The sequence below is a fragment of the Cornus florida genome, unplaced genomic scaffold (genome assembly GCF_030987335.1).
Source record: "Cornus florida cultivar Cherokee Brave unplaced genomic scaffold, ASM3098733v1 CherokeeBrave_3.0.0_Hap2_Chr11, whole genome shotgun sequence".
NCBI lineage: Eukaryota > Viridiplantae > Streptophyta > Magnoliopsida > Cornales > Cornaceae > Cornus > Cornus florida.
Genome location: NW_026775581.1, coordinates 116,237,091 through 116,342,619, shown reverse-complemented (window position 1 = coordinate 116,342,619; position 105,529 = coordinate 116,237,091). Strand labels below are relative to the sequence as shown.

Below are 105,529 nucleotides of genomic sequence, written 5' to 3'. Positions count from 1 at the left end.
ATACCCTTAATTTTTAGAAGGATAGTTTTGGAATTTATTTAATTGCATTTTTATGTTTAATTGATTTACTTTATTTAATTAGGGATTTACTTTAAGTTAATTGTTCTATTTTCTCTAATGGTTTTAATTTACTTCTTTGCTTATGATAATTTGACTTAATTTACTTCTTTGTTTATGTTACTTTGAATTTATGAAATTTAATATAAATGAGGAATTAATGTGGTGTAATTAAATTGTTTTAAGTTAAATTAAATTTAAATTGGTTTTCACGTGAATATAGTTTCACGGGGTTTATAGTTTGCATTGACAGCCGATAGTGTATAACCTAGGTTTGGTTATGGGCTGTATTATACATGGATTAGGGTTTAAAGTTTAAGTTTATAAATAGGCTCATTACGGTGGTTTAGGGTTTAGAGAAACAATTAAACAAAAACGTAAGGAGGCATAGAGGGACAGAGAAAGAAAGAGCAAACAGAGAGGTTACCGGAGAACTTGTGAAGAACCGTCGGTGTAAGGCAAGTTCTATAACTAACTCTATCTCTTTGACCTGTGTTCTTTGTATCCCTAATACAGTCTCAGGATGAAATAAAGATTCAATTAAATTGCTTTACACGTAAATTGCTTCATAACAGTATGTTTTCCTTGTATGTGTGTTTTGTTCGTTTTTAAACTGTTTGTGTTTAATTCTTATTTCAAATTGAATTTAATTAATGAATAATGAATTGAAATTACTCGGGAGCATCTTGGGTTTTAGTTTTAAACTGGAAAGAAAGTGGGTTTGAAAGATTAAACAAATTTGAACAGTATGTGTTCTTGTAGGGGTTTTAATCCACTTAGAAACGGTTTTGCGAAATTCTTGTTTCATATGGTTTTGAATAATAAGTAATGAACTTAAACAACTTTAGAGCCCTTTGGGACTTAGTTTTAATCCATAGGAAACGTGGGTTGGAGGAACCAAGTTGCCGGAGTTGGAGAAGAAGTTGAACAGTATGTTTTCTTTTAGGTACATGTTAAGCGTTTTTAAATTATTCTGTTTAATTCTTGTTTCCACTGAATGTGATTATTAATCAAGGAAGTTAATTAACTTTTGAACACCCAAGGACTTAATTTTAATTAGCAAGAAATTTGGTTTGGAGGATCAACACAGCCGGACACCGCCGGGATTGGAAAAACGACGCACAGGGGAAGGAGCCTGCTCTATTTCAAGTAGAGCAGGCTCAATTAAAAAGTGGAGCAGGCTCTACTTTGTAGTGGAGCCGGCTCTACTTGGTAGTGGAGCCGGCTCCACTTTGTGTGGAGCCGGCTCCTTCAACGGTTTTCAGTTTTTGGCCTTTTCAGTGGTGGTTTTGGCTACGGGTTTCAGAATTTGGTGTTTTCAGATGCTATTAGGAACTATGCAGGGATGTTCCAGTAGCATCTAAGTCCTATTAAAATTTTGAGGGTGTGTTAATACAAAATAAATTACAAAAAGGTCGGTAGTTTTAAACCGTTGTATTTTCAAGTGAACTTGTGGACTGTTTTGGAGGCAGAGGATTTTAAGTGCATAACCATATGAGTTGCAATTTTGTCTGGGAATGGGAATATTGTTTAATCATGTTTCTGTGATTTAAATTAAGCATATTAGATTACAGAATGATTATAATCGGAATAAGTGTCAGTAAGTCACTTTTAAGGAAGTTTACATGGTTAAGATTTTGCAGACGATTCAAGTTGTTAAATTCTAAGTTAGCAATTGAATTAGGGGTTTATGGTTAAATCATGTAACAATGGTATGAGTTTAAACAGGTCAGTTTTTATAAATTCTGTTATCATATAATCAGAAGTTAGTTGATGTTTACAAAGAGTTCTTTATATAAACTTATTGGATGTTGTGGAGTTGGTATCAATAAGCATGTTAATTCTGTTATTATTATTATGCTTGTTGTGAGTTACAGGGTGATTATATTTATTCTCTGCATTTAAAACTTGTTAGAGAATCAGGTACTGGATGTATTAAACAAGCATGCTAGTTAAACATTCTTGTTAAGCTTGTGATTGGATATGTTGATATTGATATGCTATGCCGTTATATATATATTATCAATACTGGATGGATGGTTTGTATGCACCGGTATGGGACGGTGTCATACTAGGGGGATTAGCTCAAAAAAATGCTAAGTCCTACCTACTCTGGATTAAGGGATGGATTAACTACAAAAGTTAAGTCCTACCTGTCTTCTGTGTCAAATCAATAAATAATTGAGTGACACTTTGGTTTGGAATGGAATTTAAATATATTTTTATGATGCCACGATATGAGCCTGAGACTCAGAGTCGTTGGTTAGGGAGCGTATATGCATTGGGATGCATAACTGGCTATGATGGTTGGATGTGTACCCTGCTAGGGCTAGGTAGTCATGCCCACCTTTGGGTGCGTTTTCGCATGGTGCCTACTAGTCAGGTTGAGGCAGGCCTGTAGTCCAGTGAGAGTCTTGTAGTGTGATTATATATATATATATATATATTTATCTACGGACTATTAGCTATTGTTGGATTGGTTAGGATGTACATGCGTATCGGGTCTCTGCTTGGGTAGTAGTAGTATAGAACTTGCTAGTGGGCCTGACCCACTTATTTTTTTTCAGGTGTTGGATGGTTGAGGTCTTAGAGCTTGTTCGAGCTGAGCAGAGACGATCTTTCATTCTACCGACGATGTAGGACTTCTTTCCTGATATTCGATTTGGGCTTTTATCTTCAGTTATTTATTTTCGCTCGGTTTGGATTTTTATTAGGGGTCCACTGGAGATGGATTCCCGAGTTGTAAACTTATGAAGTTTGGATTGTCAGAGTTTAAATATTTATATTTGAGGATTTTTAATTTAGTATTCCTTCAGCTTATTATTATTTCTTAAATTCATTTTGTATTCTGTGTTCGATTAAATATTAATTGTTTGATATCCTTCGGATCTGTGCTCGGACTTGATCACCCGTGGCTCTAGAATCGAGGGGTATCACAGACGCTGTCTCTATCCACTCCCTTGCCGCCTACTCCCCCACAACGTAAACATTTTATTCTTCACAAAAGCCCTCATCGACGGCCACAGCTTTAACTTTTCCGTATCGATGCTGGCGGCTACGGGTGTCATTGAGGAATTCGATGCCCTGACTTGCCATGTTTGTCCCCACTGACGACGCGTTCACAGATCTTCCAACGACTGCCAACTTTAACGTTGCCGCAACTATTGGGTTGGTGGCGATCGACACCGGGATCATTGGCGATTGAATCATGGAGACGGTGTTTAATCAGAACCCAGTTGCAATTTTCAGGGTTTCAAGGGTTTTGTTGCCGAGAGATCTTTTAGAAGATCCCAGTGGTGTCCACGAAGAGTAAGGTGGGTCAAATCGAAGAAGTGTAGAAAAGAGTTTGGGACGAGGAGGGTGAGGGGAGGAGAGGTGGGTCAGATCGGCGGCAACATTGTTGTTGTTCATCTCCATGAGCTTTTGATTCCAAAAAGCTATGTTAACTATATTTTTTGTCTCCCTGTGAATCAATAGCAATGAAGACAAATACACCATTCCACTGATCAAACCAGTGGATTCACTTCTAAGATCACTAATTGCATCCTTTACAAATTTATATTTATATTTGTAACACTAAAAACAAATCCTAAAAATACACAAGGGGAGTTTATATTTATATTTTCAACACTAAAAACAAATCCTAAAAATATACAAGGGGAGAGAGTCAAGAGAAAGAGGCGTTTGTGGAAGAATATAAGAGTTCCTCTCTCGGATTCCAGCCACCGGAGAACTCGTCACCACACTCTAGCAAACCACCAGCCATGCAACTAGAAACTTCGGCTCCATCAACATCACCCACATCCCGGGGATCGACGCTGTCTCTATCCGCTCCCCTGCCGCCTACTCCCCCACAACGTAAACATTTTTTTCTTCACGAAAGCCCTCATCGACGGCCACAGCTTCAACTTTTCCGTATCAATGCTGGCGGCTACGGGTGTCATTGAGGAATTCGATGCCCTGATTTGCCATGTTTGTCCCCACTGACGACGCGTTCACAGATCTTCCGACGACTGCCAACTTCAACGTTGCCGCAACTATTGGGTTGGTGGCGATCGACACCGGATCATTGGCGATTGAATCATGGAGACGGTGTTTAATCAAAATTCGGTTGCAATTTTTGGGGTTTCAAGGATTTTGTTGCCAAGAGATCTTTTGGAAGATCCCAGTGGTGTCCATGAAGAGTAAGGTGGGTCAGATCGGTGGCAACATTGTTGTTGTTCATCTCCATGAGCTTTCAATTCCAAAAAGCTATGTTAGTTATATTTTTTCTCTCCCTGTGAACCTATAGCAATGAAGACAAATACACTATTCCACTTATCAAACCAACGGATTCCCTATTGAGATCGCTAATTACATCATCTGCAAATTTATATTTATATTTGCAACACTAAAAACAAATCCTAAAAATATATAGAATGTTGACTTAGGGTTGAAAATGGTTAAGTGTGTTTTATATAGTAGGGGAATGTTTGATTTTGGTTTTGGTTTTAATTATATTTAGGTCTAGGTAATCCCGATTTTATACAATTTGAAGTTTATTTTATCCTTATTCCAAACAAATACAATTTTACACAAATTTGGACAAAAGAGTCATTTTACATACTCTGTATTTATAGTTATTAATTTATTTAACTGAAGTAAGGATATTATTATCATTTTATACCACACAGGGATTTATTTACATCAAATTAATAGTATAAGAATTTTTTTATCACACCGGACCGTTTGTACTCGATAAAGTGAATTTTTTACACTAAAACCGAAATAATATCTAGCAGTTGATTTGGCACAGTGACCGTGCAAGTAAGTAATAGTGAAAATACAAAGCAAATATATATATATTTATTAAACACTGTAATATATATATAGAGAGAGAAGGTGCTACCTTGAATTGATTTACAGAGGCGTCTAGAACCCTATAATTACATTATACGCTCACTACACGGTTTTGTGTATATTATGAGGTTGTTATATGCACAATATCTTTAAAATTTAGGACATTTTAGTAATTTTCCGAAGAAAATAAATCTTTATACTGTAAAACAACAAAAAGGTAAGGGGTCAAACTAAAATTTAGCTTAAAGATTAAAATGAATTCAGCTTGTCTAAAACCCTCCCGCCGGTTTGCCCTCAGTCGAGAGAGAAAAGAGAGAGAGAACGGAAATCGCAAGTGCATAAACCCGTTGAATAAGGTTAGTATCTTCTTCCTTTTACCTCGATTCTGATTGCAGCTCTTATCATTCTTGTAAATGTCTGTCAATTTATCACATGATATGTTGAATTTCGAATTATCAGCGTCGATTTGCTTTGGATAACTAGGGTTTCTATTTTGTGCCCGTTTAAGCTTTACCAGTTTGATTCATATTTTGAATATGTTTCCAATAGTTCGATATCTGACATGTTCAAACCCTTAGCTTGAATTGCATTGGTCGGGTCTACTTCAACAATGTGTTAGATGAGTCGTCTTTACTAAACACTGACACAAACACGTATATGCACTGAAGTATGGATCTATACTTGACATGAATCGGTCCAATTTCATCTCCTACAAGCTAAAACTATGGTGTGCTGCATCTTTTTTGGCCAGGTAGTAGAGGTTTCTTGGTGCCTCAAAACAGAACCCTTGTTTCTGAAATAATTTCTCTGTAATCTTGAAAGATTTGCCAGTGTTAGTTTGCTAATTTACTGGGACAAATTTAATCATATTGATAATAGCCTCGGAGTCCGACCCCAGAACAAATTCAAATGGTGTTTTGCCAAAAATCAACAATATCACCCGAACTGAAACTCCATTTGATCTATATGTGTAATTTTGTACAAGACATTCCTCTTGCACACACCCCTCCATAAAAGGAGACTTCATTTTTATCATTGGGACTAACTGGCTAAGGATAGAGTCCCCTTTGTGGTAGTTTTTCCTCAGCAGTCAGGACCTAATCCTGTTGTATTTTTTCTACTTCTTGAGACAAGGATATTATTTATGTATTTAATTATTTTCCTGTATGTAGCCTTAATGACTTTTGTGTAGGTGAATGGGGATGTGTCTGATGACCATATACTTTTAGAAATTGTCCTTTGGAAAACAAGTTTCTCACATCTTTATTTATTTATTTTTGGGTAAGATATCTCCAAAAAAAGATTTATCTCTATTTATTTCTTTTTGAGGTATTTCAGATTCTAATTTGGGATGTTCTCAACACATACAAATGCTCTGTCTTTGCTTGGCATAGTTATGTCTTATGTATTTATATATATTTTTTATATCATTTTATTGGGAAAAAAAAAATGATATAACATATAAGTTGCCAAGCTCTTGTCTTTTTCGTCCGCCTTCCTCTTGTAATCGACACCATCTTTTCTTTTCTGCCACGTCTATTCATGTCAAGTTGGTCATTCCTTCTTTTGATTTGAAAAAGATCGATTGAAGCAGTGGGGGAACAGGTTGCTCAACTTGAAAATCTGGTTTGCATGCCAAGTGGGAAGAGGCCCAGTCTGGATTTTGTTGAGGCAATGCAAAACTACTTTGAGGAACTTTCTGCAGAGACTAACAAGAAGTACACTGATGTCATGGCATACATGTGCATGTTAACAGATGCCTTTCCTCCCCCAATCCTTCCTTTTCACTCGCTTCCTCCCATCTTTTCGGTTCTCTTTTCATTTATGGGGCTTGTAGGTCATGAAAGATCTGATTTAATTGCAATGATCTGAATTAGTTGTGGGGCGTAATTGTGTTTCAATTTTTTTCTTCCTTCCATTTAGTTTCTTTTCCTCCCTGGGAGCACGAGTCAATGAAAGATTCTATGTGTTCAATTTTGGCTTGCTTGAAAGTTTCTTTATGTTTGTATTTCCACTGAAATTTCATGTTATTTTTTCTGTTTTCAGGGACTTTAAACGAGCTTCACAGCAGTTCAATAAGCAATATCTTGTTTAGTACTGCTTAAAATGGACCTTGATGTCCGGACTCCTGGCTCCCAACTATTTTCTCAATCTCAATACAAAAAAAGAAAAATTTGTCTGAATAGCACAGATTCTTCATCATCATATCAGGTTTTGTCTGAGAGTAAAGCTTCCTTACCTACTTTGCGATCTTCTGATTATTTTACGGAACCTTGTTTGAGCGAGTTGGCCACTCGGGAACTCAGGGATCCTGGATATTGCAGCCGAGTTAAAGGTTTTACAGTGGGTAGGTTTGGTTATGGATGTGTCAAATTTATTGGGGAGACTGATGTCAAATGGTTGGATTTAGATCAGATTATCAAGTTCAGTAGGCATGATGTAGTAGTATATGAAGATGAAAGTGCCAAGCCTGTGGTTGGTCAGGGCCTTAACAAGGCAGCTGAAGTAACTTTAATGTTGCAAATACGATTCTCTTCAGAATATAAAGAGGAGCAACTAAGAAAAGTTGTCAGGAAATTGAGGCTCATCACAGAGAGACAGGGAGCATGCTTTATTTCATTTAACCCATTAAATGGTGAATGGAAATTCTTAGTGAACCATTTTAGCAGATTTGGATTGAGCGAAGACGATGAAGGCGATATTGTAATGGATGATGAGGCCGAAGAAGTTCAAGATCCTGTGGAGATGGATGGTGGTAATGTTTCTGATATTGATGAAGAAACTGCAGTAGTAGATCCAATTCTGCTTTCACATTCTCTTCCTGCTCATCTTGGGCTTGATCCTGTCAAGATGAGAGAAATGCGAATGTTGATGTTTCCTGCGGAGGAAGAGGAGACTGAGGATTTTAATGGGATAGTTTCACATCAGAAACTACCCTCCGGTAAAGAATATACAAGGTCTCCTTTACAGCATTCTACTTGGAGGACAATCTGCAGATCAAGTCCTCCCGTAGTGCGGAAATCGCCATTAGCTTTGCTTGAGTACAACCCTGGTAGTTTTGACTCTAGTTCTCCTGGAAACATTTTGATGGCCCAACAAAATAAGAGCCTACCTTTGAAGACAACAAAAGTTGAAGGTTTTAAGCTGGACCTCAAGCACGAAACACCGGTAACTGGAAGGTATTCTCACAACGTAGTTGATGCAGCATTGTTTATGGGTAGGTCATTTCGTGTTGGATGGGGTCCTAATGGTGTCCTTGTTCACACCGGTGCACCTGTTGGGAGTGATAATTCTCAGAGGGTGTTATCTTCTGTAATCAATTTAGAAAAGGTTGCAATTGATAAGGTGGTTAGAGATGAAAATAACAAAGTCAGAGAAGAACTTGTTGAATTTTGTTTTGATTCTCCACTAAATCTTCACAAGGCAATAAATCATGAAACAAAAGAAATTGAAGTTGGCCCCTGCAAACTAAAGCTTCAAAAACTTGTTTGTGATCCATTGATGCTTTCAGAGATTTGTCGGAGCTATATTGGAATTGTTGAGAAGCAGCTGGATGTTCCTGGATTACCTTCTTCTGGTCGTCTGGTTTTGATGCACCAAGTTATGATCTGGGAATTAATAAAGGTTCTTTTCTCTGCAAGGGAAATGAGTGGACAATCAAAGCCTGTGGGCGCTGACAATGAGGAAGACATGATGCATGATAGGAAGGAAGGTTTTCCAGAAGTTGACCTGGAAGCTCTTTGTTTAATTCGGAGGGCGGAGTTCAGTTATTGGTTGCAAGAGAGTGTTTGTCACCGGGTGCAAGACAAAGTAAGTTCCTTGAATGAGAGGAGTGATTTAGAGCACATATTCTTACTCCTAACAGGGCGACAGCTGGATGCGGCTGTAGAATTGGCTGCTTCTAGAGGAGATGTGAGACTGGCTTGTTTGTTGAGTCAGGTTGGTGGGTCCACTGTCAATCGATCTGATATTGCTCGGCAGCTCCACCTTTGGAGAATTAATGGTCTGGACTTCAATTTTATAGAAAAGGACAGGATCAGGCTCTATGAATTGCTATCTGGAAACGTTCATGGTGCTTTACTTGACATTAGAGTTGACTGGAAAAGGTTTCTAGGATTGTTGATGTGGTACCAACTTCCACCTGACACTTCATTGCCCGATATTTTTCACACTTACCAGCAGCTTCTTGATGTTGGAAGAGCTCCATACCCGGTTCCTGTTTACATTGACGAAGGACCGGTAGAAGAGGCTGTAAATTGGAGTCCAGAGGAACGTCTGGACCTCGCGTATTATCTTATGCTTCTTCATGCAGGTGAAGGGAGTGAATTTGGTCTCCTGAAAACCATGTTCAGTGCATTTGCCTCAACTAATGATCCACTTGACTACCATATGATCTGGCATCAGCGTGCATTATTGGAAGCAGTTGGCACTTTTAGTTCTAATGATCTTCATGTTCTTGACATGGGATTCATTTCCCAGCTGCTGTGTCTAGGACAATGTCATTGGGCCATCTACGTGGTACTTCATATGTCCCATCGTGATGATTTTCCATATCTCCACACTAGTCTTATTAGGGAAATCCTGTTCCAATACTGTGACTCTTGGAGTACACAAGAAGAACAGCGCCAATTTATTGAGGACTTGGGCATTCCTTTGGCATGGTTGCATGAGGCTATGGTATGTTGCTATTTCTTGCATCCATCATGGTGTTACATAAATTAATTCTTTCATTAGCCTCTGTTTTAGTATGGTTTGTTCATGGTCTGGGATACTGTGAAACTGGTGGCGTCTATCAATGTTGGCTGCCATTTGTTAGTTCTTATCTAGGTCCCTTTTGGACTGTATCCAGGTGAATGGGATGCTTTTACGTTTGAACTTGCTGCAAAATTTCTTTTCTTTTCTGGGAACCACTGGGTCATTAGCCCAGCTAGTATAATTTCTCCTCCCTCAAAGGGGAGGTGAGTGGTTCGAGCCCCATAGTGGGCATTTGTGGGTGTGTGTGAGTATTACCTAACCAAAAATAAAATAAAATTCTTTTCGGGGAAACTTATTCTGAACTTTTGAAGGGATCAGTTGTGGACCTTGTGGTTGACTTCCACTCAATGACATAAAGGTTGACTTCCACTCATAAAATGTCATTGATAATGAAATAGAGCTGTGACTCTTTTCTTGACGATGTTTGCTGGATGAAATACGTTGTTATTTGTAAATGCAGGCGGTATATTTCAATTACTACGGCAATCTTCCAGTGGCCCTTGAACACTTTCTTCAATGTGCAAGTTGGCAAAAAGCACATTCAATTTTCGTAAATTCAGTTGCTCATTCTTTATTCTTGTCAGGTGAAAATCTAACCTTTACTTGTGTGCAGCATATTGCTTTCTATTTCTCCGTAATTATACCTGTTGTTTGGACAACTCCAATGCAGATTATTTTGTGGGTTTCAGTATCATGCATAAAATAGCTTCCACTAAACAAGTAGATGTTTGAACTCTCATAATGAAAGACAAATGAGACTTAGATCTACAATCGAGCGTCGTATGGATATATGTTTGGTTAAATTACCCAAACTTCCATAGAAATATTATCAAATTACTCACTTCGAATCTAGAAATTACACTGCTTTTTTTTTTGCTTGTAGGAATAAATACTAAATTTATTAATGAGTGCAGAAAATGTGTAGTTCCGATATATTTGATACTAATTTGTGAAGGTTTTGATGATTTAGCACACCAAAACTAGATATCCCGACAAGTAGGTTCAATGAGGTTTTCTATGTCTTATGTCTACCATTGGACTTTGGATTATTATTATTATTATTATTTTTTTATCACGGTATAGATAAAATAATGATATAGTGTGATCTATTATTGCTGTGGGATTTGTATCATTTCAAATATTTCCACAATTATTAAAGGTTGATATTCTTAAAGTTTTTTGTAAATTTATGGAGAATTCTTAATTTCCTTGTATATGCTAAACTATGTTGTTGCATATCCCGACTTTCTTTACTAGTTCTATACATTTGATTAATGCTCCTGGTTTAGCAGCTTAAGCTTTTCTTTTTCATCATAAATTCATACTTCACCATTTTGAGCAGACATGAAACCTAATTTCACCTCACTTTTTGTTAACTGTACAATCCAGATTCATTCTTTGAATGCATTTTTAAAATAATTAAATTGGGTAAATGTTTAAGAACGTGTTGGTTTTTGTTCTTTCTTTCTTTTAGGAAAACAAGTTCTGAGAGTTTGCATCAAAGGCTTCTGAGAGATATTTTGGTAAAACAAATTTTGAAACAGAATTTTTTTAAAGTTTTTTGTTTGTTTTTAAAACAGAAAATAGTTCTCAAAAGAAAAAAAAATAAAAAAAATAAGAAAAAATCCAAACAGACCCATTAGTTTGAAGACTCTTGAAACCAGAGGATGAATGTGAGCACAGTAGGTTCTTAACAAATTTATTTATTTTTGATAAGTACAGTAGGTTCTTAACAACTGAATCTGTATAGAGCCATGGTATCATTGGTATGACACATTATTACACGCTACAATCATAAATGGGAGACTAATGGATTTCCTACTTCAGAAAAATGCGTCTTCACAAATTGCACTTTAGTGTTTAACAAAAATTACCCTTTTTGTGTTGATAATACTGTACCATTTATTTGGGAAAAAAATAATCCAGCTTTGAGTTATATTGGATTCTTCTGGACTTGGTTATGTTGCAAGTGGGAAGAGAGTGCATTCCTTCAGAAAGTGTACTTCTTGATTGACTGTTTTGGTTGTTGATGCATTGACTTCTTGTTACGCTTGTCAAGATTAGTGGAAGAAAATTTCATACCTGGATTATAATTTACTTCAACTATGTGACTGTCAAAATGCTGTTAAGGAAGTGTTGAACATGATTATGCAGCCAAGGACTCGGAGATATGGAGGCTTGCAACTGCCATGGAAGGCCACAAGTCAGAGATTGAAGATTGGGACTTAGGAGCTGGAATTTATGTATCATTTTATCTATTAAGAAGTTCCTTGCAGGGAGATAATAATACCCCGACTGAAATGGTAAGAAAATTTTTCAAAATATATTTCTGTTGGTCCTTATATAGGGTATATCTTGCATTTAGTAGTAGCGGCACAATGAAATTTGTTTCAGATATTGAGGCTTAGCTGCTTCAATTATAAGTTTCATGTTGGTTGTAAATGGTTGCAAATTGAGCAGGTACCCATCAAAGTTGGAGACTGAAAAACGTTCATGCATGCATGTCATATATTATACTCCCTCTATCCCAAAATTCTTGGGGTGTTTGGGAAATCCTACTTTTTATGATTGTGGGTTTTAATTTTTTTATTTATTGTATTGATAAGAGTGAATTTCCAAATTTATCCTTGTTAAAAGACAAAGGAGTACTCCGTAATTAGTGCACTTGTTTAATCAAATCCATGTCAAAAAAATAGTTTGGGAATGTTATAAAATACGTCCATTTTTGGAAAGGGACATGCATTTTACTATTTTGGGACATCCCAAAATAGAAAGATGGACAAGAATTTTGGGCCATAGGGAGTAGTAGGCAATGTCACCTAATCATTATACCATTTTGTGACCCTTGACATGCATATTAGGCCAGCTGCTGCTGCTTCTTGCAGCCCTCTCCCTGTTTAACTGGCAGTATAAAAATCTTCATGGAAGGAGCAAGACTGCTTTGACTAGTCAAAGCAAGAAAAAGAGATAAAAAAAGAAACGTAAAATGAAAGAATAAAGGATAAAGAGCAAGTTTATCTCCAGATTGATGCTGCTAGAATACAATGATCAAGGCTCTGGGTTGTCAATGGGAAGACCATTAATAGGAAGGAGCAAAATTGACTCCAATTTTGTGAATTACAATGTATATAGTTGGATTAGAACATTTTTGATAGGCTTGAACAACGATGATTATAATTTCTGGCATTGGAGATTGGGTGTTTTTTTAAATCAAAGGAAAGTGGAAGCTCAGATTGAGGACTTGAATACTTAAAATTTATTGTGATAATTCTGATGAACATGTATTATTGCTTGCAGGATACTCTTGAGAACAAGACTGATGCTTGTAGAGACTTCTTTGGTCGCTTAAATGAGTCTCTGAGCATTTTGGGTAGCAGATTACCAGTTGATGCAAGGTATCGATGTTAATCTTTCTACTCATAATTTGAATACTCACAAATATGAATGTTCTCAACTTAATAATACATCTTCAGCATTGGCTTTATGACTTGTTTGTTGTTATATCATCTTAATGTAACTTGCACCAAGCTTCACTTAGACCAGCCATATTTTTCGGGACAGAATGTTGATGGGCAAAAAAACAACATACTCATAAAATGAGCGCTGACAGAAATGCGAATGTTGAGATGGATGTGTGGCAAGACAAGAAAAGATAAAAGTAAAAATGAACAGAACCATGTGATGATCGAAGTAGCTCCAATTCGAGACAAAATGAGAGAGAACTGATTAAGATGGTTTGGCATGTGCAGTGATGATAAATAGCTGCACCATTTAGGAAAGTGACGAGTACTTGTCGAGGGTAATGCTAGGGAAGGGGAAGATAAAAACTGCAATGGTTGAGGTAGCCAGGAAAGATATGATGGCATGTGGTTTAACTTAGACTAGGACCTTAAATGGCGAAATAGAATTCACATAGCCGACCCCAAATAATTGGAATAAGGTTTTGTTGAGTTGGGTAGTCTGTGTGAATGAAAAGAACCTTAGCTAGAGGTGGGGGTGTTTGTTGGGGAGTGGGAAGTATGTAAACATCCTTAGTTCCTCAATTCATTCTGTGTTGCGAAATCCATCATTGGCTAAACAAACAATCATTTGGTTAAATTTTGGGCTCTACTCTAATTGAGAAGGGAGAAAGCCCTGAGAAATGAATTGTATCTCTTCCGATTACTACATATTGTAGAAATCCATTCTCTTCAAGATCCATGCATGTCCTACCGAAGTGCTAAGAGAACCAGGCTTGCTAAGCTTAGAAAGCTCTTGATCGTCGAAGGCTCTATTCTGTTCTTATGGACAACTAATCCAAAAATGTACCACCTCTTGAGCGAAATGTGGCTAAAGGGGGGAACATCCTTGGATGACTGATGTTGTAAGGAGCACTAGTTTGTTGTCGCTGTCTATTTCTTTAACTGCTGTACTGGAGAACATGTTTTGCACAACTGACACGGGAAAACAGTTGCTTTTGTAGCCATTCCCTATGAAGCATTACAGCTGGATGCACTTCAAGTGATTAGCTCTTATAGTGGACTCTGCATAATTGCAATTACTTAATTTTAGTGTTAAAGTTGTGACATCTTTCTTTTTTTCAGTTATTTTTATTTATTATTTTGTTTTTGAGCATAAGAAGAGGATACCGATGGTATCTTTAAATTTCTCCCAACTGGCAATCTCTCATATGATTCTCAAAAAGTTTCAATATCTAGGTTAGCTTCAAGCACTTGGGTGCTGTTAAATCAGCCTTCTAGAGACAATGTGGGGAACACAAACTTTCATAGTGTTCAGTGATGCTGGTCTCTCCATATTATTTGGGTTTTGCAATTGGTTATCTACTTCTCTAACATTCAAAATAACCAACACTGAAATTCCATGTTTCAGAGTGGCATATTCGAAGATGGCTGAGGAGATCTGCAATTTGCTTCTATCTGATATTGGCGCTGGTGCGACACGTGACTTTCAGTTGAGCTGCTTTGACAGTATATTCAGTGCACCCATCCCTGAAGACCTCCGATCATGTCATTTGCAGGATGCTGTATCACTGTTTACGTCATATCTTTCCGAGGCAGCCTCATAGTGTAATTTTTTTCCCCATTTATTTTAAGACTAAATTTGTAATTCATGCTTGTGTTAGTCAAAACATGGAGTGTCGTCTGTGGCGTTGTCTCTTGTATCATAACCCTATTATTTTCAGATAAAATTTTGTAGCTTATATTTGTAATATTAAATTGGGACTGGTTCTTATCAATTTTACCTCGAATATATTTCAATCGTCTTCTATGGTGTTCTTCTATTCAAGTTTCTGGTTTATATGGATACTTTTTTTTATTTAGGAAAATCAGTGGCAAATCATTAGAGATCGATGGTCTAGAGGGAAGAAACAATGACACTAAATTGATGGTCTAACGAACATTTGATTTATCAGAAAATGGATATTTTTCAAAACAAATGTCAAGGTAAATGTGTGGTTCTGAGTCCCTTGCCCTGCCGCATTTGACTATATATAATTATATAATTATATATATATATATATATTCTCTTGAAAAAATATGCATGCCTATTTGAATTAGACATTTTTATGTTGCCGGGTAACTTTGATTCCTTTTGAAGTCAAATTGAGAACCAATGCTTTGCTGGGCTTCTTTTAATGGACTTCCTCGGTACTCTGTGGCTTCCATTGGGAGCGCATATCAATGAATAGAGACGTTCACAAGAGCTTCGACTGTCAACTAAAAAATACTGTTACATTTTTTTACCAAACCAAATTAACTACAAATTATGAACAATACTCTCTACTTTCCAAAGAGAACGTGTTTTGGGAATGACAATGTTGCTCCATTCTAACTAATCAAATCTTTAATTTCTTTTCAATTTTGAATTTTCTCTTTTTAAGATTCTAATGAGTTTTGGAGACCAATCCACTCCATGAAAATCACCAAAATTGAGCAAAAAATTGTGGGTCACCAAATCGACCCAGATAGTGATCGCGGGCCTGCAGATGCGGACCCGCTTCCATTTTTTTTTATAAAAAAAATAATAAATACAGGCCCATAGCATTGTTGCAACGGCTCCCATAGCCCGTTTGGCTTAGAAAATTGGCAAAATCAATTTTTTGGCCCTTATTTTTTTATTTTTATTTTTTATTTTTTACCTAAACAATACTGAAATTAAGAGTCACCAAGGCACTGTTTGGTTGACAGAAACCGTGCCTAAAGGCTAAAACAGTTTTTTAGTCCCAAAAAAGGTTCAATCTCACTTCTTTTTGTTTTTTCCTACACAACACTGAAAATAGAGCCATTAAGGCATTATTTAGCTGACACAAACAGTGCCTTAATAGCTCTAATGTCCAAAAAAGTTAATTTCAATTTTTTTTTTTTCATTTCTTCTTAAAAAACAAATATTAAATTTTTTTTTTAAATTGCATTTATTTTCACCTTTATAATAAATACATTAATCCATAATGAATATTGTATTGTTTAATTTATTTTAAAATTAATTTACTAATTAAGTACATAATAAATATTAAAATATTATTATATTTAAAGAGTTAAAATGCATTGAATCACATACTATAACTAAAATTTGAACAGTTCAAAATGCAAATATGATTCTTAAAAAATACTTATGTGATAAATTTAGATTGTCAATTTTTAGAGATTCATGTTGCTTTAATGCTTCCAGATTTAGACTTTTGTATCTTACAAATGGCTATTGTGAGAATGTGGAAAAATAAATAAATAAATAAATTATTTTTTATTTTAAAAAATGACTACTTTGAGAATGAACCAATAATACCGAAAAATGGTCGCTTGTACCAAATGAACGAGTTATGTTGGGCACTCAGGTTGAGGACCGTTTTGCCATCGGATGGTGAACTGTCCAAACTGACTGTAAGTCACTCACTCTCTCTCTCATGTTGAGAAGGATAGTATGAGAGGAATGTTTGGCGCGAGATGGTTTTCAAGGCGATTCATATATGTTCAGAACAGACCCTTTTGCACCACCAACAAACCCACCATAAACAACAATGGCAGTGCCAACGGTTCTTTGAGTAAATACGACGACGCGCACCGTCAGCTAGACAATCTCGATTTCATGACCGCCGCTAAAATTCTCTTCACCACTCCCCCCAACAAGAAGAAATTTGGGTATTCAAATTTATGCTTCTTGTCTCAAATTGTTTATTAATAGAGCTTCTCCTAGGCATTTCGTCAAACATGTTCACTTCAATGTCCAATAAAGCTGTGATTGATTAGTATCTATGCATTTATGAGTGCAACTGTGCATACATTTTTTGTGGGTGTTTCTTTAATTTCACTACTACACTTAGAACTCATGTTACAAGAACTCTAATTTCACTAATACCTGTCTAAGCTTTAGTAATGGCTGGCTACATTTGCTTGCAACACTGGGTAAAGAGTTTCCAATTCCGTGAAGTTTTTCGGTGAAACTGAGTAACGAACTAGATGTGACAAGTTGGGGAATCCTGTTATAAAAGGTTTAAGGCTCCATATATATTAATTGCAAAAATGAAGAAATTCGTACTGATTGAGAAGAGGGTAGTTAGATGATGGATGAAATCATATGGTAATTGTGCTAGCCAGGAACACCTAGTAAGACAGAGAACTGATCCTTAATGTGGGTTTCTGGAAATTGATTGTGTCATCTTTTATTTATACCACACTTCAAAAACTTTTTAGAGCTTAAATAATTTTAGTGACACCGAAGAAATTTACCATATTTACATTTGTGATTAAAGACTCATGAGGGTCAAGAATTCAGGAAGATGCTTATGGCATCGAAACATATTAAAATACAGAAATATGAACGTTGAAACAAAAAATTATGTGCTGCTACTTATGGTCATTAATATTAACCATTAACCAAGTATTTTTCTTGGCAATAAAGCAAAACAACACAACACGTTTTGCTTCAAAACACTTTCACAGAAACAACAACAATGCCCAAGTATTTTATTTCCTTTTAGTAAGGAAAACACATGTTCTCGTGTTGGGAGTTGAACCATGCACCTCGTTTTTTTTCCTAGTTGAACCATGCACCTCTTATATAGAGATTGAAGCAGATACAACTTAATCTTACATATGCAAGCAACTGAATGTTCTTTTTACTTCTTATTTTGGGAATTGGATGAATAGATGTCAGTTGTGCACAATGCTACTTTATCTCTAGTTCATATTGCATTACCCATTTTATCATCCTATTACCAACATCACATTTCACAGATTAATATTACTTAAAATAATCCTTCATAGCTTCTATGTGCTATATTACATGCACTTATTCTTGTCTCAAGTGCTGTAAAAGTAAGTGTCACGTGACACATTTTCTATGAGGCTATGACATGGTTAATTTTGTCAATTTGAAATATCCTTTTATTTGAGAAAGATGCATACAAAGAATTCTAAAGAACGTGAGGTGAAATGTATCTGAAACACATGGTGCATAAATGTACATCAGGCATGCTGGCATGTTTTACAATTATACTGAAACGCATGGCGCATAAATGTACAACAGGCATGTTGGTGTGTTTTACAATTATATATCATATTATGTGGTGCTCAACTTGGAGAGTTGCACGCAACACTTCTCCATGTGCTTTGTTTGCAGATGGAATTATAGATCACTTCCCTCAAAATGTCACTAATCGCATGAAAATTCTCTCTTCGCACTCCTGTTATCTGCATGGCATCTTCATTTCAGTTCTTGGTACATTTTCTTATCTCTCTCTCTCTATGGCCAGGATTGATTTCCATCTGGTACAACTCTTCTTTGCCTGCATGCCTTCATTGGGTATTTCTACTCACATGTTTAAAATATGCCATATTTCATGTTTAAGATGCTTTTTGAGTTTGGTTCTGCTATTTAAAAGATAATAATTTCTTGCAACAGCTGTATATTTGGTGGCTCAATATGCTCGCTACGAAATGAGAAGAATGGAGGCGGTAATGAAAATTCTTCATTTTGTCACTTCTCATAACTAGGTTTTTTTTTAAAATTAAAAAATTTATTCTCTCTCTCTCTCTCTCTTCTTTTTAACTATTTTTGGAAGACTAGGCTTCATCTGTACATCTGAATCCATTTGACAAAGTAACAAAGACATGCTTCTAGAGAAGTCCTTTTGATGCACCCATCTTTTTAAAATAACAATCTTCACCGCAACAGAATATTCTTTTTTAGGCATTTTTCCCATTTGATCTAATGGCTATAAAAATAGCCTGCATCAAGATAAAGTCACAACAGAATTTCCCCATTTAATTGTTGCATTTACTATATTTATTCAATTAACAGTATCATTTATTTCCGTTCTGAATAACCCCTGTTCCCTCCCCCGACCATGACATTGATAATAAGTGTAAAGCTCACATGCTTATCAGAAAGCAAAAAATCCATATACAAATTTTTACGGGTGATTTTCTTTTGTGCTAGTTTCAATTTTTATTTTTCCTGGTTTTGCTGTTTTGCTTTCCCGTAGGTCGAGAAGCAAGAGAGATAATTTCTTTTATAGTTTCAATTACTGTATAAGCAGGCTTCTGCAGTCATCGGCAGTCGCCTTCTGTCGCTAACTCACCCACTATATTGTGATTTCGTTCTGCTTGAACTTGAGGAAACAACATAACTGGAAAAATTGTTGAGTAAATGGATCTTCAATTTTTGCTTTCATGAGATTTTCGTTGTATTTGAATTTTGAAATGATTTTCCCCCTGGAAGGTTTAGACTCTATCACCTTTACGTCCATCCCTTTGACGAAGTGAAGTTCGACAAACATCCTTTTCTCCAGACTGTCCGTGGAGGCTTTATGCCTTTAGAGCTTGGTGTGCATTACTTTGTGGTGAAAAATAAGAGTTAAAAAAACCAAATCAATTAATTATTAGTATATTTTAATGGCAATGTCTTGATAAATCTGGGTGGGATACATACCAGCCAACTCAACTCCCTTAGTTAGAGAGGGAATTGCATGCAAGCAAGCGTCTATCTGGAAGTTGTTAGGTATATTAGAAGGCTATCCCACAGAGTCAGAGGAGAGACCCTTGAAAGCTCTACCAAGCTTAATTGGAGTAATCCGCAGCTGAGAAGGTGACTCTACCCAGGAATAGAAGTACTGAGATGTCAAAGGCCCCAATGCAAAATCCTCTTCATCAATGGCAGTAGCAGATCTTGTGGCCCTTTCGTTAACAGCTCAAATTATCATTTGTTCAACTTGAGTTGTTGAAACAGAAACTGTAGATTTTTGTTTCCATGGGATGCCAATCCCACCTATTATACAATGCATGTGACTAAGATCCTTAACTTCCTTTGCATCATGTTTGGTGGTTCAAAAGTTTTGCTTTAACAATATTAGTTCTTTACTTTTGTTCCTTTTATGGGATTCCGAATTTGATTGTTTTGTCATGATTCACAATCTCAGGAACTGGAGCAGAAAAAGCGGGCTGAAGAAGAAGCAAAAGCAAAAGAGGAGGAGTTAAATGTTACTGAAGAAAAAGAAGCAGGATCAGATCCGGAGATTTTGGAGGTAAAAGTGAGGCTTGATAAACTGGAGGAGGCTATAAAGGAAATAGTTGTTGAATCAAAGAAACCATCAGGCAGCACCGTAACCAAAAACCAGGAAGTTTCTAACAAGAAACATTCTACAACACCTGAACCAAGTGACACCCAAAGTAGATTGGAAGCAAGCTCTGCAGTCAAGGACCATGACAGTAAACAGTCATCTGAGAATGTAATGCCAGGCTCAGGCCATGGGAAGGCAAGTGGATTAGCACCAGTTACAGATGCTTCCCAGCAAAATCAAAAGGGGACACAAGATGGAGGTCTTTCTCCAGAGTCAAAGAAATGAAGAGAAGCCACTTTGTAGTGCATGAACACTTTTTTAGTGGGAGCCTGAGAGGATCTATTATTAGCGGAGCCATGCACTGGATGCAATGTGTCCAAGCTAGAATCCAACAGGTAACCCATCATATTTGTGCAAAGAAAGGTGTCACACATCAGCATGATGATGCAATGGTTTGTAGTTGCTGATGCACAGAATTTTGCATGCTTTGTTGAATGTTTACATTTTGGGGCTTCTCTTCATGAATCACATTTGAGTGATAGATATTATCTTTTCTTTTCTTTGCATTCACAGCCAATAAATAGATGGCTATGGGTGCTTTGGTAAGATGTTGTGGGCTTGGCAATAATTCTGTTTAATATGTGTCACCAGTCATTTCAAGGAATGGGATGATGAACTAGAGGATTGGCTTTTATGACTTTTTGGAAACAAGGGGTATAAATGATGAACTTGCTGTTTTCTTTAATGAATATATGAAGAACTAAGATTTACTGAGTTTATTTGGTGGATCCTTCATCGTAGTCCCCCCCCAAAAAATTGTTACATGATATTGGACAGTAGATCTTAATTTATACAAGTTAATAACTTGGGTTTACTGTCTTAGATTAGTGGTTATATCATATTTGCTTTGACTGATAGGTAGTCAAGTTGGTCATCTTACTTCTTTTTTTTTTTTTTTTTAATTAATTATTTATTTATTCTGACTTCGTGGTGGAATATATAAATGTTGGAATCAAGTTAATTAGAATGTGTTAAATTTTTCAATGGATTGGAAGTGGTCAATTTTTCTTAAAGAAATAGTAGGGGTTATTACTTAATTCCGTCGCTTAAGATCCAATTGTTTGATCTTTATGTTAAGGATTGATGGAAATATGAACCCTGGTTGAGAAATTGACTAGTTTTACTTCTTATCCCTCCAGGAAGGGCATTAGATACATTCTAGTATTGGAATGATGAACTGCAGGACTGGCTTTATGAAGTATTGGAAACAAGGGTTATAAATGATGAACTTGCTGTTTTATTAAATGAATATATGAAGAACAAAGATATACTGACTTTATTTGGTTGATCCTTCATTGTAGTCACAAAAGATAAAAAAATTGTTACGTGACGTTGGACAATAGATCTTAATATATACAAGTTAATAAATTGAGTTGTGGATGGCAACAGTTGTCTTTTAGAAAGAAATAGAGGGATTGTTTTACTGTCTCGGATTAGTTTTATATCTTATTTGCACTGATTTATGGACAGTCAACTTGGTTATCTTACTTGCAATTTTTTTTTTTTTTTTTTCCTTTTCTTTTCTGACTTTGTGCTGGAAGATATAAATGTTTGAATCACGTTAATCAGAACATGTTAAAGTTTCCTTTGGATTGGAAGTGTTAAATTTTCCTTAAAGAAATTGTAGAATTTATTTTATAATTGCATCCCTTAAGATTTGATTGTTTGGTCTTTATGTTAATGATTGATGGAAATATGAAACCTGGTTCTTTCCCATCTGGAAGGGCATTAGATACGTTCTAGTATAGGCTGTGTCTTATTGCACAGAAGAAAAATTGATTTCTAATTTCAGTTAGGGGGAATCAGAATTTTGTAGATCACAATATGAGTTGTTCATGAACAACTTGGGCTTGACTTGGTAAAAGTTCAGTTTGTGCTTGTTTAGCGAACAAGTTGAATTCAAACGACATTCAAACTTGTTAAGTAAACGAGTCAAGTCCGTTCAAAATGTACAGTGAAAAGAGAGGCATACCTCTCTGAGTACAGGAGTTGTATATATATAGAATTTTGACCTCTTAAACATAATCTATCTCTTACGTATTACATATAGTGTATGATTATATTAAGCTCTCAACATTGTTTTTCCCGGGACAAATGAGCTTTGTATTAAAAGAAACAAAATGTACAGAGAAAAGAGAGGCATGCCTCTCTGAGTACAAGCAAGCAAAACAGCAGTACTGCATAAGGAAGCTAACAGCTAACATATTCCAGTAATTAGGGTATCTAACAGAGGAACTAGAGAAATTACCAATAGGGTAAGATAGCATATTTAGCTGCAGAGAATACAAGAACCTTTTTAAGCTAACCCCTGAAGTTTGAGAACATCCATAGTCTGTAATATGTTCTTAGCAGCAAGCCACAAAATGAAGCAATGTTTAGGGATACCACCCTTGTACAGTATGGCGCTAGACCACATCCAAACCCCACAATGATCTCTAAGTTCTCAACATTGATTCAACATATATAGAAATAATAAGCAAGCATTAACGCTTCAGGATAGAAAGACACACCTATCTCCTACTTTCAGAGTGTTATCTTTAACAAATGCTGGCCAACCCTTGGAAAACCTGGCTATGCGATTCGGATGGGTTGTCACTTTCACAGGCCATGACTTATCTAACACCTGAAGAATAGCACTATTTTTACCCTCTTCCATGTAGTTCTCGAGGAAGCTAAGTGGTATATTCTGCACAAAGTACATAATATCATTATGAGTAGTGATGTACAAAGTGAAGAAATGAAAACAAGTGGGATAACAAATTTTGGGCTTCACATCAAAAGTCCTGTTGTACATATAGTTATCAGTTTCAAGGCATGATTTTTATTCTTATTTTTTGGTAAATCAGATTAGTATAAAACAAAAAATCAGGGACAAATTACAAGGGGCATTCCCCAGGCATGATTTGTTTGCCACACCTTGTCCTAATAATTAATTCTAGCTCTGGTACAGTTATGTAAAAAAATTTAACAAAATGCTACCGACAATCGTGACTGATGCAACTGTGGACTCTCATGTCTTGGATGAAATGAATTCAACTTTGGGACTCTTAAAGGCTGAGATCCCAGTCGCGACTATGGTCAGCTGTCCTTTGTCACCAACATTGCATATAAGTATTCCGGTTCTAGATAATAAGTTTACTGATTCTAGGCACTAAGAAAGTGAAAATATGAGTAACTAAATGTGGCCTAATGTAAGAGGAAGTCCCTCATCCTACTACATGTAAAAGCTATATATATGTATTGTGTGTATGTGTATTTTGATTGAATTTTGGGTAGTAAATGTTGGGTCATATAACCTTACCACAAAAGAATTTTCAACGTAAGCTGGCGCCATAACTACTTGGAAGAATGGATTTGCAGAGATGTCTGTTGCTGCTATAGGAAGCTTCATCACTCTCTTTAGCAGCCATTAGACCCCTCGAACGTGGCCGCAAAGTCCTCTTAGTTGTCTGCTTGCCACTGCCTTCGAGGGCAGACTCTTCATACTTTCCTGCATTGCATGTATATTTTGAGGCAAGTTGGAAACTTGTATACTCACTAGAAATTAACAATTACTTACTGGGTTCAAATGTCTTATTTTGTTGGTGAACTATAAGTGGTGTTTGAGTACTCCTCCTAGTAGGGATTGGAACCTCCTTTAGACAGCCACTTTTTCCAAATATTTTGACATAAAACATTGAACTGCCACCATAGCAGAATACCAGAAAATCTCCCAATTCTAATGAATTGTCTTGCACAAATTCATGCCAACCACTCTGAAAATACAGTTTGTCTTCAACCTTGTTCACTTCCACCTGCCATGATCTCCTTCCGTGACTCATAATTGTAGACTTGGAAGGTATAACTCCATTGAATTCCTTAATGAATGCTGTTGGGATTCGCTATAACAGAGAACAATAATTAAATTTTAAAAATACTGTCATTTTCTTTAGCATTTGGTCATGGTAGAAGATCGATAGTAGTTGTTAGTTATTGGAAAAAGAAAGATTACCAGTTGCTGAGAGCTTTGATCTGGGAGATAAACTTTGAAGAAATGAGGACAAGTATCAGAGAAAGAGAACTTCCGGCTAGGTGACACCATTGTTGCTGGCTGAGAGCTTTGATCTAGTGAACAGAAGAGGGAAGTCTAGAGAGAGAAAGTGTGTGAGAGAGAGGTAGTTGGTGTATGAGTTTGTGAGGAGAAGAAGAGGCTGTGCTTTCTCTTTAATGGAGATTGAAGGTGAAAAAGGAAAGCAAAAGGCCTTGAGTGGCCTGGAGTACTGTTGTGTGTGTGTGTGTGAGAGAGAGAGAGAGAGAGATGAGTTAGGACAGCTCTGCATCACTACAATTTAATGGAAGGCTTGACAGTTTACATAGAATGGGAAAGATGTTACCTGAGTCATTGATGTCACTCTCTATTTAAAAAAATAAAAATTAAAAATAACCAGGGTCTGTGCTTTCTCTTCTCTTTTATAGAGAGAATCCAAAATAGTATAGATAAGTTTCCAGGAATAGGTAGTCTACATATTCTGAAATACCCTGTTCTCGAGGCATTAGCATACAAGAATAGGGAATGCATTTACTGAAAGTTAGAACTTAAAGTATTTCATTTACAATTCTTTATCGAAATTATAAAGTATTTCATTTACAATTCTTTATCGAAATTATAAAATATGTAATATAAATAAATAAAAGTTAGAAGGGAAAAAATAATGAATAAGGTAAAGAATACGAAGAGAGAGTTAGAAGGGACTATGTGAGATACGAGGAGAGAGTTAGAAGGGACTATGTGAGATATGAGGAGAGAGTTAGAAGGGACTATGTGAGATATGAGGAGAGGAATATTTAGAAGAAAAATAATAATAAATAAGGTAAAGAATAAACGAGTATTTAAGAACTTTAAGGGAGCAATTTTAGAATTACTAAAAATTATTTGTATAAAATTAAAATAAAAAATGAACAATACTTGCCTCTTTACATGAAATTACCATATAATTTCATACATCATTTAAAGTAAACAGCCATATGAGAATCTAATGCCAGGATCAGGCCATGGGAAGGCCAGTGGACACAAAAGGGAGGGCTTTCTCAAGAGTCGAAGAATAGTGCATGATTGCAAACGACATTCATACTATTAAACATAATATATATATGTGTGTGTGTGTAAAAAGAGTTCATGAGTAGACTTGTAATGAGTAGACATGATATGGGTATGATATCTTGGCATGGGAATGTAGGTTTTGTGTAGGTGCCATTGATATTGTGAGGATGGGCAATGTAAGGTGGAACTGGAAGCATGAGATGATGAAACTATAAAAACCTGAAAAGAGGGAGACAGAGAGGTAAAAGACTATGAAGTGTTTATGGAATATCTATGAAATGTATCTGACATACTGTGTAATCAAAAGACAGCATATATATATACATACATACATCTATATATATGTATATATATATGTATGTATATCTGCTTTAACAAGCTAGACATGTAGTCATTTGAAGGCAGAGAATTGGACCTCCAGTTTTAGCTCATAAACTCTGTAGCTTTTAGCCAATCTCAATTTGCTTTTCCTGCATTACTTTCAATGCTTGAGCTTTAAATGACGAGCACAGTTAAAACTTAGGCTTTCTCCATAAAATCAACCACATTATAGGGAATAGAAAACTTAAAGAAACAAAAGTTGTATATATAGAGAACCTTAACCCCTTGAACATAATCTATATCCAACATATTACATATAGTGTATGATCATAATAAGTTCTCAACATTGATTCAACATTTATAGAGATAATAAGCAATCTTTCAACCCCTCAGGATAGAAACTTTCAGCACAAAATCATCTCTCTTAATTAGCTCAAAGACACAAACATCTCCTGCTTCGAGAGTGTTATCTTTAGTAAACCCTTTCCAACCTGAAGAAAACCTGGCTATGCGATTCAGATAGGTTTTCACTTTCACAGGCCATTTATTAGCTGACACCTGAAGAATAGCATTCTCTTTACCCTTTCCCATGTATTTGTTGATGAAGCTTACTGGTATATGCTGCACAAAATGCAAGTTTATATAATATCGAGCATTGATATACAATGTGAAGAATTAATCAAAACAAGTGGTATGACATATTTTGAGCTTGACATCAGAAGTCCTTTGGTCCCTATAGTTATCAGTTTCAAGGTTTTTTTTTTTGGTTTGCTACACGTTCCCTAATAATTAGTTAATGCTAGTTCTGATACAGCTACAGAATTTTCATGACAACTTTACGCACGTGTGCGCGCGTGTGTGTTTTGGTTGAATTTTGGTAAGAAATGTCGAGTCGTAACCTTACCAGATAACAACCATTAATGTCAGTATAAGATGGCTTTATAACTACTTGGAAAGAAGGGTGTGTAGAGACGAATTCTGTTGCTGCTTTGGGAGCTCCATCATTCTCTTCCATAGCTATCCGCTTGCGGCTGTCTTCAAGGATAGACTGTTCATACTTTTCCGCATTATATGTATATATATGTATAGGTGAGCTATGTATATATGTATATATGATTAGTACTCTTATATTTTGAGGCAAGTTGGAAACTTGTATGCTCCACTAGAAATTAACAAGTACTTACTGCTTTAAATGTCAGTTTTTTTGGGAGAACTGTTGATTCTTTTTTAGTACTCTTTCTACTAGGGATTGGAACCTCCTTTAGACAGGCAGTTTTTCCAAATATTTTGACATGGAACATTGAACTACCATCAAAGCAGAATACTAGAAAATCTCCGATTTCTAATGAATTGTCTTGCACAAATTTGTGCCAACCATTCTGAAAATATAGTTCGTTATCAACCAAGTTCAGTTCAACACTCCATGATCCCATTCCCTGATTTATAACTGTAGATTTGGAAGGTATAACTCCATTGAATTTCTCGACGAATGCCGGTGGAATTTTCTGTAACAGAACAAAAATTGAATTTTAAAATACAAAGTTATGCTATTTATATAAATTTTCTTAGCTAAAAGTATAGTCTATATAGTAGATGTAGCAAAGTGAAGTTTTATATATATATATATATATATATATATATATATATTTTGATTGGGTGTTGTGAAAACATTTTGGTGATAAAACTGTCATTTTCCTCAAATATTGTTCATGGTGGAAGTTTGATAGTAGAAGGGAAATAAAAAATTACCAGTTGGTTAGTGCTTTGAGCTGGGAGATAAACTTTGAAGAACTGAGGACAAGTATCAGAGAAAGAGAACTTCCTGCCAGGTTTCACCATTGTTGTTGTTCACGCCAAAACCCCTACAAAAGCGTAAAAACCCTATTTAACCCTAATGGGATAGAGTCCAAGCAACGTGTGGACTTCATCATTATAGTTCCAAAATCTAATGAAATAGTAGTGCAGGTAAGTTTCTATGAATAGGAGTCTACATTTTCAGAAATACACTATTATTCTTAAGGCATTAGTATACTTGGAATTGGAAAGGCATTTACTTAAGAAAGTTCAATAAACAAAAAGACATTTACATGAAACGGATTGTATTTATAATTCTTAGCCAATGGAATGGTATATATTTCAATTTATTTGATTCCATCTCTTGCCAATTTAAATTAAATTTATAAATGAGTAGCAACAAACCCTTGCGTGGATTTCTTCTCTAAATTTGGTTTAAAGTCTTTTTATCTACCAACTTGACGCTGGTGGTGTAACGGGTGAGCGTTTGTCTGTTGATCCAAAAATTATGTTATTGAGTAGTACTACATACCCACCTATTTTAGCTTTTCATTTGGATCTGATGTGAGAAACCTCTAACATTCTTCTCCACTTGAACTCGCAACGCCTTCATTACGGTCGGGCCACCCTACCTCCGAGTTAGACATTTGGTGTGACATCGAATTAAGAACTGGGTTTGACTCTGATGTCAATTGTAAAGGGTGGACGTTTTCCCGTTAAGCTTTTGGGTCAACGAGTAAGCGTCCACCCGTTACAATAAGAGGAAGAAGAAAAATATAGAAGAAATCACAATCAAGAGAAGGAGTTAAATAAACAAAGGGTTACGACATCTAAACGTAATTCAAGTCCAAAAGTGTCTCAAAATTATTCTCATCTTCCATCACCCACAGGGACGGACCTAGAAATTCATAGGAGGGCGGGGGCAAATTTATATAGAGGAGTTTTTTCATAATTTCAGTTGAGGCAATTTTAAAATTTTATGGGTATAAATATAAAAAAGTATAAATTTAAGGATGTAAAATATAATAATAAAAATTCAGTGGGGTCGGATGTCCCCACGAAGCTCACATTACATCTGTGCCTAATCACCCACATATATATATGTATGTATATGTCTTCATTTTCTACTCTGCATTAAAGAAGCTGCAACGCCTAACTCTCAACACAAGTTACAAAGTTGACAACAATCTCGGTCTATTTGAATGTAAAATATTTTTAAAAGTTTTTATTTTTATTTTTTAGTGTTTGCACACTTCACTCAATAGACTTGATTGTAACTTCACAAAAACTTTTGCTAAACATCAAAAAAATAAAAAATAAAAAATAAAAAATTTACATGAAAAAAATATATATTTTCTGAGAAATATATTTTACTTAGAAATGAACAAAGCCTAAATTAAATACAACTTCCAATACCCAAGATACTAAGAAATATAAAGTATACGTAGTTGGGAAAATCAAGTCATTTGTCAATACCTCTCTTGATCTTCAATTAACACAACTTACAATACTCAAAATACTAGGAAATATAAATATAAATAACTAGAAAAATTAAATTATTTCTCAAGATTATCTCTTGATCTTCCAATTAACCACCTAAGCATCTACATGGTATTGACAAAGCTCCCAAGTAAGCACTGCATCACTGATTCAGATCTCTAATGATTTGTTGACATTCTCAAAAAAAATTTATTCCATTTCTAATGATTTGATTCCATTTTGATTTGTTGACATTGTATATAAATCTTTTATCATCCACGTGAGAAGTGAGAACTTTCTTCATATATAGTGATTCATAAAGTCATTCTCTCCACAATTTTTTTTCCCTCGTTAGAACTTTATACCCAATGAATGTTTACCTTCTCTTTTTTTATCTTTTTTTTTTTAATTCTTTTTCCTGACATTTTTTTAGTATTCTATTGAAACAGTTTATTTGATTTCCATGCCATATATATATATATATATATATATATATATATATATATATATATTTTTTTTTTCCTTAGTCAGTACCCCCTAAATCCTCAATTTCTCACATGGGTACTATTTAATTTGTAGATTCTTGGAAAATAATAAGTATTAATATTTATTATTAGTCCACATCAGTCGTGAGTTTGTTGTAAATCCTCACTAGTAAGGATCTAAGTATTGTCCAATATAAAATAACACATGATGCAATATCTAGCATCCTAAAATAATCAAATATTAAAATATATTAATAGGATTTTTCTTTGATGTAAGTGCATCTCCTCTAAACAAAATTATGTCTATCTTGTGAAAGCAAAATTATGTTAAAACAAGATTAACCAAGTAAGCTATATCTAGCATCCTAAAATAATCAAATATTAAAATATATTAATAGGATTTTTCTTTGATGTAAGTGCACCTCCTCTAAACAAAATTATGTCTATCTTGTGAAAGCAAAATTATGTTAAAACAAGATTCACCAAGTAAGCTGGCACGGATCATTTTTCTTTGATGCAAGTGCACCTTCTCTAAGCAAAATTATGTCTATCTTGTGAAAGCAAAATTATGTTAAAACAAGATTCACCAAGTAAGCTGGCGGATCTACAGTTAAATTTTTTTTATTACATTTTACATCTCTAAATTTATATTTTTTTGTATTTATTAAAATTTTAAAATTGTCCTCACTGAAATTAAAATAAAATAAAATAAAACCCTCTATATGAATATCTAGATCCATCCCTGCAAATATACTATCTAAAATTTAAAACTTCTAACTATGCTACCATGCACTATTTTATTATTTTTTTTCTAAAAAAATGAAATTGCTTTTGCAGAAAATAATAAATTACTTTAAAAAATTAGAATTAGGATTATGGCGTACCGGATTGAGCTCGAGAAATTGATTGAAAGAGGATATCTATGTATTTCTACCTCATATTTCTTTCTTGAAAAAAGATGGAGAGTATATGAGAGAGGAACTTCTTTGAAATGAGTGAGGAGAGAGTTAGAAGCCATTGTTTAGAAAGGAGATGAATATTGAGTGAGAACTTTACGAGGGCTGTTTTAGAATTGGCTTTATTACTGATTTACTACTGGTAACTCCTGGTACTATTCATTTTTGGAAGTTAATAAAAACTGACAATTTTTTTGAAATAATAACATCTTTTAATTCTAGGATAAAATGCTAGTAAAAGAATTATACTACATGTCTGCAAATATTGAGATATTTTTTATTTTTCTTTTGATTTTGTTCCCTTATTTTAAAAATAATGACATTTAAACTTGCTGGAATTAAAGTTAATTTTTTGCTTGTTAACTAAATAAGTTGAATTCAAACTACATTTAAACCTGTTAAGTAAACCACGAATTGAGTCCGTTCAATTATTACTGTTACATTTGTGAACGTATTTCAAGAGTTCATGAGTAGACTTGTAAAGAGTTGACATAATATCATTACCTCATTTTGAAAAAACAATAAATCTTGGAAAATATCAAATAACATTAATGCAATTGATATATCTAAAATATCAAAATTTTAATTACTAGCCTCAATTTTAATATGAATAAAAGCCAGTATTTAGAACTCAAGCTCTCTCCTACATTAGCAGACTACAAAAATACAATAACTAATTGAATGCAAATGCAGTTTCCAGATGGGAATGTTTGGTGCAGATACATTACCAAATAAACAACCCTCTTCTTCAAACTGTACAAGCCAGCCCGTTGCTCTTCATGATCAGATTGCAACAACTGATAGTGCAAATCAGAAATCCCTAACTGTGAAAAAGAAAGCGATAACTACCTGAAAGCGATTGAAGAAGCCAGCGAGGAATGGTAGTACCCAAGTGGAAGATACGGAAAGGATGCAGAAGCGGGGATTGGATGATTCGGAACAAAATGAAGTCGCAATACGAGCCAAGAGGGTGTGCCCTACTGTTGATCGGGAGTATTCGACGGAACAGTTTAACACAGAAACTGGTATGTTATCGGATTTTGAGGTGGTGGCAGCCAGCCTTAAATGGCCCCCGACGTCATCATGAAAATTCTCAGTTGGAATTGCCAGGGTGTGGGGAATCCCCTGACAATTCGACAGTTGATTAAGTTGGGTTGCCAACATTCCCCAAATGTGATAGTTTTAATTGAAACAAAAAATATGAAGGAAAAATTAGAGGCCGTTCGTCGGAAATTGAAGTATGATAATTTATTTTGTGTAGATCCTAATGGTCTAGCTGGAGGTTTAGCTATTTTTTGGAAAAACGAGAAGCCACTCACGGTGATGAAGGCATCCAGTTTTCAGGTTACATGTTTGCAGGGAGGTAAGCCAGAACGGAATTGGTGTTTCACTGCTATTTATGCTAGTACAAAGGACGCAGTTCGGAAAGAACAATGGAATTTTCTGAGAAAATTACAAACTTCAGTTGGATCAAAATGGGTTTTGCTGGGTGATCTTAATGATTTATTGTATCCAGAGGAGAAGAAAGGAGGTAGAGTAAGGCATGGTCGGACGTTGAAGAGCTTTAGAGACTTTGTGGCTGACTGCCAGTTGCATGATTTGGGTTTTCTGGGTTATCCTTTTACATGGTGTAACAATAGGGATGGGGATGCGAATGTAAATGAAAGGTTGGATCGTGTTCTAGCTACTGTGGATTGGCGAATTCAATTTTTAGCGGCTGCTGTTCAACACCTCCATATTGTTGGGTCTGACCATGCAGTTATCTTGTTAGATTTGTTCTTAAAAAAAGGCTCGAAGAGGAAAAGTTTCATGTTTGACTCGAGGTGGGTTCAAGATGAGGAATGTGCTTCCGTTGTTGAAAGGGCTTGGCAATTTCAAGGGTATGGTACCTCGCAATTTTGTTTGAAGGAAAAATTAAAAAAGTGTAAAAGAAACCTTGTGCGATGGAGTAAACAGAAGAAATGGAACTCACACCTGCAAATTCAACAGTTGGAAGCTCAATTGAAAGGGGTAAGAGAGAATGAGGGCGATTACTCTGCAAATGCATGCGATCAGGTCCAGAAGAAGATAAATGCATAATGGAAAAATGATGAGTTGTATTGGCGCCAAAAATCTCAGAAGGAGTGGTTGTTACATGGTGATAGAAACTCAAAAAAAATTCATATTGTTACCATGAGAAGGAGAAATCGAAATATGATAAAAGGACTAGAGGACTCCCAAGGAAATTGGTTGGATGATGATCAAGTAATTAAAGGGGAAGCAGAGAATTATTTCCACAATTTGTTTACTTCTACAGGATCTATTGATGATGAGGCTTTCTGGAATTTGTGGGACCAATGGTTACTGCTGGGATGAACCAGAAGTTAATGCAGAAGGCTATTGAGGGGTAAGTGCATCAAGCGCTAATGAAATGGCTCCACTCAAAGCATCAGGACCTGATGGAGTTACACCAATTTTCCACCAGCAATACTGGGATGTGATAAAGGGAGATCTTATAAGTTCTTTTAATGATTTTTTAGAACATGGTCAGCTTTTGAAAAGCCCAAATGCCACCAATGTTGTGTTGATTCCGAAGGTGAGAGTACCTACTAACATATCTCAATTTTGACCCATCTCACTGTGCAATGTGGTAATGAGGCTCTTTACTAAAATATTAGCGAATCGCTTAAAACCTTTGTTAGCTAGTATTGTTAGTGAAGAGCAAAGTGCATTTGTGTCAGGGAGTTTAATAACGGACAATATACTTATTGCACATGAGGTAGTTCATTTTTTGAAAATCAGGACCGGAAGGAAAAATAAATTCATGGCAGTGAAGTTGGACATGGCGAAGGCTTATGATAGGGTGAAGTAGACTTATTTACACAAAGTGTTGAATAAATTGGGTTTTGATGAAAAGTGGATTATAGTGGTTATGGAAACTGTTAGTACTGTCTCCTACTCTATTTTGTTGAATGGTAGTGCAGGGGATCTCTTTGTACCATCTAGAGGGATTAGACAAGGTGATCATTTATCACCTTACTTATTCCTATCATGTGCAGAGGGACTTACCAAGTTAATTAATGTGGCAACGGCTAATGGACACTTATCTGGGATTCAGATGAATAGAGGGCCAACTGTATCTCATTTGCTATTTGCAGATGATTCTTTGGTGTTTTGTAGAGCAAATGACAGGGAACTAAATGTATTGAAACAGTTGCTGATCAGGTATGAGAGATTAACAGGACAACAAATCAATTACTCAAAATCGTCCATTATTTTTCATGCTAATGTCCTTGCTGATGAGAGGGAAGATTTGAGCAAAAGGTTGGGAGTTGTCATAGGGGGAAGGTTTGACAAGTATTTGGGGATGCCAGCTGAGATTGGTTGATCCAAAAAACAGATTTTCAAATATCTTGAAGACAGAATGGTTGACAAGATAAAGGGGTGGAAAGATTGTTTCTTTTCTACTGCTGGGAAGGCGACTCTTATTAAGTCTGTTCTTCAAGCCCTTCCTACGCATACCATGAGTTGTTTCAGGCTTCCTATGGGAGTTTGCAAAAGTTTGAGTAGTAAAGTTATGCACTTTTGGTGGTCTAGGTCTAAGGAAGGACGGAACTTGTGCTGGTTAAAATGGAAACAGTTGTGCAGGAATAAGCAAGAGGGTGGCTTGGGTTTTAGAGATCTCAAAGCTTTTAATATTGCACTTTTAGCTAAACAAGGATGGCGGCTAGCGGTGGAGGATGGTAGTCTACTCTCAAGAATTTACAAAGGAAAGTATTACCCTCACAATTCTTTTTTAGAGGCCAGAATAAGAGGTAATTCAAGTTGGGCTTGGAAGAGCATATGTTCATCTAGAGAGGTTGTGCAGAGAGGCCTGAGGTGGCGAGTAAGTACAGGGACTACAGTGCAGGTATGGACTGATCCATGGATTCCAAATTCTTCAGGTTTTAAATTTCTTCACTTTGTTTTACGGGGTGCAATGTGTGCACAGTTCAGGACTTGGTGGATCCTTATTCAAAATCTTGGAATATTGTGCTTATTTCTCAGTTTTTTTCTCAAGAAGAGTCTGAGAAATTTTTTTCAATTCCATTAAGTGAAACTACTGTTAGGGATAAAAAGTATGGAAATTCTCAAATGATAGAAGTTTTACGGTGAAGTCTGCATACAGGGTTGCCCTTGAGTGGTTGCAAAGAGCTACTAGATCGTTGGGATATGAGGAAGAATTGATGGATGTGCAGCTGTTAATGGATTTTGGGACAACTTATGGAAGCTTAAGGTGAAGGAGAAATTAATCACTTTATTTGGAGTTGTGTCTATAGGATTGTCCCAGTTTGGAAGATTTAAAGAAACGTCAAGTTGTGGAATCTGATATTTGTTTGAGGTGTGGTTTGGATAGTGAATCTATTGAACATGTGATGTTGAGATGCCCTTATGCCGTTAAAGTGTGAAAATTTTGCCATATCAGATTGGATCCTAATTGTTTCCATAATAATACATGGGTGCAATGGTTTTGTGGTCTAATGAAATTGTGGGAAAAGGCAGAGGATAGAGATTTATATTTGAGCTTAATTGTCTATGTTTGCTGGTATTTATGGAAGAGTAGAAATCAATTTTATTATGAACAGAAAGAGATTGGGGAGGGCTCTAATGCAGTTAGCGTTTCACCATTGGAATAAGTATCAAGAGGTTATTAAAGGTGGCCATGAAGCTAGGATGAGCAGTTCCTCTCAATTTGATGTTGTGCGATGGAAAGCTCCTGCAGAAAATGGATTGAAGTTGAATTTTGATGCTGCCTATAAAGATCACACCAAAGATGTTGCTACTAGGGGTAAGGTTTTAAAGACGGTCATCCATTTCTTCCCAAACGTGGCTTCTGCATTAATAGCTGAAGCCATGTCTGCAAGATTAGCCTTAAAGTGGGCTTAAGCATGGGAATTAATAGAAGTGGAGATTGTAGGAGATTGTAGTTTAGTGACTAATCCATCAAAAGTTTCAGTTGACATTGAAGCTATTTGGGGACATTGAAGCTATTTGGGGAGATATTCAGGCTTATATAAAACGACATGATCGATGGAAGATTGGTTGGGTGAAGAGGCATGCAAATGTTTTGGTTATAGTCTTGCCCAGTATGCTATGCAGAGAAGAGAAATTGTATGTTTTTTTGATATTTTCCCAACTTTCATAGAAGAGAAAGCTTATATAGATTGTATTCATATTTAATTTCATCTAATGAAAGATTTTCTTGCCTTGAAAATATATATATATATGGGAATGGGAGGTCCATGTAATTATGTTATTCGTGAAGGAAGTCAATGCAATTAGGAGCGGAGCCTAGTTATTTTACAAATAAATTTTAAATTGAAGTCCTAAAATTTATTGACAATTTCACTTGGTCCCTCAACTTTTTCAAAACACTTGTATATTAGCCTCAAAGTAGGAGTGTTCAAAAAAACCGGTAAACCGAAAAATCGGACTGGACAGTACTGAATTGGGCGGTTTGGGCTAATTGTATAGCAGTTTGGTCCGGTCCTGGGCTCAAAATTATGGAACTGTAATTTTTTAGTCCGGTCCTGGTTTAGGCTCATACTGGACCGGACCAGCCCAAACCGAACCGTTACTATGTTATATAATATATATTTATATATATGTATATCATATCCTAAACCCTAAATCAATTACAGTTCTCACGTGCTCCTTTTCTTTCTTTTGTTCTTTAAATTCCTTATAAATTTCTTTTAAAAAAAGTCAAATTTCCCTTTTCAATTATATTTCAATTTTCTTTCCTTTTCTTTCAAATATATCTAAATTTTCTTTCCTTTTTTTTTTTTTTGTGTGTGTGTGTGTGTGTGGGTGTGGGTGTGTGTAATATATCAATGTTAGTTAATATTTTTTATTTTTTTATTTTTTAACTTTGCCCTTTCAAAATTAAAATAAAATAAAAAGAAAATCAACTGAGACTGGCAAACCGAACCGAACCAAACCGGTTTTTCATGGTTTGGTTTGGTTTGGTTCCATGAATATTATGGTTCGGACTGATTTCAAAAATAGTGAAACCGTTATAAATGGTTTGGTCCCAAAATACTCATAATCCGGTCCAAACCGGACCGTATGCACCCCTACCTCAAAGTATAAAGTTCGAAAATTAATTTAAATTGCATCCTTTTGACTTTGACCATTTTAGTCATACTCTTGAAAACTCAAATCTTGTGAAACATACCATACAAAAAGAAAATTATTGTAAAACATAAATTTTTGTTATTATAATTGTAGTATACTCATCATTACTTCATTTATATATACACATGTATATTAATTTAAAAGAGAAAAATACATTGATGTCCCCTCATTTTTAATAAAAATGCATTCACTTGTTTTTTCTTTTTGTCACACATTTTAGTCTTACGGTTTTTACAATTAAAATATCTAAAATTATATACTAATCACTATTTGTAAGTTTTGGATTCATTAGAAAGGAGGAGAAATTAAAATGTTTTGAGACCTAAATGACAAAATGCCAATAGCGACAATGATATCATATATATTAATACTTCTAATTGTCACTTGCTAAATGACAAATTGTATGGCAATTAATTTTTTGAATAAGTTACTATAAGTTATAGAACTTGTGTAATTTTATTTAGTTAAAATTAATAATTTTCTAAATCTTTCATGAAGATAATAATGATATATTTTTTCAAAAGTAAAATCCAAAATGACTTTATGAATAATTAAACAATTGTCGAAGAAAATTTGATTCTTTAACAATGTTCTCTCTTTATCTCTTCATTTTTTAATTGAAAAGTATCATTTGCTCCTCTATATATTTCTTTCTCATATCAATTTTTTTTCTTCTATTTATTAAGGTTGCATTTTTATTCTTGAGGTATATATATTATGAATATATACTATATGCAAAATTATATTATAATTTATTTTTAAAATAAAATTTAATTACATAATACAAATTCGGCTCCCCCAAACTAAAATTCCTTGCTCCGCCTTGAATGCAATTGATTTTTTATTTTGTTTTTTTCACATTTTATGTATGCTATTTGCATTGTTCAAACAAATTGTCTCTTCTTGTGAAAGACTATTCTAACATAAAGATTTGGAAGCTCCAAGATGGTAAAAGTGCTGAAATCTAATGATTTGAGTGGCTGGTGGTTCGAATCCGCCCCAATCTATTTGATAATAGAAATAATAATTATAAAAATAATATAGGATCATTAAATAATGTTAAATTACAAAATTATATATATTTTTTAATAGTTATATTCGTGCACACATGCTCCACTCGGACTTGAAACCTTGAAGATAAGGGGCTTAAACCGGTTGGCATTTGTAATTACAAAATGGTTTATAATTACAAAATTATTAATTAATGCAAGTATACTGTTGGATATTCCTTAATGGCACTTTCGTCTTTTAAAAATTTTGATATTTGCTATTAAAATATTTTAAATAAGTGAGAGCAATAATGACAGTTGATATATTTTTTAAGATATAAAATCAAAATGTTTATTTATGCGTGTGAATGTAATTTATAAAAAAAACACATATTGTCAGCATTTAAACTTATATAGTAATACAGTGCTGCTTGGTGCTTGCTCATCACTCAGTTTAATATTCAAATTTATCGAACTATAAACTTTTAGACCGTGTTTGTTAAGAGAACATATATATGGTCACCTTGTTCCCGACAATGGCACCGTACCAAAACCAGAAACCAAAAATGCCACTCTCTCCCTCTAGGGTTTTGTTGGTTTGAAGACAGACGGGTTTAGCTATCGTCATCTTCCAATTGCTTCGTGGCACTCGTCGGCGTTCGTCATATTCGCCGAAAGAATCATCGGATTCTGATAGTTTGGTTTCACTGCCATAGACGAGGTAAAATAACTTCTCTCGTGGTTGATTTTTGCCATTTGCTCTTCAATATGGTGATTTTTGGGTGAATGTTTGTTGATTATATGCCGGATCGACCACCGGGTTGACTCGGCATAGTACTCCTAATCTCACATACGATTATGTGTGTACACTGTATATTATGGTTCGTTCTTGTTATTGGGCTTGTTTTTGCTGTATAACCGACATTGCATGTGTGTGAGCTTCGTTTGTTGTTTCATTGGTGGTATGATTGCGACTGGGTTGACTCGGCTTCACAAAAATGTGAGACAACGGAGGGCATTTTGGGTTGACTCAGCAATGACAATGAGTTTTCATGGATTTTGGTTGCATCGTGTCAGCTTCAGAGTACAGTACTACTCGTCTTAGTTTGTTTAGAGTTCAGTTTTGATTAATTTGGGTTTGCTATATATAAGATGTTTTGGATTCTGTAATGTTAATGAGATTGCTTCTAATACTTGCATGGAGGCCCTCCAGTTTGTAGGGCTCAATAATTCTGATTTAGAACATATATATATATATATATTGGGTTTAATTTATTAGTCTCACTTCTGGGGACCGTAGCCTGGTTCTGTTCTATTTTTCAGTTGTATTTTTTTTTCTTAGGGTTGATTGCTCTCACTTCCTTCTTGTATTCTTTGTATATTCTTAAGAATAAATAACCACATTCACTGAAAATGTCGACCAACAGAAGGATTTTTATTTCCCTAAGCTCCATAAAATTGTTTGCCAGACCACATTTCTGGAGGAAGTGGTATTAGTGGGTCTTTCAACCTCCAAAACATGCACGCGCAGCCTCTTCAAAAAAGAAAAAAAAAAAATGATTTTCTTGCATAAAAATTAAAAAAAAAAATCTAGAAAATGTTTTCTGTAGAAACAGTTTGATTGAAACTGCTTTTATCTGTCTATTATATATAAATTTAAACCTAATTTATTAAGGAAGAACATGTTTCATCCATAAAAAAAAAATAAAATAAAATAAAACTAGAAAATGTTTTCTGTAGAAACAGTTTCATTGAAATTGCTTTTAATCTGTCTATTGGATATAAATTTAAACCTAATTTAGGAAGGCCATAAAAAAGGCCTTTACCGAGCCACGGTCCCCCAATGTGGTCTGCTGGGAGGGGTAGGACATAGATCTAACCTTTCGGTATTGTTTGAAAGAAACTTAGACCGGAACATGTGTTCTCACGTCTGCCAGTCTTTGCCTACTCCATTAATTCAGTCATTTATGCATCAGATTCTATAGATTGCATCAATATATTACCTTATAACCTTATGTACTATATGCACACATGTCCAAATAATCAAATATAATAGATTTATTTCTTAATTATCACGCTGGCATTATTCATGATTGTGATCTTGTCAAGGTATACTGTACAAATCCCACACTACTTAATTTAGTGCAATATCACTAATTTCAACTTTTTCTATTCATAATCCAAATCATGATTTTTATTCATGTTTTGAACTATCATGTTGTCTCAATAGCAGGTTGTTGCTACCTTACTGCATTTTATTTTATTTCACAATTCTTTTTTTTCTTTCTTTTCAGAAATGTGGCTTAATTTCTTTCAATAGAATGTCTATCTTGGATAGTTACTGTTTTGATGATTTCCAGTATTATATAAGTATGAGTTCTTCAATTTCCATGTTTCTAACAATTCATTTTTTGGCTTTAATTTTCAAGTTAGATGGACTACAGTTCTGATGAAGATTCGGACATAAGTGAATCGGAGATAGATGATTACAAAGAGAAACCTTATGACCAACTGAGAGCTGGCAACTACAAAGTAAAGAGTGCAAATGGCACCCTTAGGTGCCCCTTCTGTGCTGGAAAGAAGAAACAAGATTACAAGTACAAGGAGCTTTTTCAACATGCTTCAGGAGTGGGCAAAGGTTCCTCGAACAGAACCGCAAAACAAAAGGCGAACCACCTTGCACTCGCCAAATTCTTGGAGATGGACCTTGCAAATGAGGCTGAGGAACCCCAGCATGCGACTAGACCACCACCTTCAGCTCAAAGCTCTGATCAGAATGACCTATACTGCTGGCCTTGGACTGGAATTGTGATGAATATAGTGAATGAGCCAAAGAATGAAAAACATTTGGGTGACAGTGAAGATTGGTTGAAAAAGTTCTCTAAATATAAACCTCTAGAAGTAGAGCTTTTCTGGGATGACCAGCACCAAACTGCCCAAGCTGTTGTGAAATTTGATAGCGATTGGACTGGTTTCAAGAATGCCATGGAATTTGAGAAATTTTTTGAGTCTGACCACCACAGCAAAAAGGAATGGAATGCTCAGAAAAATCTTCCTGGTTCACATATTTATGGATGGTTTGCTCGTGAGGATGACTATAGTTCGGAAGGGCCAGTGGGAAATTATCTTCGTAAGAAAGGAGAGGTTAAAACAATCTCTAACCTTGTTCGAGAAGCGACTCGGGATAGAAACAAAACGGTGGCAAACCTAGCCATTGAGATAGATATGAAAAATGAAAATCTGAATGAATTACAGTACCAGTACAATGAGAAGACCATGTCGCTAAGTAGGATGCTTGTGGAGAAAGACATGCTACATGTTGCTTTCTACGAAGGTTCCCCACTCTCTCTCTTTTTGTGTGTAAGTCTGTGTGTTCGTCTATGTGCATGCTTGTGCACACTCGTACATGGCTATACATGCATGATGTGATGTTGATAATCATCTATGTAGATTATTACATTTACATATCTACTTCACTTGCGAATGTTGGATTTCAACCACTGGTGGATCCACTCCCGGCCGTTGTTCATTTACCTCCAATCATTATATTTTTAGGGTTCTAAAGTATATGTTGAACTTGTTGGTGCGTGTGAGCTGTGTAAAGGCCAGACACTAGCTAATATTGGTCCTGGTTGATTGAGGGCACTGGAAGGGACATATTAGTTACAGATTTAACATTTGGCACTATTTGCACCAAGTGGTTGCCCTTTGACTCAAAGTGGCAAACGAGCTGAATATGTAAAAAAATAAGCAATGAAAAATTGGTTAAGTTGATTAACAAACTTTTAGGGGCTCATAGAGCCTCAAAGTGGGCCACAATCATCATACGTGGCCATTCATTTAGCGTCATGAATATTGGTTCTCTATTGATACATGAAACTAACTAATTTAATAATACGTGACTGCTGTATTACTGTGTCAGAATCAAGGAAGATGCAGCGTCTAGCACGAGAGCATGTTAAAAGGGTTTTGGATGAGCAGGAGATGCTGAACTATCAGTTGGATAAGAAGAAAAAAGACCTTGATTCTTGGAGCAAAGAGCTGAACAAACGTGAGGTACTAACTGAACGTGAGAGACAGAAACTTGATGACGAGAAGAAAAAGGTAATATATATTCATTTTATACATTCATTTAAGTGCATGGACACGTGCATATATGTGCATTTTATATATATTGTTCTTTTCCATTGTTTTCTCTCTCTGTGTCTGTTGACATCAAAGATTTTCTTTCATTTTGCCAAAAAAAGTTTGCTGAATTGATCATTTCACTTGTAACGGCAGTGATTTGCCCCAACCAGAAGGCAGGATGTATAGAAAAATGTCTTTTTTTAATTCTGCATGATTTTTCCTTGTAATATACACAATACAGGCAAATGTACAAGTTCTCTTCTTCCAGCATAATTATAGTGATTATATCTGTCTAATTGTCCCTGGTATTCCCTGTTTCAAGAATTAAAAATCAAAACTGTATCATTGGATTCCACCAAACAATATATATATATATATATATATATATATTTAAAAAAGGACAGAAAAAGTACTTACTCTAAAGACATTGATTGTTTCAAAAGCTTCACAGAGGAGCAGTTTCTTATTTCAGTATGGATGCCTTAGCTGAGTAGTCAGTACTAATTTATTTGTTTTTCCTTCTTTCTTTCTTTTTTTTTCTTTTTTTTTTTTTTTTCCCCTTTTCCCCCCCTTTTAGAACACTGTGAGAAACAATTCACTTCAAATGGCTTCCATGGAGCAGAAAATAGCTGATGAGAATGTCTTAAGGCTGGTTGAAGAGCAAAAGGTGTGCAATTTAGCATTAGGCTATGACTAGTGCTGCTAGTTTGCATTTTAAGGTTTTCTTTTTTCATTATATAACAATTTGTGTAGCTTTTATTGACTGGGGTTCAAATGGACAGAGGGAGAAAGAAGAGGCTTTAAAGAAGATACTTAACTTAGAGAAACAACTAGATGCTAAACAGAAATTGGAGATGGAAATTGAAGAGCTGAAAGGGAAACTACAGGTGATGAAGCATCTAGGAGATGAAGATGATGCTGCTGTTCAAAAAAAGATGAAAGAGATGACTGAAGAACTGGAACAAAAAATTGATGAAATGGGCGATTTGGAGTCTTTAAATCAAACTCTCATTGTCAAAGAGCGCAAAAGTAACGATGAGCTGCAAGAAGCTCGTAAAGAATTGATTTCAGTATGTTTTCTTTTCCCTGCCCGTTTGTTCTCTGGGACTGTTTGATTTGAGTTTTATGCCCAACTCTGCTGAGGTAACCTTATGAGAATTGGACTTTTATGAATTGTAAGTTTAACAAGTATCCTTAAGTCAAATATGTGGCTTCATAGCACACAAGGATCGAGTTGGCCACCAATAAAAGTTCCCACCCCAGATATCTTCAGGTTACAGAAGTTATTATCAGATGAAGTCTGACTATCCTACTGGAATCACATTTTCTCGTAGTTGAGAAAAACAAAACAAAATGAGATCATAGAGAATTAAATTGTTAGTTAGCTATCTACTAAAAGGTATCGATCAATTGATATATTATTTTATTACAAGCATAATAGCACTGTTCAAATCCCAAGAGCAGCCACTCTTTGCAAATAGTGTTATGCCAAAGGTTAGGTCTGCATCCCAGCTAGCCTTCCCAATGCCCTTGATTTATGGGGACCACACTGGTAATGGCCCTTGTTCTTTGAGTGCAAGCATAAGCAAGTTGTACTTATAAACCCCCTAGTAACATAAAGCACACTTTTTCGACCACATAACCTCTGGCAGCTAGCTTGTGATTATTGGGTTTATTCTTTCTACTCGTTCACAATGAATTTCCTCATGTTGAAATGACTTAGGACATTGGTTTGGTTTCTCTTTATTTCAGGGCTTGAGCGATATGTTGAGCACTGGTCGCAACACTCTTATTGGGATAAAGAGAATGGGAGAAATTGATGTAAAGCCCTTTCAGAATACATGCAGACTAAGATTCCCGCTTGAAGAAGCACAAGTCAAGGCCTCGGAACAATGCTCCCTGTGGCAGGAGAGACTGAAAAAACCAGAATGGCATCCATTTAAAATAGTTGTCGTCGAAGGAAAACCTGAGGTACACTTTCTGAGTATCCGTCTACTGTTCTGCTCATGTGGTGATTCTGTGAACTAGTGCTTGTTCACGTGGTTGTCACTATATATTGTGTTTTCATATGTTAATTCTATCAAACAAGTAGATAGCTCCCAGACACTCTTTCATCAGGGTCCTGAGTGTCTCACACAGACACAGATTGTAGAGAGAAAACTAGAACCTATTTTTCTCTCAGCTTGTTTGTGGCTAAAAACTTGCCCAATTTTCAGTAACTTTGTAATGGTGCTTCAGTTCAAGAATTTAATGGAAGTGCTCCTGTCTTCCTACAAATCTAAATAACAAGTTATTGGGAGATTAAGAAAATGTAAAAGATGTTTTGTAATACAGGAAGTGATAAATGAGGATGATGAGATGCTGCAAAATCTGGAGGAATGGGGAGATGAAATATATGAGGCCATCACTACAGCCTTAAAAGAAATCAATGAGTATAATCCAAGTGGGAGGTATGTGGTGCCTGAGCTGTGGAACTTCAAAGAAAAAAGGAAAGCAACATTGAAGGAAGTCATTAGTTATATCTTGAAGAATTTGAAGATACTTAAGCGCAAGAGATTATGAGATTAAGGTCAGTACTTGTATATTTTATTGTCATTAATTTTCGATTTTTACTGGATAGATCAATCAAGGTATGGCTTAATGAGTTTTGAATCAAGACACGTGCATGCTTGTGAATAATGATCATCTAAATAGACGTGTTTTAAAGCTTACAGTGTCAATTTGAACAGATTTGGAGTCTTATAATTGGTATTAATACAAATTTTGTTGGCATCTATAAATCACAAATGAAAATTAAATACAAAAGATTTGATCAGTTTTGGCAGTAAATTCTCTTGTTTGTTCCAGAAACTTGGGTGCAACTCTAAAGATATGTCTAGAGCTAGGACACCTATTTTAGTATAGGGTGGTCCAACAGTCAATACTATACTTATACCTGTGAAAATAATATTTAAAATATATATATATATATATATATTGCCCTGCACTAGACATTGCAACTCTACAAAATAGTTAATTAGTTCAGTGGTAGCATAAATTGTTGGCCCTTCAGGTTGGGTAACCATTACCGTTGTGGGGCTTTATTCTTTTTCTTGTTTTACTCAACAGTGTAAGAGATGATCTCTTATTGTAAACATTTATGGGCCAGTGAGCTAAAAAATGCATAATAACTGGAAATTTTTACTGTCGCGTATTTCATGGAATGGTAAAGCATATTGATCAAGAGAAAATCATTTTCATGTCAACCTAGAAGGACAATCAAAACTGTCTCTTCTAAGCTGGTTAAATATGGGTTTAGTTAGTTTGAATTTAAATATTCCTCATTGTCATCATTGTGGAACATTTACTCGTTCATCCTTCCCATACAAATTTCCAAAAAAAATAAAAAAATCATTTGCGCTTCAATTGCACTTTCTTGTTGGTCGTTCAAGTCTATCTGAAGTTTTTGTACCATTAGAATGACAGAAAATTGTTTGTCGAAGTCAAGGACTGTTGCTTTTACAGTGTCTGAGATTTTGGAGAAAACAGTTGCTTGCTTGAATAACGCCCATTAATTCCACTTGGAAACCATGACAATCGAAAACTAAAATCAAAAGCAACATTTTATTATTTTAAAATGAGTTTATATTTTTGACGTATTTATTGTCGAGTAGACACGCTAACGCCGGCATTTCTTTGCGGTTTTGTGCATATATGGTCTCTTGCTAGGTGGTGCAGGAAAAGGCTGGAGACGGAAGTTCTATAAAGCGGGAGGAGCTTGTAGAAATTTGAAGTGATGAAATGAGAATTTGGGTGAAATTTCTTCCTAGGTGTATATTTCATGCCACCTTTCTTTTTTGGTGAGTGTATGCCATCAGAACTTGTTAAAACTCCATTATAAGATTAACATTTCAATTTTCCAGTGCAGTCACTTGGAATGCCCTGAAAATCGGATTGGTTTCTATTAATGAAGTTCTCATCTTGACAATTTCTTTTCCTCTATAATTTCTGCTTAAATTTTAAAAGAAACAAATCAAATTAAAACGATATTGGTCTTCATAATTCTAAAGCGAGTCTCTCTTAAGAATCATCAATCGCTTATAGACCTTACCAGAAGTTATTGCTGCTGCTCTGCTTCAATAATAATATATATCATATGTATCTAATGGTGTATAAGCACAAGTAATAGTGGGGATACTGTGAGATTTTCCAATCCTATCCAGTCGTGAACCAAGAAGATCACTAAAATATTAAATCAGAATTACTATCCTATAGATTTAGGAAATGTTATCAATGTTATGTTGATCATTTCAGAGTTTTTACAAGCAGCAACTGAATGGTGACATAGCCACACAACAACTGAAGTAACAAATTATTGATTTGAACAAGTTCTGACCTTCAATTACTATGTTTGTGAATTTAAGACTGCCCATTGGCTTGTGCTGATAAACATTAATCGCCAAAATAGTGCAGGAGTAGTAGAACCTGTGCTTAAATAAACAAATCAAGAAAAATAAATGAGAAAACTTTTTGGTCAGATGCCTAGCTATAACATATACAGCACCAGATTCACCTTCAACACGTGATTTTTTTTTTTCCCCTCTAGAAATTATCAACACAATTAAGAAGAAAAGATGGAGAACAAAAATACTAAGTAAGAATGTATTAAAGGAAAAAGAAAGTTATACAAGCTGCAATGGGCATAACCCAGGGATTACAACAAAAATACTGTCAAAAAAGGAACTGGAACTCCGAAAAATAATGGAAGGTGGAGAAGAAGACTGCAAGGTAACATGACCAAGAACATGTTCTCTCTTCACTTCCATATAAAATGAAGAGGCAATATCAGGTATCATCGTAACTCGAAAAAATATCAGGTACCATATACAACAATGAGGAGGAAGTACCATCAACGATATTATTTGGTAATACAAATGTAACAACAATACCACTTACCCACAGCAATCCACATGACATTTGACCATTTGAGAGTATTGGGAACAAGAATCCAACACAGATTGCAGCAGGTAACTAAAACTATTGTACAAAGCAAAGTGGTGACAAACACCATAGAGAGAGAAACAGAAGCAATCAAAAGCAGAAAAAATGTATGTACTCCACAATTACTGGAACAACGTCGCCAACTTACCAAAGTTATTAAACCTTGCAATACCACTGACTAGAATTCAAGCACATTTCATCCTCTTTATAGCCTCCTCTTTCCATGATGACAACCATAAAAGCTTCTTCTCAAGTTGCTCCTTTTTCTCTATACTTTAATTACTACTAATGAGATCATATTTAGAATTTGGACGAAAATAACTTATTTAACTCTGAATTTTATTACTGCCTCAGAATCCCGACATAAGCTTACTTCAGTATTGAGGATTCTTCAAAAGCCAGTTACTTCTACACCCTGGCCTATCAAAACAATACTCCTGCAATGAAATCAAAATATTTTCCCCAACACTACTTTACTTTCAAGCAACAGATTTGATGTTTCATTTGCTCATTGAAAACTTTAACTACCTGAAAATATGTTGTCTTAGTTTTCATAATTTAAGCCTCGAGAAGGTAAAATGTCTAAATAAACAAGAAGCAACCTATAAAGGATAAAATGCAACTGTATACAAACAGAGCAACATAAAGTAAGTTTGTCAATCATGAGACTCGATGGCAATTACACGATAAAGCAGCACATGTTGAACACCTATTACAGTTTTTTAATTAGATATCATTGACTGATTCACCAAAGGCATAACTCATGCAGAGTAGCTAAAACAGTAAAACATGGCATAATTACACAAAATGCTACCAAAAATGCAAATGCAGAATATGCCAGATAAATACATGTAATGTTGTTACAGGGAGTGAAAATACTAAAAGTTACCTGAAAAATAGATACCAGGCATTAATGAAACAACCAAATAGGCTCAAGATGACATAATCAAACATCCATTGTGGACTCATTTGTGGCAGAAATGAGGAATAGATGATAATGGTGTTCAAACAAACAATCCGAACCAGCTAACATGCATGAACAACCGCAGTGAACAGTGAACACTACAAATAAATCCACAGAAGGGGAAGAAAAGGTTTATATCTTCATGATAATTAAAGTCCCTCCGAGCTGGAGATGCAAGGAGTAAGAATAACTTCAATATTGAGGATTTACAAAAAATAATAATGAGACAAGGTCACAAGGAGTCGACAGATGGTGAAAGCAACACGAAAAGAAAATTTCATGGAGCTGTGCTCTGACTATCAAAATCATAAAACCATGCAAACTTCAATGCTTCCTTGAATTCAAAAAAGTAACTGAATAAAAGTAATTCAAAACAAACAGAGCTATATGGGCAAAACTGCAAGTGCTTTAAAAAATCCTTCCAAGTTCCAACTCATGTTCAGTAGGCACTTCTTTTTAGTGCTTGCATCTCAGACATTTGTTGACACGACAACCTCTATTGACACCATGTCTTGCACCTTTTATGAACACTTGCTCATGTCCACCTTTATTTGTGTTAATGTGCAGAAAAACAAGTGCATAACCGATTTTTGGTATCAAAACTATCATGTCTATACAGATACAGAGATTATACTCTCTCCACTGGGAAAAGGAAATGAGATCCCTGTTTCTTTAATGACCTTGTGCCACATCCTCTTTATGCATAATAAAACATCAGATTTGACATTGTCATGACTGCAAGGAAAATAACTGTGAAATGTTATTAAGTCTTCCCGATGCTAGATGTAAGGTTAACTGAAGGTACCAAAATTTTCCCTTCAGATATGTGTCTCTAATACAGAAATCCAGAAAACAAAAGCAAAATAAAAAAAAAAAAAAAAAGAAAGAACTGAAGATACCTATGTCATGAAGCAAGAGTTCAATATAGCTAAAAGAATGTAAAATTGTCGTGATTAAGAGGGAGAGGAGATGGTAAACAGCATAAACCAAAACTCAGAAAAGAAGAGAACTCAGAGCAATGAATTGCATTAAGCAGATATATATTAGCTTGATAAGTTAGTTGGTGAGGAACTTGTAAAAACAGAATGAGACTTTTGCAAGAGAACAAAGAAACAGATTTAAATTAGCTTGATAAGTTAGTTGACACGAGGAATTAAAAAAAAATAAAAATAAAAAATAAGACTTTTGCAAGAGAATGTAATTTTCATGTAAGGAGATGACCAGATGATGCCAGCCAATATGTCAGTGGTGGTGGATGTAATATTAGTACAATAGTACACAAGATCGAAGTAAAAAACAAGACCAGCCAGAGCAGCAATGTCAGCTATGGGTAGTAATGGTGCTAGGTTATGGAGGCAGGATTAGTTGGGACAGTGGGAGATGATTGGTCCAGTGATGGAGCTGGTTGAAGGATGCAATTATATTAGTCTGAGCATCTGTGAAAGGCAGCAGAAATAGCAACCGCCATTTGGAGGTCCAGCAAACATAGAGGGAATGATTGTAGTTGATCCCATGGAAAAAGGAAGAGGAGAGAGAGCGTTCAAATCTTTATGCAAAAACAAATTTGATGCTGTGAGGCACACTATGGAAGTCAACATAAATCATAACAATACCGGGTACCTTAATGCTACAATTACATGAATAAATCATACACTTTCATCACACATATATAAAACAAGGTAGAAAGCTATCTAATGGAATACACATTCTCATTCCCATTATATAAAAGTAAAGGCCCCAACCTTGATGAGTTAATGCTGACATGTATTATGGCCCCTTTCAGAACACAACACTGTTTTGTGTGCTAAGAAACCCCAACTAACTAAAAAGTGGATAGAAACTAATATAGAGAAAACAAGAGAGATCATGTGTGCGTTCTATACCTGTAAAACAAACAGCTGGTGAACTCCTGGATCAAAAGCAGCTGGTTGAACAGATAGAGGACATCTCAGTTCCTACTTACCAATTAAGATAGAACATGAGTGGATATAATTTAAGTTGACTGGCTGCACTCATTTAGGCCCAGCAATCAAAGGATAAAAAGGCTGCATTAATATAAAGAATCCAAGCAATGAAACTTGTAAAGCAACATACTACACAAATATTTACTACAAGTAGGATAATGGAAGGATTAAGCAATCACATGGGAGGATGCAAAAACTAAGATACAACTTTTGCCACTGGTGTAAATAGAAATGTGGGTGCCATCAAGCAAAGACATATAATTCAATAAACCATCTATAATATCATTTATATTTTTTATTATTTTTTTTCAATGAGTATTCTGTTCATTCTCAAAACCTAGACCAAACAAGAAACCAGCATATTTCTCAAGTGAGCCACTAAACAAACTTTCTTTCAACTTCCTGAATGAACTAGATGTGAGCAAACTATCCGAGCCAGCCTGGTGACAAACGCCAACTCTCTCGACCTCCAACAGTTCCGCAATCCTGCTCAATCCACCATGAAGGTTATTGCAGAACCTCATGATATATTTTATGTCATAAATGGTGGGAAAGTACAGGTATAGCAAATCAAAAAACCCTTCTTGTGTATCGGGCAAATTCCGGCACGTCAGAAGCTTAAGCAAGTACCCAAAATCATACGCACTATGGAATGTAACCCAATAAACAGTATCATTCAGTACAATCCCCGACGACATCAGGAGCTCTCCAAAGTGTAGTGAATCAATACCTTCCTCATTATTTTTCTGAAAATTGATCCCACTCTGTCGCAAAAGCTCAATCGAGTCATTTGCAAACACATCCTCGTTAACATTGAATTCACGGAAGTTGAACTGCCAAATGCAACACTTGCCGCCGGTGCCACATGTGGGTAAATTCCCTTGCTCGTCCGAAAATGTAAGGCCTACTTGAATCAATTTCAACATGTCTACATTGTCCTTCAAAGCCTGGTAATTACGATCACAATCGTTCTTGAAATTGCCCACAGATTTAAGAACAATTCCAGGAAACTCCGTATCCATGGCAATACAAGGAAAATCATCAAGAACTCCGCGAATCATAGCAAACTCTTCTTCAAGATTTTCATTCCAAACCTCTCGAATTTCAATCGTCTCACTTTTCTGCATAAGTGACATTGCTTACGGTACAAAAATCGATCGAAAAACAAAAGATTAGACAAAATTTGATTTGATTTGTGAACAAACCAAACACCGTCAGAACATGGAAATCTAGCAAAACTACGCTGAACCAACCCTCTTGATGCGAAAAAGATCTGCAAAACCCCCAACATAATTAGCTACAAATGAATCAAACTGCAAATCAACCCTCTAATAATCTATAAGTTTAATTAAATTAACAGAAATAAATAGGGTTAGCAGATATTGAATTTCACCAGCAATTACCAGAGTTTCAGGCCTTGAATCATAGATCTATGAATCTAACATGTATTGGGAAACATTGACCTCTAGAAACGAAAGGGATCGAAAATTAGGGTTTCGCAATGGGTGTCGCGAAGCGGCGAAGAAAGAAAGATATTTAGGTCAAGATTGAGGTTATATATCAGAGAGATAAGACTGTTTTAATTTTAGATAGAGAAAACCTTAGAGAGAGAAAGAGAGAGGGCTTCAATGGGAACACGATTGGGGGCCCTTCTCTGCTCACCTCCTGTCAGCTTTGTAGAGGGAAAAAAAATGAAAGAAAAGGGTCAGAAAATTTAAACGATATATAATATTAATTTTTTTATAAAAAAAAATTGTGAAAAAATTGCAAAAAATAATACTAATAACCATAATACTGCAAATATGACAGTAACGAGTAAGTGGCAAAACAATTTTGTTATTTAACCGTCTAGCTCTCATTTGTGTTTCACCACGTCTCCCATCTTAAATCGGATTTGAACTTAGAACATCTACTACCCTCTCATTTGAGTTTTACCATTCATTTAGTGAAGGTGAAATTTAATTGGCTTGATATAGTTACATTATTCAATTTAAATTAATTGTTTTAATTTAATTAAAATAATTATAGGCATATAAATAATATACAAATGAATAATTCTACATGGTATTATTATTACCATTTTTATTATATTTGTTGATACTGCTAGGCAACTAGTCGGTTCATATTATGTTTGAAAGTTGATTACTGATAATTTGTTTATTATACCTCTAGACCAGGAGCCAGAAAATTGTTTCTAGAGGGGGTAAATTGTACACTAAATACTTATTTATTGTAATAATGTGTATACAAATAAATTATTGTTTATGGAGTATATATATTGGAAGAGACATGTGGATATATAGAGAGATTGATATTTGTGGAATGAGATAAATTAATAAATTACATATATACAAAATTAACTTTTTTTCAATTTTGTCAAAAGAGTTAACTTTATTTTTTTATAGGTTATGTCAAAAGAAATAATTTATTCAATAAAAATAACCTTTTTTTTTTCTTCTTTTTTTTTCCTATCAAAAGAGATAATATGTTTTTAATCATTTTCCTTTTGTACTTATTATTATTATTATTATTTTGGAATCCTAACAACAAATATAATTTATTCAATAATTATATTTTTTTGGGTGGTTGTTTTCTTCATCTCAAAAGAGATAATTTTTTCAATGGTTACTTTTATTTTTTTATCTGGCCAAAAGAGGCAATTTGTTCAATATAACAAAATTTTATTTTATTTTTGGTCCCTTAAAAAAAAAATTATTCAATTTTTATTTTATTTGTATTGTCAAAAGATACTTAAAATATTAAAAATTAGAGATAAGGAAATAAAATATGAAAAGGCAGTTGTGTTATTTAAAAAGTAATAATTATTTACTTATAAATGTAAGGTTACATTTTATTTAAGATTGTAGTGTAAATGTTAAAAAATAGAGTGCGAAAAGCACCTCTAGCTCTCTCTCTCTCTCTCCCTCAAGCCATATAATTTTTCTCAACAAATGTTAACTTGCTCCCACTTTATGTTAGTTGGCTCGTGCCTCCTATCTTATACTTCGTCCGTGCTATAGAGGCTTTTTTTTCTATTATTGCATAATGCGTAGCAGTGGGGATGGGTCATTTCCTATCAAACATTACTTACATATGAGAGGGAATAGTTGCTGCATTTTATAAAAGTGGATGTGCTTTTGATGCAATTTACAGTGATTCCATTAGAGTTCATCTTTTTCGAGGTTTTTGTCATAGAACATGGTGATCGATCACTGATTGAGGATCAAACACTCAAAATTGCTAGGACAAACTCTAATTCTCCGCTCCAAATCAACTAATTTTAAGAGTTTCACATATTTCACTATGCTTATCTATATATTGAGAACAACCCCTGAAGGTTCATTTTAATTGACTTAATGCTGCATTGGAATTAGGAAGGAAAGAAGAGGGGTGGAAGAAAAATAGAAAGGAAGGAACAAATGAAAGAAATGATATAAAAATAAAAAATAAAAAATAAAAAAGGGTAATAAGAATGATGACTTTTTTTCTTTTTTATTTTTTAATTTTTTTTTTTATTAACCTAGGGTGTCCGGAATGGTACGAATCCTTAACAACCCGACTAATTTCTGAACAACCCGACTAATTTATGAGGACCCGGGAGGGCACCTCCCACCTGGGGCGATAAATCACTGTAGATACAGCGGAGGCTAATCCCACGGGCTTACTAAGCTCCAAATCCAGCGAGTAAACAGCTAGACCATATCTGAAGTGGATGAAGGATGACTCTTTCACAAATTTTCATCCGCTCAAATATGGATAGAAGATAAGAGAGAAGACAAGTGAACCTATTATAGAAATTTTAAATTACTGCATCACCCTCAATAAATATTTAATAAATTCAGTAAATAAAGTAGGGATGGGTTTAATGGTAAAAATAACTTAAAATTTTATTTTTCCTTTTATCCTATAAATTAAATTAAATCTAACCGAATAAAAAGAGGGAAACACTTTATCTAATTTCTAGGGATGTCTGTCATCCCTTATTCTCTCTCTTTCATTTAATTTTTTTCCTTCATAGCGAACGGAGCATTAGGGTCAGGGACCGAGCCAAAAACTTCTTTGAGGGGCCACATTGTATAAATTAGTGTTTATGAAGTATAATGAGTGAGACATAAATGGACATATATAAAGATAATGATATTTTTAGAATGAAGTAAATTAATAAATTACATATATATATAGAATATAATGAAACAATTTAAGAAATTTTTTTTTTTTTTTTTTTTTTTTTGAGAAAACATAGTATACAAGAGAAGATAAATTTGAGGGGGGCATTTTTACACATTTCTAAAAAATATATACATATTATAGAAATATATATATATATATATGTGTGTGTGTGTGTGTGTGTGTGTGTGTGTATATATATATAAAAAATAAGGAAAAGGAAAAGGAAAAACTTCCAATACTGCCTGCGTCCTTTGCTTAGGGTTTGTTTGATTTTTTATTTATTTATTTATTTATTTTTATTTTTTCACGGCAAAAATGTTAGACTATAAGTTTACATGTGCAAAATTGAACTTCTTTCAAGAACAATGGAGAACAATCCAACTTTTAGACTGAGTAGAAAAAAATTTATTTGACATTAATTTGAGTTGATTTGAGAAAACAATTCAAAGTTCAAGTAAATTTACTTGAGGTTATTTTGATCGATAAATAATTCATCAGATTCATCTTGCAGGAGATTTGTGCTTGGATGACTAAGAGGTTTTACGTGGAGCATTCTTAGAGGTTTGTACTTTTATATATGCAAATTACAAAATGTTTACATTTTTTTTGTGTGGACTTGTTAATACGACAAGTCACAAGGTACGAAAAATTATTACATGATATTTGGTACCAATATGAAAACAAATACTCCGTATGTTAACTTTATGCTAACTTTATTTAATTTTTTACTTTCTTATTTGGGTAAACTACATAAAACCCTTTTTTTCTATCGGTGTTTTTCACTAAACCCCCCTTTTATATTTTTTTTTTGTCAAAAACCCTCCTCAATTATTAAAGGGGAGGTGATTTAACTAACTTCCGTTAACTAACCATTAAAGGGGGGTGATTTAATTCTCAAATATATATATATATATATATATATATAGCAAATAAATTTCAAGAAAAAAAACCTAAATTTGTATTGGAAAAAAAAAAATTAGGCATTATTTCTGGTAGTGCCCCTTTGATAAATCTATATAAAATGAAAATAAATAAAAACCAAATAAATGAATGCACAATATAATTTTCAAATATATATATATATATAGCAAATAAATTTCAAGAGAAAAAACCTAGATTTATATTGGGAAAAAAACCATTGCAACAACATGTACTCTTCTTCTTGTTCAACTTTTTTTTATTAACCCATCATTATAATATTATATATAAATTGTATCATAATATAATGATACATATAATATGTATCATTAAATATTATTTAAATATATTTTCAGACCAATATAAATCTAGGTTTCTTTTTTTTTTTTTTTTCAGGAAAAAAATCTAGGTTTTTTTTTTTTTTTTCTTGAAATTTATTTGCTATATATATATATATATATATATATATATATATATATATTTGAGAATAATATTGTGCATTCATTTATTTGGTTTTTATTGATTTTCATTTTATATATATTTATTAAAGGGATACTACGAGAAATAATGCTTAATTTTTTTTTCCAATATAAATTTAGGTTTTTTTTTCTTGAAATTTATTTGCTATATATATATATATATATATATGAGAATTAAATCACCCCCTCTAATAATTAGTTAACGAAAGTTAATTAAATCACCCCCCCCCCCTAATAGTTGAGAGGGGTTTTTTGACAAAAAAAAAAAAAAAGAAAGAAAATAAGGGTTTAGTGAAAAACAAAGATAGAAAAGGGGGGTTTAATGTAGTTCACCTTCTTATTTTATTCTTCCAACTTTGAGGTTTGAGACTACTAATCAAATTATGCATAGCTTTACTTAAAAAAAAAAAAATAGTAATATGATATATTATTTAGGAAAAAGCTTGCCATAGGCCAGCATAAGTAGAACACTTATTCTTATATTGATATGGACCAATAACATGTCATGTGTTAAAAAAATTTAAAAATTATATATGAATTATTCGGATCTTTTCACGGGTTATCCAAAGAGGAAGACGATTTTATCTCACACCTATGTGAGACGTGGTAGAGAGCTCTCCCTCTCTTTTAACTGCTTGCCGGTCTCCACTGCTTGCACCCTCCTCCATTTTCAAACCCTAATCTTTTACATCCAATCTTTAAAAAAGATTCAAGCCGCCACATTCGTTGCCTGCCATCTCTGTTGTAACATAAATACGCATAACTTGTGGCATCCAAAAATTTGAGATTTATTACTACCTGTAAGCCAAATTGATTTCATTAAACTCCATTACAATTGGAGTCTTACAATTATAGTTAATTTATCATGTTTGGACTACTTGTTTAGTTCTTCTGTTGCAGATTACACTATGAAGGGTTTAGAATAGAAAATCTCAAAACGCAAGAAGGAAAAAAAACTTTCCTTGTGGATGATCCGCAAAAAGATCCAAACAATTTTTATTAATTATTTTAAAAGTTTTTTTTGACACATGTCATATTTTTATTAATTCATATCAGCATCATAAGGACATTTCTATTTATGGGGTATGAGGCAAGTATTGTTCTATTATTTATTATATTACACAATAATGTATATAATTTATAATTGCTATTGGGCATAAGAAACTAAAGTTATTGGGTTTAAACGAACTAAAGCCCCAATGAGACTAATTGGAGGCCATGTTTGGGTTAATTCACTTTAAACTTTTGGAGGGGCCCATGGGCCCATGGCCCATATGCATTTAAGACTTTTTCCCATTGGGCATATACCCCTGTGAACAAAACTGGGCCAGCCCAATGGGTCAGAAGTCGACGACTACATAGGAGGACAATTCCGTAAATTTGAACCGAAGTAGGGTTTTAGGTTTCACAACAATATACATATTTGGTTTCTCTTATAAAGTCGCAAACTCTGTCTTTCGTCTTAATTCCTTCGCACGCGGCAACTACTGTGAGTTCCGGCAATCTCATCATCGAAGGTACTTCTCTCTCTACAATCCACTTTCTCTCTCTAGAATCATCTGTCTTCATAGTTGGATTTGCAAGGAACTGTGTTATTTGATTAAGCTGTGGTAAAGATCTGGATCGGTCGTCTTTTTACAAACGCATATTCACACATATATATATATGTATATATATCTATTTCCATAGATATTCGTTATTTTATTTCTAATTTTGTTCTTTTGCCTTTCAACACCAGGTTCAAGAGAGAGTATTTGAGTAACAAGAAGGAAAATGTCTGGGTATGTGTTATAACTTTAGCAGTATTCACTGAGTTTAATGTATCTACTTTTCAGGTTTCGATTTATTGCTTTTCTGTAACCAAAAATAAAAAATGGCGGGAATTATTTACTTTATTTTGAGTAATTGTGGATTTTAATTTTACAGAACAAGTAATTAGTAGATTTTCGAAGGCCATTTTTGTGTGATCCTAATAACAAGCTACATTTTTTTGGAAATTTGTTTTGGATGAGTATGCCAACAGGCTTAGTTAGGGATAGTATTTTGTACTTTTTATTCAGAAGCCATATGGGGTTTATATATATGATTACTTTGTTGGTTTAAATGATTCTGCAATTTAATTAAATAAATTGGTTAGTTTTCATAATTAGCATTTGATGAAGCGGATTCTACTTGGTTGGAAATATTATGTGGTAGATAACTGGAACATGTTTCCTACTATAGTAGGATGTGCAAGAACTTGTTGCACCATATTGCCCCTGGTTGTGAATCTTAGAGAGTTACATTAACCATTTTGGACCTGATATTAATATTTTTCTTTCTGTTCATATTTTTTTGCTTCCTAACCGTATTTACTCACTCTTTAGGGAATTGTAAGAGCAGGAAATTTGGTGATTTCATAAGCCAATGATTTTTGCTTGGGTGGGATTAGGCGTTGCTAACTAAATAATTTTCTTTTTTTAATAATTGGTAACTATGTGTTCATGGTATGAAGTACATTTCAAGTACTTGTTCATGGTATGAAGTACATTTCAAGCACTTGTTTAGGCCGTTAATTGTTGCCCTGATATTGTAGTTCCTTCCTACCATATTTTTTTCATCTACTCCCTTCTGGTGTTCCTGCCTCTCATAGTCTTGTTGTCTATGTGGAGAGAGGTACTCTCATTTATCTCTTTCATAAATATATTAATTGGTTCCAATGTATTGCTTTTGCAGGGAAGAGGTTGCAGCTGAGGCACCTGCTGCTCCAGCTCCAGCTCTAGGAGAGCCTATGGACATCATGACAGCTTTGCAGCTGGTGCTGAGGAAATCACTGGCTCACAGTGGACTTGCTCGTGGACTTCATGAAGGTGCTAAGGTGATTGAGAAGCACGCTGCTCAGCTTTGTGTTTTGGCAGAGGACTGTAACCAGCCAGATTATGTTAAGTTGGTCAAAGCACTTTGTGCTGACCACAATGTAAACTTGATAACAGTTCCAAATGCAAAGACCCTTGGCGAGTGGGCTGGTGTAAGTAAAATATATCCAAAATTAACTAATTGTTTAGTATTTGCTCTTTTCTTAATTGTTTGCCTAAGGTTGTACAATTATTGACAGTCTACTGATTCTTTACACACACACACTTAAAGAAAGAAGTCTATCTTTTTAGTTTTTTGTTGAGATTAAGTCTCCCTTTCTCTCCCCCCCACCCCCCCCTCTCTCTCTCATAAGTTTGATGGCTGATGCTTTCCTAAATATGCTTTTCTATGTACAGTGTACTAAACAGCAGTAAGAATCAAACCTTTAATGTCAACAACTGTAGTGCAGCGGCTTTGGTGGTTTTCTTTGATTTTCATAATATTAAGAACTATAATCTGTTTATATTTATGTGCATTTGCCGTGCTACTAAATCACTTGTTGCTAGTTTATAGAAGCATATATAATCAAATAAATATCAATAAGGTGAAGGAATTGTTGCAAACTTGATGATAATGTTGAATTATTTTCTATTGTTGTTAGATTATATATATTTCCTAATATAGTATCCGGGTACATTTTTTCCTGCTTCAAGTCTTAATTTTTTTTTTGGGAAAATAAAGACCTAGTGAAACAAACTCTTTGTTGTCACTTCCATTTTTTCTTATTTATTGAGTAGCCTTTTAGTCATAGTTTCAAAACACTCTTGCTTACTTTAAATCTTTAAGTTGAATGTTGACTAGGTTACTTGTACAGTCACACATTAATAACGTGACCTAGTAGTTTTCAAGGACATATTATATTTTTAACCTCTTCATGCTGTTGTTTTATCTTGAATTCCACATAAAGTAAAGGTCATCATGGTGGTCTTCTCTAATAAGATTTGAGCTTTATAATCACATTTGTCCACGAGAATTATAATCCTCTTCCCAATCATCTTCCGGTTATGTTAATTTGGTGAACTAAAAATCCATATCAAGTTGTCAACTCTATTTTAAGTGCTATTTGTGGGCTTCCTATGCAGTTGTGCAAGATTGATTCTGAGGGGAAGGCAAGGAAGGTTGTGGGTTGCTCATGTGTTGTTGTAAAGGTATCAACCTAGAAGAACAATTCTCCTTTATGTTTCTGATATACCTTTTAATGGGGAAGATAACATATATGGGCTCACATTGCAGGATTATGGAGAAGAAACTGAAGGTCTCCATATCGTTCAGGAATATGTCAAGTCTCACTGATTGAGTTGGCAATGGATCAATCAATATAATTGTGCCTGGTTTGGAGTTTATCTGCAAAATCCACTCTTAGTTTGTTTGAGCCACCCTTCTGGAAATTTTTGATTGTTCGGGAACCAATATTCTAGAAATAGCATCTTAATTATTGCAGATTTTCAGTTATTTGTTATTTCTGGTTATGGTTACCTAATGTTGCTCACAATGCATTAAAATATTTAATGTTTGTTGGAACCTGATTTTTGATTTATTGTTTTTCAGTAGTGGTTTCATGATAGAAGAAAATTTCATGTCTTCGATAATTGAATTAAACTTGTGCTTAAAGATTGAATCTGAGTTAATGCTCCTTTGACATGAAGAATGGGAGAAAGGGAATGAGAGGTTTATCTAGAGGAGGGGGAATCTCTTACTAGGTTGGTTGAGTAGTGATTTGATTTTGGAACTAAAGGAGAACATACATGTAATATTTATTTATATACACAGATATGTATCTACATATATGTATATATATATACACATACATAACAATTTATGTGTTGCAATGAAAATTTGTTTTATATATTAAGGGCAAAAAGCTTTAAAGGAGATAGAGAGTTTGAACTTCCTTTTCTTTGTCCATTCTTGTACTAGAGACAACCCTGCTCTGCCTTTTCCTCTCTTTCCTGCCTCTCCCTTCCCTAATTCCTTTCATAGCCCTTCATTTCTCCACAAATTTGACAGTATTACTTTAATCATAGAAGCTGAAAATTGTCTATGAAAATTTTCTTGTGTGTTTGTTCTAGGATAAAATGCCTCTAGTACAGGTGGTGATATGCTCTCTCTAGCTTAGTGTAGAGTAGCACATCCATCATGTTTCTACTTCCAACAATATTGAAGCATTGCGGATGTTGTTACTGTTAATGAATATTAGAAGGGCACTTATTGTTTCTCCTCCCTAATTGATATAGTATATGTAAGATCAATTTTGATTTAATTAGTAGGAACTGCCAAAGTAGTTCATTGTCTAAATTGTATTCCTTTTAGCTTGATGGTGTGCTGTGGTCTCCTTTGTTACTGTTTTCCCACGTTTTCCCATGTTCAATTCATTTTTGCGGATGCTTGATTTATCTCACTCATTAGCTTCATGGTATTTTGTAATTTCCCTTTGATTTATCTCACTCATTAGCTTAATGGTACATAGTAATTTCCCTTTGATATCGATCTTGTTTAAGATGCATCTCAAAGGGGTCACAATCAAGTCTCAAACCAAACTTTTTCCACACTAGCTAAAACAAAGCCTCAAACCATACCACCATACATGCAGCATATACAATGGTCTAGGTGCCCAAGTTTATAGAGAGAGTCTGATTTGGTTTAGAACTAGTAGAAAGTCTAAACAGATTCCGCTCTCCCTATGAAACAATGTCCCATTAAGGCCTATTTTTTGGTTGGGTTGAAAGCCAATACCGGCCATGACTGCCTTTTCTAAGTCTTCACAGGACTGCTTGGTTTAGTATCATTTTCATCACTGTACACCAAGTTTGTGGCGTGTCCTATGTGCCACCCACCCTTGAGGTTTGTGAAGGGGGTGGGATGAGTGTTGAAAATCACCAAAATTATGAAAATGATACTGAACCAAGCCACCACCAGCTACCATGAACTGGTCGGAACCCATGCATAGTGCACCCAAGAGTTATCCTCATGTTGGATGTGGAAGGGATGGGGGAACCCATGCATAGTGCACCCAAGAGTTATCCTCATGTTGGATGTGGAAGGGATTGGGGTAGAGTCATCAACAATGCTGAGTAATGAGCTTGTAGGCATGAACATATAGCATCAATCATGAGCTTGTAGGCATGAACATATAGCATCAATCATAAGCTTGTAGGCACAAAGAATTGGACCCATAACCTTACTCTTTCGAAGTTTGAAGTTTCTGATACATATAGCATCAATCATAAGCTTGTAGGCACAAAGAATTGGATACATAACCTCACTCTTTCAAAGTTTGAAGTTTTCCATATTACTCCTCCCGTGACTCGTTACCAGGAAGTGTTATTAGGTGAGATCTAGCAAATTGTACAATTTATTTATTTTATTGGGGATCAAAGTAAATCAACCAAGACAGGAATGAGATCATTTCTGTTTAAAACAATTGAAAATATAAGTGGTGTGGTAAGAAAAATCTCCAAACAAGTTGTGAAGTTAATAGAATAATTTCTTTGAGAAACAAAATTGACAAAATATTTTAGTATTGAAGTATAAATCAAAGTAGATTTTCACTCAGCAGATGGCGCATGTCCAGAAACACTCACTGATATGCTGTAATACTTATAACTCAGAACCCAAAATGACCCTGAAATGTCAACTTTTTTGTTATACTTCTAACGATCAATTAGCGATTATGTTTTACCGCAATAAGAAGTTTTTAACCCCAATTATGATGAAACCCACAGAATGAATGGCAAGAAGAGGCATCTCACAGGCAACTTGCACCTGTTTTAAATGGAAACATGTTTGTTTCAATGAAATCCTTATCACGAAAGTACACAATAATTGTGTAGAGAGCCAAACCAAATATAGGAATGATCAGCAAATAAATTTGTGAAATAGCCATTTCAAACCAAATATAGGAATAATCAGCTAATAAAATTGTGAAATAGCCATTTTCTCCCCCTTGTATTGTATAACAACTACCGGCTCCTTGGCAGCATGAGTATTTTAAGCAGGACATTGTTGAGATCTAGCAAACCCTCAGTCATAAGGGGAAGAAATCTCAGCATTCAATAAAATCTAAACATGCATAAGAGTATTTTTGAAATCTTTGTTCGTAAATGTAGGGGCTATAGGATCTTTCATCTGTAAAGCTTCAATTCATAAGCTGTTTAGAGCATGAGCCAGGGCTCTAATCTGAATATAGTTGCAGCATATTGAAATCTAGATAGGTAACTTTATAGTATAAAATCATTATAGACTACTAAATGAGTCAGAGCTTGAACATTTGTAACAAATAAGTCAAGAAAAGATGATTAGCCTGTCACTATGTCGAAAATTCAATATTCATTTTGCTGAAGAATGCTTAGATTCTTAGCATATTAGAACTAGTACAATGAAGTTCACCAGCACCAACCATCAACGTAGTGGAAAAACATATGCACTAGTTTTCATGGATCACAAGATCTTGTCAACTCTTACTTGCTTCCAGCAATTGGGAGGTACACACCCTCTGCCGCCAACCAAACATTATCAGCACGCTTGTCACGGACACCACAAACCTGCAGAATGTACAGGAAATTTGTGACATTGACAAACCAAACATACGAACATGGGAAAATTGATTCAAAATATCTTCCTTCTGAAAACACCAAGGACAACATAATTTCATTGAAAAGAATAATGGTTACTATTAGTCGTCCAAAAATCAATTATTGAAAAAATAATCATGAATTTGTATTGGGTATTATGACATTCGCATTTCATTTTTGTCAGTTTGTGAAACTTTCGGGGTGTCAACTCCATAGTTGCACGCATGATTGTCTACCCGTCCACCTAATGCTTGACTCAGGCTTTATGAGATTCAGAAAGCACAAATTGATTCTCCAATCTCATAAATTTGATCATCACATCTGGACTTCATCCAAATACGAAGTCATTATTGCATCAATTATTGTCCACTATAACAAGAATAAAATATGAAGAATGTGACCAGAAGGCATATTCTACTATTATTAGTTCATAATCCTAAAAATGCATCTTTTAAGCACCAAATGATTGAAATAATAAGTAAATTAGACTAAAGATTTAGACTTTTACCTCTTGCTGACCTCCGGCAATACGAGTATATTTCTTGTCATGACTGTGTAGGTAACCACCAGTGTCGACATGACGAAGCCTGATTCTTTGATCTTGCCTCCAATTTTTTCCACTACCCTCAATTTCAAGCCTAAGAAAGGGGGCACAGGAAAAAATATCAGCCATCTGAATCACCAAGATTTATGAATTCAGAAAGAATTGAAAGTACATCTCACCTCCAATAATCTCCAGTATCTGATTCACCTTCCCCTCCAAAGCAACTCACCTATAAATATCTTATACAGGTTAGTTTCAGTCTCCAAAGCTGAATTTTTTTGAAGAAGGCATGCAGTGGAAAAAGAAAAAGAAATATGTAAAAAAAACATTTTCTAGCATGTGTTTACAAACACATGGCCGATTCAGTGTACTCTCCAGTTTAAATAGGGCGAAACAAAGTAGTAATTTTAGGGGAAAAATGGTTAGAAATTTAAATTTCCTATACAGGTATGAGTGTCATGTCTTGTATCCGACTGGTAAAGGATCTGCAAGTGTGTCCAAATGTGTAAGCATGTACTACTGTAGTTGCACTTGGCAACACAAGATGGTTACTGCTTCTTGTAACAATAACAAGTTCTTTTCTTCAAAAAGAGAATAAGTGGCTTTCCTATATCTTTGTTAAACCACTGTTTTCGTAACATTGGTAGGAGAAACACACATCTCAAAATTATGCAGTACCATGAAGGGTGCACATGTTACTTGCCTCCTTGCATTTTTTTTTTTTTTTTTTCTAGATATTTTTAATTATTTTTCAAAATTCCACTGACATCTATTCAGTTCTCTCTCTCCATCATAATCTTTCAGACTGCCAGTAATAACATTTTGTATGCACTCTGATCAGATCAAAACTACCATAGTGGAACTGTAAATAAGACAATGCATGTATCATTCATATCAATCCTTCCTTGTTTTTTTTCCCTGCAGAATCATTCGTATCAATCTTTTCCTAAAGACTGAAAAACATAATGTTCCATATGGTTGTTCAATAGATGGAGCAAAGGGAGTTGTTGCGCAGTCTCATAGTAACGATCAGCTTCATCATGGTTAGCAACAAGGATCCAAAATTTCTTGTCCCCATTGCATCTTCACATCTTCTAAGAATCCAACTAAAAAGGCTAGACGACAAGGGTTCTTTTTTCTTTTCATTTTTTTTTTTTTGCTGAGAGTTAGGGTAACAAAGATAAAGAAGAAAACAACCATACAACCCACTATATCTGTTCACTCAAATTGTGTAACATAGAACACAGTAAGACCAGCTGTGTACAATTGTAGAAAAGAGTGAAGATAATATATTGCCACAAAAAAAAATAAAAAATAAAAAAAAATAAAATTCAAAACTTGATATATTGAAGTGGACATCTGTAACAAGGGTCATTCAAAATGACCCTTGTTACAACATCCATCATAGTGTTGCAAGATAGATGTATTTCAATAGAAGAAAGAAAGTTTTACACTATACACCAACCTAACTTTCTCAATCATGATGTTTACGCAACCAAGAGACCACAAGTTAATTATGTATAGCTAACAAGGATTAGCTTGACCCAAGACACCCAAGTGCAATCAGAAAGACAATTAAATTGAGCAGGTTAATAAATCTAAAATTCACAAAGTAAAATCCGAGATATGCTTTTACAGCACCATTTCTGCGGAAAAAAAGCTACTACCAGAAGTTGAAAGCTTGACCGGTTGGATTCTTAGCCAAGTGTAAGGACTAGGAACTGACAAACAGGAACCATTAGATTCTAAATAATCCCACACTAACAAAATAGGTAGTTGCAAATGTAGTAAAAAGGTCACCAAAGAAAAATAGAAATCAAATATATACCCTAATGGCTAGGGATCCATGCACCAAAATAAAAAAGCTGGAATTGCATAAATGATGGTTACGTTCACACACACGGGTTGAACTAATAGAAATTGCGGAGCATAACAACCAGTCTGTAGACTGTAATAGTATTGTCCAAAGTATCGTTGAAGGCTGATACAATGTCTGGTCAAAGGCTACAAGCCTACAGCCACAATGGCTGTAACAGCTGTGATAATAAAATCCCATTCCCCATTTTCTTTCATTTTATTTTCACAAAGCCAGCTTTCATTCTCTTAAGAAACTATATAATCCATAGTATACTCTCCGAAACTTACAATACAGACATTATAAGTCTATATGTCAAGTCAAGAGCTAGAGCCTAGAGACATTTCATTCAACTATCGATTTCATAGGCATAAATTTCATTAGAAGTTTAGAACAATGAAGCAAAAGAATAATAATAATAATAATAATAATAATAATAATAACAACAAAATGGAATAAAAATAATCAAGACTAATTTATCAGCTAATTAACGTTTTGTAAATCCAAACTTGCTAACCTCCAAGTTGCCTGAAATCGGGGATGCATGCAAGTGGCTATGCAGCCATTTACGAGTCCTCATATGTTGCAACCTAAGTACCGTTCCACTTTTAATAGTGTCCCCTTGTGTTGCAGAGGAATCTAGCACAGGCCTAACGATCTGTCAAAAGAAAAATTCAGTCTAAATTGTAGATTCAATCCAATTTTTATAGTTGTGATCAAATATTTTAGTTGATTCAACAATAATTTTTTATTTTTTATTTTTTGAAAAGAAGATCAAAGATAAACATCGGATATACCCAGTAGCTATTGGCATCATCAACATTAGGGAAACCAGTAACCGACTGCTGACCACTGCCGGACCCATATGGCACATCGTGAGAATGCAACCTAAATCTGGTCCTTTCATGCATCAGCTTAATGACTGACCCATAAGTAATCTGCAATATATGAAAAGTCCAAAGATAATAAGAACGAGATTTCAAAAAATTCAACCACTAAAACTTTTAACAAGTAAGCTATATTTGAAGTCCTGCACTTAAAAATTTGAGAGGGATTAGAGTGAACCGCAGGATGTTTTCCTCTATTTGGAGTAAGTTACCCTTTATAATAATAACATTTTTTTTTTTTTTTTTTTGGAATAAGTACATGTTAAGAGAATGTTACCCAAGTACTGATATGTGCACAAATTAAGAACCCAAAAATAAATAAATAAAATCTCAGAAATATTAAAAATAAGTCAACAGACTGAATAGGCAAACAATCAGATCTCAAAAATAATCAAATGAGATACGGCTCAAACAGGTAATCGTAGTAGGAGCGAAACAAGGCAAACGCCCACAAATCTCCAAAAGTAGAGCGATTAAAATTCAAAATAAAATGGTAAATTTATGAACAATCATCAAATAATCTGGCTAGACATATAATTTACACATACAAATCTATAACAAACACACAGTAGTTAAGTTAATTACCTCTACACCTTCAGAAGGAGCAGCGTAGACAGGAGAGGAGGTGTAATCGGAGTCGAGAGTGAGGAAGAGAAAGATAGCGAGGGCGAAGAAAGAGAAAGCCATGAAGAGGAGGAGCACTATGAACCAGGTCCGTTGCCAGAAGGGAAGGTTCAGATCCGATTCGGACGACGAGCTCAAAGCTTCTCTATAGACAATTCGAGTCGGACCCGAAATTAGGGTTTGATGTGACGACGACGAAGAAGAAGATGAAGAATGGGGTTTCCTTCGAGAGAGGCTCTGTTGGTGTTGCCCTGACGGAGCCACGATTGGTGGTGCCGGATATCCGGCGAAATCGTTCGAGTCTGGGAGATTGTGCGACGTCCGATCTGATCTCCGATATTAGGGTTTTATTTCACTGATTTGTTGATCTAGTAGTTTGATCATTAATGAGCCTTATTACCAGTATCATACGATTTGGTGGAAAATTGGAGAAGGGTCAATGCCACGTAGATGTAGAAGTCTGAACAAATGAAATTGTCCCACGTGGAATTTTGGTGACGTGGATAGTTCCAATTGGTTGTACCCAGATCTTTCTGGGTGTTGCAACGTGTCCCGTTTCCGTATGAGCAAGTCAGCTTTTTTTCTCGCTTAAACGTGAGCTCAGGGCAGCTCTAGAAATTAGATTGGGTCTAAACTTTCCAAAAATTTGATAGAGAAAAATATCTTTGGACTACCTCAAACTTAAAATAAATTTTTATTTCTAAATATTATCTGTGAAAATAAATTTCTAAATATAAAAATTTAGACTTTCTAAATATTATCTAAGAAAATAAAAATAAAATTTTTAAATTTCTAAATATTTTCAATATTAAAAAGACTAAGAATAGATCATGTAAAAATAAAAAAGATTTTATAAATTGTAACTTATATAAATTGGAAAGTTATTGATTATATATCACTTAATTTTATCAAAATGGTGACGTGGATATATATATTTTTTATTGGATGATAGAAATATTGATAGAGATAAATATTTGGAAATGATTAATTTGTTATTTTAACTTATATTAGAATGTATTCTTGGACTATTTTGAGAATTGTAACTCACATTACAGTTTTTAAAATAGGAAGTAGGAAAATCATTTTGAGACGAGGTAGTAGTACATATACAAAATAAATAATGATAATATTTCAGTCACCCATCTGTTTGACACTTAAAATTTAGGAAGAATTGATGAAATGTTTTTTTCTAATTGTATAGGACATAAAGGTTATGGGTTTGAGTACCGTGTATCAATCTTACATTATATGCATTATTTAAATTATGGGTGCGACTCAAAAGTAAAATTTCAATAACTTATGATTTGTCAACACCGCTGTGTCCTAAACAGTATATTCTTGATGGATAAGTAGCAGTTGATTTGCGTCTGACTTAGGTTCTCATGGTCAGCTTGCACATTCGTCTACTATGTCTATTAGATTCACTATACTGCTTTAGAATCCCTGCAGACATTTGCTTCGATATAATCGTATTCTGTCTGATAAAGTTTGTCTGGGGTTACGAAACAAATTTACATTGACTATGTGTCTTCTTCTTGTCTGTTCAATTGTCTAAGCTATGCAAGTTAAATAATAATAATAATAATAATAATAGTTGCAAGGGAGAAAGAAAATAACACGGTTTATATAAGAAAAGAAACTTATCACTTCAAACTTATCGGAAAAAAATTAGGATAAATTATACTCAGACATCTAAGATTAAGTCATTTTTGAAAATTTTGGTTTTAAATTTCACTTATATTTGAATTAGTGGTTTAACATTTCACTGTCAATTTTTAATGGGGCCGTAATACTTAGGAGATATTAAATGACTATGTTACCCTTTGACCTCCCATTGACTATTTTTCTTACCAAACTACTCCTATCATACAACTTCATCTTCTTCCTCCTCCGCGTACCATCATCATACCCAATTCACGTCCGAGGATCTCCTTCCTGTCATTGTTTTCTTGCATTGTGGCAGATTCACCTACCTTAGTGCCAAAACCAAGGTCCACGACGTCATTTGCCGTTGCAAGGTCCCACCCGTTGTTGTCTCTGTCAACTACCGCCTCGCCGTGAAGACAAATTTGATGACGATACACATCCACCCAGAAAGGAGACAAGCCGGCAAAATCTTAGGCGATTGTTCAATTAATTAATCTGCCAAAGATATAAAAATATGTTATTATCAATTTCCACAATAATCCATCAAAACCCAAAAAGAATGGACACGGGTGTATATTATATATATATATATATATATATATATATATACACTGAGGGCCTTTTTGTCATTTATGATTATATATATTTTGTATTAAAAAATTGAGGTTAAAATAGTCAATTTTCATGTGTCAGAGGCTAAAAAGTAAATTGGGATGTAAGTGAAAGTTAAAACCAAAATCTTCATCTACCTGAAATATGACCTAACCTCAGGGGATGTCGGTGTAATTTACCCAAAAAATTATCACTTCAACAAAGAAAGAAAATAATATTTCTTTTATATTTATCACTTTACCATTTTATATTTAGAACACAAATATATAAGTAAGAAGATAAATATATAGGTAAGAACAAAATGAAAATTTAAAAATAAAGAAAGGGTTAAGATTAATCACAACAAGCTTATGACTTGTAGATATTTTAATTTTGTATTTGATAAAATAAGGCAAAAATCTGTATTAATTTTTTAAAATTAATCTTTATAACTCTTTCTTTTCATTTTTATTTTTTAATAATAAAATCCTATATTATATCCATCCATATTCTCCCATTTCCTTTCTGTTTGTTTAATGAATTTTATTTATTATTATTTTTTTCTTTTCCTGTTTAATGATTCATACATTCCTTTCTTTTCTTTCTATTTCTATATAATTAAATTGGGTCAGTTCCGTTTGGATACACATAAGAAAAAATAAAGGAGATGGTAGTATTAGTTATGAGATAAAATAAAATAAAGGAAATGATATCAATAATCTCTATTTATGTTTGGATGTATATGAGAAAAAATAAGCAAAATGATAGTATGATATGATAGGAGAAAAATGAAAATAACGGATAATGACCAAATTACTATCATGCTTTTTAAAATAGATAAGACATGAGTGTAATAATAATTCGATCCTTTTAATTATTGAGTGCAGTTTCGAAATTATGAAACTACTACTTAAACACTATTATTTGTTTTCCTATCTTCTCATTTTTTTGAGAGATATGATATGAAGGATAAAAAAGAATGTCTATCTCTCCCTATCCTATATTTTCCTTCATTTTAAATAACCCAAAAACAATCTACACTATCTTTTCTTTTCTCTCGGATTTGGAAAGATAGGGAGAAAAAAGAAAAGAAAGATAATGAAAGTGTGTTTGGTTAGTTAAAAATGAAAGAAAAGAAAGTATATGTCTCAATAGGGAAGGATATATCTCAAAAAATGATAAGATAAGGAGAAAAATAATAGTGTTTAAATATTATTTTCATAATTTCAAATTTGCTCTCAACAATTAAAAGGAATTACCTTCACCTTTCGGGGAAAAAAAAAAAAAAAAAAAATTCAATAGAAGAAATTATTATTCCACTTATATTCCATCTATTTAAAAGGATATGATAGTAATGCTACGTTTGGTGTGCAGGAATGGAATGGAATGGAATGCCCATTCCAACCTTTCATTTGTTTGGTATGCAACTTAAAGTGGGAATGGCCATTCCATTGGAATGAAAATCCATTCCACAACTAAACCTATGGAATGGCCATTCCATTTCTAAGTAATTTATTTTAAAAAATCGACTTCCCAAAACACCCTCATATTCCAAGTCCAAAAACCACCATTACCTTCCATCACAAACATCTTCGCCTTTCACCACCACCACCACCACTACCACTGCCTTCCACCACCACCGACTTTCACCATCGCCCACCACTTTCCACCACCACCACTGCCACCGCCTTTCGCCACCGCTACCGCCACCGTTTGCCACAACCACCACCGCTGCCTTTCACCACCGCCACCGTCTTCCATCACCACCACTGCCATTGCTTTTCACTACCTTCCACCACCACCGCCGCCATCACCTTTCACCACCTTCCACCACCACCGCTGCCATCACTGCTACTGCTTTTCAATACCACCACAACCTTCTACCACCGTTACCGCCACAACGCTACACCACCACCGCCGCCTTCCACCACCGCCACCGCCACCTTTCACCACCACCACCACCACCACCTCTGCCGCCTTCCACAACCACCAACGCCGCCGCCATCGCTTTCCACCACCATCTTCGCCTTCTACCACCTTTTATCACCACCACCACCTTCCACCACTGCCACCGCCACCGCTACCACTACCACCACCGCCGCCGCCGCCTTCCACCACCATCATTATCGTTAATTTAATTTAATTTATTTGTTACTAAGAGAGATATTTTGGAGAATTCAATTAAAATTTTATTCCATTCTAAATTTTAAATTAGTCCAACCAAACACTTGAATGGTTATTATTATTCAATTCCTACATATTTCATATTTACACCCAAACAATAGAATGAGAATGACCATTCCATTCCATTACCATTCTCATTCCATTCCATTCCATTCCTGCACACCAAACGTAGCATAATTATTTGGATACGGAGGAGAGAAAAGAAATTAAAGGATAATATTAGGTACGAAAGAAATGAAAGGAAATGAAAGAATAACAATAATTACATTCATAGTTGGATAAATAAGAGAGAAAAGAAAGAAGCTATTAATATTCTTGTTTGAATAAGACAGAGGAAATAATATAAAAGAAATGATAGCAATCCAATTATTGTCAATAATTTTGGAGGTGATTAAATGTAATAATTTTAGAGACTAAATTTTGCATTATGAAAATATCACTAACTCATTTTTGTTTCTTTTCTTTTTAAATCCTCCCATCCAAACACAAAATTTCTTATCCTTTTCATTCTTTTCTTTTCCAATCCCCCAAATCCACCCATCCAAACGAGGCCTAAGGTTTTAAGAGTGGATTTGAGTGAAACGAGAGTTTTGTAGATCACTATCCTTGCGTTAAACTTGATAGTTGGGGTTTAAAGCTGGGAAGAAACGGTTTATTCTTCTCCGGTGAAGGAGCTCAAAGATGTTTGGAATATGCTCCAAATGCCCACATCTTACATTGATTGATTGACTCCTCTACGTTCGTGTTTTAAAGGTCCACTTTCTCTTCATTTATAATCTCTATTATATGGAACACCAATCCACATACACATATTCCAACGGCTTGGAAGAGGCTTCTTGAATCTATGCTATATATAAATGGTGTATGCTGATTTAATCTTTCCAATTGTCTGTCATAGGTAAAAGTTATAGTTTTCCCAATTGCTTATCGAGAAAATCACGTAGTTTAAATGGGTTGAAGATTGTATGTAGAGTCAATACGGTTCTTGCAAGTTTTTATTTTTATTTATTTTTTTGATCAGGTAAGTATTCACATGCACATTTTGCCCACGCTCAGGTTAGAATCCCTCATATTTGAGAATGGAGAGGTTATACAATTGGGCTAGAGGCCTTTAGGTGTTTCTGCGACTCTTTCATTGTTACTGCCACATAACACATTGTTTTTATTTTAATTTTTTTGGGATAATTGATATGTGTTGGTTGATTTTTTTTTTTTTTTTTTGTTTTGGAAATAAAACATTCATATGTCGAAAGTAATTGCAACCTGTACCCTTCATGCAAAAAAACCACCTATAATATGAAAATATTTCAAACAATCCCCTCTGCATCCATTATTATGAAGTGTAAAAAGAATTTTTCTTACATGAATATTGTACATACGAAGCCCTTGCAATATAGATATTGTGCATGTGTATATAACCCCCTCATTTGGTGAAAGGGTAGCTCTGTAAAATTTGTACTGGCATGTTATTTTTTGCACATTTTGAGTATTACAAGAGGTTTCTTGGATTATAAGGAAGTTATATGCATAATATCCAATTCCAAGTATTTTTATTTTTTTTATCTACACTTGAATTAGTAGTGGTAGGGTGAAGTCATTAGTGAGATTTGGTTTTATATTTTTACTCCTCCTCATTATTAATGCTGTATCATGTATGCATTGATGATTGCTTGTAAATGACTTCAAGTTGATGGTTGCTAGTGTATATGGATTATCTTATACAATCGCTTATTGTTAATATTTGGTACCGTAAATGGATTTATGCTTACTGTTGAATGCACCTTGTGTTGTATGTGGGCTGATTTTTGTTAGTGTTATTTAGTTTTCTGTCCGAATTTCTTATTGTTACTATTTGGTACACGTATCTAATTTATGTACTGTCTAATATTTAAGATAGCAAATGATAAAATGCAAAGATCCTTTCAATAGCATTTGGTGCTAAATGTACGATAGGAAGTTATTCCACATCTAATGGGAAGCCAACAAGCATTTTTGTCAAGACTTTTTTGTTTTTTCTTCAATAAAACGGTGACACCTAAATGTAGTTAAATTTTATTATTATATGCATGTAGTATACAAAAGTTATTTTCATTGCCATTTTCATTTTTACTTTATGAAAAATTTGATTCGTAAGAATCTAGTTGGAACAAAAATTGTTAAACATGAAAAGAAAAAAAATGCTTGAGTTTGTAAACATAGATATTGGCAATAACATATTGCAATATATTAATATATCAACATTGTAGACTGATACATATATTAATATGTCAATTATTTTTGTAAGTTTAAATTGATGTTAAATTTATTTCTACACGTGGATATGGTGTACATAATATATCTATCGAGATAAGAGAATAGATTCCATGATACCAATTGGTAAGATCCAGATTCTCTCTCGTACACAAACATGTCGAGGGCAGATGTTGTTTTGAAGCTCTCAAAACTATGCTGTTTTCAAAACACAATCAGTTGCAAGAAAATTTGCTGAAGTTGTTTATTTTAGAATTGGAAATCTATGGCCGGGGGATAATTGATAAGGCTTTTTGTTCTAAGCATTGTGTATGGTATATTTTTTTCCCAAGTCAGTGTGTGTGACATTTTCTCATGCAGGTTTTGGTTTGTAACAGTGGTGAATTGATATTGACTCCCAGAAAGGAACTCTGGAATTTCGTCAGAAGTGAACCTAATGCCGGACGGGGTAAGTCTGCTGCCTGCTTCTGTACACTAATGCTCTATTTTTCCCGATGCAATGTACCTAATGCTTGACTCATTTTCTATCAAGGGCAATCAATTGATCCTCTAATTACTGATGCTTCTGGAATGTAAATGTTGTAATTCAAATTTTTTATTTCCCTGAAGTGTGTTTTACGTGCATGGGCTTGAGATTCTTTGTAGCCACTTAAATTTCAATGCGTGCAATTTTAGCTAGTGTTCTTGGATTTTATTTCATTTATTTATAAGCAGAAACTTGATAACCTTGTGGATATGTCAACGTACTGTCTTCAAATAATTTTTAGACTCTATTTTGTTTAATTTATCTACTGCCCACCTCTTTAAAACTCTAGTTCTTTTGTATGGTTTTTGCTGTCAATAAACCTCTGTGTTACATGTGAAAGAGCTCAAAAACCAGCTATTTCAACCTTCCTTAGGCATGCCAGATTGCCAACTCTCTGATGCATACTCAATAGTGTGGTTTTCGTCTCAAATCTAGAGGATTAATGAATTTCAAGTTTTTAACTCTTGCACATATTTTGATAGCTTTATAAAAAATAAAAAAAATAAAAAAAAAATATGTTGCTTTTCCTTTTGTTGGTTTTTTCTCCTTGTTGCTTCGGTTAGCTAACTTTTGGAAGTGTTGTTTATTAGATTGGTCTGTTTTCTTGTATTTGGGAGGTATGCCTCTCTGTTTGTAGTTTGTAGTTTGGTGATTAATAAAAGTTTGGCTTAGGGAAAAAATAATATTTAAGTGGAAAATTGCAGAGGCCAGTTATGTGTAAGACATATATACCAACAAAGAATGACATCTTAAGTGGCACAGAAGCTGTAATATGATCTCCTTATTACTACTACAGATTTTTATTTTTATTTTTTATCATGGTCACTGATGACCTGGAAATTGTTTTTTGCTGCCTTTTACAACTTGGCGTTAACGGCCATATCTTTTTCTTTTCTTGTTGATTTTCCAAGTTACTAGCTGACTTCTAGATGAATGCTCTGTTCTGTTTTGTGCGAACAATTCTCTGATTCTATGAGAATGCTGTGGCTGTATTCAGTTAATGAAAAGTTTTCTCAAGTGTACGAGTCAAAAATCCTCATATGGGAAGTTATTAGCTTGCATTGTTTTGATTATAAATAGAAGTGCTATTTAGTTTCAATATCCATTAATTATATTCTCAAGAATGTACTAAATATGAGATGTCGAACAGTCTTAAGTATGGTAATGTCAACATATCTCCAAGAAAGTGAATCCTAGAAATGAAAAGGAAACCACTTAAATGTTTTAAAGTGAAGAATTGTCGGTGACAGATCACAATACATCATGCAGCAAGTACAACAACGATAGCCGATCGGGGTTTATCGGTGCAATACTCAATGAATCCTAAATTCTGTTGGCTTCACTCAGTATCAGTTTCATCTTGTCAAATGGCTTATGCAGTGAACTGTATAACATAAAAACACAAATCAAGTTTTATTTCATGCAGTTCTTATCTTTTTTATGTAGAATTATCTTACTCATACTATGTGAGGTACCTTTTCTGAAGGCATGCATGTTCCTATTCTCACCCAAATGAATTCATGCAATAAGACTAGCTTCTGGAGTTCGCATGATGAGAAAGAGGGGAAACTGCAGACGGGGATCTTGCCTACCACGGTCACACCTCTATCTACTGCTCAAGGAGCTATTGCATGCAATGAGATGGTTTATGTCAATGGATACAAAGTGAAGGCTAGTGCCGCATCTAAACTTGGGGCAATTTTTGCAAAATACGGCGACATTTCTGCTAATTGTCAGTTCAAGTCAGCGTCTGCGAGGGTTTCCCTGCTTGGGTTTGTTTGTGATCTTGTTCAGCGGCTGCAAAGCAATGCCATTACTCACATTATTACTGAGCTTAAAGTTATAGAAAATGAAGTATCGGATGCAGAGGCGGCCAAACTTGAAGTTTCCTGGCCGCGCGAGCACTTAGCAAAGATCCATGTAGTAGAAGAGGTTGGTCAGAGATCTTCCTTGCACAAGAATGCAAAAGCAAATAGCATCCTTGTCATTAAAGCAGCCACTAAGGAGTTGGAACAGAGGCAAGTGGAGCTGGTGGCAGCGCAAGAAGGTGTTAAAGAGGCAGAGAAGTGTGTAAATGCAATGAAACTTGTAAGCCAAAAGATTGATGACACCATTTTGGAGTCCGAGGCTGAAGAATATTTCTGGCGGCGATGATTGAATGGCCTCTTGTAGCTTGTAGGGGCTCTCTCTTGCCATACACAAGTCACATAACAAAAGAAGTGAAATTTTTTATTCATCAACAATGTCACACTTATCTTTCGAAGCATAAGTGAATGATGGCTTCCCTCAACAAATACCAAATGAGTAGTGCTGCTTTGCAACTGCAATGAACAACTTGAGGTGGGATGATTGGAGAGGGAAACTGAGAGTGAATGCTGATGTATCATTGCCCTTTGCATTTTGAAGAATCTCTCTTTATGGTGGCGAAAATCGGACCTGTACATTAAAATAGCTGTGTCAAGTTACTTATTGGAGGCAAAAAAAAAATCTATCTTAGTGCTAGAAGGGAGAACAAAATGTTTACTTATGTAATAGGATATAGTTAGTGTGTGTGTGTGTGTGTGTGTGTGTGTGCATGCCTGTATTCGCAACTAAAAGCACGAGTGAACTTGCCTTAAAAGATCTATAGATATGTTTGGTTAACGAATCAAATTCAACTTTTATTTTAAATGATGCACACAATTTGAACGAAACAAAGGATTTCATGTACTTATTAATGTAAAAAGGAAAATAATTTTGGAAAATTAAAGGTTCCCAAAAGATTGTACTTAGCTCTGAATTGGTTTGGTGCAGCTGTGGTCTATCGAGGTCCATAGAGAAAGATTGCGAAATGGTGAGTGGGTGAGTAGATATGTGATGGGTTCAATCTTTTACATATCTGAATCAGTTCAGAAGATACCCTGATCTGAATATGCATGATCAAGCTCTCCTCTCATAGGTAAGATTTATATGGTTTAAAATTTATATGGTTTTTGTGAGGAGTTGACAGCCCAAAAAAAAAACACTTTCGCTCTAAAAAAAATGAATGGATTGAGTTTAAATTATTTAAGAAATGTAACTTAAATTTAAAATTAAGCTAAATTTTAAATAACAAATTTATGTTATTTAAAATTTATATTAGTAAAGAACGTCGATTATGTATTTTTAACATCTCTAATTTTAAATCGATGGATTGTTTGGAGTCGGTTAGTGTAGGTGGGAATTAGGGCCGGTAAAGGCCAGGTTTGGAGTCGGTTGAGACTAGGGTTGGGAAAATAAGGAATACTGCATTACATTCTATGTAACAATTTGATGGATTGTTTAAATGAAATTGTTGAGATTGATTTGTGGTTTAAAATGCTATGACATTCCCTAATGCATGATCCCGATACTCTTTCATTGCCCTTATTTGTTTCGTGGCTTAAGGGAGTCCAAAGTTTGCGTCTTCGGGATCTTTTACTGAGCCTATGTGCTCACCCATTCCTTTAATATTTTTTAGGTTATGGCAACGATGCGGTTGAGGAAGGACCCTCACAAGTGTACTTAGGGTTAATAAAAGCACCATTTTGTATTATCTTGTATTAGACGCTTTAATTGATGTAAATTCTTGTAAAGTATTATAATTGTGGCTGGAAGGGTCTAAACTTGTATCTTTATCCCGTCGGAGTATGTTTTAATGTAAATGATGTAACTCAAAGGTTTTAATTGATGCCTTGCTTTCATTTACCATACTTATGCATGTTTGATTATATTGAGATAGGGGCATTTAGGTCAAAAATGACCAAATGGGTGTTCAGGATCGCGAACGGGGATAAAAGGAGGCAAAAACCCCATTTCTGGGCTGCTCCGAGCACTCCCTGCTTTATTGCGAACGCTCGGCGCATGCGTCGGGGTGCCTAGGACACACCTACAGAGCGCTCCGAGAGTATCTACTGAGTGCTCGGGGCATGCGCTAAGGTGCTTGTGGCACCCTCAGAGTTCTCCGAGGACATCAATGGAGCGTTCTGTATTAGATTTTAGGCGCTGTTTTTTTAAAAGTTTTTGTTGGCCCCGAACTTCAATGTATGGGTCCACCAAGGTATTTGGGGAAGCTTAAATCACTATGGCCCCGCTGGAATGCGAGTAAATTGGCCCGGAATGACATTTTTACCCTTTTGAGCCTTAAAATGGGTGAGCTCGAACCAAGTTATTTTCTTTCATTTATAAATGATCCTAAGCAACTAGATATAGCTATAGCCTAGAAGACAATTATAAGATCCCTAATGCAATGAACGACCCAAAAAGACCGATTAACCCTTGTAACCGTAAGTGAACCAAATTGTAACCGAGGTTTTTTTTTTCTTTATCCAGAAGCTATTTAAAATGATTAGAATCGATCATTAAGACTTCATATAGACTTTAAATGCCTTGTACGGGTCACATAGACCATTTTACCCTTGGGTATATACAGGTCGGGTCGGGACCCTGTTAGCGATCCGGACCCCTGAGTTTGGGTCGTTACATGAAACCCTAACCCAAGTATTGTATTATTTGTTTTCAATTTGGGGATTATTGTGTAGATTGTTTAACCTTGCGAATTAAACTTGGTTGTACCAAGATTAGTTGTCTTTTTAATTCTTTAATTTGCACCAAGATTAGTTGTGTGTTTAATGCTTTAATCAATCTTCATATGATTTTTACATTGTCTTATGCAATGATTATGGTTGATTGATCTCAACATCTCCACTTCTTGTAGTTGTGTGGATGATGGTTAAATAATGGTGCTTAATTGATGTATTTGCATTTTATTTGATAATTCATGCTTAGATTTGATGGGTTGTGCTACAACATTAGAGTAAAAGTATCCAGGTATACAATTCATGCTTAGCTTTGTTGAGTTATGCATGTTGATGCAATTTATATATTCTCTTGACCACGATTGTGTGCATATAGCCACAATTCTTAATTGCACAAATATATTTTCCAAAATTTGATTGCAATGATATAATTACAAGGCTTAGATGTGGATTCTATGACTTAAATTTTTCAATGTCTTCATTCAGTTATCCATTTATCATTTCTTTTATTTGCATTTGTTTAGTTTCATTAGGATTATAAACAAACATATTTTCTATTTAATCACATGTTCACTAATTGTAAATTGAATGAAGCTGCTAGGATGATAAGCAAACATATTTTCTATGTAATCACTTGTTCACTAATTGTAAATTGAATGAAGCCGCTAGTCCATGTGGACGATCCATACTTACTATACTATATAGTAATAGTGGTGGTTTTATAAATGTAAAATTGACTTTCCGAAGTTTTCAAAACCACATTCTTATCGACCTTGTGAAGCGATTTCTCACGAGTTATGTCAATTTCTACCGGTCTGGGTTTCCTAGCTAAAAATTCTGGTGTTCGAGAAATTGAAAATCATTGGATTGATAATGATTCAGCCATTTGTCAACGGCGAAGAGCGCACGGAATCAGAGCTCTGACTGACGAAAGTGCTGCTGATGAATTTGAGGTGTTTCTGCTAGAAGGATCGAACCAGAACTAAGAGTTGGCAAACGTGTTCGGCAGTGGATCGAAATCCATTGATTTGGTGGCGAGAGATGTCTGCTTCTATGTGTATATTTTGCCTCAACTGTAATTGATTATGAAGCATCAATTTATATTTATGGCGGTCGGAGATTTTGAGTGTTATGGCCTACATGGTTAATTGATGCTTGTAACTTGGAATGTAAGGTGAAAAAAAAAAAAACTTGGAATGTAATTATTTGATGAATTAATAATGTAATTCCTTGATGAATTAATAAAATTTGTTATATATCAATTTCAAAAAATAAATATTTGCCATGTTAAAATGAAAATTTGAGCTCATTTGTTGCTTTATATACTCCAATGTGTACTTTTTTATTTGGTAAAAACTTCGAAAGAACAATTAGGATAGTGGATGAACCAAGTGTTGTGGCGAGCACCAACAGTGGCTGCAAAGCCATGGACGAACTGTAGATTTTTATTTTATTTTATTTTATTTATTTATGAATTTTTGTGTAATTTTATATCATATCTCAACTGCAGTTAGTCCTCAGTTAGGCAAAAGGGGTAATTTGTTACCATTAGTAAATTGGGGTTGTTTTTTGCTCCCAAAAAAAAAAAGAAAAAAAGAAAAGAAAAGAGAGAGGGTGTTTTGCAACCTTTTGAAATTAAAGGTGGTTTTTTGCACTAATTACATTTAATAATATAATAAAAGTTGCACATATTAAATAGAAGCAATCCAATAATTTTCCAACAGCTATCAAGATGTTAGCATTTGTAAATCCTGTTTTGTTCAAACGGATTAATTTATTGGTATCCTACAGTCATGCAGAAAACATGAAGTCCTTACCTTGCACTTTTTCAATAGGAATAGCCAGACTATGAGTGACATGACACCACATAATAAGAAAGCCACAAGTGGAGCTAAGAACACCAAATTAGATGCACCCAATTTCGTAGGCTTCTTTGGCATTTCATTCTGGTTTGGTGGTGAAACATTTTTAATGAAAGGTGGAAGGAGCAGCAATGGGTCGCCAAAGTAGGACTCTTTCTCAAATGTTGCAAATTGCCCAGTTGTGGGGATCACACCAGAAATGTTGGGATTGTATGAGATGTTGAATTTGCTGAGCTCATTCAAGTTGTTCAAGCTGGTTGGGAACGTGCCTGAGAAATTGTTATATGACAAGTCCAGGTTTTCTAAGCATTTGACATCACCAATTGCCATTGGAATTTCACCAGAAAACTTGTTCTGTGAAATGTTGAGGACTACAGGTGGCATTTGACTAATCTCTGGAGGGAGAGAACCATTGAATTTATTTTCACCCAATTGCAGCATACTGAAGTTCTGCATCTTACCAATCTCAAGAGGGAGTTTACCGGATAATTGGTTCCCGCTAAGTTGGACATAACCGGATATCTGAAATGTCCGGACAGTTGAGCCAGGCGCACACACTGGGAATAGACCATATCCTTTCAGCAACTTATCCCAAAGGTTTCTGCAACTCTTCTATGTAAGCAATGTGTACACAAAACTAAAAGGAGGATAGTTTGCCGGAATCCACCTCCTCATCACCAAGCACTCACCAGAACCAGAAGCAAGTCCATCACTTTTCTTATTTAACTGGAAGGTTGGAGTCGCATTCAAACCAATATTTGTCAACTCAGGTGGGATTGTCCCAGAAAGTTGATTGTTCGCGAAGTTTAACCACAACAAGCTATTACAATCCCCCAACTCCAGTGGGATTTCACCTGTTAATTCATTGTTCGCAAGCATCAACCACAAAAGAGAACTTAAATTTCCAAAGGTTGGTGGTATTGAGCCGTTTAGCTGATTGAAGGAGAGATCAAGAGCTTGAAGGCCTGTCAACTTTCCATATTCAGGTGGTATATTGCCAGAGAAGTTATTGCATGCAAGAATCAAGAACTTCAAGCTCATCATTTCAGAAATTTCAACTGGTAATGGCCCCGAAAAATTGTTCAACCTCAGGTCTAGCCTCTCAATTATCGGCAACTTGAGAATTCCAGAGGTGTATAACCCCCGGTATATGAATTATTATGTAATACAAGAAACTTCACCTGCCTGAATTTCCCAAAAATTTCTTGAATATCTCCCCCAAAATTGTTCTTGCCCATATTCAAAAAGGCCAACTTACTCAAACCCAAAAGAGACTCCGGAATTTCTCTGAAAAAATTGTTGCTCCCCAAGTAAAGCCCTTCAAGACCCGAAATCGATCCAATTTCTGCCGGAATTTTCCCTGTGAAGTTGTTTCCCCACAGATTCAAAATCACCAAATCCTTACAATTTGAAATTTCCTTTGGAAATTCTCCAACAAATGAGTTTCCTGACAAGTCCAGAACTTTTAGGCTACAATTTCCTGAGAAAATCGACGGCGAAATAATGCCATTGAAACTATTCTCAGATATAGCACACTCTCTCAGCTTCCCAAACCCTAGCCATACATCTCCACTAAAATTGTTGGTGCTCAGATCAAGATATTGCAATTCCGGGCACTCAGAGAAAAGATCACCAATCTCGCCGGTGAAATTGTTTGCCGAAATGTTTGCAAGAATCAAACGGTTACAAATCGCCGGAAAACTCAACTGAATTGTGCCGCTAAATCTGTTGACAGTTAGGTCGAGAACCTCCAAGCTGCTGAGTCCGGTCAAGTTAAGCACTCCGCCGATGATGTTATGAGACAAATTCAGATATTTGAGGTTCTGGCACTGGCCTAGGTCGGCCGGAATGGCTCCGTCGATGGTGTTCCTCGAGAGATTTAGGTGCGTGAGGGCGGTTAAGGACGAGAAGTTTCCGAACATGTCGCCCGCGATTTGGCTCCCGGAGAGGTCGATTTCGGTGACTCGAGCGCCGGAGCACAAAATTCCCGGCCAATCTCACGGCGAAGAATTCTGTTGGTTCCATTGGGCATATCGTCCTCTGTTCAGGGGATTTCGATCTTCAAGGTGTGTTTTCAGGTTGAGCAATGCTTGTTTATCAGTCTCTAGTGAATCTCCAACACCATTAACAACCTTACCTGCAATTCAAATGTTTTCAGAATTACGAATTTCTGTGATTTAGGTCAATTCAAAAGAATCATTCTCGAAAAACTAAAAAAAAAAATGATTCAGCAAACTACTACTAAATTATTACTACACACAAAATGATGAATTAATGCATATACACTTATATATGTGATGTATTAATCATACAATTATATATGTGTATAAACATGAATGAGAGATTACAAAACTTAGACTGTGAGTACCTTCAATTCACATGTTCCCAAACTTCCAAATTACAAAAATTTAAGTCAAATCAATAGCGTCAATTTCGAAAAACTCGGAAAAAAAAAATATATTCAACAAACTACTAAACTTGTCGTACACCATACAAAATCACGAAATATATATATTTATATATTCACACATGTATATATATGTGTATAAACAAGATTGAGAGAATTACGAAACTGGAGATTGTGAGTACCATTTGTGTGTACCTGCAATTCACATGTTTCGAGACTTCCGAATTAAAATTCAACTGAAATCAATACAATGATTCTCGAAAAACTCAAAACATATATATTTATATAGATAGATTATAAAATCTGAAATTGTGGGAGCGACAGTGTGTTTGGCGCCATTAAACACGAACAAGAGCAAGAAAATAGTTGGTTGGTTAACAGTTCCGTAGTTCTGAACTAACAGAAATTTTTGCAGAATCAACAAATAAATGGATTTTTCCCGGAAAGTTTGATTGTATGATCCAAACAGAGGAAAAGAAATTTAGATGTAATGAAAGGCATAGATTAGCGTACCTGTAATTAAGATTAGGAAAATGATTAATGCGATGGGACGTGGATCGGTTTCTTCCTCTGACATGGTCAATGCAATCTAATCTTCTTCTTCTTCACTAATCAAGAGAAAGTTGTTAGAGGAGCTATCGTGACTTAATAGGTAACCTCTATCCGAAAATCTTAAAATATATATATTATGTGTGCATATACGTGTGTGTTTATATATATATATATATATATATATATATATATATAATGCGTGTTGACTGTATAAGATTGTGGTTGAACTTAGAGCGCCTGCAAAGGGACCAACAGAATTTCCTACGAAGTGCTTGTTAAATTCTACAATATTTTCAAAAAAAAAATTTCAATAATTAATATATTTATGTCATCAAGAAAAATTAAATAAGTTAGATCTAAAATATTAGGCGAATAATTTTTAGGGCAAAGTACAATAAACACCTTATCTAATTTTTTATCAAATAATCCCCTCCAACCATTTGAGGGGGGTAAAAAAGTATATGTTTGGACCAAAATCATATACTAATATATATTAGTGTTAAAATCATAATCGGTTTCTTCCTCATGATCAGTATTGTAATCTAACCTTCTACTTCTTCTTCTGGTTAGAGGAGCTATCTTTATCAGAAAATCTTATACTAATATATAGTAGTGTTAAAATCATAAACCCCCTATATTTCTTAAAAGATCACATAATCTCTGCAAACATAAAACCTTCACAACTGTGAAAGAGCCGTTAACAATGGTTCTGCAAGACGATAGTCGCAGACCCTCCAAAAATACCAGCAAAAATAGAGTATATATATATATAGGGACATAAAATTTGTGTGTGTGTGTACAGAGAGAGATTTATGATATATATCTACTGATCATTGGTTGTGTAAGGGATATTTGCACAGCAGAGCAGAGCAAACGATTATTCTCTTTAACTGGGTCTGGGGTTTTAAAGGGTATAATGGTCATTAAATGGTTAAAAGAATAATTTGGTCATATAATTAAGGGATAATTACATATAAATGGGGTTAGGGCTCCGTATTTACTCAGAGGCGGAGTCAAAGTTTCATATTTCCCTAAAATGAATTGCTGACGTGGCACATGAATTATTACTGTTCAAGAAATGTTTTGCCAAAAATGTCCTTCTCACTTTTTTTAGTGTTGCCTAAAATGCCCTTTCTCCATAATTTAATATATTGCCCTAATTCGTTCGGTAAATACGATCTTCTTTGGCCCTAAAAATAAAATTCTCTCATTCGCTGCTCTCTCTCATCGCTGCTCTCTCTCTCTCTCTTTCTCCACGACTCTTTCTAAGCCGGTCCCTCCACCCTCTCTCTCTAGCTTTATCGCTGTAGGAATTGAGAAACCCAGCTCAATTTTCAGTCCAGCTACAATGGGCTCAGAAGAGGGATCAAGGGTTCTCGGTGAGCTTCAAACCATACATTTGTCAGTGCATTTTCATTGTTTCAGTTGAATTTTTCTTGTTTTCTTTTTTCAGCTGTAAATTTGGATTGAGTTATGATGATTTGGTGTTTCTTAAGCTTTTTTGTTGTAATGGTTCTTGTTTTTGTGTTTTCTTCTTATTGTAGGCTATTGGGTTTTCTAAAATTAGGGTTTTCTTCCTATTGTAGGCTATTGGGTTTTGTAAAATTAGGGTTTTCTTCCTATTGTAGGCTATTGGGTTTTCTAAAAATAAATATAGAAACTACACAACAGGAGCCAGCTGCAACTCCTTTTTTTTTTTCACTCAATTTAATAGGAAAAATGTAGAGAGCGTGATTTTACATCATGGATCGCTGGCACTTATAAAATGTTTTACATAGCACTTGAAAAACAAGAGTTCAAATTTGAGGAGTTGTCACTTAAGAAGCAAGGAATTACTCTTATCGTGCACTATGGTTGGTGTCTCTCAAATTCGTTGTGAATCAGTTGCTCTGTTTCCAATTTATTTTAATTTTAATTTTTTTTTTAAAAGAAATTGTCACTAAAATTTTCTTACTTCATCATCAATCAATTGCACAGAGCACCATCACATCAATCACTACAGACTCAACTGATTGATTTAACTGTCTAACAAGCTATTGGTTGTTTGTGAATAGGGGAGTAATGGTGAGGAGCCAATGAAGCTGAAGCTATATTCTTCCTGGGGGAGCTCTTGCTCTTGCCGTGTTCGTATCGCTCTCAACTTCAAAGGTCTCTCTCACTCTACTACTTTCGCTCTCTAAATTTTGATCAGTCAATTTCTTCTGCCGGTTTCACTTTCTAAAACCCTGATTTTTTATTTGATTTTAGTTAAAAAAAAATTTTTTTTGTTAATTATTGACCATTAGTTATCGCCTCTTTCAACATAGATCTCAAATATGAGTACAAAGCAGTTGATGTCATGAAATGAGAACATTTAGTCCTGGTGAGAACATACATGGTGTCTCAAGAAATTTCTTGTAGTATTTAGGCTTATTTATATGATGATAAAGTATGATATTTATAATAATTAACATATTGGGTGTCTGGCATTAATGTTACACTATGGACATTCAAACTTCAGAATTCATTTTTTGTTCACACATTATGATCAGTAACTTTTGTTGGTGGTGGATAATTTATCAAAGAAAGTTACTTTCAGCTGGAAATAGACATCAATTTAAAGGAGAAGTCACCCTCTCTTGAAAAGAGTCATAAGCTCTCTTCACTGGCTATTGGATTGAGAAAAATGTCGTAATTTGTGAATGTAAAAACACAGTCTGAGAATCTTATATCAGTCCTATCCATAAAGAGAATTCATGGCTCTTGTCAACTGGAGATCTTTGGATAGCTTTACTATTAATTTAAAAGGTTTATTTGGAAATGCAGAAATGTAACACTAATTTCATAAGTTAGTGTTTGTCTTAACTTTTTGATCCATTTCATGCATCTAATAAGTGAAAACAAAATAGAAACTTGATTATTATCTATTGCTTGTAATATTATATATATATTCAGTTTGGCTTTATAAAATAGAGTCTTGAACGGTCGTTGCAATTTAATCATTGGCCTAAAAGTTTTTGGGACTCTAGCTCCATATTCTTTTTTGGTAGTCTTTATATATCTTGTTAATGTGTTATCTGTTTTTTGAGTATAGAATATTTAAATATCTTGTCAATATCTTGCTATTGTAGGCTATTGGGTTTTCTAAAAAGAAAGATAGAAACTATTAGATATAAGGGGACTACACAAAAGGAGCCGGCTGCAACTCCTTTTTTTTTTCACTCAATTTAATAGGAAAAATGTAGAGAGCGTGATTTTACGGGTTGGATCGCTGGCACTTATAAAATGTTTTACATTGCAATTGAAAAACAAGAGTTAAAATTTGAGGAGTAGTCACTTAAGAAGCAAGGAATTACTCTTATCGTGCTCGTATCATACTCTTTAAATACTAACCAATATGTGTTCCATACTTTTTAAACTTAGTGCTTTCTAGACAGTGGCTTTAAATTGAATGTACCCACTAAATGGTTGATTTGCTAAAATAAGCTATATCCTATTATGCACTAAAATAATTGGATTGGTTATGTACTTTCTGCTACAATGGTTTTCACATAACATAATTGTCTGTGTTCGATGATTAACACTCGCAATCAGCATCTTTCTTGAGCCTCTTTGTTCTTTTGAAAGAATATTCTTTGAGCATTTGACTTGACCAATATATGAAAAATGATATATCTCAAATTTCTGTTGTTTCGAGACAGGAAACCTTCACTGACTTCAATTTTTTGTAAATAATGACAGGATAAGTTCTCATCTAGTGAAGATAAAGTGGAAGTTGTTATTAAGATTTTTTAAATTGATGTCATTCCTGTTATTGTGAACTTCAGAAGGTTAGTTTCTATAATCCTCTTAAGAATGTATAATCCTCTGAAAAATACCCCTGCACACTATCATACTCTTTAGGATATATAATCGAAATCGTTATAAATTATAGGGATTATTACACATAAATGGACTTAGGGTATCATATTTACTAAGAGATTGAGTTAAAGTCCCATAGTTTCTTTAAAATGGGTTTGACCCAAAAGCTGAGGTGGCACATGAAAAAATACTGTTTGATATTTCTGTTGCCTAAAATACCCTTCTTCCTATTTTATGTGTTGCCTAAAATGCCCTTTTCTACACTTGCCTAATTTCAAGCCCTAAGGCCTTTCATATTCCATTCGGTGTAACCCTCTCTCACGACTCTTTCTCCCTCACTTGTTTCCTGCGATACAGATACAATATGCCATGGCACGAACAATCTTCGATCTGCTAAAGGGAAATCAAATACTCAGGCTCAACGGTTCCTCTTTCCCTCTTTGCTGAAACCCTAACCTTTCTCTTTCTAATTTCTGGTGTAGCGGCAATAACTGGACGGTTGCAAACAATTGGGGTTTTTTACCGTCATCTCAGCCTCCGGTCACGTTATAACTCTTGAAATAGGTACTTTGACCTAATTAGAGCCCTAATGCTCTTTCATATTTCTATTTGTGCAGACCCTTCTCTCTCCCATTCTCAAATGAGACCTAGCCCTCACTCTATTGAATCCATCAATGAAAGCCTAACCCTTTCTAAGCACTGACATAACTTTGCCTCAATCACAAAGGCTGATTGTTTGAAGCATTGTCTTTTGCAAGTTTCACCTTCAGAGGAAAATCGCCCAGGTACTGGCCTTGTTCTCCTTTCTTCCTTTTCTAAACTTTCATTGATCTTTATTATTCTGCTTTCTTCCTTCTCTGAACTCTCATCAATTTTCTAATTTTTTCTTCAATCGCAGAAGTTATTTCTTCAAGCATAGGGATAAGCCCTAACCCTCTCTAACCCGGGTACTATTTTCCAATTTCTTCTTTCATCTCTGCCTTCCCCTAGAAAGTTGTAGAGTCTCTCTGTAAATGATACTATGTGTTGAAAATTTTAATCAATTAAGTTGTTGTTACTTTCTGCTGACATGATTTCAATTCATGTGTTGTTTACATATTCACTAGATTTGAGGATTCATATGTTGTAAGCTGTGTTTTTCTGTCTTATGAAGTTGCTGGTTTTTTTTATTTTCTTTTATTTATTTATTTTTTTAATAGAAGAATGATTCAGTTTTATCCTTTTTGGTTTTGGTTGTGCTACTGCTCCAATTGGGTGCATACTAATTTGCAATAAAAAGTGGAACTAAACTTTCTTGTTTCTCCAAAGATAAGATTAGAGGATTTTTTTTACTTTAAAAAAAAAAGATAAAAAAATATTAGAGGATTTTTCAAAATAACTGCATACCAGTAATACTGGTAATTTCTTTGTAGTCTCATTGTAAATATGACTATGATTACTATTGATAACTCCTCTGTTCATGGTAGGTGTGATGGCAATACAATTATTGGTTATATATTATGCAAGGAAGTAAATAAGTCAAATCCAAAAGTTAAGGGAAAAATAACTGTGGTGTTAATGAGTTCTCATTGGGAAACACTTGTAACTAATCATGCAGAATTTCATAAAGTTGTGGTAAATCTCAAATTTCTGTTGTTTCGAGACAGGAAACCTTCACTGACTTCAATTTTTTGTAGATAATGACAGGATAAGTTCTCAGCTAGTGAAGATAAAGTGGAAGTTGTTATTAAGATTTTTTAAACCGATGTCATTCCTGTTCTTGTGAACTTTAGAAGGTTAGGTTCTATAATCCTCTTAAGAATATAATCGAAATCACTATAAATTATATTAACCCAAAAAGACAATCAGAGCTACTTCACCAAAAACCCATAAGCCTGAACTCTCTTCAAGGACTTCACAACTGTGACTAGTACCATGTGATGAGAGGTTATATACAAATTTATAAACTCAATCTACCATAGAGCACAAATCCATGTATAATGGGTAAGGCAGTCAAGTAGTTCCTAATATAGTAGTAGTTATGTAAGGAAGAAGCTCTTCAATATTGGTATGTATAGAAGAGACTACGTACCTATGCTATGTCTGGCTGTGTAGTTAAAAATGCTATTTTATAGCCAGAAGTTAGACACATACGCGATAACTAAGTGGTTGCCATAGGGAATATCGGAAAGAAGTAGTACCTTAATCTGCTACAAAATAAGGAACTACGGCTACAAAATATTTGCTACAAGATATATGTATTGGCTACTAACTACCTCCTGGGACATAGTATGCACTACCTCCAATAATGATACTAACATTATATTTCTTCAATTATTTGGTACAATTTCAAGAATCTTGTTTAGTCACTTTTGTTTTTTAGATAATTACTCCAAAAATATTATTTTTAAGTTTTCTAGTTAAGTTTAATGGTGGTTAATAGCATGCTTTTTACATACGTGCTTTAATTTTGGTGAGAAGGTGAAGATAATGATTATGGAAGTATCAACTAGGTATAATCTCTTATATAGGAATAAGTAGTTGATATATTCTACCAACAATTGCAGTTATCTTATACAATAAATGTGTTAATTATTTCATCTTTGTCTTAGTTTTGCATCTTTAATCTTATGACTTTACTTCTCAATTATTAGGGATTAGATTCCATATTATGCCTATTTGATTACTGAAATGTCACAATTTTCTCCCCTTACCAGAAACATATGCATACTAAAGATTTCTTTCTATTAAAATGTTGAATTCCAAGCGAATAATGTACTTCTTTTGTAGATTTTATACCTCAAGTTGCTAAAATTTTGTTCCAGACATTCCATCAAGCTAAAGTACAATTATTTCTAATAACGTAACAGTAGAAGTGCATGTTATTCCCAGCCATGAAAATGGTATTTTCTCTCTATTTTTTTTTTCCTTGGCAAACTAGAAGGAGAAAGGACTCGAACACAGGAAGCTGGCCACTCTATCAATTAGGCCACTGGGTGATACTCTTTTCTCTATAGAATGAACAAGTTGACTGAAAAATAATTTAGGATAAGTAGATTATTGTTGATTAATTAATCTCATTTTGTTGGATTTGTCTTACTAATAATGGTGTATATGCAAAATTTCATTTTGTACCATATGTGGATGATGTTTCTTTGTGTATGTTGAGAATTAACAATGTAGGACAAAGGGCTAGCTATGTCATTAAATTTGTTTGCTAGAAGGCATGGACTTTGGTATTGATCATCCCAATCTTTTATAAAAGTTTAAGTCTTTGCTTGGACTTTTTAAGTTAAGATGTAGGTTAAATTAGGCTAGAACACAACAATTTTGAACTGTCTATTATTTGGTAGCAGAGAAAATAAGGAAAGAAGAAAAACTTTAAGATTAACAAGTTTCTATAAAGGAGTAGAATTGTTACAAGATTCCATGTTTCCTAATTTCTTCTTGTTTTCCCAATTTCTTGGCAACCAAACATAGGATAAAGTATAAGGACTTAGGAAAAGATTGGTTGAATGGACTTGTATCCAAATTTTCAGATTTTCCAATAGTTATTAGGAAGCCTTTTTATGCATAATGTACAGTTTATTGCAAATTTCAATCACTTGTGAAAGTAGTACAGCAATTATTGAACCTTTTTTTACTATTTCGTTGTTATTATTGTATATATGTTTGAATATTGTTGATGTAGCAAGTCTCATGATTGTTTTTTCCTTTATACCTTACGTGGATACATAATTTGAAACTTTGAACTAGCATTTAGAGACATCGTAGAGCATTCCTTGGCAGATTATCCTGTTAATTTAAGTTTTTCATGCGTTTCACCTATCTTTTAGATTTGATATTCATTTGTTTACAGAAAAAGAAGTCAATGGTCCAAATTTAATCAACAATTAAAACTAAGAATCTACAGTCACACAGACACATTTTCTCAATCTTTTGCTCCAACAGTGAGAAGTTGCAAAGCATGACGCGCGTATTTTATTTTGACTAACAATTATGATAACAAGGCTCCAAATTTCCCATCCTCCAGAACTTCTTAAGAACTCAATTCATTTATGCGAACCGAGCTGAGTAATTGGTTTATTTGAGTGAGTCAAGTTTGATCACAACTGTTAAAAAATTAACCAAGCTCAAACTAAGCTCAGACACTGCTTCTAACCAGCCAAGCTGAGCATAAGCTCTATAAAGTTGGCTTGACTCAGCTTGTTTACAGCCTACGAAATGGCTGATCTCATACTTAAATATGTCTCCTTATAGTGGCCAGTTTAAGCTTTCACCATGTCACCTGACCCCTTTTTTTTTTATCAAATATATATATATATATATATATATATATATATATATATATATATATAAAGTAGCATTTTGAATACTAAAGAGTTGAACTATCACAAAAATATACTAGGCCATGTAGAAATTCCCACGTCTTGAAGAACCGGCTGGCTGGTGATTGTCCCTTCCACTTCCAAAACCTTTTCTCCTTTTGCTGATCGAAATGCAGAAAGGAGAGATGACCCTGATTGGGTCTTCAATTTTCTTATTGCCCTTTAAGAAAGACAAAAAAATTAATATTTAGAAGTTGGATTTGATGTGACCTTATTTATAAATTCATGATAGGATAAATTATTTAAGCTTGAAACTTGAACGGAGACTCAAGAAAACATCATCAGAATATCTCCCATCAGTTAACTGGACTCATGTACACATATTTTTCTGAAAGTAACATGTATGTGTGAGATTTGTCAAACCACCAAATTACAAATTCTGAGTTTCAACAAGAGTATATCTAAAGAAAACAAGGGTTGAAGTAGTTTTTAGTTTAGCATACAGTTGCCAGTTTGAAGAGAGCCTTGCATTCCTATGCATGCTAACTCTATTTTCTTTCATTAATTCTTTCTTTATTTCTTTGTTTCTGATGCACACTTTCTTATTTCTTTACACTTAGAATAGCCTTCCTTAATTTATAATTATAGTAACATAAAAGCTAAAGCATGTGGTTCCTATTTTGTAGCATAACTACTGCATAAGACTCAGCTTAAATGAAGACTGGACTTATAAATTTGAATATCTGTGTCATGTTCGATTTTCTATTAATAGTTAATAAGTTGGTGTATATGTCTTAAGATGACTGTTCGTGTTCATTCTAGCTTCTCGTGTTTATGGTTATCTTGTTCTGAGATTTGTAACTGTAATTCTTGTTTTGCAAACTAAATCCTATTTGGTAAAAAATTTTATGATCTTTTTTATATACTTTTTTTTTTTTTTTATGAATTTTAGTTATAAATATTTGTGAAGATAATGACTGAAACAGGATCTCCCTTTGCAGGATTTGAAAGACTAATTGGTAAATTTGGGTTGAACTTTAGTCTTGAACAAGCTGAAGGCCCTTATTGTGGATTATAATTTTTACAATTGCAGCACCCTACGGTCTTACCATATTTTAGAGTGCTTTCATCACTTCATACTGGTAAGTCATATCTTTAATTATTTAAATATATATATATATTTTTTATTCCAGTTTTTTTCATGCTAATAATAAATTGGATGTTAACCGCATGAAGCATAAATCTGTCAATTAAGACAGGCACCCAATTGTATATGAAACAAAGTACAATATAAAGTAACAAAATTTATTAATATATAAACAACAAAATTTTCATTTTTTTATTTTTTTATTTTCTTTTGTGTGTGTGTTTTTGTGTTTGAAGGTTGAAAGATTTGTGTAGTTATTCAGTTGTAGAAGCAACAAAAACACTTCCAGTGCTTCCCAAAAATAAAAATCATCATTATCATGGTGTTGTCATAAAACTTTATTTGAAAAAGGATAATTCTTAACTTATTTATTTGACTCGAGAAACTGATGTTATTAATATTTGTGGGCCAATTTGGGTGCTTAATTGGTAATTGATTGTGTGTTTGAATTTTGAATGTCCTAGATTCAAAGGGGGAAGCCACATAAACTTGCACTGAGAATGGCATAGACTTTATAAGTTGTAACCTTCCAGCACAAAATGAGTAGTTGGTAGTCCAAAACTCCTCAATTAAAGGATCACAGTGCTGTTTATTCAGTCTATTAGACAATAATAAAACTCCCAAATATCTAATTGGGAGGGTCCTAATAGAGAAATTAAGCTTTCTGAGAATTAGGTTTTGAGTAGCAGTCTCTATACCAGATCAGAATATGACACCTCTTTGCATTATTTGGAATCAAGCTAGAAATAGAAGTTAAAACTAAATTGAGCTATTGATTCTGTCAGTATTTTAACAGATTCAACATCCCAGCTGTGATTAACATAAGATCATCAACAAAAAGGTCCATTACTTATCCTCTGAGCTGAGCATTTCCAATGGTAATCAAAACCCCCTAGAGTTATTCTCTAATTAAAAATACGAGGTAGAACCTTCATTCCTATAACAAATGGTATGAGGACATTGGATCCTTCCTCCTTCCCTTATTAGGTAAACCATACGACCATTAACATCCAAGGAAAAGAACTTTTCAACAATTTCAATAAAAGAAATAAAAATAAAAACTGTAAGTGTTTTTTTTTTTTTTCCTTTTATCTATTCGATTGGGTTAAGTGATGCTTTATATATGCTTATTTTTGTGTGTTTTACCTATCATTAACGTGCTTAGTTGGATTAATTCCGAAGAATGTGTATTGAATTAATGAATTAGGAATATATGAGTACTCCCAAGTGCCTTTGTAAGCTAGCAGATTTGAGATTGAATCTTTTCAACATGTAATGTGTAGAAGTGCAAATTGGTAAATTTAAGTTGGACTGTTATGTCCATATATGTGCTCTATCCTTCCTTTTTGTATCTAATGTGCCTGTGTTGGTAATTTATTTGTAGATGTTGAATACCCGGTGTTCTCCAAATAAATTCAAGGAAACGGTTTGCAATTTAAGTGAAGACAAAAAGGTTGCCGTACAAGAGATTGGGTTTGGGTCCCTTTTAGACATCGAGTGTACCATTTTGAAGCGCAACCTGTGCTTATGGTTGGTAGAACACTTTGACCCTAGAACATCTCATCTCACCCTTGAATCTGGCGCTCGGATCCATGTTACGCCAAGTGACGTTGAAGAGGTACTTGGCCTACCCTCGGGAAGAGGAGAAGATGTGCCAAATTATATTGTACAAAGTGTGCATTGGTTAGAAAATGGCATTTTTTTAAAGGACGGTGTAATAGAAGTGCCAAACTTAGTGCATCAATTAGACGTTCTTCCTGTTGGGGATGACTTCAAGAGGGCTTTTGTCCTTTTCGCTTGCGGATCACTTCTAGCACCCATATCGAAAAATGAGACAAGCAAAAGGTTATTGGCAGCGGTTGACAATGTGGATGCTATTAAATCGTATAATTGGGGGAAGTTTGTTTTAGATTGGTTGAAAAAAGGAATTGCGTCCTATAAAGGAAAGGAAGGAAGAGAAGGTTGTACATACATACATGGATGCTTGTTCTTTCTCATGGTATGTTCTAAGATATAATATTTGTAATGTGTCTATCATTTTATTTTAAATAGCTATAATGTCATTATCATAATGGCTTATATGTTGTAGCTTTTCTACCTACACCGTGTGGATGTCAATGGACCAAAACCGAAGCCTGAGATGTCATGCGTACGTGGATGGACCAACAAATTAATAGGCGAGAGGTTGAATTTGGAGAAGCATAAATATAATGGTTTCGGCTTCGGTGAGGTAAAGTTTACAACTGATACATCTGAAGATGCCGATAAGGTAATCACGTCAATTATGGCTTTTTATAATTGGTACTAAATATACGGTTATATTTGCATATTCATAATTACTTGGAACTCTACGGTTACATTTATATATTAACTGATATATATATTTATTAAACTTGTTTAAAATTGTTAGGAGTTGGCATATGAAATTATTAAAGTTGTTAAGAAATGGAAGCAACGGCACAATGTAGGCCAAGGCAGGGGGTCGAGATCCTCAGAACCCAGTTCATCCACACGACAACCTAACCTATCTTCGCAATTGTTTGCACAACACAATCCGATTGAGGAGGAAGATGAATCCCACATACCAGTGGAGGAGGAATTCGAAACCTCCACAAGACAAGCAAACTCACCCTGGCAATCTTTTACAAAACACGATCCCATGGAGGAGGAAGGAGAAATCCCCGCACCAATGGAGGAGGAAGTGGGAACCTCCACAGCAATGGAAGAGGAGCGTGATGTGCAGGAAGCAGTGATCCCTTTATTACGTGTTATAAAGCCTGGGCGCCATAAGGGATCACCTTGGGTTGAAATGAAGGTCAACCGATTGCGTGTCCTTCGTCCAGAAGCAAAGGCAGTCATCTCATATGCCATGGATGAGAGCAGAAATGATGAGTGAGAAATTATATAAATAATTTCTTATTTGCTCTATATTTACTTACTTTCTATGCTCAAACACTTAATATGTTATTGTTTAATTATAGTGAAATGCTGGTGAACATAAATGATATTTTCCTCACAAGAAAAGAGATGAGAACAATCTCTTACAATCATTGGATATCAAATATGGTATGTTCACTTAAAGTTCATTGATTTTTCAAACCAATCACACGCATGCATTAATGGTTTAAATGTGATCATTGTAGGTGGTTGAAGTCTATTGCCAAATGCTCCAGCTGAAACAAAAGCGTAGAGGAACCAAATTTTTCTTTCCGCCTTCGATTGGGGTAACAAATTCTTCTATCTATAGTGAATGTTTGTTTGACACATATTAGGTTATCAATTGTGTGCATTTTCAGATTGAACTTTCCAAGATACCTTCAAAAGTGGTTGATAGGAAAGGTAAAATACAAGCAGTTTGGAACAACTATAAAAGGATAAGGAATGTCGATGATAACAAAGTTTGCCAATTCAATATGGTAATATTTATCGCTTGCAAACATAAATAATTATTATACTTTTATCAAAAAAATATGATTCTAAAAGTAATTAAATTTTTACATTGTTAAATATGCAGCTTTTCTTTCCAATACTTGTAAATGAGAAACATTGGTGCTTGTATGTCTTTAACATTTGCGATAGTCGTATGGATGTGTTGGATTCAAACAAACATTCTTCGCATGATAAGCGTACTCCAGACAAGATGTCAAAAGATTTGGTAAACGCTTATTACATATGAGCTCATTTTTTTGATTATGTATTCATTTACTGTTAAATTAAGACGGTAAAGTATACAAGTTGAAGAACGTGGTACTGAATTTTTTACTCTAATCATTTATATATTGTGCATTTGTAGGTAATGTTGGTTGAGGTATTCACCGGAAGAGATCTACAAAACTTCATATACAATGTGCCCAACGTACCTCAACAGCCCGATAGGTAATTTTATCACTTAATGTTCCTAGTTTGGTGTACTGATTATGTTCACAATTATAATTAACAGATACCTAAACAGTCTTTTATTCAGTGATAGTTGTGGTGCTTTCATGTTGGACTTCATGGAGAAATGGGATGGTTCACTCAGTCACCCAAAAGAGAAGGTGAAGCCCAATTCTATTTTTTACATGGGTCTTATTTATTTTTTTCCCCGAATGAAGAAATTACCGAATTACTAAATCACACAATCTCCTCGATACTCTTCGTTAATCATTTAATTCTCTGTTTTCTTCTAAACCATTGGTGCATTGTTAATCTAAGCACCCACTGGTCATTAGTCTTCAAAGGAAGAAATGGGTCTTGCCTTTAAAGGTTTCAAAAAATATATTTGTAAAACTGATCCACATTCCTACATACTTTTGTTCAAGGGTTGAAACTGGAGGGTCTTCAATTCCAATACATGCAAACATAATTTAAAAAATTAATGCAACCACAAAATGCATCCACTATAACGTTTTCCTTCCTCTTCACTGCACTCCCCATTCTGTTTTTACACGTTTTCCAGCTTATACCTTTCTTTTTTCTTTTTGCATCTTTTAAACCCATGTTTGTGTGCAAGTACTTCGCTTTCCGATCTCTCCCCGCTAGGCTGCAATGTCGTAGTGTCAATAGCGGGAAGACCAGGGGACTATGGCACGTGTTGAAACAAAGAGAGCGGTAAGCAACCCCTTTAGGCAACAAAATTTTCAACCTTAGAACCCCCTAATGCAGTATACCCTTAATGTGTGCCATTTTTTTGAAAGAGAAAGCATCCAGCTCTAGTGAGTTTTAATCTAACATGAAGTAAGCAACAGTACTCCCTTGTAATGAATGATATAGAAAATGTTTGACATCCACTGTATAATGGGTCCTATCGAGTAGAAACCAGCTTTGCTAGATGAGGTTTAAATGAATAGCATATTCTTAAATATTTTCAGACAGTTTTTCATTGTCAAAGAATTCAGTATGAGATCAGTAGCTTAAATCATTAGTCAACCTTGTTTTTCCTACATCACCTAACCAATTAGATACGCAAATACTGGACTCCTGTCATTTTAAATGAACATATTGCAGTTAATATGGTCACTTCACTGTACTTAGTGGTGCTCATTAAAAATGAACCGAACACAAAAGATACTGAAACTACGACATATTGAAATGAATGATTAAAAAATTTCAAAATAAATAGTCACTTTAAGATTACTTTTGGAATGTCAGAAAAAAGGTGTGTGCCATTGAGTGTTTGGAATCAGTAAAAAGGGATAACTATTTTGGGACAGGGAGATCTTTCGTATTATTAGATTTGTTTTGGTTTTGTTTATGTTCTGTCTCTGTGCTGATCTGACCAAATTGCTAACATATTTCCCAAGGATGAAGCTACCTGTTTATGCAATATTTCACATATAAAAGTTTAGTATCACCGAGATTTTGTGCATATGCCAAATTCAACATTGTTGAAAAAATTTTCTTTATCAAATATATAGTTTCTGCAACACTAGATTCCTATCTATTTACACTTATATGTATTCACGCATGAAGTCCATTTCCCAATCCTATATTCATGATTTGTCTTTACCTGGTTTAATTTGCAGGTGGATGTTGATAGATTACGTGCAATTATTGCTTCAAATTTGCTTTCAGATGACAATAACACAATGAAGGATTTTGTAAAGAACAAAGCACTTTATCCATTTGGTCAAGCATGTTGATTTCAAGTAAGCTTCCATCAGCTTACTTGTGGTTAGTAATTTTATTTTTTATTTTTTATTTTTATGATTCTAACATCACCTCCATCAGCTAACAAGGTACCATTTACCTCAAGGAACCTCACATACCAGTATTTGCCCAGTTGGAAGCTAGAGGAAGTGGGATAGGACGATCGTTGAATTTTCTAAAAAGTGGTACCTGAAATGATGTGGGATATGGGACATTTGTATTGTTGAATAGTGTCATTTTTTTTTCATGTATTTTGCACTCTGTTGGTGTTAGCTATTTTTAAAGTTTTAAAGAATAGTAGCTTTGCAACTTTTGATTGTGGATTAGGTTGGTATATTTTTGCAACTATTGTATGGCTTATTATATTGGCATCTACCTTACATGAAATCAAATGAAGTTGCTCTTTTGGGTTCTCAGGAATTAGTATTGTATGGCTTATTATATTAGGGTCTCAATGAAATTTCTTTCACTACTATATTAATGTACTAATTTCAAATTTGATGGAGTTTAAAACTGAAGCAGTTTATAATGAATGAAAAATTGGTTTGGATCTTCCTTGGTTCCATGGTGTCGATAAATGGATAGTTTAATGAATGAAAAATTGGTTTGGATCTTCCTTAGAGAAAACGTGGTACCTTGACGCCAAAAAGAAGTACCTTCAGTTCAAAAAACGTGGTCCCTTTGGGAAAAAAGTAGTACCTTTACAAAAGGTACCAATTTTTGCAATTGAATATGGTATTACACCTCACATCGCTAATTAAGTTGCACATTACATCCACAAACAGTTCCATTAGCGCCATGAATAAGTGTTTAGAGAAAACGTGGTACCTTGACGCCAAAAATGAGTACCTTCAGTTCAAAAACGTGGTACCTTTGGAAAAAAAGTGGTACCTTCGCAAAAGGAATTTATTTTTGCAGTTGAAAACGTGGTTTTATACCCCACACCGCTAATTAGGTTGCACATTACATCCATAAATAAGTGGTACCTTTAGTTCAATAACATGGTACCTTTGGAAAAAAAGTGGTACCTTTGCAAAAGAGATTTATTTTTGCAATTGAAAATGGTATTGCACCCCACACCGCTAATTTTCTTGCACATTACATCCACAAATAGCTCCATTAGCGCCATGAATAAGTGTTTAGAGAAAACGTGGTACCTTGACGCCAAAAAGTGGTACCTTTAGTTCAATAACATGGTACCTTTGGAAAAAAAGTGGTACCTTTGCAAAAGAGATTTATTTTTGCAATTGAAAATGGTATTGCACCCCACACCGCTAATTTTCTTGCACATTACATCCACAAATAGCTCCATTAGCGCCATGAATAAGTGTTTAGAGAAAACGTGGTACCTTGACGCCAAAAAGTGGTACCTTTAGTTCAATAACATGGTACCTTTGGAAAAAAAGTGGTACCTTTGCAAAAGAGATTTATTTTTGCAATTGAAAATGGTATTGCACCCCACACCGCTAATTTTCTTGCACATTACATCCACAAATAGCTCCATTAGCGCCATGAATAAGTGTTTAGAGAAAACGTGGTACCTTGACGCCAAAAAGTGGTACCTTTAGTTCAATAACATGGTACCTTTGGAAAAAAAGTGGTACCTTTGCAAAAGAGATTTATTTTTGCAATTGAAAATGGTATTGCACCCCACACCGCTAATTTTCTTGCACATTACATCCACAAATAGCTCCATTAGCGCCATGAATAAGTGTTTAGAGAAAACGTGGTACCTTGACGCCAAAAAGTGGTACCTTTAGTTCAATAACATGGTACCTTTGGAAAAAAAGTGGTACCTTTGCAAAAGAGATTTATTTTTGCAATTGAAAATGGTATTGCACCCCACACCGCTAATTTTCTTGCACATTACATCCACAAATAGCTCCATTAGCGCCATGAATAAGTGTTTAGAGAAAACGTGGTACCTTGACGCCAAAAAGTGGTACCTTTAGTTCAATAACATGGTATCTTTGGAAAAAAAGTGGTACCTTTGCAAAAGAGATTTATTTTTGCAATTGAAAATGGTATTGCACCCCACACAGCTAATTTTCTTGCACATTACATCCACAAATAGCTCCATTAGCGCCATGAATAAGTGTTTAGAGAAAACGTGGTACCTTGACGCCAAAAAGTGGTACCTTTAGTTCAATAACATGGTACCTTTGAAAAAAAAGTGGTACCTTTGCAAAAGAGATTTATTTTTGCAATTGAAAATGGTATTACACCCTGCATTTCTAATTAAGTTGCACATTACATCCATAAATAGCTCCATTAGCGCCATTAATAAGTGTTTAGAGAAAACGTGGTACCTTGATGCCAAAAAGTGGTACCTTTAGTTCAATAACATGGTACCTTTGGAAAAAAAGTGGTACCTTTGCAAAAGAGATTTATTTTTGCAATTGAAAATGGTATTGCACCCCACACCGCTAATTTTCTTGCACATTACATCCACAAATAGCTCCATTAGCGCCATGAATAAGTGTTTAGAGAAAACGTGGTACCTTGACGCCAAAAAGTGGTACCTTTAGTTCAATAACATGGTACCTTTGGAAAAAAAGTGGTACCTTTGCAAAAGAGATTTATTTTTGCAATTGAAAATGGTATTGCACCCCACACCGCTAATTTTCTTGCACATTACATCCACAAATAGCTCCATTAGCGCCATGAATAAGTGTTTAGAGAAAACGTGGTACCTTGACGCCAAAAAGTGGTACCTTTAGTTCAATAATATGGTACCTTTGGAAAAAAAGTGGTACCTTTGCAAAAGAGATTTATTTTTGCAATTGAAAATGGTATTGCACCCCACACCGCTAATTTTCTTGCACATTACATCCACAAATAGCTCCATTAGCGCCATGAATAAGTGTTTAGAGAAAACGTGGTACCTTGACGCCAAAAAGTGGTACCTTTAGTTCAATAACATGGTATCTTTGGAAAAAAAGTGGTACCTTTGCAAAAGAGATTTATTTTTGCAATTGAAAATGGTATTGCACCCCACACCGCTAATTTTCTTGCACATTACATCCACAAATAGCTCCATTAGCGCCATGAATAAGTGTTTAGAGAAAACGTGGTACCTTGACGCCAAAAAGTGGTACCTTTAGTTCAATAACATGGTACCTTTGGAAAAAAAGTGGTACCTTTACAAAAGAGATTTATTTTTGCAATTGAAAATGGTATTACACCCCGCATTTCTAATTAAGTTGCACATTACATCCATAAATAGCTCCATTAGCGCCATGAATAAGTGTTTAGAGAAAACGTGGTACCTTGATGCCAAAAAGTGGTACCTTTAGTTCAATAACATGGTACCTTTGGAAAAAAAGTGGTACCTTTACAAAAGAGATTTATTTTTGCAATTGAAAATTGTATTACACCCCGCATTTCTAATTAAGTTGCACATTACATCCATAAATAGCTCCATTAGCGCCATGAATAAGTGTTTAGAGAAAACGTGGTACCTTGATGCCAAAAAGTGGTACCTTTAGTTCAATAACATGGTACCTTTGGAAAAAAAGTGGTACCTTTACAAAAGAGATTTATTTTTGCAATTGAAAATGGTATTGCACCCTACACCGCTAATTTTCTTGCACATTACATCCACAAATAGCTCCATTAGCGCCACGAATAAGTGTTTAGAGAAAACGTGGTACCTTGACGCCAAAAAGTGGTACCTTTAGTTCAATAACATGGTACCTTTGGAAAAAAAGTGGTACCTTTGCAAAAGAGATTTATTTTTGCAATTGAAAATGGTATTGCACCCCACACCGCTAATTTTCTTGCACATTACATCCACAAATAGCTCCATTAGCGCCATGAATAAGTGTTTAGAGAAAACGTGGTACCTTGATGCCAAAAAGTGGTACCTTTAGTTCAATAACATGGTACCTTTGGAAAAAAAGTGGTACCTTTACAAAAGAGATTTATTTTTGCAATTGAAAATGGTATTGCACCCCACACCGCTAATTTTCTTGCACATTACATCCACAAATAGCTCCATTAGCGCCACGAATAAGTGTTTAGAGAAAACGTGGTACCTTGACGCCAAAAAGTGGTACCTTTAGTTCAATAACATGGTACCTTTGGAAAAAAAGTGGTACCTTTGCAAAAGAGATTTATTTTTGCAATTGAAAATGGTATTGCACCCCACACCGCTAATTTTCTTGCACATTACATCCACAAATAGCTCCATTAGCGCCATGAATAAGTGTTTAGAGAAAACGTGGTACCTTGACGCCAAAAAGTGGTACCTTCAGTTCAAAAATGTGGTACCTTTGGAAAAAAAGTGTTACCTTCGCAAAAGGGATTTATTTTTGCAATTGAAAATGGTATTATAACCCACACCGCTAATTAGGTTGCACATTACATCCATAAATAAATCCATTAGTGCCATAAAGAGTACAAACTTTATTCCAATCTATCTAACTTGAGGGAATGAGTAATACAAAATATAGTCCAACATCACTTAAAACATTACACATAAGCTAATTTTTTTTTTTTTCTATAAGATATCCTAAAAACAATTATTCTCTCCCTAATAGGTAAAGAAGCTGCTTTTAAGCCAGTTCCATTATGAAATAGTACTTTGCAAAAAGTTCTCCTTACCTGATTTGTGTCCATAGTTCTTCAAAGTTTTTCTCCCGGAACGGAGCTCTCAACGACTACAACTTCCACCAGCGTTCCTTAAGCAATTTGATAGAGTTTTACCTTCCAAGTCTATAATTAGGAGTTATGCAAGCAAATCGTAGCGGGTTGAAGTGAGAGAGGTTAATAACACAAAATATTTTTACAAGGGTTAGCATGAATTTATGGAAGACAATTCACTAGAGTTCGAAAATTTCCTACTATCTTATTATATATACTGAGGAGATTTCCTAGTATTTTCTTATATATGAAGGAAGAACATTTGATGGTTGAAGACAATGGCAAGCAGCAAAATCCTATACGTCGGAGGGGTCTCATGGCCTCACGAAATGTCGTGAGGAGTTAAAAATGGAATAGTTTCAAATATGAGGAGTTAAAAATGGAATAGCTTATAATGCTATAATGAATAGAAGCCAAATAATAGCAAAATAAATACAGGGTACATTTGTAAAAACACTTTTGAAACGTTTATTGAGGGAAAAATAAATACACACTTGAACACATTGAAAAATAAATACACACCAAATCTCGATGGAGGCGACGATGATTACATGCCAGGTTAGTTTTACAAAAAAAAATGAACCATCGATGTGAGGAATTATAAATGGAATAGTTTTGAGAACGATTGAGAATGTAAAACAACTACTTTCAATCCATGCATCTCTTAACGAGTACTTTCGTTCTATATACTTTCGATCCATAGATCAACAACTGAGATTTACTAGTGCTAATGTTATGGTTTTGTGCATATGCCATATGTCTATTTATAGAGCCCAATTCACAGACATGTGAATGAATTTTACCCATATCATGATTTGGCAAAAGGGACTTACACATCTCTCTCTTTGGCATGATAGGGGTGTCTTCATAATAGTTGTCGTGTTATACACCTAACACCACTATTTTAAACTTTACCCATGTGATGATAAGATGAGAAAGTGGATTGGTTTTGTGTATCTACAAGAGCTGATTTTTTCAGTGAGAGTCATATTCTGTGACTAGCCATGTGATTGAAAAAAAAGCCAAATAATTTGAAGTGGCCTTACACCATGGCAGATAAAGATGAATGGTCACATCATCAAGAAAAAGCCTTAGTGTCTGAAAAAGTTATAAATAGTGGCATTGTTGTCATGAGGCAGAGTATTGACATCCGTATTTGTAATTACAATTTACTAATCTAAAGTTTTTATTTTAACAAAACTATTATAATGTTAATTTATTTTTTAAATAGATTTCTAAGTGCACTTTGATTATGTAGTATCTTTATTTTTTCTCATATTTGATCAAAGCTATTAAAAAATCTATATGTCAGATGTTGCAGGAATGAGAGCATTTCCATTGCAAAGAAGATGCATAAGGATCCAATTGAAGTTATTCAAGCCATTACTAATGATCCAGACTTATAAGTTGCTTCAGAGTTGTCAGATTATTCAGATACAGGGGATGATGACTTTGTAATTCCACCTCCCCGTTATTGCTAAAAAAAACTTAGTAGTTGAGTTAAATTTTATGCAGTATGTATATGAAATGTATGTAATTTTTATTTATTTTATGCAGTATTTTGTATGAATTCCACCTCCCCGTTATTGCTCAAAAAAACTCAGTCCTTGAGATTTACTAGTGCTAATGTTATGGCATTGTGCATATGCCATATGTCTATTTACAATGCCCAATTCACAGACATGTGAATGAGTTTTACCCATGTGATGATTTGACAAAAGGGACTTACACCTCTCTCTCTCTCTTTGGCAGGAAGTGGGGTGTTTTGCATAATAGTTCATGCACCTACCACCACTATTTTTAACTTTAGCCATGTGATGATAAGATATGAAAGTGGGTTGCTTTTGTTTATCTACAAGAGCTGATTTATTCAGTAAGAGTCCCATTCTGTGTCTAGCCATGTGATTGAACAAAAAGCCAAATAATGTAAAACAGCCTTACACCATGGCAGATAAAGAGGTATGGTCATATCATCAAGAAAAAGCCTTAGTGTTTGAAAAAGTTATAAATAGTGCCATTGTTGTCATGAGGCAGACTATTGACATCCCTATTTGTAATTACAATTTACTAATCTAATGTCTTTCTTTTAACAAAACTATTATAATGTCATTTATGAATCAAATAGATATCATCATCATTGACAAACAAAAAGTAGCGAAGAAACTACTACCAAAACGTACGAACAAAATAACATACATAAATAAACAAAACCAAGATAAGAGAGCCTAGTGCTAATTTGGGCAGTAGGCAACTTAATTCCGCCTACTCCTGATAAACAATACTGCTTTCCCATACAATTAATTTGGGTAATGGAGGTCTAAATCCCCGTGACCCGCCTAATTTAATTCCAAAGGTTTTGTATTTTCATGTAAATTTTGGTATACACCCAGAAAGACCAATTAATTATATTGGATTCTCAAGTACAAGTATAATTTAACTTGATTATCAGTGAACAAGATATGTAAGTAGTAATAGACAAAATAGTAAAGGGAACCAAGATCCAGTATAGGATATTTTCAGCAAGGGGTAAGAAAACAGGATCATAAAAGAACTGGACAAAGAAACTGCAACTATATTTCAAGATTAACCAGTTAAACATCACCTTTTGAGTCTTTAATTTCTTTAATAACCCTACTTTGGGATCACTCCTACACCAACACAGTTATTTTATTTTATTTTTTTTTAGTATTTTCTTCAGCAGTATCCTAAAGCCATCATCCATACCAAGACAGTTTTTGGTTTCTTTTAATTTTCTAATACAGTTTTCTAATACAGTGTGTGATTGTCATTGGATATCAAGAGAACCAACCCTTGAACTATGCCCGTCTTGCAAAGTCCTTAGCTGTTCAGAAAAACCATGAAAAATAGAGTACAGGATGGAGAGGTGGCACCAGAAAAATCAAA

General features: G+C 34.6%; 9 protein-coding genes and 1 pseudogene across 15 annotated transcripts; 6 read left to right on the top strand and 4 right to left on the bottom strand.

The window, feature by feature from the left end:
• The first annotated feature begins 5,154 nt into the window (after window positions 1–5,154).
• LOC132282398 (nuclear pore complex protein NUP96) lies at window positions 5,155–14,937 on the top strand. The gene is made up of 6 exons (XM_059784069.1): window positions 5,155–5,252; window positions 6,943–9,573; window positions 10,112–10,235; window positions 11,806–11,954; window positions 12,949–13,046; window positions 14,521–14,937. The coding sequence occupies exons 2-6, from the start codon at window positions 7,003–7,005 to the stop codon at window positions 14,714–14,716; spliced, it is 3,138 nt and encodes a 1,045-aa protein (XP_059640052.1). The 5' UTR covers window positions 5,155–5,252; window positions 6,943–7,002; the 3' UTR covers window positions 14,717–14,937.
• Window positions 14,938–16,449: 1,512 nt separating this feature from the next.
• On the top strand, window positions 16,450–20,983 carry LOC132285517 (uncharacterized). The gene is made up of 4 exons (XM_059787707.1): window positions 16,450–16,787; window positions 18,401–18,450; window positions 18,550–18,602; window positions 20,066–20,983. The coding sequence occupies exons 1-4, from the start codon at window positions 16,570–16,572 to the stop codon at window positions 20,489–20,491; spliced, it is 747 nt and encodes a 248-aa protein (XP_059643690.1). The 5' UTR covers window positions 16,450–16,569; the 3' UTR covers window positions 20,492–20,983.
• Window positions 20,984–26,048: 5,065 nt separating this feature from the next.
• On the bottom strand, window positions 26,049–27,506 carry LOC132281929 (putative B3 domain-containing protein Os03g0621600). The gene is made up of 4 exons (XM_059783579.1): window positions 27,417–27,506; window positions 26,852–27,172; window positions 26,572–26,715; window positions 26,049–26,288 (listed from the first exon to the last, which is right to left on the bottom strand). Exons 1-4 carry the CDS (start codon window positions 27,504–27,506, stop codon window positions 26,049–26,051), a joined length of 795 nt encoding a protein of 264 aa, XP_059639562.1.
• Window positions 27,507–37,960: 10,454 nt separating this feature from the next.
• LOC132286420 (factor of DNA methylation 1-like) lies at window positions 37,961–45,617 on the top strand. Of its 2 annotated transcripts, none has more exons than XM_059788750.1 (8): window positions 37,961–38,247; window positions 39,960–40,860; window positions 41,449–41,630; window positions 42,232–42,321; window positions 42,437–42,724; window positions 43,407–43,625; window positions 43,989–44,223; window positions 45,363–45,617. In XM_059788750.1, exons 2-7 carry the CDS (start codon window positions 39,960–39,962, stop codon window positions 44,214–44,216), a joined length of 1,908 nt encoding a protein of 635 aa, XP_059644733.1. In that variant the 5' UTR covers window positions 37,961–38,247; the 3' UTR covers window positions 44,217–44,223; window positions 45,363–45,617. The 2 variants fall into 2 exon arrangements, with proteins under 2 accessions (XP_059644733.1, XP_059644732.1); XM_059788749.1 differs by having other exon boundaries at window positions 39,956–40,860.
• A 4,142-nt stretch (window positions 45,618–49,759) lies between these two features.
• Window positions 49,760–51,228, bottom strand: LOC132284361 (probable CCR4-associated factor 1 homolog 7). The gene is made up of 2 exons (XM_059786464.1): window positions 50,966–51,228; window positions 49,760–50,835 (listed from the first exon to the last, which is right to left on the bottom strand). Exon 2 carries the CDS (start codon window positions 50,696–50,698, stop codon window positions 49,871–49,873), a length of 828 nt encoding a protein of 275 aa, XP_059642447.1. The 5' UTR covers window positions 50,699–50,835; window positions 50,966–51,228; the 3' UTR covers window positions 49,760–49,870.
• A 5,311-nt stretch (window positions 51,229–56,539) lies between these two features.
• Window positions 56,540–59,561, top strand: LOC132284606 (small ribosomal subunit protein eS12-like). Its single transcript, XM_059786718.1, has 5 exons — window positions 56,540–56,646; window positions 56,868–56,910; window positions 57,845–58,136; window positions 59,107–59,172; window positions 59,258–59,561. Exons 2-5 carry the CDS (start codon window positions 56,903–56,905, stop codon window positions 59,315–59,317), a joined length of 426 nt encoding a protein of 141 aa, XP_059642701.1. The 5' UTR covers window positions 56,540–56,646; window positions 56,868–56,902; the 3' UTR covers window positions 59,318–59,561.
• Window positions 59,562–62,220: 2,659 nt separating this feature from the next.
• Window positions 62,221–66,891, bottom strand: LOC132282605 (stromal cell-derived factor 2-like protein). The gene is made up of 6 exons (XM_059784336.1): window positions 66,467–66,891; window positions 65,792–65,932; window positions 65,512–65,652; window positions 63,319–63,368; window positions 63,104–63,233; window positions 62,221–62,565 (listed from the first exon to the last, which is right to left on the bottom strand). The coding sequence occupies exons 1-6, from the start codon at window positions 66,566–66,568 to the stop codon at window positions 62,482–62,484; spliced, it is 648 nt and encodes a 215-aa protein (XP_059640319.1). The 5' UTR covers window positions 66,569–66,891; the 3' UTR covers window positions 62,221–62,481.
• Window positions 66,892–71,386: 4,495 nt separating this feature from the next.
• LOC132285123 (uncharacterized) lies at window positions 71,387–76,259 on the top strand. Of its 2 annotated transcripts, XM_059787290.1 has the most exons (3): window positions 71,387–71,680; window positions 73,538–73,625; window positions 75,239–76,259. In XM_059787290.1, exon 3 carries the CDS (start codon window positions 75,345–75,347, stop codon window positions 75,855–75,857), a length of 513 nt encoding a protein of 170 aa, XP_059643273.1. In that variant the 5' UTR covers window positions 71,387–71,680; window positions 73,538–73,625; window positions 75,239–75,344; the 3' UTR covers window positions 75,858–76,259. The 2 variants fall into 2 exon arrangements, with proteins under 2 accessions (XP_059643273.1, XP_059643272.1); XM_059787289.1 differs by lacking the exons at window positions 71,387–71,680; window positions 73,538–73,625 and having other exon boundaries at window positions 75,121–76,259.
• Window positions 76,260–79,708: 3,449 nt separating this feature from the next.
• On the bottom strand, window positions 79,709–83,185 carry LOC132286644 (probable LRR receptor-like serine/threonine-protein kinase At1g74360; annotated as a pseudogene).
• A 1,910-nt stretch (window positions 83,186–85,095) lies between these two features.
• On the top strand, window positions 85,096–98,430 carry LOC132285911 (uncharacterized). 5 transcript variants are annotated; one of them, XM_059788142.1, is made up of 14 exons: window positions 85,096–85,207; window positions 86,780–86,868; window positions 92,208–92,348; window positions 93,738–94,352; window positions 94,443–94,622; window positions 94,764–95,245; window positions 95,335–95,419; window positions 95,497–95,577; window positions 95,650–95,769; window positions 95,868–96,008; window positions 96,147–96,229; window positions 96,306–96,390; window positions 97,858–97,980; window positions 98,063–98,429. In XM_059788142.1, exons 4-13 carry the CDS (start codon window positions 93,738–93,740, stop codon window positions 97,972–97,974), a joined length of 1,989 nt encoding a protein of 662 aa, XP_059644125.1. In that variant the 5' UTR covers window positions 85,096–85,207; window positions 86,780–86,868; window positions 92,208–92,348; the 3' UTR covers window positions 97,975–97,980; window positions 98,063–98,429. The 5 variants fall into 5 exon arrangements, with proteins under 5 accessions (XP_059644125.1, XP_059644126.1, XP_059644130.1 ...); XM_059788143.1 differs by lacking the exon at window positions 86,780–86,868; XM_059788145.1 differs by lacking the exons at window positions 85,096–85,207; window positions 86,780–86,868 and having other exon boundaries at window positions 91,569–92,348; window positions 98,088–98,430.
• The last annotated feature ends 7,099 nt before the right edge of the window (window positions 98,431–105,529 follow it).

What these genes read in the sequence shown, in the direction of transcription:
- LOC132282398 (XM_059784069.1), top strand. Translation starts at nt 7,003, where the DNA reads ATGGACCTTGATGTCCGGACTCCTGGCTCCCAACTATTTTCTCAATCT. An exon ending in CATGGTTGCATGAGGCTATG is followed by an intron (nt 9,574 to 10,111) that starts GTATGTTGCTAT and finishes TTGTAAATGCAG; the next exon opens with GCGGTATATTTCAATTACTA. An exon ending in ATAATACCCCGACTGAAATG is followed by an intron (nt 11,955 to 12,948) that starts GTAAGAAAATTT and finishes TATTGCTTGCAG; the next exon opens with GATACTCTTGAGAACAAGAC.
- LOC132285517 (XM_059787707.1), top strand. Translation starts at nt 16,570, where the DNA reads ATGAGAGGAATGTTTGGCGCGAGATGGTTTTCAAGGCGATTCATATAT. An exon ending in TGCCTGCATGCCTTCATTGG is followed by an intron (nt 18,451 to 18,549) that starts GTATTTCTACTC and finishes TTCTTGCAACAG; the next exon opens with CTGTATATTTGGTGGCTCAA. An exon ending in AAATGAGAAGAATGGAGGCG is followed by an intron (nt 18,603 to 20,065) that starts GTAATGAAAATT and finishes TCACAATCTCAG; the next exon opens with GAACTGGAGCAGAAAAAGCG.
- LOC132281929 (XM_059783579.1), bottom strand. Translation starts at nt 27,506, where the DNA reads ATGGTGAAACCTGGCAGGAAGTTCTCTTTCTCTGATACTTGTCCTCAG. An exon ending in CTCAAAGCACTAACCAACTG is followed by an intron (nt 27,173 to 27,416) that starts GTAATTTTTTAT and finishes GTTCTGTTACAG; the next exon opens with AAAATTCCACCGGCATTCGT. An exon ending in ACATTAATGGTTGTTATCTG is followed by an intron (nt 26,289 to 26,571) that starts GTAAGGTTACGA and finishes CATTTTGTGCAG; the next exon opens with CATATACCAGTAAGCTTCAT.
- LOC132286420 (XM_059788750.1), top strand. Translation starts at nt 39,960, where the DNA reads ATGGACTACAGTTCTGATGAAGATTCGGACATAAGTGAATCGGAGATA. An exon ending in ACATGTTGCTTTCTACGAAG is followed by an intron (nt 40,861 to 41,448) that starts GTTCCCCACTCT and finishes TTACTGTGTCAG; the next exon opens with AATCAAGGAAGATGCAGCGT. An exon ending in GGCTGGTTGAAGAGCAAAAG is followed by an intron (nt 42,322 to 42,436) that starts GTGTGCAATTTA and finishes TCAAATGGACAG; the next exon opens with AGGGAGAAAGAAGAGGCTTT.
- LOC132284361 (XM_059786464.1), bottom strand. Translation starts at nt 50,698, where the DNA reads ATGTCACTTATGCAGAAAAGTGAGACGATTGAAATTCGAGAGGTTTGG.
- LOC132284606 (XM_059786718.1), top strand. An exon ending in CCCTTGGCGAGTGGGCTGGT is followed by an intron (nt 58,137 to 59,106) that starts GTAAGTAAAATA and finishes CTTCCTATGCAG; the next exon opens with TTGTGCAAGATTGATTCTGA. An exon ending in GCTCATGTGTTGTTGTAAAG is followed by an intron (nt 59,173 to 59,257) that starts GTATCAACCTAG and finishes CTCACATTGCAG; the next exon opens with GATTATGGAGAAGAAACTGA.
- LOC132282605 (XM_059784336.1), bottom strand. Translation starts at nt 66,568, where the DNA reads ATGGCTTTCTCTTTCTTCGCCCTCGCTATCTTTCTCTTCCTCACTCTC. An exon ending in CTCCTTCTGAAGGTGTAGAG is followed by an intron (nt 65,933 to 66,466) that starts GTAATTAACTTA and finishes CATATATTGCAG; the next exon opens with ATTACTTATGGGTCAGTCAT. An exon ending in ATGATGCCAATAGCTACTGG is followed by an intron (nt 65,653 to 65,791) that starts GTATATCCGATG and finishes TTCTTTTGACAG; the next exon opens with ATCGTTAGGCCTGTGCTAGA.
- LOC132285123 (XM_059787289.1), top strand. Translation starts at nt 75,192, where the DNA reads ATGCATGTTCCTATTCTCACCCAAATGAATTCATGCAATAAGACTAGC.
- LOC132285911 (XM_059788145.1), top strand. Translation starts at nt 93,738, where the DNA reads ATGTTGAATACCCGGTGTTCTCCAAATAAATTCAAGGAAACGGTTTGC. An exon ending in ATCATTGGATATCAAATATG is followed by an intron (nt 95,420 to 95,496) that starts GTATGTTCACTT and finishes TGATCATTGTAG; the next exon opens with GTGGTTGAAGTCTATTGCCA. An exon ending in TCAGTCACCCAAAAGAGAAG is followed by an intron (nt 96,391 to 97,857) that starts GTGAAGCCCAAT and finishes TTTAATTTGCAG; the next exon opens with GTGGATGTTGATAGATTACG.